Consider the following 144,179-nt stretch of genomic DNA (forward strand, 5'->3'; position numbering starts at 1 on the left):
ATAGAATGAGCAATGCTCTGGAATCAGAAATTGTAGGTTTCTGTCTGAGCTCTGCCACGTGCTGATTCTATAATAGGACCACAGGAGAATCTTTTAACCCCTCTAAGGCTCAGCTTGCTTAATTCAAACTGATGTTTTAGATGTTATCTAGAGACTCTAAAATGCTGCAGTCCTCAAAGAAAGCTTATGGGTGCTTACCAGAGAGATATATTGTTAATGTGGTATTTAAAAATCCCACTATATCACGTAATCCTTAAATTATAATATTAATTTTAAAAAACCCCAGAAGCTTCTGAGTTACAAAATCCAGAATGTCTTAATGCTTGTTTTTATTTTAGCATTAGAATAAGTAACAGAAAACAAGGAGGCTGTAGCTTGTCTGATGTTTTGAATTCCATTAACAATTAAATAAAAGGCTGGGTGCAGTGGCTCACGCCTGTTATCCCAGCACTTTGGGAGGCTGAGGTGGGTGGATCACTTGAGGTCAGGAATTCAAGACCAGCCTGGCCAACATGGTGAAACCTCTTCTCTACTAAAAATACAAAAATTAGCCAGGCATGGTGCCTCACGCTTGTAATCCCAGCTACTCAGGAGGCTGAGGCAGGAGAATTGCTTGAACTTGGGAGACAAATGTTGTAGTGTGCTGAGATAGTGCCGCTGCACTCCAGCCTAGGTGACAGAGTGAGACTCTATCTCTACCACCCCCCAAATTTAAATAAAATATTGAAATAAAAATTTATTTTTTATAATTCTGAAAGTCATGTTAAATCCTCTGGGATTTTAAGGGAAAAGGAGTTCAAAAGGCACTTGTCTTAGTTATGTATTGTTGTGTATCAAATCACCTGAGAAGTTACTGACTTAAAATACAAATATTGATTTTTTTCACAAATTCTTTGGGTTAGGAATCCGGGCATGGTTTATCTGGGTATTTTTCTTGTTCAACGTCACATGATTACAGGCGCCACATCACCTAGAGCAACAGTCTCATCTGAAGGCTTGACTAGGGGAGGATTCATTTCCAGGCTCACTTATGTAGTTGTTGGAAGGATTTACTTTCTTGCAGCCTGTTGGAATGAAGGCCTCAGTTAATTTCTGGCTGTTGGTTGGAGGCTTGTCTCAATTCTTTGCTATGTGGACGTCATAGGGCAGGATGAAACATGGCAGCTGACTTCCCCTGGGCAAGTAAGAGAGTGAAAGAGGTTGGGCTGGCATGGTGGCTCATGCCTGTAATCCCAGCACTTTGGTATGCTAAGTTAGGTGGATCACTTGAGGTCAGGAGTTCGAGTCCAGCCTGACCAATATGGTGAAACCCTGTCTCTACTAAATACAAAATATTAGCTGGGCCGCATGCCTGTAATCCCAGCTACTTGGGAGACTGAGGCAGGGGAATCGCTTGAATCCAGGAGGAGATTGCAGTGAGCCGAGATTGCGCCATTGCACTCCAGCCTGGGCAACAAGAGTGAAAACTCTGCCTGAAAAAAAAAAAAAAAAAAAGATAGTGACTACCAAAGGCACAAGCCACAATCTGTCTAGACCCTGATCCCGGAAGTGATATCCCGTTACTTTTGTTACTGGAAAGGGGTCCCGATCCAGACCCCAAGAGAGGGTTCTTGGATCTCGCACAAGAAAGAATTCAGGGCGAGTCCACAGTGCAACCTGAAAACAAGTTTATTAAGAATTAAGGGGTGAAAGAAGAGCTACTCCATAGACAGAGCAGGGTGTTCCCAAAAGTAAGAGGAGGAACGCCCCCACCCTAAGTATGATGCTTGTTTATAGATAGGATAAAAACAACAACAAAAGTCATGGAGAAATGTACTCTATTACAAGGGTTGTGATAAAGGATTAATTTTCTTAATTACTATATTTTGCAAGAATCGATATTATTATCTTTAAAGCAAAATTAGGTATGCTTTTGTTCTCAAGATATCAGGACATTCCTGGGCCTGAGTCTGCTTAGTAAACATTACTCACCTGTTCCCTTAGCCATAAACATCTTGAGGGTAGGAATACCTAATCTCCTGGGAATGCAGCTTGGCAAATCCCAGCCTCCTTTTTCCTAGCCCTCATTCAAGACAGAGTCGCTCTGGTTTGAATACCTCTGACATCTTGACAATATTCTATCAATTAGAATCAAGTCAGTGAGTCCAACTCATCCTCGAGAAGAGGGGGACTAGTATAAGGGTGTGAATACTAGGGGGCAGGTATCGCTGTGGACATCTTAGAGGCTGTCTGCAATAACACGAACTATTTTTTCACCTTATTTATTTCAGGAAAATAATTATAGGTATTAATATTTATTCAGTGTCTTTTACTAACATGGAAAAAAATAATCTTTACATGAGATGCCATTTATTTAAGGATGGCAGATTCTAGTCTTACCTTGAAGTTTGTGAAATATTGGTAATTTTATTGACTTTAGGGGATGGTGGATGAATGAATATTAATTATCAAATAATGTTAAGGTTATAAGTACAGTAACAAAGGGGGCTTACCTTGTAAACTGAGGTAAGTCTTCTAGGTTGGCTATAGGTAGATGGCAATCATAGTTAACAATCTTCTCTTTGTTAAGGAATCACATGAAAACCTGTATCTTTCACTTGATTATCACTGTAGCCATGTCTATACTAGGCATGGCAAAGCATGGTGTTATTTCTGGGATAAATAGCTAAGTGGACACAACCAACTCTGTGTTGCCTGTGTTTCTGCTTCTTGTTTCTCTTCATCTCTGCCAATCCCTGCTGGCAAGAGAAGATTTGAAACCAGTGACTTGTAGCCACATCCAAGAATGAACTCATTCATTGAGATTTGTATTATAAGTCTGGCTTTGTGGAATGACAAGCTTTGTCCTCTGGTGAAGAAGGCATTTCAGCAAACAGGTGGGAAAGAGGAAAGATCTCTGCAGAGGGAAAAGGCCTCGGTTCACATATTTAATAGGCAATTGCACCCCCTTCTAAAGGTAAAGTCACACTTCTATTTCAAACATAAAGTGTCATGAAGCAGCCGTGCTGAGCTGAAGGTCATTATGTTTCTGGGACACAGCAGACATGACCTCTGTTTCCTTTAAGAAAAACTTAGTGTGTAGCTCTTATGCATTTTGGAGGAGAGGAGGAAGGAACAATATTTAACTGCTGAAGAAGAGCACTAGCCTTTCTTTTATTTAGCTGAGTGGAGAATTCCGAGAGGGACAAACATTGTAGGAAATAGTGAATAAGGTGGACTTGACAATGGGGCTAGAAAGGTAGGAAACTGACATAAATTATATGCTGTGTATTGCATATATATATATATATATATATATATATATTTTTTTTTTTTTTTTTTTTTTGAGATGGAGTCTCGCTCTGTCACCCAGACTGGAGTGCAGTGGCATGATCTCGGCTCACTGCAAGCTCCGCCTCCCGGGTTCACGCCATTCTCCTGCCTCAGCCTCCCAAGTAGCTGGGACTACAGGCACCTGCCACCACGCCCGGCTAATTTTTTTGTATTTTTTAGTAGAGATGGGGTTTCACTGTGTTAGCATATATATTTTTAAATTTTTATCCTGGAGAAGCAGATATTATTATTTCCAGTTTTTAAATCAGAAAACCTGGGCTTAGAGAGGTTGGGTGATTTTCCACATCCTTACGATGAGGATAATGGTAGTTTGGGTCTTATAGGGCTGTTGTGAGAATTAAATGGGTTAAAAACATAAAAGTGCTTGATAAATGCGGTATCATTATGATAACTGCTATTTCCCAAGGTCACAGCACCAGAAATTAGCAGGGAAAGAATATGCATCAGGATACCTGACTCAACCTTTCCTGTTTCTTCTCAAACCAGTAATTTGATAGTTAGGGATGGGAGGTTCATTCAGGTGGGTGAGAGAGCAAGAAAGACAGGAAGAATTGCAAGTTGTGGAGGCAAGAGGGCTGCAAGGAGGTTCATGTGACAAGAGCAACTGAGGAGTGTGGGAGTTGATGTAGGCAGACACGAATTGCTTGAGGGTTTTAAAGTCAACTGTGATTTATTTGAATTTGATATAATATTGAGTGCCAAGGGAGGATCTTGGGAGGCTACATTATTTGGTCAAAGCAGGGACGAGAAAAAGGTTTTAGAGGTGACATTCTCAGCTATGATGAATAAGAAAGAGAGGACGAGAAGCTTCTTTCAAGAATAAACCAAGTCCTGGAATGGGAGGAAATAGCAAGCAGACAATAACTCAGAAGGGGCTGCATGAATATTGGGCTACTGGCTGCTGCCTTCATTCCTGGCCATTTTTCCCCTAGACATAGAGTCCTTGGTGGGTTTTGTAGAAGAAGCGTGGTTGTCACCTGGGGATGGGACATCAGCACTGTGGGAATGAATGATTTTGCAGGGAGCCAGAAATTCACAAGACTTGCCAACACATTTTCCTGGTCTTATATTTGCCAGTAATGAGAACCAAATGAGGCGCAGCTTCCTCCAAAAGGCTGTGTCAATGGCACAGATGAGGGTTTGGAAGCGTGGAATTACCCTCAGAGGTTGGATGGTTGAAAGTGTGGGTGAAAAACGCTAGGGTTCATGACTTCAGGACTTGCACTGGGGCAGGGATGGATTAATGTAAATTGGAGGCAATGGAAATCACTGCAATGGAGAGGGAGGGTGCCTGAAGCCACCGAAAGTCCTGAAGGCCCGTGAAGGGGTCTTTACACCAAGTGACAAGTTTGGGCTTTGTGTTGAGGTAGAGAGTGGTAAATGCTATGCTCCTGTCCTCTTCTCTGATTATGGAATGGGATGAATAGGGGCATGGTCCCCTGTTTGCATGTACTAATTGTGTCCTGTAAAAACAAACTAAATATGACCTGAGAGGGACTCCATACTTCTATAATCTGAGTCCTTGTGGACAAACTGTAACCTAACTTAATAGGTAGATAAGGTTGAAAACTTAAGTTGGGAGTGTGTGCCTGTAACAGTGGCTGGGTCTTGGCCAATCCCAGCAGCCATACATCGACCACTCATACACTGCCGACTGTTCAAACTGTGTTCAAATAAGGCAAATGCTGAGCTATAGCCAATCTAGTAGTTTCTGTACCTCACTTCTGATTTCTGTATGTCACTTCCATTTTTTTTTGCCCATCAATCTTCTTCCACTATGTGGCTGTGCTGGAGCCTTTGTGAATCTGCTGTGATTCTGGGGGCTGCCCCATTTGCGAATTGTTCATTGTTCAATTAAACTCCTTTAAACTTAATTTGGCTGAAGTTTTTCTTTTAACAGTCCTTTCCAAGGGGACGCCACCTTCTTTCAGCAGGTCAACAATTGTCAAGATGCTAGGCCATGGGGAAATGTATGAGGTTTGCCTGTGCCTTCCTGAGAGTCTACTAGACTGACTTGGTGATCTTCCTCTTTCACTGCTATGGTCTGAGTGTTTATGTTCCCCTAAAATTCGTATGTTGAAGCCCTAATGCCCAATGTGAAGGTTTTAGGAGGTGGGGTGTTTGGGAGGTAATTAGGTTATGAGAGCAGAGCTCTCATGAATGAGATTAGTGCCTTAGAGCAGAGACCCCAGAGAGCTGTTTCGAGAGACAGTGTTATCTACGAGGAATGGGCCTTCACCACACATGGAATCTGCCAGTGCCTGGAGGTTGGACTTCCCAGACTCCAGGACGATGAGAAAGAAATGTTTGTTGCATACCCAGTTTACAGTACTTTTCATTGTAGCAGCACAAATAGATCAAGATACCCACCCTCAGATCCTGGCAATTTCTGAGCTGATCCTGAACTGGGTAGAAAATGTGTCAGCAACCTCAGCTCCCCTGTGTGAGGGGGTCTGGAATAAGCCTTGCTCCTATGGATACAGAGTCACAAGCAACAAGAATGAGCCCTGCCTCATTCCCTCTGAGGGATCCTGGTTGCTTTTCTCTTGCTATATGTCCTGTGAATTGATAGATTACCAGGAACCTGCCGGAACCCTCAATGTTATTTTCAGTGGAAGCATTTGCTTTTGTTACTTGATGCTCTGTTAGGTCCCTTCAGATATTGTAAACTGCTTGGACAATCTTATTTCATGTAATTTTCTAAGTTCTTGACACTCCAAACTAGGCTTTCTTGCCAATTCAAGGGCTTAGGTTTGCAGAAGTTTCAATATTCCGAAGGTACCAGAGCCCACTGGCATTATGGAGAGAATGACAAGGAATGGGAATAGTTATCCCAGGCTTCCTAACCTCGTTTATATCATGATACTGTTTGCACTGTCCAGGTATGCTGGAAAAAATAACCGAATTTACCTAGAGGTTCTGGTCTCCTGGCCCCATCCTTGAGAACTAAAGGGATTAACGTCATGCTACATTTCATACTGGTTAGGAAGTTGTGAACTACTTTATCATGGGTAATATTTGACTTATTTGAAGGATGTGGCCCAAGGCACCTAATAATTTTCCCATTGAGTGTTTATAGATTTGGGCTGTGATGGCCTCTCCCTTTTTTGGTAACTACTGCCTACTTTTTCTGAATGCATCTTGCTTGGTTCATTCTTCTTTCTTTTGCTTCTTTAATTCCCAGTTCTCAACTCCTCTCCACCTGTCCACCACATCCTAGTCCATTTTCACTAGCTTCCATTAGGAGTGTATTCTCTCAGTCTCTCTTCCAGCCCACCCTGCTCTCCTGGGAGCTCTTGGAGGGCTGCATGGGAGGGTGGTGTGGCCCAGTGGAAGCAGCCAAAGATTTTGAGTCACACTACCTGAAACTTAAATCTCAGGTCTGCCACTTATTAGCTTGGTGAACTTGGGCAAATTACCTGTGCAATGGAAAAATAACAGTTCTAAAAGAGATCATGTAGTTAAAATGGTAGAGACCACTTAGCAAATATCAGTTATTACTAATTACCCATCTTCCTGTCAGTGGGTAACACTGTCTTGGACTACAGCTGGTATTCAGACTCTGAATATCAGCTGTATTGAAATCCTGCCTTTGCTCTCTGTCCCTCACAAAAAGATCTCGGGTGATTGAATTGCCATTCCCAAGTCCTGCATTAAAGTTCATGATACTGACTTACATAAGAGATCTGAAGTGTTTTTAAACTTCTGTAATTCTAAGTACCACAGTGAGTTGGTGCCAGTCACAGTAGAATAGAAGCTGCAAACCGGGAGAGCAGCAAAGGATGGGCCAAATGACACCAGCAAGATCCTAGAGGAGGGAGGAGCCAGAAAAATGTCTAGCAATTTGGTGTGAGAACTGTGATAGCTGAGACAATAGTTTTGGTTGCAAAGCATGTTGGGACCACAATGGCTGACAATCTGGAAAGAAGAAATTGGGACCAAGGGAGTTTGGGGTAACAGAAAAATGTACTAGGATCTATGCAGTGTGGAAAGGCCAATCTCAATTTTCTCATCCAGCACGTGCTTGGTAGCTAGTGTGGTCCCGAATGGCTGTGCTGGCAATGGGTGTGGAAGCAAGGTGACGAGTCAGAAGCATCTTTGAGTGCTGCTCTTGTGCGTATCCCACTGGATCCTTGCAGAAATAGTGTTAATGTACGTATTTTCCAGATGAAGACACTGAGGGTTAGGGAGCTTAAACAACTTTGTTTAAGGTCAAATGTCTTGTGAGTGGAAGAAGGAGTAGTCCCTCATGTCAGTCTGTCTTTAAACTCCAATTCTTTAATTTTTTATTCTTTTGAGACAGGGCCTTGCTCTGTTGCTAAAGTCCAATTCTCTATTCCTATATCACGCTATGTCTCTGGAAGCAGCTGAGCCATCAGAAATAAGTTAAATTACATTCAATGAACTCTGCTTGATAATGTAGGCAAGCAGGCAATACCCTTTACGAAAACAAAGAGCTAACAATCAAGCTTTAGGTATCTGAATAAACCACTTAGGTGCAGTACACAGATAGAAGAAAGGAAACATTGAAATGCTTTATCATATCAGGACTTTTAGTTTTGTAGGGCAGGCAGAGACATCAGCTTTTTGCTTCTCTCTTGGTAGACATCCATTCCCTTGTTCCTGTATCGGTGTAGAGCCTCCAGTTCATGGTTTGGATCCAAAACTTACTGTGTTTCCACAGTTTGTGGACTTTAAGGTCATGATGCTTTTTTTTAAAACAATATCAAGGATATTAAATTTTAGTAAATGAAGTTTTATAGATCCAGATCTGTGATTTCTGCAGGACAATGAGAATGCCTTTGAAATTGATCTGTGAAGGATTAAAAAACTGTGTCTAAGTTTATGGAGACTTATTCTGATTTTTCTATCTGATATCATTGGTTGGTCACTTCTGTTCTCTCAACCCAATTTTTCCCTTAAGTTGTATACTTTTTTTCTGGCATAACATCAATTTCTTCAGATTGCATTTTTGATTTGTCCATGAAATGAATGCCTGTGCTCCTAAGTAATACTTCAGAATATTATTCTTTTTTTGGTATAAAATGCTTTGTTTCTGAAACCATTCTGAGACTCTATAATGTGCTCGTTCCATTTGTCTATGGACACTAAGATAATTTTGTGAAAACACAGAATGGTAAGAATGGTTACAAACCCCTACAATTTAGCTTTAAAGCTGGTATCAAAATCCAAATTCTGCTCAGATGTATTTTAAAGAGTATTTCTATTGACTGTTAAAATAACAAAGCATATTATTTTAAAAACAGCCACTTTACTTTTGAATGCTGTATTTGAGCCTTTGTCTCCTTCCTTCCCTTCCTTCCTTCCCTCCCTTCCTCCCTTCCCTCCCTTCCTCCTTCCTTCCTTCCTTCCCTGTTTCCTTTCTTCTTCTTTCCTTCTTTCAATTCTCCGTCCACAAATAGTCATTAAATACCTACCCTCTGTCAAACCTGCTCTAGGCTCTGGTATGTTTGAGGAAAAACAAGGAAGCCACCATATCTGGAGCAGAGTGGGTGAAGGGGAGATGGTAGATGAAACCAGAGAGATGGAGAAATGACAGATAACAACATCCTACAGGCCATTGCAAAATGTCAGCTTTTGCTCTGGTAAAATGGAAGCTATCAGAGAGTTTGAGCAGAGGAATGACATCATCCCACTTACAGGATCTCTCTGTTAGTGTACTGAGAATAGACTGTGGAGAGAACAGAAGTAGAAACAGAAAGATAATTAGGAAACATTTGTAATAGTCTCAGCAAAAAATAATGGACCTTGGACCAGGGTGGAGCTGGTGAGAAGTGGTCAGATTCTGGATGTATCTGGAAGAGAGAATCAATAGAATTTGCAAGTAGAGTGGCAGTGAGATATGAGGAGTCAGGGATAATTTCCAGGAGTTTGGTCTGAGTAACCACAAAAAAGGAAACAGTTATTATGATGTGAGGTAGGAATAGTAAAAGTTCAGTTTTAGACATGTTGGGTTGGAGATGCTGTATGGCAGATTCACCTGGCAGTAATAACATAAGCATTACCCAAGAATGACCTTGTATGGCAGACCCACCTAAATGTGTGTGCCAAGCTCTGAGCTAAGGAATCCTAAAGTGTCCAACCTAGAGATTCATTCTTTATCTATGAGGAACATCTGAGCTCCAATACTATCCTGTACATGGGTTGGAGGTCCTTTGTTTTGGGTTAAATAACGGTTTTCAGGTGGAGGTTGTTAGGAAGAGGGTGCTAAGTGAAAAATGCTACATAAACTGCATGCTTTCTGTAGGCTGTGGTGGTTCTCCTGGCCAGGGAACCACCACTGGACTGCTCTGTATGTAAGTTGCCTTCAGTAAACACTATGTTATATTTTCCAGCTCCGAGTAACTTCTTCAATGCTTTGAACCTGGTGTCATGACTGTTGTAGCTAACAGGTGTCTGGCAAACAGATGCCTGTTAAGTGTCCAGGTGGAGATATTATCTATGCAGTTGTATTTGTAACTTTAATTGATGGGTGAGTTTGGATTAAAGCTAAAAATTTGGGAGACTTCTGTGTATAGTTGGTATTTAAAGCTATGAGACTAGATAAGATTTCTAAAGAAGTGACTGATGAGAGGGAAGGGAAGAAAGTTCAAGGACTGTATGGACGCACTTACGTTTGCAGGTTAGGGAGATGAAGAGAAACAAGCTAAGAAGACTGAGAAGTGGCTGAATGAAGAAGAGAGTGTTTCAAGAAGAGAGCAATAAAGTATGCCACATGCTGCTATTAAGTCCATTGAGATAAGTACTGAGAACTGTTATTGGACAATTAATATAGGGAGTGGATGGATATGGCAAGAATAGACAACTGTATTGAGGTGTGTTGCTGGGAAGAGGTTCAGAAAAGTAGGCTAGTTGCTGGAAGAAGATAATAATTCAAGATAAATTGATATTTAACTAATTATCTCATAATGAACTGCAGTGGAAGGTGGAAATAGAAGTGACCCAGAACATCTCAACTGCCTTTCATATTTTCTGAGAAGACTGAATATCCTATACACATTCTGTATTAACCATCTGAGAGTCACTGATTATAAACTTTGGGTTTTCAGGTCTAGGAACTTTTGTGACGAAAGAATCTAAGAGAACATTTCTATGCTTAATTAGATTACTTAGAGCTCAATCTAATTAGGACTCTGATAAGAAGTATTACACACATTTCAGCTATTTCTACTGACATCTTTTCATTAAATTATAAATTTACTTAAAATATTTATTGAACACCTACTATGTATGTGTGAGTCAATTGCTATGAACTGAAAGATGGGTGAGGTGTTATCCTGAAAGGGTAAACATGTAAACAAATAATGACAGCACAAACCAATTTGGGCTACACTGGAAATACATTCAAAGTGCTGTAGTTGACACAGACCAATGGAACAGAATAGAGATCTCAGAAACAAGACCACACATGTAAAACCATCTGATCTTTGACAAACCAGACAAAAACAAGCAATGAAGAAAGGATTCCCTGTTCAATAAATGGTGCTGGGAAAACTGGCTAGCCATCTGCAGAAAACAGAAACTGGACCCCTTCCTTATACCTTATACAAAAATTAACTCAAGATGGGTTAAAGACTTACATGTAAAACCCCAAACTGTAAAAACCTTAGAAGAAAATCTAGACAATACCATTCAGGACCTAGGCATGCACAAAGATATCATGAGGATAAAGTCAAAAGCAATTACAACAAAGGCAAAAATGGACAAATGGGATATAATTAAACTTAAGAGCTTCTGCACAGCAAAAGAAACTATCATCAGAGTGAACAGACAACCGGCAGAATGGGAGAACATTTTTGGAATCTATCTATCTGACAAAGGTCTAACATCTAGAATCTACAAGGAACTTAAATTTGCAAGAAAACAAGCAACCCCATCAAAAAGTGGGCAAAGGAAATGAACAGACACTTCTAAAAAGAGAAAAAGACATACATGTGGCCAAGAAACATATGAAAAAAAGCTCAACATCATTGATCATTAGAGAAATGCAAACCAAAACCACAATGAGATACCATCTCACGCCAGTCAGAATGGCGATTATTAAAAAGTCAAGAAACAACAGATGCTGGAGAGGCTGTGGAGAAATAGGAACACTTTTACACTGTTGGTGGGAATGTAAATTAGTTCAGCCAGTATGGAAGACAGTGTGACGATTCCTCAAAGACCTAGAACTAGAAATACCATTTGACCCAACTGTCCCATTACTGGATATATACCCAAAGGAATATAAGTCATTCTATTATAAAGACACATGCATGTGTATGTTCAATGCAGCACTATTCACAATAGCAAAAACATGGAATCAACCCAAATGCCCATCAATGATAGACTGGATCAAGAAAATCTATTCCTTATAGATTCTGGAACACCATAGTATTTCAAGGTACATATACACCATAGAATACTATGCATCCATAAAAAGGAACAAGATCATGTCCTTTGCAGATACACGGATGGAGTTAGAAGACATTATCCTCAGCAAACTAATGGAGGAACAGAAAACCCAACACCACATGTGAGAGCTGAACAATGAGAGCACATGGACACAGGGAAGGGAAAAACACACACTGGGGCCTGTCAGGAGGGTGAGGTGTGAGGAGGGAGAGCATCAGGAAAAATAGCTAATGCATGCAGGGTTTAATACCTAGGTGACAGGTTGATAGGTGCAGCAAACCACCATAGCACACATTTACCTATGTAGCAAACCTGCACATGTATACTGGAACTTAAAATATTTTTTAAAAAGTGCTGTAGTCACAGTAAGTGGCAGAACACAGCAAAAAGGGCAGCAGAAAGACTTATAGGGCCACCAAAAGAAGAAATAGGATTTAGACCTCCAATAGGAGATTAGGCTGGATAATGTTGACAGGTCATGCAAACTTAAGCCTATGAAAATCATCAATGCAATTCTATCTCCAGGCATGAGGAGTCAGGCTCACATATCTATGGGAAAGTGGTTATCAGGATACCGGAGACACAGAGGTTGTGAACTATGGATATTTAACAGGGCTAGCATATGGCCAATTGATGTCCTAAGCACTGTCCAACAGTGGCTCCTCTTGGGCCCTACCACTGCTTAAAATCAAGAGCTTAAGGGTCTGTTACATGAATCAGCTGATGAGTTAAGTGCTAGCCAGATCCAGTCAGTTGTGTTGACACTGGAAGGGAACCAGACACTCTCACTCCATGAGATTAAAAACAAATGTGATATCTGATGACACCTTCAAACCAAAGTTTTAAACTTTAGTTACTCAACATGTCCAAGAAAACATTTCTTAAGCAATGGAAATTAAAGTCAAACACTCCAAGGAGATAAAAATTAAAAATTCTGGCTGGGCGTGGTGGCTCATGCCTGTAATCCTAGCACTTTGGGAGGCCGAGGCGGGCGGATCACAAGGTCAGGGGATCGAGACCATCCTGGCTAACACGGTGAAACCGCGTCTCTACTAAAAATACCAAAAGTTAGCTGGGTGTGGTGGCGGGCGCCTGTAGTCCCAGCTACTCGGGAGGCTGAGGCAGAATGGCATGAACCCGGGAGGCGGAGCTTGCAGTGAGCTGAGATCGCGCCACTGCACTCCAGCCTGGGCAACAGAGCGAGACTCTGTTCCAAAAAAAAAAAAACAAAAAACATTCCACTGAAGTTGAGTGTGACAGTAAAAGAGTTAAAAAGCAGGCACCTAACTAGCTTTTTCTCCTAACTGGGAGAAAACTACCAGGCGTCCCCTCCCTTCCCTTCCTGTCCTAAGCACAGACTCACTTTGCTTAACGACTAATCCAGTGCTCATGTTAGCAATGCCAGCTGGTAAATAGCAACATGATTCAGATTTGAAGCATGGTTTAAGGAGACAATTATTATACATGGTTGAGCCTAGAGGGAGAGTCAGAATAATCATGGTGTGGGGGTAATTTGAAAGAGTGCAGATCTCGGTAATGATAAATCATATTCCCCTCTTGTATGCTAAGAGATCACATCCTGACAATTACTCCTTTGGAGGACAATGACCACCACCACCACCACAACAACACTACAACTATAGAAGGAGGATAAATTAACTCTTTAAATAGAAGACTTACTATATATTTGACACTGTGCTAAGAATTTATTATGAATTATGCCATTGAGTCATGATAACATTTATGATATAAGTAATATTGCTAGACATACTTTGCACATGAGAAAATCGAGATTCAAAGAGTCAAATGGAACTGGGATTTGAATCCAGGGGGGTTTGGCTCTATCTCCATTCCACAAAGATATTTATGTCCATAATATGTCTTTCTTGCTGCAGTGTAAACTCAGTAGACCATTTGCATCTAGTTGACCCTGGCAACCCTCCTGATGCCACCATAGGGCATGGCAGGCAGTAAGTTTATTGAGTAAATGAATGAATGAATAGAGCCTGCATCAAGAATTACAGACACCTTTTTTTTTGTAACTCCCAAAGTATTTCATTTGTAATAAAACTCTTGCAAAAGGACAATAATAAAGTCATAAAAGACTGGCTGTCTAAAACATTACTCTAGCCATCATCTTATTCATTTTCAATATCAGCCTGGGATTTCTCATTTAAAAAGGGTAAGTCTCATTAAACAAGAATCCTGAGACAACCAGTGTGCAATATATATGAGTATATATGCATTTTCTCTCATGTAGTAATGATTTGTGTGTTTAATTTTTTATCTCCAATAAAGAATTAAATTGTTTAGTGACCTGAAAATTGAAAATTTTCTCTGTACCAAGACAAAAATGATCATTTCCGGACTGAGTGTGAATAAATGTTCCCTGGTTATCACTTTAGTTCTTCACCAGTTGAATGTCAGAGATGTGTATTTTCCTGATTAATTATTAGTCTAGGCAATGACTATGTGCTGTTATGCTTCACAATTAATACTCAGACTGTTTTGAAAGAAAGATAATTTGGTGTTTTGAAAGGGAGATAATTTTGTGTTTTCTGGCTCATTCTTCAGGGATAAAAATAAAGTGGAGAATATGCTCTTCTAGTCTTTATTGCAGTGGAGACAGAAGATTAATTAAGTTGTCACCTAACTATAAACAACCCATGTCAGTTATTTTACAACTTTAATAAAGTTTTTAGAAATTTACATCAAAATTTTAATCAACACTACATGTATTATTTATAATACCCGGATAGTATCAGTGTGGTATATTTATAAGCATTGTGCACTGGTGCAGAATTTCAAACTTGATTCTTCATTAAATTTTAATTCCTGAACTTAGCTCCTCTAGGTGAACACAGATAGGAAATAACAAAGTCCTCACCCATCTTGGAAAGGAAAATGCTTCCCAGGCATTTCAGGGCTTCCTCAAGCCCAGGGGGATATGCCTAACGGGTGTCCCCCACATTCCCCAATGACTTTGACACTTCCTTTCCATTTTTGCCTGTTGAATTGCTGAGTTTACCAATATTCCTGTACACTCAGCATTGTTCCAGCAAACCAGGGGTAAAAGTGCTTTAAAAAAAAAACACTGAATATCTTGGAGGAAATAGATTTTCCAAAGTAAAAGCATGATGGGGGAAAAATGCAGGAAACAGCAGGAAGGGATTGAGTAGGTGGAGGAGTATATCTGACACATAAAAAATTCATGCTGAGCCTTCCTAAGCTGCTCAAATGAAAAGTGATTAAGGCAAAACTAATGTCTGCATGTCATTTAGAGGAGGAAGGACACACTTTTTAGAGCTGACTTTAATTTTATTCTTAGAATTTATGTGAAGGGAAGGGAATGTGGGAAATGCAATTAAAATAAAATTTTCGTTCAACATGTCCTGTTTAGATTGGCACTCATATTAATTCAAAGAATGGGAAGATTATAATCAAATATTTAGCATCCTTTTGTGTGAGTATAACAAGTTCAGTAAACACAGTCTCCAACTTTTTGGAGTTATCGCTTTAAAGCAGAATTAAGATATGGTAGGCAGAAATCTGACCATTTAGAGACAGGGACAATATTCACTATGGCTTGAGATAAGCAGAATAAACAAATGTCTACTCATGCAGGAACTAGGCTTCAGAGTTTGAAAAGCAGAACTTTAAAGACTGAATATATCACAAGCACTCTTTCCATGGAATAATTGTTCTGTTCATTTTAAAAATAGCTTTGGAATGACTAAGGCCCCTTTTCAAAGATTATTGACACCTTAGTTAATATTGGCTAGCCAAGAAAAAAAAAAAGTTTCTCAAATTTGCCAATGAGCAAATGGCTCACTTTCAGATTAAATGATGAAAGCTTTTCCTAAAATGGTGCAGCATAAATAATGCCTTTGCTCTTTGTCTAATGCAGCTGATTAGCAATCACCAAATGCTCTAAGGACATAACAATTCCTTCAAATTTCCAGTGAGGAGGCTGACTATACATTGGCCACTGGCTGGCCACATGGCCCTGGAGATATAATTTGTTTGGTCCGTAAAGAATTATTGTTGATTTTCTTTTAAAATAAACATTTAATAATTGGGAAATTTTATCCAAATATCTACATTTATGGTTTCTTTTAAAAAATACATCTCTGCCATATTTTCACATAGCCACAAATCAGTTGCAGCTGAGAAATATCTGCCCCTTTAGATTCCGAAGTTCTCCACTTTCTCGATGTTTCTCAACATTTTTATCATTATCATTATCCTAAGAAAGCTTCCTTTGAGGATATTTTTCCCCTCCTAATTGCCTATCCATCCCCAAAATATTTTAATAACATAAATACACTGTGTATCGGTTTATCTATGGTGGCCATTTGGAAGACCACACGCCATTGTACTACCTAAGGATTTCACACTTCTCAGTAACAAATTTTTGCCCCCTTGTGAATGATATCACCCCTATGGAGAATGCATGCGGCTCTAAACCTTGTGGTTCGGCAACACTGAGACTGAGTGTGTTTTGTGGAACTAAAAATAAAATATGAAAAAATTGGAGGACTATAAATCTTATACCTCCCTTATTTTAGTCCTTAAATGCCTGCCCCCTGTGGGCATTAAAGTTTGCAGTCTCTAATCCATATGGGATAGAGAGAAATCGTCTTTACGACCTCTAAGGGATTCTAAGTTGAGCCTCTTGCCTGTGAGTACTCTGTCCTGGATGGCCACAGCCTTCTGTGCTGAGCTGCAGGAACCATTTCTTCAATGATTTCCTTAGGTGAATGCAAGATGAGTGCTTTTTAATTCAGAAAGGAGATGATTGAGAATGTGCTCTGGTCTTGATAGAGTGAATTCTTCATTTATCTGATCATGGTTTGTGCTCAAGAAATATTTATTGAAACTTACTCTTATATCTAGCACCGTGCTAGGTCACTGACACCAGTAGAACTCTATAGGCATCTTGAACTGAACACAGTGATGATTTTGATCATGAGATTCTTTTGATTTCCCAGTCTCATGGTTGGGGTATTTGGTAAAAGTTACTAATGAGGGATTTTAAATAATCAATCTTTAAATACTGAAAATGGAAGTGTGAGCAAAAGTAGGAGGAATCTACCGATTTCCTGACCATTGATGCAGGTTGTTATGTCAGTGCAATTTGCCTGTGACATATTTTTCCTTATGAATGAAGCTTGTATGTGTATTAAGACAGAATAAGGAAATACAAAGCTGTAAGAGGCTAACAGTAGGAATTTTGATACAGGAAGATGTATCTTTTGATCTCAAGAAAACAAATGTAGGGTTCAACTATTGGGTTTCATTTGATAATTAGGAGGACACATTGAGAAGACAGCCATCTGTATTAGTCTGTTCTTACGATGCTAATAAAGAAATACCCGAGACTGAGTAATTTATAAAGGAAAGAGGCTTAAGGGACTCACAGTTCCAAATGGCTGTAGAGGCCTCACAATCATGGCAGAAGATGAAGGAAGAGCAAGGGGACTACCTATGTAGTGGCAGGCAAGAGAGCTTGTGCAAGGGAACTCCCACTTACAGAACCATCAGATCTCGTGAGACTTATTCACTACCACAAGAACAGCATGGGGGAAACCGCCCTCAGGATTCAATTATCTCAACCTGGCCCTGCCCTTGACATGTGGGGACTATTACAATTCAAGGTGAGATTTGGGTGGAGACACAGCCATATCACCATCTATGAACCAGGAAGTTAGCGCTCGTTAGACACTGAATCTGTCAAAGCCTTGATCTTGGATTCCCAGGCTTCGGAGCTGTGAGAAATAAATTATCGTTGTTTATAAGCCATCCAATCTATGGCATTTTGTTATGGCAGCCTGCATTGACTAAGACAGATATTGGTGCTAAGACATTAACAATATCAATTCTTGGGTCCTGCTCTTGTAGGTTCTGATTCTGAGGTCAGGTGGGGCCAGAACTTACTGACGTGGAAATTACTGGACTAGATGAACTCTTGAGATTACAAATGTCAGCCTCCAAAAAATATTTTTTAGGACCTTAAGTACCAATCTGGGTGGAAATTCATCAGGTTTTGGAACTAGCCAAATATCTCATACCAGTTGATACATGGTACCAGCATATTTTAATGCTTAGTGTCTGTAAAGAGGTAAGCAATAATATTTGGAGAGCTTTTTGGTCTATGTACAGTACTATATCTTACAGAAGTGTTGGTGGCGGTATGAGTGAACCAATGATCAGTTTCAAATAGAATAAATGTAGGTCGGCTGCTACTGCAATTAAATACTATAAAAGGACTCATTTAATTGCTAGTGGCAAAAAATCAATTCAAATGGTTTGAACAAAAGGGGATTAGTTAGTTCACATTTTTGAAAAGGAGACTTCGGATTCAGATATTAAACAATTAGGATCTGTCTTTCTCTATTTTTCAGTTCTGCTTTTCTTTGTCATTTGCCACCACAGACACTATGAAATCACTTCATTCTTGGGTAAGGTCCATCAGTGGGTGGCAGGATGGCCTCCAGCAGCTCTGGGTTGACAAACCTCCTGGGTTAGCAACTCTAGAGTACAGAGAATTTCCGTTTCCCAAGACAGACAATAAAAGGGCCAGGGCAAGTTTTCATTGGTCTGCTTGGGTCATGTGATGATCCCAAAACAAATCACAATAGCCGTAGGAAATCTGACTTTGATTGGCCTGGAAAGGGTCACATGTCTATTCTTGTTGTTAAAGCATTGTATCAACTCAATCTGAAACACAAGGGCTGAGAATAGGGATTGTTCTCCAACTAAGAATGGGGTACAGTCACCAAAAGTAGGGAGAATGATTGTCGGACAAACAAAACCTGCAGATATGATAAAATAATAGCAAATATCATCAACAGTATTTTCTGAGATAATAAAATCTACCTTTAAACTCAAAGAGAACAAATTAAGGTATGGGTGAGTAAGACTGGTTTTAATCCTTTTAAATTGTCATTAGTGAAAGATCATTTCAGAATGATGGATTTACCTGAGAAAAAACAAAGTTTTCGTATTCCAAAACAATGATCAAACTTACTAAGAAACTGTATTTGTGTCTGAAAATATTATTAACATCTTGTTGGTGGTTCTGAATTGGAATGAAAAGACAAGCTTTCATTTCTTGAAAGATGATCAGTATAAAAACCGAGAAGTCTGATCCTTAGAGAAAAATGAGGGCCTGAGATGTCAAGCATGTCAAGGTCTAGAAGATACTTGAGGAAGCCAAGAAGCCATGACTCAAACACATCAAAACTTTCTGGAAAGATGAAAAATAACAGCTGGGTGTAGTGGTTCACGCCTGTAATCCCAGCAGTTTGGGAGGCCAAGACGGGTGCATCACTTGAGGTCAAGAGTTCAAGACCAGCCTTGAAACCTTGCCTTTACTAAAAATACAAAAATTAGCCGGGTATGGTGGACCACACCTGTAATCCCAGCTACTTGGGAGGCTGAGGCAGGAGAATCACTTGAACCCAGGAGATGGAGGTTGCAGTGAGTGGAGATTATGCCACTACACTCCTGCCTGGGCAACAAGAGCAAGACTGTCTCTAAATAAATAAATAAAAGATGAATAATAACGAAAAAGCAGATGGTCACCTATTCAAAGAGATGACAGCAGGGCAGTTGGAGGACAATAGTGAGAGACAGTTTGTCTGAATACCTTTTTATATTTTTGATGTTTTCACTTATGTATTTAGAAATTTGTAAATAGAATTTAAAAAGTTATTGGGCCATGACAAAAAAAAAAATTCTTCAAAAGCTGGGCATGATGGCACATGCCTGTAATCCCAGCTTCAGTGAGGCTGAAAGGAAGGAGGATTACTTTAGCCCAGGGTTCGAGGCCAGCCTGGGCAACATAGCAAGATTCTGTCTCAAAAAAAAATATATATATATATATATCCTAAAGTCATCATGTAAGCACAGTACAATCTAGCGTCTCTGCTGTGCTGATTTTCTGATTCCAATTGTGCCTCTCCCTGCTTTATAGGCAAGCCTCAGACTGGCCTCTGATCCATTACAGGGTTCCTCTGGATGGGACACACCAGAAACTTTCAGTTCAGCCTTTCTGGGTGTAAATCTCCAACTCTTTTACCAAGATGCTTTCTTCAAGGAGAACAGAATGTACAGAAGCCTGGATGGCAACCTGGTGAGATTAACTACACAGAAAAGAGAAAAATGACATCACCTCATGGACAGATCACAAAACCCTGGCCTCAGAAGTTCTCCAAAATTTGAGGAATTCTTCAGCTTACAGCCATCTATGCTTTCCCTGACTCATGAAATTCTTCCTCTCCCATATGAATTTCTCCTGACTAACGCTAATTAAAGTAGACAAAAGACCCCCTTCCCCCACAGAGCACTGATCTGTATATTTTATGTAGGAAAATGTTTTTAAAATATTTCTGGAAAACTGAGGCTGACAGGAATGTCTGCTCACATAAAGATCTAGCTTTTAGTTATGCATAAACTTAGTCTAATATAAGAATTCATTTGGGAGGATTCTGGGAAACTGAGGCTTTCCTGGAAGGGATGATGGTTACTATGGTTTCTTGGGTATCCTTAGATGTCTTCTGCATTTGAATCACTGGCATTTTAATTCTGTGGGGACCATTGTCTGATTGCATTTCTCCTTCACCTTTCCCTGATATCTTGTACTAAACACCAATAATGCAAACTGATGAATGAAACCAAAGCAATTTGGTGGAAGAGGCAAGAAAAACCTCCACGCAAATTAAATTTGTGCTTGTAAAACGTACATTGATGAGGAAGAAACTGCTGGCTCAGAAACCTTCTTGGAGTTGTGCTGATGAAGGATGGAGTTAACCTTCCTTTAACTTTTTGAGGCCTGAAGAAAGCCTCATGACCGAGAAGTCATATTTAATTTTATTTTCTATTCAGAGCTGATACCTCCTTCTCTCTGTCTTTATTTTGCAGGCTCTCTGTTGATCTGGCACAAGTGTGCAGGTTTTTAAAAACGACGATGTTATCTGTTTACTATTCAAATGCAATTTTAAATGGTTTGGCTCAGCACATTTGAATAAAAAATCCTATTAAAGATGCAATATTCCTCTGCTACCTTTTCGCCAAGTGCATTTGCATGGCATTCCTTTCTCAATCGGAATATAATACTATATACCTGTTCAGAGTGATGTGATTTCCAGCATTGAATTTGCAGTTGTGAAACAGGCTGTTCACCTTCCTATCATGGAAATTTGGTATTCATGCATAATTTTCTTCCTTACATTTACAAAATACATTATTAGCCATGTGTTTGTACCCTTGCTCTGCTCTATAGCGTTTTCATTTGAAATCTTCCAAATTCTTATTTTTGCTCCTACCATTTGATAGAAATCACGAAATTGCTGAGTTAAGATAAGCACCCTCTCTCTTTTTTTTTTTTCTCCTAAGCATGATTGGGGATAGATAGGAATGAGAGATGAAGAAAGCAATGAAGAAAGAGCAAATTGATCATTTACTTTAAAAAGTTCTGACCACTGGCTTGATGAGAAGCATCTTTAATTTTAAATATTTTGCATCTACTTAACTGCCTAATTGCATGGTTAAATGAGCTGTAGGAGAAAGATCGCAGCTAAAACCTTGGATCAATTTCAGCCAGTTCTAGAACACTGATGGTAACACCAGGCTGTGTTTCTCCTCTGGTAATTTTGAACTTCTTCAAAGAGCCCTGTTTATTAAGCAAGGCAGACTTTCTGCTTGGGCAGCATTTCCAATTACAGAGCCTTCCCTGCAGTATCTAGAGATGGAATCAGAGACCACACACGCGCTCCGGGCAATGCCGGGCAGCCCAAAGTCGCAAGTCCGATGCTCAGCCTCACTTTCTCAGTGTGCTGCAGCCTAGGGTTGTTTCCGAGTGCATTTTGACATGTGTTCTGTGTGGTGAATAGGTGGGAGCAGGCTGCCTGCAATAATTGACCAGCCGGGATTGCCTGGGTGAAGCTCCTGGAACTCGCCCTCATCAATCGCATCCATTGAAATACAGTTACGTTGCTGCTCATAAAGACTGAGTGTGTGTATGTGTGTGTATGTGTGCATATGTGTGTGCATGTATGCTTGTATTCATGCACATATCTGTGGATACTCAGGATGCTGGTTTTTTGGAACTGGTAATTATTTAGAAATCTTGGACTAAGTCATAATGATACATTCATTAGAGGAAGAAAACCCGTCTAGGTTGCCTTGAGATATGGGGCAGACTGTGGGTGGGGGTATCCAACATTCCGTGGGTAGTAGCTGAGCAATCCCAGTTGTGCTAATTATGAGAAAAACAAATATAGTAACACAAGAAATGTATCAATAAGAATAAAACCCAGCCACCACAATGAGTGTAGCACTAAGGGGTGTGCCAAGCTGTGCTAAGTCTTCCATGAAGACAATCTCATGCAATGGCAAGAGCATAGATTATGGAGCCAGACCCTCTACATTTGAATCATGGCTTTATCATTTACTAAAGTTATGTGATTAGGCGTAAATTGATTAACCGCTTTGTGCCTCTGCCTCAGTTTCATCAACTGTAAAATGGGTATACGAATTATACCTAATTCTACCAGATCATCTGTTCTCAACTTGATGCATCTTTACTGCCTTCTAAGTCTCCCGTGTACTGTGGAGAAGCCAATAACTATGGTTCTTAGAACATCTTTTTGTGTATGGCTTTGTGTAGAGTCTGCCAAGGAGAGGCACTTGTGTGAGATTTTCCTAAAACAAGAGAAGCAGCAGCCATTATGTTTTAAGGGAGTTGGTTGCAGGCAAATGTGTGGGCAGGTAGATAACAGATTTATAATGGCTCTCAGGTAAGCCTAAGAATCACCTATGTCAGGGATGCTGGCTGAGAAGCCAGAGAGACCCTCCCAGAGGCCCTTAAGGTGTTCCATGGCCTCTGAGTGAGTGTCGACTCCCACTTGCATAGATACAGCAGCAGGCAGAAAGGTCCTGGTGGCTTCCCTGAACTTCATTGCTAAGGCTTTCCAAAAGACTGCAAACCTCTAATTTCCTGCATTAGAACTATTGATACTTAGAACATGCAAAATACCTTTTTTTTTTCTGACCAAATGCTGATGGACACACTATCACATAGGGTTGTTGTACAAATTGTGTGGGGGGTTTCAAACAAATGCTTGGACTAGTGCTTTCCACTTAAATTTGCAGCTCATAAGTGCTTGTTACTTAGTTCTTACCTCAACTTTAAGAGATGGTGGTGGGTAGGAAAGTAATGAGAGTGTAGTTTCTAGGGTCAGTGTATCTAGGTTTGGAATTTACAGTTAATTTGCTTATGAGCTACATGGTTGGACAGATTTGTACATACATCGGGGATAGAAGTAGCACTTGCTTGATATGATTGTCGAGAAGATGGAGAGTTAATAACACATAAAGCAAAAGTACCTGCTACAGAGTAAGACACTATGCTTATTAGCATGTTGACAACTTGTTCAGAAGATTGGGTTCTCAGAGATCAGGTCTCCATTCATCTCTCTGGAAGTGTGTGTGGGGTTGCTTCTGCAGACCATGCCTCAGTTTCCCATAAATGATCCCGGAATTGCCTCTTGCTGGTGTTTGCCTTCCTATCAGACTGGCCTCCAGTCTTTCCTGTTGCCACCTGCTCTGCATTCACTGGGTCTCCCAGTTGGTGAGTGGCCTTGCCCTCATGATCTGCCATTGCATGCTCCCAATTTCTGGCTCTTCTGGTCCAGCTGAGCTTCCTCCAAGTTGTCTGTGATATGTGAGACTGTCCAGGGGACAAAGAAATACTTATTGCCCATTGTCCAGTCACTGCTCCATGTAGAACCCTTTAGGGGAAATAGCTTACTGAACAAAGCAAGTTAAATGAATGTTTTCCCTAGCTGGACCTTGGGCCCCAGACTCAAGTGTAGAACTCCAATGAGCCTGGCTGTACCAGGGGGAGGATATTTTTATTTTCGTAAGGGGAGTCAGCTCATGTGACCTGGCACCAGTGCAGGCCCAAGGACAGATCCAGAATTTTGTGTCACTCTAGTCCAATCTAGGGAAAAGGCAAGTACACTTTCCACCTCATAGCCTCCTTCATGATAAATCTGGACACAGTGAATTGGTACTCAGGCTGATACAAAAAGATGGCTGAGCTTCGACTGACAGGATGTTACACCAGGACAAAGGTTGAGCCAAAACTTTAAGAAAGAAGCTTTTACAATAACCTGGCGTATCAGATCCCTTTCCAAAGGCAAAGACAGAGATTGGCATGGTGGGACATTGAGAAGTAGAATATCTGGAATCAGATAGATACAGGCTAAGATACTGGCTGAGCCACCTCCGTGAGTCTGCTAACTTTTTAATCCTTCATCTTTCTCTTTTATGAACATGCAAATCACCATATTTATTTTCAGAATTGTGTTCAGCATCTGAAAGATAATGTGAAAAAGTTGAGGGTATAGTATATGTTGAATAAATGGACTTCTTCTTCTATTTAAACAGTTTGCCCAAATACCCTCTCTGACAGCAATAACATTTTGGTTTGAGGAGTAACATATGTGTGTATACATGCTTAGAGCAGGTCCTGGGACTCCAAAAGTGCTATGTGGGTGTTAGTTAAGTAAGCATTTTAATTCCGTTATTAAAAAAATACATTTGATAATATAATATAGAGAATTCATAATGACAAATTTTAGAGGTTTAGGGATAGATCTTGAAGCCTCACTTGTGTGACAACATTAATAATGGTGCAAGCATTTCTAAATTACATTTTTTTCTAAAAATAGAAAGTTGAATAAAGTCTCCTCCAAAATGAAACCTTTGCAATTAAACTGGAAGGATTTTTGCAAATGTCACTCTCTTGCCCTAAGGCTTCCTTTGAACCAAGTCAATAATTTTAGAGATTCGTGGGTAGTTGTGGAATTTACATCATGGTATAAAAATTCAAAATGGTGGTTGGGGCACAGATGATTCTGTGCAAATCCCTGAATTTTTGTCATTTCCGATGGTGACATTTTTCAAGTGACATCCCTGTAAATACTGAATAATAATATGTTCCAGACAGAGCCCTCAGGGGACGGGAGAAGAAAATGAGAATGGAGCAGAATTAAAACTGACAAGAATGAGAGACGGCATGGAAGATAAATAGCAAAAGTGTGGCTCTGTCAGAGGAGCATGGGCTGCAGAGCTGCTCAGATGATTGCATGATTGATGGAATCAGCTGTGGAGGAAATGTCCAGTAATGTAGGAACAGATCAGTATTGAGAGATAAATCATCCCGCAATCGTACACCGCTATCTCAACACTAATGGGGTTGAAAAACAGCACAGTTTTGAGGGAAGTCTTGAGATAACTGTTTTCTAACAACCTGTTCCTGTGTATTGGCAAGAAAGTTAAATCAAACTTGGGACAGCATTGCCATGCCACAGGTGTAAGGGTGTAAGGACTGGGGGAGCAATATATTTTTACCATTGAATTGAAATTTCAGCAGCTCATGGGCTACTTGCCAATCTAAAGTCAAGGGAGCCTTTTTTCCTTGCAAATACAATTCAGATCCCAATGCCAAATTGCCACTTTGCTCTCCTATCTTCCTTTTGAATTTTCCCTGTTAATTCCCAGAGGAATATCCTGGTTGTCAGCCCATGGCAGATCTTCCTGGACATCAGGAAAAGCTTTTAAAAAAAATTTTTTTTTGAGGCAGAGTCTCGGTCTGTTGCCCAGGCTGGAGTGCAGTGGTGCGATCGTGGCTCACTGCAAACCCCACCTCCCAGGTTCAAGCGATTGTCCTGCCTCAGCCTCCCAAGTAGCTGGGATTACAGGCGCCCGCCATCATGCCCGGCTAATTTTTGTATTTTTAGTAGAGAGCGGCGGGGTAGGTGGGTGGGGGGGGGGTGTGGGTCACCATGTTGGCCAGGTTGGTCTTGAACTTCTGACCTCAGGTGATCCGCCTGCCTCAGCCTCCCAAATTGCTGGGATTATAGGCATGAGTCACCATGCCTGGCCAGGAAAAGCTTTTTTTAAAGAATGCTAACTGTGCCCTAATTTGAGCCAGTGATTATGTAGGAAGAAGAAAGTAGTGCAAGGGAGAACAATGCCATTTATTGAGTACCTACTGCATGAGTGGTAGGCATGGTGTTTAGCACATATTAGCCTCAAGAATCCCAAAGAATGCAATCAGGTGGATCAATGATGAACTGAATCTGGGAAGATGCGTTAAATAAAGGCAAAATGACAGGATAAAAACCGCAGGAGCTCATTAGTTCTCTGTTCCCGACTCTGCTTAAGCAGGGTCTGGGTGAGCATTTTTCCAAGTCGGAGAAAGCATCACCAGAGTAGGGCATCTGGAGGCCTTCGTTAGCATGAGATTCTATAGATCACAAAATATTCTTAGATTGCTGTTTGTCTCCAACAATTTAAGGGAAAATGCTTCTCAGAGACATGGAGGGGAGCTCAATGATACCTGACTTCCAATTTTAATCTGGGAGACTCTTGGGTTAGCCAAAAAGCGGATCTGATGGGACTTGAAGGAGCTAAACATAGTGGTTCTGCTACTTAATCTTTCACAACATATCCCTCTAGATTTGCATGGCCTTTTTGGCATTTAGAAATGCTGTTCATATCAAGGACTGTTGCAGTTGGACAGTACGTATTCTCTATTAATGTTTTTAGAAGTATTTTATACAGTCGACCCTTTAACTGCATGGGTCCGCTTATACGTGAGTTTTCTTCTCCTCTGCCACCCCTAAGAGAGCAAGACCAACCCCTCCTTGTCCTCCTCCTCCTCTGCACCTACTCAACATGAAAATAATGAGCCTAAAGACCATGCTTCACTTATGATGATCCACTTCCACCTAATGAACAGTAAAAATATTTTCTCTTCCTTATAATTTTAATAATATTTTCTCTATTATAAGAATACGGTATATAATACATATAACATACAAAATATATGTTAATCAGCTTTATGTTATCAGTGAGGCTTCAGGTCAACAATTGGCTATTGGTAGTTAAATTTTGGGGGACTCAAAAGTTATATGTGGATTCTTGACTGTGTGGGGTTAGTGCACCTAACCCCTGGGTCGTTCAAGGGTTGACTGCATATGTAATTTATATATATAAAAAAATACATAATTAATTTATATATAATATATAACATATATAAGTTATATATTATATATAAATTATATGTAATGTATAGCAAATATTATATATAATACAAATTCTGTATAGGTTTATATATAAATGAATTTTATTTTGTAAATCCTTCAAGTTATATATTATATATAGGTTTATATACAAATAAATTTTATTTTATAAATCCTTCCTTATATTTTATATGAATAGTAGTGTATATATAGTAGTTTTTATGCATATATACACACTATATATAATAAAGTATGTGTATATATTATATATAGTGTATATATATACACACTATATGTATAAAATACATGTATAAAATATGAGGATGAATTTATAAAATAAAATTTATTTAGGGCCAGGCGTGGTGGCTGACGCCTGTAATCCCAGCACTTTGGGAGGCCAAGGCGGGTGGATCACGAGGTCAGGAAATCGAGACCATACTGGCTAACACAGTGAAACCCCGTCTCTACTAAAAATACATAAAATTAGCCAGGCGTGGTGGCGGGTGCCTGTGATCTCAGCTACTCAGGAGGCTGAGGCAGGAGAATGGTGTGAACTTGGGAGGCGGAGCTTACAGTGAACCAAGATCACGCCACTGCACTCCAGCCTGGGTGACAGATCGAGACTCCATCTCAAAAAAAAAAAAAGAACAAGTTTACCCTCACAAAACCCTGGGAAATATGTTTTTTTCTCATTTTACAGATGAAGCTATTAAAGTCCAGGAAAAGTAAAGTCTTTGTCTAAGTTAGCATTAGAATTTGAATCAGGCTGCATTCTTCTCCCCATCTTCCCATCTGATTTCTTGTGATTCTTTCAAAGATGTGATTATTCACGTGGTCTGTGCTCCTTAATTCCCTCTACAATCTTACCCGTAATACAAAAACACCTAATGGCAACAAAAGTCTATTTCACCTGAAATACTATGAGATGATCACCCTGCTTAATTGCTTAAGGAACCCAGCTGAATATAATTTTAAGCTATTTATTATGGGAACAGACTCTGGGATTCTCTGTCACAGTTTCTGAATAGAACTTTTTCTGTGCTGAGCTAAGTTTATCCAGGCATGGAGGCAAAGAACGCAGATGTTTAATTAAAAGGAGTGGCTTAACTTTAGATTAGATCATTGTAATCTTGGGAATCTAGCCGGATTTTAACACAGTGTTATTTTTATTTGTGGATAGATATTTCTAAGGAGCTCCTGATATCTTTATAGCCTCTCCAGAACCCATTCTAATACTAAAAACATGTTAAATTCACTCTTAGAATACTGAAGCTGAAGGTAATTCTTAGAGATAATCTATTCTTGTGCCTTTATTCTACAGATGTGGAAACTGAGGCCTAAGGATGTAAAAAAATCATCAAAGGTCACACAAAAGATTGTCAAAGGTCAAATCCAACTTATCCCTATTTTCCCAGGACTTTCTCAGTTTGAAAACTGAAGCAGGGCATGCTGGCACATGCCTACAATCCCAGCACTTTGGGAGACTGAGGCTGGAGGATCGCTTGAGCCGTGGAGTTTAAGACCAGCCTGGACAATACAGTAAGACATTGTCCTCACAAAAAAATTAAAAAATTAGCTGTGTGTGGTAGTGCACACCTATGGTCCTAGCTACTTAGGAGGCTGAGGCAGGGGGATCACTTGAGCCTGGGAGGTCAAAAGGTTGAGGCTACATGGAGTCATGATCATGCCACTGCATTCTGGTCTGGACAAAAATAAAAAACAAAAAAAAACCCGGAAAGTCCTATGTCCCCGGGACTCCCTTAGTTCTGGGCAAACTGGGATGGCTGTCATCCTACCTTGCGCTCTCTCTATTTACTTATTTCACTGGCATAAATGCAAAATGGACAGATTTGGAGGAGAATTGCATGCTGCAGTTACTGATAGTATTCTAGAAACTGGACAGACCGAACCCAAATGTACTCTTTGGAGTGTCTGGCATGAGCAAACACTCAACAAACATTCATTGAATCAGTGAGTGAATGAGAATGCAAGCCACTTAAAGTAGGTGTCATCGCTAGTTCATTTTTCTCAATGTTGCTCTAATTCCCATTGAGATGGTATCAATGATTTCTTGCTTTTTAACCTGCCTACATTTTGTTCTTGAGTTCCTAGGTAAGATTAAGCTGCATGTAACCTATGGAGCTGCTGTTTTGCAGATGGTCGTTCCCAAGGTGCTTTTCACAGTGTTTTTGAATTATCTTGCCAATATTTCAGGAAAAGCAGCAAAAAGAAGGGAAAGAAAAGCTTTCATAATGAGAAATGACAGGAAAGCAGCTCCCTCATGGGGTTGTCAGGGAAAGAATTGTTGAATAATTCACATAACAAATTTGTTCATTTCTAAGCCATTTCCTGCCCCAGCTTTGGAAATCTGCAGAAAAGTTCTGGACTAGGAATTATCCAAGACCTGATTTCATTGCTGCCAAGGGATCAGTTGAAGGGACAAGCTCCTTCAGGTGGCTTGGGGAAATTACCATGGTTTGAGGTCACTTACAGAATTTTCTGGGTTGGCAGGCCCTAGGTTGCTTTTTCCTTGTGCCAGGAAAATATAGACAGGGCCAGCACCTCATAGGTCTCTGAAAATAAAATGTACTGAGTTCTCACGGGTAGCTCAGCATTAGGTATGGCAGCTGCCCCAGCAGACTTACTCATTCTTGTTTTGTTTTTTTTTTTGCAGCTGTATCTAGGCATGGGAAGGGTTAGGAACTGGTGGTGAAACTCATGTAGGTTATGAGTCCAGGTGAAAGTAATTTGGCTCTTTTTAAGGAATTTCTGCAAAAGTTTAGAGGTTGTAATTGGGAAAAGTTATATTTTTGGATAATCTGCGAAATCCCTTTATCCGTATCATCCCTGGCCTTGTTATCACAGGTCACTGAGGGTTGGCTATACTTGTTTCTTATCTGCCCCAAGAGGACCTGGGGAGGATTTATTATCTCTTGCCACTAAATCCCTGACCATATGTGTATCAATTTACCAAACAGCCTTATATGTGCTTGGGGACATCCCTCAGAGATGGTTCAGTCATGAGAGCATTTCATAAGTTTTTACTATTACAGATACTACCTCACATTTGATAAGCTTTTACCTTTATTTTTCAGGCTAATTTTATAGTTATTATATTTTTATCCACAAAACTCTTCAAGGGAAGTAAAAGTGTTATTGATGTCCCCATCCCTGACAGATAAGAAAACTAAGTAACGGAGAAATGAGGTGATTTTCCAGAAGTTATTCATGTCAGAGCTGGTCCTGAAACCCAGATCTCTTACAGAAATTCAAATATTCACCTTTTTCTACTCTTCTTTGCAAATGCCTCTACTATTACTGATTGCATGGTAAACCCTTTGGGGAAATGGGTTGGATGAAAATTCTTGCTTTGTTAGACATTCTTACTTGAAAAGTCCATCAAACTTAAACAAAGACCAGCTTATTTTGAATCTTAAAAAATGTTAAGGCTACTCAAATTAAGCTGAAGAGAGATTTGTGTTTTTTTTAGCAATTTCAGATGCCAGTCACTGTGACAAGTGCTTCTTATTCATTACCTCCACTAATGCTGGTGAGATGTTTGTACCAGCATCTGTTTTGTTTTAAGCTAGATAGTGACATATAGATGATGTCTAGGACAGTGCACAGCTACCAAAGTACAAGGTATTGTAAGTTTCTTGGTTTGAATACAAATACATATTTGTACATACATACTCAAGAGATAAGCCAGTTTAAGTAAAATTCAATAGATATTAGTTGAAAATCACTCATTGTTCTGGGCACTGAATAAAACATAATCTCTTTCCTTCAAGGAGTTTGTGGTCCAATGAAGGAAACAGGAAACTGATTAAAATATGGGTAAAAAGACTATGAGCTAGCATCCGTGTGGTAGAAATAGTCTATAAGAAGGTAGGCTTCCCAAGGGCAGGAGTCAGTATCTCCAGAATTTAGTTGCTTCTTAAAGATTTGGTGAATGAAAAAAAAAAAATGAATGGGTGAATAAATAAATGTTCTAGGGAAGCATGTAGGAAAGACAATTGAGCTGTTCTAAAAGAGTTGTGCGAAGTTTCACAGAAATTGATGGGTGAGCTTCATATTCAAAGATAAGTAAGATTTCAGTATATAAAGTTGGGAATTCTTGGCAAAGAAAAGAGCTAACAGAAATATTTGCAAGTGCACGGAGCATTTTGGAATTCAAGGGATGACAAATAGTAAGTCTTGTGGGTGGGATTTAGACAGCTGGAAGTGATGAAGTGGACGTCTAAGAGAAGAAGCTAAAGAAGTAGGAAGTACCAAACTAAGGCTTTGACTCATTTATGCCCCAGGGAGCCGTCATGTATTTATACGTAGAAAATCAGCCTCCAATTTGTGCTTTAGTAAAGCCATCTCTTGTGTCCGTGTAGGAGAGTCCTGAGGTGGAGAGGGGCTGGGATCAAGCCAACCACTCACCCACTTAAGAAGTAATGAGATCTTTAATTGCCTTTTCAGCAGTAATGGGGGTGGAAGTGGGGGAGTAAATTCCAAAATCATTAGAAAAGTAGAATGGGTTGAGTTTGTTGACTCATTAGATGTGGGTGGGGAAGAGAGGGCGAAGGTAAAGATGACTAAAGTTTCTAGTCAGGCACTTGGGTGGATACACCAAAATTGTACATTTCCATGGTCTGTGGGTTTCTGAACAACCTAACAATTTTACACCCTCCTAACTAGATGGAAAACTCTTAAATTAGAAGTGCAATTTCAATCCCAAATTCGTAAGTACTTTCTCATACAGATTTGTTATCTTAGATTTCTTTTAGCATATTGAAAAAAAGGTCAAGATGATGGCTCTTTTCATTCTCGGAAGAAAGCAGAGATGATCGTAATTTTTGCTTTGACATTCGCACTGTTGAGGCATGCCTCGTAACTAGCTTTTAGGGCTTCAATAAGTAACACAGTGACCAGAAACTCTAAGATGGGATTTAGAAGTTTCCAAATGATACCCAATTAAAAAGTGTTCCAGGCAAAAAAGCAGCAAACCTTGCTTTGAAAGGTACTCACAGTTCCATTTCCCTGACATGAGGAGGGAGCTGCAACTCTGGGCTGATGGTTAATGCTAAAAGCATTCAACTGCAGCTGTAATTACTGAGAAGCAAACTATGAACCAGAATCAGGATTATTAGTAATTACTTCCTATGAATCAGGGCATGATGGGTTCATGGCTTTCTGTCAACTGTTTTGCTTGAGGCACACGGATATCTAGAGTGTCAAACTTAAAAAAGTTCAGCACAAAGGAATAGATTAGGGAAGAAATTACCTCAATGAGCTACATGAAAATGTAAAATTAGATCTGTCTAAGGACAGTTGGTTGATAACTTTGCTTCTTATCATGAAGGTTACGCTGAGTAAACCAGAAACTCAGGGTCATAAAACTTTGTTAGGATCAACTTTAGAGTTAATTTCTTTTAGTCATTTTACTGAGGAAACTGAAGCCCAGAGTAGGCAAGAAAGTTGCCCATGGTTACACAGCTGGTCAGTGATAACACTGAGACAAAGTGGTAGTCATTCTAGGTTGAAGGTGCAGGCCTTATCCAAAATGGTTTATCCAATTGTAATTCGTTGACTGTACATTTCGATGCATAGGTATGTGAGTCTTGCTGGCATAATTTCTTTTTTTTAATTGTAAAAAACACATGAGATCTACCCTCTTAACAAATTTGTAAGTGGATAGTACAGTATTACAGTATTTACTATATGTGGATTTTTTTTTTAGATGGAGTTTTGCTCTTGTGGCCCAGGGTAGAGTGCAGTGGCATGATCTCTATTCACTGCAACTTCCGCCTCCTGGGTTCAGATGATTCTCCTGCCTCAGCCTCCTGAGTAGCTGGGATTACAGGCACCTGCCACCATGCCCGGCTAATTTTTGTATTTTTAGTAGAGATGGGGTTTCACCATGTTGGCCAGGCTAGTCTCAAACTCCTGACCTCAAGTGATCTGCCCGCCTCAGCCTCCCAAAGTGCTGGGATTACAGGCGTGAGCCACCACGCCAGGCCTATATATGCATTGTTGTACAGCAGATCTCCACAACTTTTTGTCTTGCATGACTAAAACTGTATTAATAAATAATACCTCACTTTCCCCATCCACAGCAGGGCAGCCATCATTCTACTTTCTGCTTCTATGAGTTTGACTACTTTAGATACTTCATGTAAGTGGAAAATTGAAGTATTTGTCCTTCTGTGACTGGTTTATTTCACTTAGCATAATGTTCTCAAAGTTTATCCATGCTGAAACAAATCATGGGATTTTCTTTTAAAAGACTAAGTAATATTCCATTGTGTATATATATCACATATTTCTTTATCCATTCATCTGTTGACAGACATTTAGGTTGTTTCCCATCTTGATTGGTGTGAATAATGCCACAATGAACATGGGAGTTCAAATATCTCTTTGAGATCCTGCTTTAAATTATTTTGGATACATACCTAGAAATGAGACAGATGGATCATATGGTATTCTTATTTTCAGATTTTTCTAAGAACTTCTGTACTATTTTCCATAGAGTGCCTGTATCCTTCTCCCCAATGGTGTGCAAGGGTTCCAATCTCTCTACATCCTCATTACCTCACCAATACTTGATATTTTCTGGTTTTTGGGTTTTTTTTTTTTTTTAAATAATGACCATCCTAACAGATGTGAGGGATATGATGATATCTCATTGTATGTTTTTTTTTTTGAGATAGAGTTTCACTCTGTTGTACAGGCTGGAGTTCAGTGGTGTGATCTTGGGTCACTGTAATCTCTGCCTCCCAGGTTCAAGTGATTCTCCTGCCTCAGCCTCCTGAGTAGCTGGGATTACAGGTGCCCGCCACCATGTCTGGCTAATTTTTAGTAGAGATGGGGTTTCATTATGTTGGCCAGGCTTGTTTCAAACTCCTGACCTCAAATGATCCACCTGCCTCGGCCTCCCAAAGTGCTGGGATTACAGGTGTGAGCCACAGTGCCCGGCCTCATTGTGGTTTTGATTTGAATTTCCCTGATAGTTAGTGAGGCTGAGCATCTTTTCGTATACCTAGTGGCCATTTGCATGGCTCCTTCAAAGAAATGTCTATTTAATTAAGCTCTTTGCCCATTTTTAAATTGAGTTACTTATTTTGCAATTGGTTGTAGGAGTTTCTTATATATTTTAGAAATTAACCCCTTATCAGATATATGATTTGGAAATATTTTTTTCCAATTCATAGGTTGCTTTTCATCCTGTTGATTGTTTTATTTGCTATGCAGAAAGTTTTAAGGTTTTCAAAGTCATCCCTTTTGTCTATTTTTGCTTTTGTGTCCTGTGCTTTTGATGTTATATTCAAGAAATCATGGGAAAAAAAGTTATAGTGCTCTTCTCTTATGTTTTCTTGTAGTTGTTGTATAGTTTCAGATTTTACATTTAATTTTATAGTGAATTTTGAGTTGACTTTTGTGTGTGGTGTAAAATAAAGGTTCTATTTTATTCTTTTACAACTAAATGTGCAGTTTTCCCAGCACCATCTGTTGGAGAGATGTATTTCCCCATGATGTATTCTTGGCATCCTTGTTGAAGATAAGTTGACTAAATGTGCATAAGTTTATTTCTAGGGTATTTTTCCTGTTCCATTAATCTATAGGTTCATCTCTATGCCAGTACTATACTGTTTTGATTACTGTGGCTTTGTGATATAATTTGAAGTCAGGAAGTACGAGACTTCCAGCTTTGCTCTTTCTCACAGTTGTTTTGGCTTTTGGGGGGTACTTTGTGGTTCCCTATAGATATTAGGGTTATTATTTCTCTTTATGTGAAAAAGTCTGGGATTTTGATAGGAATTGCATTGAATCTATAAGATCACTTTGGGTAATGTGCACATTACAGTACTGAATCTTTCAATTCATGAACATGAGATGTCTTTTCATTTATTTGTGTCTTCTTTAATTTCATTCACCAGTGTTTTGCAGCATTCAGTGTACCAGTCTCTGGCCAACTTAGTTAAATTTATTTCAAACTATTTTTTTGATGTTATTATAAATGGGATTATTTTCCTTAACTTCTTTTTTTGGATTGTTAATTTTTAGGGTATAGAACCATAACCAACTTTTTATGTTAATTTTGAAACCTGCCACCTTGTTGAATTTGTTTATTCAACAGGATTTTTTTTTTTCAGAAACTAAAAGAACTTTAGGATTTTCTACATATACATCTGCAAACAGAGATAATTTTACTTATTCTTTTCTTGATTTGGGTAAGTTTAATTTATTTTTCTTGACAAATTTCTCTAGCTAGGACTTCCAGTTCCATGGCGAGTAAAAGTGGTGAGATTGGACATCCTTGGCTTGTTTCTGATCTTAGAGGAAAACTTTCAGTTCTTCACCTTTGAGTTTGGTGCTAGCTCCATTTTTTCTTTTTCATATATGATCTTGATCATGTTGAGGTAATTTTCTTCTACTCCTTGTTTGTTGAGTGTTTTTATTATAAAGTGGTGCTGAATTTTGTCAAATGCTTTTTTGGTGTCTATTGAGATGATCGTATGATTTTTATTCTTCTGTTAATGTGACATATCATATAGATAGATTAATACATTGAGCCATGCTTGCATCTCAGGGATAAATCCTGCTTGAATGTGATATATAATAGTTTCAATTTGTTGTTCAATTAAGTTTGGTAGTGTTTTGTTGAAGATTTAAAAATTTATATGTATCAGAGATATTGGTTACAGCTTTCTTTTTTTATAGTGTCTGTCTGGCTTTGGTATTAGGATAATGTTGACTGCACAAAATGAGTTTGGAAGTATTCCCTCCTTTTCAATTTTTTGGAAGAGTTTGAGAAAGATTGACATTAGTTCTTCTTTAAAAGTTTGGTAGAATTGACCAGCAAAGCCCTCTAGTCTTGAGCTTTTCTTTTCTGGGAGGTTTTTGAATGTGGATTCAATCTTCTTTTTCATCACTAGTACATTCAGATTTTCTATTTTTTTAATGATTCACTCTTGATACTTGTATGTCTTTAGGAATTTATCCATTTCTTCTTGGTTATCTGTAAGTCTCCTAGGCTTTCTTCATGCTTTTTATTCTTTTGTCTTTTTACTCCTCTTACTGAATAATTTCAAATGACTTTTCTTCAAGTTCACTGATTTTTTTTCTTCTGCTTCATCAAGTCTGCTGTTGGACCACTCTAGTAAATGTTTTGGTTCAATTATTGTGTTTTTCAGCACCAGAATTTCTAATTGACTTTTTTCTATGTTTCCTTTTTTTGCTGAAGTTCTAATTTTGATTTTTTCTGAGCTCACTAAGCATCTTTATGGCTGTTATTTTTTGATTCTTTGTCAAGTATCTTACAGGCTTTCATTTCTTCAGGGTTGGTTTCCATAGATTTATTTTGATTCTTTGATTGGGCCATGCTTTCCTATTTCTTCATGTGCCTTGTAACTTTGTGCTGGGATTTGCACATTAAAAAAAAGACAGTCACTTATTTCAGTCTTTATAGAATGGCTTTAGACAGGGAAAGACCTTTCCTATTCAGCCTGGCTAAAGATTCCAGAGGCCTCTCAAACTTTTTCTGTGGATGCATCTTTTCTGGATTTGTTCAAGTACATTCTCAATTAGAGGCATTTGCCAGCTTTTCTTCTTTTTTTCAGGACCTCTTAATTTCTTGCATCTTTGATCTCTCTTTGTGGTATTTCAGGGTCTCTGACTTTTAAGCAAGCCACCCAGTTCTTTTTCATTTGCAGTGATCTTCTGTGATCTGGAGTATGCTGGGTCACATCAGCACTCTGAGACAAGAGAGACAGAAACCAGTCCTTCAGGCAACACCTAAAAATCCTGCACATTGGATGCATATTTTAGTCTTCTCCTGCTTCCTCCAAGGAGAAGCCAGAAATGGACAGTTTTCCTCCAATTGCACTACATCGAGCTATGGGGCTCAATGGCAAGTGAGGGGTTGTGGCAAGTGGGTGCCACAAATTTTCTTACTGACTTCGATGCAGTTGGTTTTGCCCTGACCTGGGGTGCAGGGGCCTCTCAGTTTCTACGGATTTCTTACAAAGGGAATTGGTCCATGTGTGGTTGAACTGGTTTCTCTGTGGGGAAAGGGAACATCCTGGACTTTCTATTCTGTTATCTTGCTTATGTCATCTGCCTCTCCGCTCTTTAAAATGAGAAATAATTACTCCTTTGTTAATAATATTCTTTAAAAAAACTTTAAATGCTATTCAAGTGCAGTAGTGAGAATGGGGAACAGAGTAGAACAAGGAGTTTGATCTGTGACTGACTGAATTAACTGAGATAGCTCACTGCCTTCAGAAAAGTCTGCCCACTGCATTGCTAAGAGGAGTGGCTCTCTACTATTCTCTTTGTACTACTTGTCTTGGGTCGGGTTCCCCCAAAAGCAGGTGGGGATTTGAATCACATAACTTATTTTGAACATGGTGCCAAGAAACACTAGAGGAGGAATGAGGAAATGAGGTGGAAAAGGAAAAAGAACCAATATAGTAAGTGTTAATGAGCAGGTTACCCCTGTGGGCAACTATGGGTAATTTCTGACAAGCACCTCTGAGAGACAGTGCAGAATATGCCTCAGTTGGTTCCACCCAAGGGGTAAAGTAGCCTGGGGTATTATTCTCCAACTTTCATCATTAAAAGCACTGCCCCTGGAAATGGTATATTCCTTGTCCTTCTGGCCTACACCACTCCTGGGCTGAGTCCTCTAAATCCAGTAGGGGAGAAGTCATAGGTGCTTGTCTTAGGCAGCAATCAACGTTCAAAGAATTGTGAGTTCAGAGGGAACATGGATAATACCCTGCCAGTGTCTGCTCTTCTGGGCTGGCTGTTGCAAATGGCATGCATTTGGATCCAGTAATCCCATATCACCAGATGCTAGAACAGTATCCAGGAAGAATTTGAGGTATTCTAGGAAATTTTAGAAGGTTAGGCAGAGAGAGAGTTTTGGAATTGAGAGCGCAAGCATTTCTTTGGAGAAATCACTAGAGCTTGGTGGAGTTATGGATTCACATATTCCCTGCATTAAGTTCCAAAGATTATAGGTTGCATTGAATGAGAGTCCCACGAAAACCAGAACTGAGAACAGAAAGATTGCTTGTGGAATGGCTTTGGCTCACAGCAGTATTAGCACTCTCCAGCATTACCACTCTCGTCTAAGCCACTATTTTCCTCCCAGCTTATTGCCATAGTGTCCTCAATGGTCTCCTTGCTTTTCCTGCAAACCCCCAATCCCTCTTTGCCTCTCTACCCTGCCCAGTTATTCTCTACACAGTAGCCAGAGGGGCTATCTAGCACTAAGTCAGATTATGTTGTTCATTTGCTTATAATGTACCAGTGGCTTTCCATTTCACTCAGAGAAAATACTCCAAGGTCCTTTCAATGGTTTACAAGTCTCTGTATAATCAGCCTCTGCCTCCTCGCCTCTGAGGTGACTTAGCCCCAGCTCCGGTGGCTTCTTTGCTGTCCCAAGACCACACCATGTGTATTCTCTCCTTGGAGCCTTTCCACTTGCTGTTTCCTCTCCCTGGAATGCTCTTTCCCACACCCACATGGATTGCTTTCTTACTTTCTTCAGGCCTCTGCTCAAATATTGGCTTTTATGATTAGTCTGCATGAAATATTCTTTATTCCTTCTTTGCAGCTTCATTTTTCTCCATAGCAATTTTTATTATTTATTTCTACAGCTAGAATATAAACTCCACAAGGACTCGAATTTTGTTGATTATATTCATCACTGTATCTCCAGTGGTTGGAATAGTGCCTCACTTTCAATAAGCAATCAATGATTCAGTAAATATTTGCTGAATAAATGAATGAAAGTATTAATACATGGATGTGCTTGGACAGAAACTGAAGTATACCCAGGGGAAAGTAGTCAGGCCAGGGAAGTCTAAATCATAAGAAATTGTTGTTGACTTCGAATTGTAGTTAATTTTCCTTTCTTACTCCTTATAATCTATAGTATATGGGGATGCTGAATTTGGAGAAGAGAAAGCATGGTAAGTAACTTCAGATTTTGAGGGACTAGTTTATGAAGAGGAGGATGAAGTTATTCCATGAATTACAAAGGCCAAGATCCCAGATCACAGGAAATAAACTACAGAGAAGCATATTTTTGAAGTCAAAGGAGCAAAGAGCTCTCTAACCATTTGTACTTCCATAAAATGGAAGGGACTGCCTTTCTATAGGTAATGAGTCCCCCATCATCAGAGGTGTTCAAGCAGAGTAGAAAGTAGAGGTGAGATCCAGAAAATCTTTGAAGACTGTCAATCCTGGAATTCTAGAATTCCATAAACATGAGAGAGAAGCAAAAGTGTCTCTCACAAAGCATCCCACTACAGTGTGAATGCCATTTACTGAATATTCATCTCCTATAACATTTTTTTATACAGCTGGAGAGTAGTCTATTACCTGAAAGACTCAAACAAGCACCCCCCGCCACTTTTTTTTAAAGCACATACCCAATGTTGGACATTTCTTTTAAATTTTTCATACTAAAAACAGAATTTGACCTTAGTTGGTTTCTGCCCTGAAGGGACATCCTAGCAACAGTGTTTAAGCAGACACAAGCTCAGGCGAAACTAAGAGTGAGTTTAAAAAAAATTACTGTTTCTTGGCTGGGCACCGTGGCTCACACCTGTAATCCCAGCACTTTGGGAGGCTGAGGCGGGCGGATCATGAGGTCAGGAGATCAAGACCATCCTGGCTGACATGGTGAAACCCTGTCTCTACTAAAAATACAAAATATGTGATGTTCCCCTTCCTGTGTCCATGTGTTCTCATTGTTCAATTTGCATCTATGAGAACATGTGGTGTTTGGTTTTTTGTCCTTGCGATAGTTTACTGAGAATGATGATTTCCAGTTTCATCCATGTCCCTACAAAGGACATGAACTCATCATTTTTTATGGCTGCATAGTATTCCGTGGGGTGGGGGGAGGGGGGAGGGATAGCATTAGGAGATATACCTAATGCTAAATGGTGAGTTAATGGGTGCAGCACACCAGCATGGCACATGTATACATATGTAACTAACCTGCACATTGTGCACATGTACCCTAAAACTTAAAGTATAATAATAACAAAAAAAAAAAGAAAAAAAATACAAAAAATTAGCTGGGCATGGTGGCGGGTGCCTGTAGTCCCAGCTACTCGAGAGGCTGAAGCAGGAGAATGGCGTGAACCTGGGAGGTGGAGCTTGCAGTGAGCCGAGATCGTGCCACTGCACTACAGCCTGGGTGACAGAGTGAGACTCAGTCTCAAAAAAAAAGAAAAAAAAAAAAAGGAAAAAAATACTATTTCTTAGATCCAACCCTTTGTCTGTGTCGAACATCACACATGCAATGGTTAAGCCCCAAATACATCATGATGGAGTAAGGAGGGGAGAGAGATATGTGGGCTCTGAGTCTCCCCCATGTCTCCTAGGTCAGAGCTTCTTGTATTTTATGTGCACACAATCATTGGGGTTTTTCTGTCACAGTGAAAATTCTAATATAGTAGGTCTGAGTTGGGGTCTGAGTTTTTGTATTTCTGATAAGTTCTTGAGGGAAACCAGTCAGCTGACCGCTTTGTGAATATCACAGTCCTAGTTCATATTCCTTACGGGGCTGTCTATGAAATTGTCTCTATTTGGAGTCAGAAGCAGAAAATCTCATCCAAAGCCTAAAAACATTCTGAATCATTATGATGTTTACTTTGCATCAAGAAAAGCAATGACAAGTGGTTACTAATGAAAATAAGCTGTTGAAGGGAAATGCCAATTAGATAGAAACAATTCAGCTTTCATCTCACATCAAGGACAAAATTAATCATGCATGCTATTTCCAACAAAAATGCTTTAAGTAAATTATTTAGTATTTATATTTTGTAGTGGTGCATGCCTAATAAAATCAATGGTTGCAGGGCATGGTTAACTGGCATCCTTCAGAATCTAGACCTGCTGCCCTACTATAGGACTTGGTGTTTGGAAAATCCTGATCTTTTTGGAGAAGGGACAGAGGTTTACACTGTAGTTTCTCTGTGGCATCCCAAAGTGTGACCTGAATATTTGCAGTTATCTAATCCAGGCTTGTTAAAGGTCCGTGTTCTTAGGCAGAAGCCCTGAACTCACTTTTACTGGAGCAGTTCATCACAATGTATGACAATTGCCTCTGTTTATTTCTTCCCTTCTAACGTGGGAATGATGGACAGTGTCTTGTTCACAGCACATGTAAATATTAAGAAACTAAAGACAGCCGGGCATGGTAGCTCACGTCTCTAATCCCAGCACTTTGGGAGCCCAAGGTGGGCAGATCATGAGGTCAGGAGTTCAAGATCATCCTGTCCAATATGGTCAAACCCCGTCTCTACTAAAAATACAAAAATTAGCTGGGTGTGGTAACCTGCACCTGTAGTCCCAGCTACTCGGGAGACTGAGGCAGGAGAATCGCTTGAAGCTGGGAGGTGGAGGAGGTTGCAGTGAGCTGAGATCGCACCATTGTACTTCAGCCTAGGCAACAAGAGCAAAACTCCATCTCAAAAAAATAAAAAAAAAGAAAAAAAAGAAACTAAAGACATATTTTTTGATAGAAAGAGTGAAACTTTCTTGAGAAGAAGTTCCATCTGCTAACCCTGATCATATTGTCGTCTGCCTTGCAGAATTCATCTGAAGCTTCTTCCACTGCCAGACAGATCTTCCTGCATCAGGTCCGGTGCTGCCCCTGACATGAAATGCTCAAAATTTCTAGACATTAAAACACTCTGAAGAATTGAAAGGTAATTCAAAAAGGAAAAATAATGACTGTCCTCAATGTGTGTGTGTGTGTATATATGCACACCTACCTGCCTGTGTGTGCTTGTTTAGATGATAAGAAAAATACTAAGAAAGTCTCGATAATTGAAACACTATGGAATTGATACAAGCCAAGAAGCAGACCCAAATACACACAGAGAATGAATAGTTTATCCACTAGATGGCTTAGGAAAAAAACGACTACTTAGTAAAACAACAAATTAAGTTAAATATGTTTTCATATTACACAAACAGAAAACAAAAAATCCAGATGGCTTATTTAAAGAAATATTAACAAATAAAACAATAAAAGATCTATAATAAAATGTAGGTAAACATATTTTTGGAGTTTGAAAGACATTTTTAACAAAGAAAGAAAACACAAAGGGAAAGAGGAATATATTTGAATGCATACAATTTGAACATAAATTTGAAACTGATTGTCATCTTTGATACAATGCCGGTGGATTTCCAATGTTAGTAGAATGTAAGAAATAAATATTCTCATATAATGCTGGATGGACTATGAAATATACTTACATTATTGAAGTGTGATTTGGCAAACAATGTCAAAACCTGTAAATTTTACGTTCTATTTGATGCAGCAGTTGAATTTCTAAAAATTGGTTTTGAGAAAATTATTATAGATGTAGGCAAATATTATTTTGCAAAAAATAAGTAGAAACCATTAAATATTCAATGGTAGGGAGTTAATTTAACAGATCATTATGCATCAATGTGATGGAATACCATTCATCCATTAAAATGATGAATAAGAATATTTAATGATACAGAGAAATATTGACAAAACATTGTTAAGTAAAGTAGAAGTAAAGCTGCATTGAAAATGTGAACCCTACTCTAAAGACTGGAAGTTTATATGTAAAAAATTAATAGTGGTTATCCTTGAGTTTAGGTATTATGGGTAATTTAAAATTCTATTTCTGCTTTTTGTGCATTTTCATATTTTTATCAATGAACATATTTTACTTCTGAAATCAGAAAGAAGTGTTCATAAAAGAATGAAATCCCCTTACAGATGAAAGTAGCATTGTTGTCATTATTAAAAATGAGCAGATGCTAATATTAATAATTGTACTAATTTAGGTCATGTTTTAAATACTGTTAATAACTATTCTTTTTCTCTGTTAAATTAGGTCTCTTAAAGTTTTTACAAAAGTACACAAAGAAACATGTTGAACAATATTTTAGTAGTCTAGATACAAAAAATGTCTCTTTATATTTGTAAAAATAGACCAGATTATGCTGTGGTAACAAACAACCCTGAACCTCAGTGTTTTTAAATATGAAGGCTTAGTTCTCATTCTGGATAAATCTCTTTTCTTCTTCTTCTTTTTTTTTTTGAGACACTTTCTTTTTTTTTTATTATACCTTAAGTTTTAGGGTACATGTGCATAATGTGCAGGTGAGTTACATATGTATACATGTGCCATGTTGGTGTGCTGCACCCATTAACTCATCATTTAACATTAGGTATACCTCCTAATGCTATCCTTCCCCCCTCCCCCAACCCCACAACAGATCCCCGTGTGTGATGTTCCCCTTCCTGTGTCCATGTGTTCTCATTGTTCAATTCCCACCTATGAGTGAGAACATGCGGTGTTTGGTTTTTTGTCCTTGCAATAGTTTGCTGAGAATGATGGTTTCCAGCTTCATCCATGTCCTTACAAAGGACATGAACTCATCATTTTTTATGGCTGCATAGTATTCCATGGTGTATATGTGCCACATTTTCTTAATCCAGTCTATCATTGTTGGACATTTGGGCTGGTTCCAAGTCTTTGCTATTGTGAATAGTGCCACAATAAACATACGTGTGCATGTGTCTTTATAGCAGCATCATTTATAATCCTTTGGGTATATACCCAGTAATGGGATGGCTGGGTCAAATGGTATTTCCAGTTCTAGATCCTTGAAGAATCACCACACTGACTTCCACAATGGTTGAACTAGTTTGCGTCCCACCAACAGTGTAAAAGTTCCTATTTCTCCACATCCTCTCCAGTACCTGCTGTTTCCTGACTTTTTAATGATCGCCATTCTAACTGGCATGAGATGGTATCTCATTGTGGTTTTGATTTGCATTTCTCTGATTGCCAGTGATGATGAGTGTTTTTTCATGTGTCTTTTGGCTGCTTAAATGTCTTCTTTTGAGAAATGTCTGTTCATATCCTTTGCCCACTTTTTGATGGGGTTGTTTGTCTTTTTCTTGTAAATTTGTTTGAGTTCATTATAGATTCTGGCTATTAGCCCTTTGTCAGATGAGTAGATTGCAAAAATTTTTCCCATTCTGTAGGTTGCCTGTTCACTCTGATGGTAGTTTCTTTTGCTGTGCAGAAGCTCTTGAGTTTAATTAGATCCCATTTGTCAATTTTGGCTTTTGTTGCCATTGCTTTTGGTGTTTTCGACATGAAGTTCTTGCCCATGCCTATGTTCTGAATGGTATTGCCTAGGTTTTCTTCTAGGGTTTTTATGGTTTCAGGTCTAACATTTAAGTCTTTAATCCATCTTGAATTGATTTTAGTATAAGGTGTAAGGAAGGGATCCAGTTTCAGCTTTCTACATATGGCTAGCCAGTTTTCCCAGCACCATTTATTAAATAGGGAATCCTTTCCCCATTGCTTGTTTTGGTCAGGTTTGTCAAAGATCAGACAGTTTTAGTCATGGGGCATTATTTCTGAGGGCTCTGTTCTGTTCCATTGGTCTATATCTCTGTTTTGGTACCAGTACCATGCTGTTTTGGTTACTGTAGCCTTGCAGTATAGTTTGAAGTCAGGTAGCATGATGCCTCCAGCTTTGTTCTTTTGGCTTAGGATTGACTTGGCAATGCGGGCTCTTTTTTGGTTCCAACTGAACTTTAAAGTAGTTTTTTCCAATTCTGTGAAGGAAGTCATTGGTGGCTTGATGGGGATGGCATTGAATCTATAAATTACCTTGGGCAGGATGGCCATTGTCACAATATTGATTCTTCCTACCCATGAGCATGGGATGTTCTTCCATTTGTTTGTATCCTCTTTTATTTCATTGAACAGTGGTTTGTAGTTCTCCTTGAAGAGGTCCTTCACATCCCTTGTAAGTTGGATTCTTAGGCATTTTATTCTCTTTGAAGCAATTGTGAATGGGAGTTCACTCATGATTTGGCTCTCTGTTTGTCTGTTATTGGTGTATAAGAATGCTTGTGATTTTTGCACATTGATTTTGTATCCTGAGACTTTGCTGAAGTTGCCTATCAGCTTAAGGAGATTTTGGGCTGAGACGATGGCATTTTCTAGATATACAATCATGTCATCTGCAAACAGGGACAATTTGACTTCCTCTTTTCCTAATTGAATACCCTTTATTTCCTTCTCCTGCCTAATTGCCCTGGCCAGAACTTCCAACACTATGTTGAATAGGAGTGGTGAGAAAGGGCATCCCTGTCTTGTGCCAGTTTTCAAAGGGAATGCTTCCAGTTTTTGCCCATTCAGTATGATATTGGTTGTGGGTTTGTCATAGATAGCTCTTATTATTTTGAGATACGTCCCATCAATACTTAATTTATTGAGAGTTTTTAGCATGAAGGTTGTTGAATTTTGTCAAAGGCCTTTTCTGCATCTATTGAGATAATTATATGGTTTTTGTCTTTGGTTCTGTTTATATGCTGGATTATGTTTATTGATGTGTGTATATTGAACCAGCCTTGCATCCCAGGGATGAAGCCCACTTGATCATGGTGGATAAGCTTTTTGATGTGCTGCTGGATTCTGTTTGCCAGTATTTTATTGAGGATTTTTGCATTGATGTTGATCAGGGATATTGGTCTAAAATTCTCTTTTTTTGTTGTGTCTCTGCCAGGCTTTGGTATCAGGATGATGCTGGCCTCATAAAATGAGTTAGGGAGGATTCCCTCTTTTTCTATTGATTGGAATAGTTTCAGAAGGAATGGTACCAGTTCCTCCTTGTACCTCTGGTAGAATTTGGCTGTGAATCCATCTGGTCCTGGACTTTTTTTGGTTGGTAAGCTATTAATTATTGCCTCATTTCAGAGCCTGTTATTGGTCTATTCAGAGATTCAACTTCTTCCTGGTTTAGTCTTGGGAGGGTGTATGTGTCGAGGAATTTATCCATTTCTTCTAGATTTTCTAGTTTATTTGCATAGAGGTGTCTATAGTATTCTCTGACAGTAGTTTGTATTTCTGTGGGATCGGTTGTGATATCCCCTTTATCATTTTTTATTGCATCTATTTGATTCTTCTCTCTTTTCTTCTTTATTAGTCTTGCTAGCCATCTAGGAATTTTGTTGATCTTTTCAAAAAACCAGCTCCTGGGTTCATTGATTTTTTGAAGGGTTTTTTGTGTCTCTATCTCCTTCAGTTCTTCTCTGATCTTAGTTATTTCTTGCCTTCTGCTAGCTTTTGAATGTGTTTGCTCTTGCTTCTCTAGTTCTTTTAATTGTGATGTTAGGGTGTCAATTTTAGATCTTTCCTGCTTTCTCTTGTGAGCATTTAGTGCTGTAAATTTCCCTCTACACACTGCTTTGAATGTGTCCCAGAGATTCTGGTATGTTGTGTCTTTGTTCTCGTTGGTTTCAAAGAACGCCTTTATTTCCGCCTTCATTTCATTATGTACCCAGTAGTCATTCAGGAGCAGGTTGTTCAGTTTCCATGTAGTTGAGCGGTTTTGAGTGAGTTTCTTAATCCTGACTTCTAGTTTGATTGCACTGTGGTCTGAGAGACAGTTTGTTGTAATTTCTGTTCTTTTACATTTGCTGAGGAGTGTTTTACTTCCAACTATGTGGTCAATTTTGGAATAAGTGTGGTGTGGTCCTGAGAAGAATGTATATTCTCTTGATTTGGGGTGGAGCTTTGAGACAGACTTTCACTCTTTGTTGCCCAGACTGGAGTGCAGTGGCTTGAGCTCGGCTCACTACAACCTCCGCCTATCAGGTTCAAGCAGTTCTCCTATCTCAGCCTCCCAGGTAGCTGGGATTACTGGTGCCCTCCACCGCGCCTGGCTAATTTTTGTATTTTTAGTAGAGACGGGGTTTCACCATGTTGGCCAGGCTGGCCTCGAACTCCTGACCTCAGGTGATCCACCTGCCTTGGCCTCCCAAAGTGCTGGGATTACAGGGGTGAGCCACCATACCCTGCCTATTCTGGATAAATTTCTATTGTGGAATTTTGAATGGAGGTGGGGAAGCAGGAAATCAGCCCATCTTGGTCACTCAGAGATCCACTGTCTTGAATGTTGTCAGAAACTGACACAGTTAAGTGAAATGCAACAGGATCTCATACTGGCTCAGAAATGACATAAGATGTGTTTGTTCATGACATGTTAGCCAAAATTAGCTATGTGGTCCCATACATCATAAGTGGCCAGGAAGATGGAAAGCCAGAAATATTTGGTGAATAGCATTCATAATTTCCTTCTTTCTTGACTTGGACAGTGGGTCTACAACTAAAATCTGAAGACTAGGAGGCTGTGATCTGGCAATTACCTTGAGAAAAGCTGAAACAATTAGCATAAGCAAATAAAAAGAGATGCAACAGAGAAAATATTGAGCATATTTCTAGAGGAGGTTAAATTTCCTGCATTTCTCTTTCCTTCTCTTTCCTCACTATGATTAACATGAAATTCTATAGGCTGCTCTTTGATAATGTGATTCACTTCAGTGATTACAATTAAAAACTGTAGTGTCTTATGTATTTTGAAAGATACCTCTATTCCTCTGCCCACCAGCAGGGTTATACAATGTTTTATCCGTTTATTTCCAACAGAAGCCACATGTTTACCATGCTGGTAATCTTCTGCAGATGTGTCTTGCTGCTTCAAAATGTTATCATGCAGTATTATTATAGTTCCTATTGTAGAACCATCCTCCTATGGCTCATTTTAAGTTTTGTCTATTCTGAATTCTCTATAGGGAGTTTTGTTTTAAAACGAACCTTCCCAGTTAACAAGGACTAGGTTAAAGTGAGAAATGTAATGACTGTTCTATTGTAAGGTAAAACAGTCTTACAAATATCTGAACCAGTAGGCCAATCTAATTAATTAATCTAATCTAATTACTTAATTGGACTAGCCAAAAGCAGTATGCGGAGATTAGGACACAAAGGTGGTCTAACTGTGTAGCAGCTGGATCCGAGGTTTGCCAGCGAGCTCTAGTAGGATTCCAGATGTTCCTGTCCAATCCCAGGATTAGAAATGTCAACTGATGTCAACCCTGCCAAAAGATGTTATTTCTTTAGTGCTGGAATATCTCCCATCAGTTAGCCTCCAATGAAAGTGATGAGTGATTCTCGTTTGCCATTTTTTTTTTTCCCTTTCAGGAATGATCCTGAGAAAGCAAAACACACCAACAGCAGGTAGCAAATAAAATAAAAACTGCTTAGCTTGATGCCATGTAAATTCTATTTTCTTTGCATTCTGGTCAACATAAAATGCAATATTAATGGATAAATTGAAAAGCTTGTATGACTTCAGAGAGGATCACTGGAGTACTAGTCATAAATGGCTAGAGGTTTTAAAAGAGTAAGGATTTGAAGCTTACAAGATCAGCCAGATACAGTAGAAAGGTCATGGGTATTTGGATGAGACATGTAGTACTTTCAGCCATATGTCATTAGTTCAGAACTTTCTTATGAGCTCCGGACCCTCGTTATGAGTAATTGTCCCACAGATAGTACACATTCAACATGTCCTAAGTGGAACTCATGTTTCCTTTTAACCTTTGTCTCCCCTTCCTCCCACTCTGTCTCTTCCTACTGTGGTGGCTGTGGGAGTAAGAACACTTCAACCAATGTGGGCAATAATCTTGATTCTTTCTTGCCATCAAATCCAATCAGACTCTATGGCAGACACTCACAGCTACCTACCCAATATCCATTCTTCCTTTCTTTCCTACTCAGAACACTGATTTTGCTTAAGTGCAGTAATATAATCCAATAAAAATACTCACCCCTTGAGACTCTAGGGGTGATCATATAACCCGCTATCAGCCAGTGGGATAAGAGTGGAAGTCTCTTAGAACTTTTGAGAATCCTATCTTTTTCCTGATATTAAATAACAGGCTAAGTTGGCTCAAACTTTTTGCCTCCCTCTTTCTCATTTCCTTTCCTGAATGCAGAAACAATGCCTGCAGATAGAACACAGGTTTTTCAACCATGAAGATAAAAGCCACATGCTTTAGATGATAGAGCAGGAAGCTAGGAAGAACCTAATCTTTGACGGCTTCCTTGAGTAGATACAGATTCTTGGACAGTCTATACCAAGACTTTTGTAATGTAAGAAAACTAAAACTTATTTGGTTGAGCCATTGCAGTGGATTTCTATTACATGAAACCGAATGCAATTTGCTATGGTTTGAATATTGGTCTGCTCCAAAACTCTTGTTAAAATGCAATCCCCAATGTTGGCAGTATTGGGAGTTATGGTTGTTAAGAGGTGACTGTTAAGGCTTGGCCTTCATGAATGAATTAATTAATTCATGAATTCATGTCATGGGAGTGGAACTGGTGGCTTTATAAGAAGATGAAGAAAAATCTGAGCTAGCACACTCAGTTCCCTTGTCGTGTGATGTCCTGTACCACTTTGGGACTCTGCAGACTAGCAAGAAGGTCCTTACCAGATAAGTTCCCTTAACCTTGGACTTCCCAGCCTTCAAACTGTAAGAAATAAATTTTATTTCTTCATTACCCAGTTTTAGGTATTCTGTTATAAACAACAAAAAATGAACTGAAACACAACCCTAACTACACAACCCCCATGTTTGTTGTCTTTACCTATGCAATATCTCTCAGATCTCTCTGCTTCTCTCCATCCCCACTGTCTTTTCTTTGGTTTAGATCATTATCCCCTTTTTCCAGAGTTTACTGCAATAGCCTCCTAGTTATGCTTTCTGCCATCAGTACTGTTCTTTTTCTGGATTGCCCTTAATGTGTCCAGAGTGTTCAAAAATGCAATATTAATCTTTTATGCCTTGCTTAGAGCAGTTCAGTGTTTCCTTATGACTTTGTACATAAGCCTGAACTCTTCATCATGACTTACAGGGCCCTGTACACCTTCCTAACCTCATCTCTTGTCACTCTCTGCCTTGAACTCTGTACTCAAGCCATGTTTAACTTCCAGTTCCTTAAATACATCATATTCTTTCTGTTTTGGGACTTTTGCAAATGCAGGTCCTCACTTACTGTCTAATCTTCTGATTGGCTAACTCCTACTTATTCTATAGTCCTCAGTAGCTGGATACACAGGGGGATACTCATTTAATGAGATAGAGAAGACTTAAGAAAGAAGCATTTGGTTTTAAATGTGTTAAGTTTGGAATATTGATTAACGATCAAAGTTGAGATGTCCAGAATACAGTTCAATACAGGAGTTGGAAGCTAAAAGGAAAAGTCACAGCTGGAGATACACCTTCAGGAGTCATCAACATCAAGATTATATTTGAAAACATGGAAAGAATGAGAGCAGTTGGTGAAGGAATAGAGATAAGAAGGGTGCAGGACCAAGCAACACTTGGTGGTCTAAGGAAGGGGGAGCTGTCAAAGGAGAGTCTTTAGTCTACTGCATTGTAGTTTTTGTAGTTTGTTTCTTTTTACCAATATCTAGAGCTGCACTCCAAGCTCCATGAAAGTAGTGTCCGTATCTGTTTGATTTACCATTTTATCCTTGGTGTCCAGCAAAATGCCTGCTATGTAGTAGCCATTCAGTGTAACTTTCTTCAAGGAAATAACAGACATGAATTCAACTCCTGCCTACATTATTAACGGAGAACCTGTACACCTTGTTTCTTATTTCTGTAAGAAGACTAAATAAAATAGTTTTTAAGATTCTTTTCAGTTCTAAAATCCTGATTTTAGAGTGCCTGTGTTCTATACCCAGCCAGCCAACATCCCAGATTTCTGCATCTATCCTGTGATTTGGGATTAGTAAATGTATCCACTGGTAAGTTAGAAAGTGAAATGTTTTGATGTGCCTGTGTTCTATACCCAGCAATCAACATCCCAGATTTCTGCATCTGTCCTGTGATTTGGGATTAGTAAATGTATCCGCTGGTAAGTTAGAAAGTGAAACGTTTTGATGTGGCTTCTGATATATAATTTTCCCTCTAGGCTACTAGTGTCCTCTTCTCTGAAGTGAGGGATTTTGACTGCAGCGCCTCTACAGCCCCTCACAGCTTAAAAATTCTGCATTCCATTGTAGGGGAGGCTAAAAATCGCACTACCTTAGTTCTTATGTGAGATCTTTGGCTGTGTCTAGGAACTAGATTGATGCAACACAGACTGACCAGAGAAAAGCATACAAGCTTTATTAATTTCACATGTACATGGGGATCTTCACAAGAGAGCAACATCTGAAGGAATAGCCAAAGCAAGATGCTTTTATATTTTGTAGGCAAATAGTGATACATCCATGAAGAAATGACAGGACAAAGGGATCTCTAGGCTAGGAGCAGTAAATTCTAAGGGTATCACTAGGAGATATATTGGGGGTGTAAAGCTAGTGGAAGATAAGGGTTACTTCAGGGAGTTTATTCAGGCCCACAGCAGCAACAATATCCTCTCTGGTGATCAGGGGTTATTTTCTCACCCTGGTATGGGGAAAGGCACCCCTCCCAAAGGAATTCTTATGGCTTGCTGTAGGAAATGGCAGATCAGATAGCTTTTTCTACAAGTACAGTTTCTACAATATTTTTTGCATGAAATAATCAATATACAAAGCAGGCATATTTTGGGATGGCATGTGTATTAGTCTGTTCTGATGCTGCTAATAAAGATATGCCTGAGACTGGGTAATATATAAAGGAAAGAGGTTTAATTGACTCACAGTTCCACATGGCTGGGAAGACCTCACAATCATGGTGGAGGGCGAAAGGAGAGCAAGACACATCTTACATGGTGGCAGGCAAGGCAAGAGAGCTTTTGCAGGGGAACTCCCCTTTTTATAAAACCATCAGATCTTATGTGACTTATTTACTCTCATGAGAACAGCACAGGAAAAGCCCATCCTCAAGATTCAATTACCTCCCACCAGGTCCCTCCCATGACTTGTGGGAATTATGGTGGGAGCTGCAATTCAAGATGAGATTTAGGTGGAGACACGGCCAAACCATATCAGCATGTCCCTAGCTCCTTCACCATATATATTGGAAAGAATATTAACAAGAGCTAACTTGGATTTTCTGCCTTTTGTGGGCTTCATACTTTCCCAAGTCATTTCTTGGAAATAATTTCTTTGAATTATCCTTTTATTATGGGCTTCATTTTATCTCCCCCACAGTCTGTATGTTGAAGCTCTAACCCCCAGTACCTCAGAATGTGACTGGACTTGGAGATAAGGCCTTGTCTTAGACCATTTTTTAATTGCTTATGTCAGAATATACAAGACTAATTTATTTTTAAAAAGAAATTTATTTCTTAAGTTATGGAGGCTGGGAAGTCCTAGGTTGAGGGACTGCATCCGGCGAGGGCCTTCTTGCTGGTGAGGACACTCTGCAGAGTCCCAAGGCAGCTCAGGGCATTACATGGAAGGGACTGAGTGTGCTGGCTGAGGTCTCTCTTCCTCTTCTTATAAAGCCACCAGTCCCACTTTCATGATAATCCGTTGATCCATTAACCCATTAATCCATTAATCCATGAATAGATTAATCCATTTATGAGGGTATAGCCCTCATGATTACCTCTTGAAGGACCCACCTCTCCACACTGCCATGTTGGAAACGAAATTTCAACAATGAGTCTCATGGGGCACAAACATTCAACCTGTCACAGGTCCTTAAAGAGGCAATTTAGTTAAAATAAGGTTATTAGGGTGAATCCTAATCTAATATGACTTGTGTCTTTATAAGAAAAGATTAAGAGAGACAAGAAAATGGGAGAGAAAGGATGAGAGCAAGAGAATGAAAGAGAGAGGAAAGACCAGGCATGTGCACACACAAATCACTACGTGAACACATAAATGAGAAGGCAACCGTCTGAAAGCCAATGAGAGAGGCCTCAAAGAAATTAAACCTGCTGACACTTCGATCTTGGACTTCCAGCCTCCAGAACTGTGAGGAAATACATTTCTGTTGTTTAAGCCACCCAATCTGTGACATTTTGTTATATCAGCTCTAGCAAACTCATACACCACTTGATACATGTACAAATCTTGTGAGTTTGATATTCTTTTCCTAACCACATTTACAGGTGAGGACACAGAGTTCAGTGAGGTGAAGTGATGCCGTTCGCTCATGGTCTTAACCACCATACTCTAATTGAAGCAATGAAGGTGGAAGTGAAGTAAGAAGACCAAGCTTGTAAGCCAATAATAACGAACACCTGTTGAACGTTTGATAGGCATAATTGTATGCAATTTATATGTATGAATTTATTCTTCATAATGCTAGTTGTTAGCTATTGCTGACTAACAAATTATCACATAAATCATAAATCATCCAACAGTTGCTTAAAACCACATTTATTATCTAACAGGTTTTATGAGTAAAAAAATATGGTGACATCTTGGCTGGGTACCTCTTACTCTGAGCCTCTCATAAAACCGTATTCAAGATCTCAGATGGAGGTGTAGTCCTTGCAGGGCCCTTGCAGGGCTCACACCGTGCTTGTTGGAAGGATTTAGTTTCTTACAAACGATTGGACTGAGGGTCTCAGGTCATCACTGGGTGTTGGCCAGAGGCCTCCCTAAGTTCCTTGCCATGTGTACCTCTCCATTGGACATCTCTCAACGTGGACGCTGGCTTTCATCAGAGCAAGCAAGAGACAACAGAATGGAAGAGCAAGACAGAAGTTTCAGTCGTCGTGTAACCCAATCTCAGAAGTGACATCCCCTTGATTTTGCCATATTTCATTGATGAGAAGCAAGTCATTAGGTCCAGCCTATACTTAAGTGGAGGTGAATACAGAAGGACATGTATACCAGGAGGTTGGCGAACAGGTTGTCTACTATGGATGAGCGAAGCAGAGGCACAGAAACGTCAAACAACTTGCTCAAAGTCACACAGCCAGTAAATGGCAAAGACAGGATTCGAACCAAGCTAGTCAACTCTGGGTCCTGTGTTCTTCTGCTTTACGCTACAATGCTTCACTATGCGTAATACATCAAATGCTATCAGCAAATATTGGAAAAAAACCTTTGGAGTAGTTGTAATGGACCAAATCCAGAGTTGCCCTGTACTATTGCAAAATCAGTTATTGTGTTGGGGGCTGAAGGGGGAGCAGTCTGTAGCAGCAGTCAGCCAACCTTTTTTGTAAAGGGCCGTATAGTATTTAAAGCATTGTCCATATGGTTTCTGTGTCCAACTATTCAACTCTACTGCTGTAGCTCGAAAGCAGACATAGATAGTAGTTAAATCCATGGGTGTGGTTGTGTTCCAGTGAAATTTTACTTACAAAAACAGGGAGCAGGCTGGATTTGCCTGCGGACTACAGTGTGCCAACCCCTGGTCTGAATCACTGTGGGCACATAGATGTGCCAAGGAATTCTTAATGTTGTTAAAGCTAGGATGACTTGCTTTATTGAGATCTCAGGAGTCACTGAACCAAAAAATGCAGCAGAAACCATTTCAAAGCAATAGAAGCAAAGAAGGTTGATGTATTATTCCTTGATCCCTATTCCCCTCAAGACACCCCCAGAGTGCATTTAGCCTTTGCCACTCTATGCACCTTGAACAACTTGTTTCAATTTAGGGGAAGGGATGCTTCCTTGAATTTTCTTTTAGGCTTTCATCCTATTGTATTCTGGTTAGTTCTTTCTTTGCCCAATGCCTGAGTCCTTTTCCCTTCTTATCAAGCTCCTTGCCCCAGGTCTGGTGTTTTTCAGGTTGTTAACATCTTTGCATTATACCCAAGGTTTCTCTTGTAGTTCCCATTATGTTCCCTTAGGTGGAAAGGATCAATTTTCCCTGGGAGTTTCCTAAGTTTCCTAACTCCTGAAGAAGAATGCTCAAAAACTCTAGGTGACACCTTGGGCAGAGGCATATCATAGAACTTACCTAAAATTAAGAGTGAGCCCTGGACCCTAGTGAGTTCTAATTTTGAAAGATGTCTCTATCAAACAGACAGGATATAGGAAGCAAGGGATGGAGTGGTTTGCCTCATTTGGGGAGCAGACTCAAGAATGTGAAGTTTCATAAAACCAAGCCCACTGGGTGACAATATATAACTTCACAAATGGTCCCCGATAAACTTTTAAAATGTAATCTAAAAAGTTAACTACTTATGTCAGGGTTTCATCACATAGCAAACCAGTAATTCTACTTTTAGTGTGTTTTCTTTCTCACTGGAAAAAATTATCTGCTAGGAAAAAAATATTTGCAGCCACTGCCTTAGTCTTTATATTCTGAGTCTTTATATATATATTTAATTCATATTAAACATATAATATAATATTTAATTCATATTAAACATATAATATTTAATTCATATTAAACATATAATATTTAATTCATATTAAACATATAATATAATATTTAATTCATATTAAACATATAATGTTTAATTCATATTGAACATATAATGTTTAATTCATATTGAACATATAATGTTTAATCATATTGAACATATAATGTTTAATCATATTGAACATATAATGTTTAATCATATTGAACATATAATGTTTAATTCAGATTGAACATATAATGTTTAATTCAGATTGAACATATAATGTTTAATTCAGATTGAACATATAATGTTTAATTCATATTGAACATATAATGTTTAATTCATATTGAACTATAATGTTTAATTCATATTGAACATATAATGTTTAATTCATATTGAACATATGTTTAATTCATATTGAACATATAATGTTTAATTCATATTGAACATATGTTTAATTCATATTGAACATATAATGTTTAATTCATATTGAACATATAATGTTTAATTCATATTGAACATATAATGTTTAATTCATATTGAACATATAATGTTTAATTCATATTGAACATGTAATGTTTAATTCATATTGAACATGTAATGTTTAATTCATATTGAACATGTAATGTTTAATTCATATTGAACATGTAATGTTTAATTCATATTGAACATGTAATGTTTAATTCATATTGAACATGTAATGTTTAATTCATATTGAACATGTAATGTTTAATTCATATTGAACATGTAATGTTTAATTCATTTTGAACATGTAATGTTTAATTCATATTGAACATGTAATGTTTAATTCATATTGAACATGTAATGTTTAATTCATATTGAATATATAATGTTTAATATACTTTACATATTAAAGCTGCTGGTAACAGCTTTAGTGGTGATATGATCAACAATTCCCTAGATATTTGCCTAGGGCATTGTTAGTCTTTTATACATATTTATTTCATTGTATTTTGAGCCTTGGACCTCCTAACACTTAATAATATAATTTACTTTGATTACATTGCAGATGGGCCTTTCTCGGACTCAGTTTTAAAAATTAATGCATTTAATTTTCGTAGAAGTGTGCAACAAGACAGCAGGTGACTCAGCTAAGTGAGAGAAGGGTTCCTAATTACACTTCTAAATCAAACTGTGCTCCGAGTGCCCTTCTGGGGTTAAGTACTGCAGAAATCTAGGGCAATTGATGATTGCTGACTCAGTTTTCCCAAGCTGTAAAATGGGGAGGGGAGTATATTTTTATTCAAGACATCCTGAAGTTTCCAAATATTTAACATTAATATTCACTACTCTTCCTAAAGCATAGTGTTTAGGGATGCTTAGCAATGAATGACTCCCCTTTTTCCCCCGTAGGCAGTTTTCTGAATTCCACTCAGCATCACCTGCTGTTTTATTACACATTTTCTCATAATTGCTTTTGTGTAATCAGGGTTTGTAGGATAAATAAAAAAAATGACTAGTCATATTTCAAGATATGGAATCCAGGGAGCACCTCAGCATTATTTTAAGATTATTTAAAAATGGATTAATTGCATCCTTTTCTTCCTTCTCATAACAATATTTTCTCATTAGGCTGGATTTATTTATCACATTGCTTTTCATGTTGTAGTTTTTGCCATGAGAATGAATTATAGACCTTTTCAGAGACTTTTAAATGACTAGGTGATGATTTCTTCGCTGTGCCATTTGTAAGTGTCACAGTGATGAAGAAAGCAGCTTTTTAATTTTTTTTCTGCATAAGAAATTAAGATATATTTTTGGGAAGGGTGTTTTGGGATCGTGTTTCAAGGAGCAGGGTCCAATTACTAAATTTCAAGAAGGAAAATGTTTAATTAAGATGAAGCCTTGATATATTTTGATGGAGATGGCATTTTGGAGGCAGTTGACTTTGTTGATTTACATGTTTTAAAATGTTTTGGCACTTGGCTGGAAGTAGGATCTTTTAAGTCTGGAGTTCTAGGCAAGAAAATAAACATGAATGAATTCAGAGATGAACATGAGTTTACCATAAGAGTACTTAACTAAGCACCAGCCTGATTAATGGGGTGAAATCCCATCTCTACTAAAAATACAAAATGAGCTGGGCGTGGTGTCGCATGTCTGTAATCCCAGCTAGCAGGGAGTCTGAGGCAGAATTGCTTGAACCTGGGAGGTGGAGGTTGCAATGAGCTGAGATCGTAGCAACTGAACTCCAGCCTGGGTGACAGAGTGAGACTCTGTCTCAACAAACACACACACAAACAAACAAAGTGGAAATGCTTTTGCTTAAAAATCCCAAAGCCTCCCATTATTAATGTGTGGGAGTCTAAGTCTCTTTGTAGGTCACTCAGGACTTGCTTTATGAATCTGGGTGCTCCTGTATTGGGTGCATATATATTTAGGATAGTTAGCTCTTCTTGTTGAATTAATCCCTTTACCATTATGTAATGGCCTTCTTTGTCTCTTTTGATCTTTGTTGGTTTAAAGTCTGTTTTATCAGAGACTAGGATTGCAACCCCTGCCTTTTTTTGTTTTCCATTTGCTTGGTAGATCTTCCTCCATCCTTTTATTTTGAGCCTATGTGTGTCTCTGCACGTGAGATGGGTTTCCTGAATACAGCACACTGATGGGTCTTGAGTCTTTATCCAATTTGCCAGTCTGTGTCTTTTAATTGGACCATTTAGTCCATTTACATTTAAAGTTAATATTGTTATGTGTGAATTTGATCCTGTCATTATGATGTTAGCTCGATGTTTTGCTCGTTAGTTGATGCAGTCTCTTCCTAGTCTCAATGGTCTTTACATTTCGGTATGATTTTGCAGTGGCTGGTACCGGTTGTGCCTTTCCATGTTTAGCGCTTCCTTCAAGAGCTCTTTTAGGGCAGGCCTGGTGGTGACAAAATCTCTCAGCATTTGCTTGTCTGTAAAGTATTTTATTTCTCCTTCACTTATGAAGCTTAGTTTGGCAGGATATGAAATTCTGGGTTGAAAATTCTTTTGTTTAAGAATGTTGAATATTGGCCCCCACTCTCTTCTGGCTTGTAGGGTTTCTGCCGAGAGATCCGCTGTTAGTCTGATGGGCTTCCCTTTGATGGTAACCCGTCCTTTCTCTCTGGCTGCCCTTAACATTTTTTCCTTCATTTCAACTTTGGTGAATCTGACAATTATGTGTCTTGGAGTTGCTCTTCTCGAAGAGTATCTTTGTGGCGTTCTCTGTATTTCCTGAATCTGAATGTTGGCCTGCCTTGCTAGATTGGGGAAGTTCTCCTGGATAATATCCTGCAGAGTGTTTTCCAACTTGTTTCCATTCTCCCCATCACTTTCAGGTACACCAATCAGACGTAGATTTGGTCTTTTCACATAGTCCCACATTTCTTGGAGGCTTTGCTCGTTTCTTTTTATTCTTTTTTCTCTAAACTTCCCTTCTCGCTTCATTTCATTCATTTCATCTTCCAGGGCTGATACCCTTTCTTCCATTTGATCGCATCGGCTCCTGAGGCTTCTGCATTCTTCACGTAGTTCTCGAGCCTTGGTTTTCAGCTCCATCAGCTCCTTTAAGCACTTCTCTGTATTGGTTATTCTAGTTATACATTCTTCTAAATTTTTTTCAAAGTTTTCAACTTCTTTGCCTTTGGATTGAATATCCTCCCGTAGCTCGGAGTAATTTGATCGTCTGAAGCCTTCTCTCAGCTCGTCAAAGTCATTCTCCGTCCAGCTTTGTTCCGTTGCTGGTGAGGAACTGCGTTCCTTTGGAGGAGGAGAGGTACTCTGGTTTTTAGAGTTTCCAGTTTTTCTGCTCTGTTTTTTCCCCATCTTTGTGGTTTTATCTACTTTTGGTCTTTGATGATGGTGATGTACAGATGGGTTTTTGGTGTGGATGTCCTTTCTGTTAGTTTTCCTTCTAACAGACAGAACCCTCAGCTGCAGGTCTGTTGGAGTACCTGGCCGGCCGTGTGAGGTGTCAGTCTGCCCCTGCTGGGGGGTGCCTCCCAGTTAGGCTGCTCGGGGGTCAGGGGTCAGGGACCCACTTGAGGAGGCAGTCAGCCCGTTCTCAGATCTCCAGCTGCGTGCTGGGAGAACCACTGCTCTCCTCACAGCTGTCAGACAGGGACATTTAAGTCTGCAGAGGTTACTGCTGTCTTTTTGTTTGTCTGTGCCCTGCCCCCAGAGGTGGAGCCTACAGAGGCAGGCAGGCCTCCTTGAGCTGTGGTGGGCTCCACCCAGTTCAAGCTTCCAGGCTGCTTTGTTTACCTAAGCGAGCCTGGGCAATGGCGGGCGCCCCTCCCCCAGCCTCGCTGCCGACTTGCTGTTTGATCTCAGACTGCTGTGCTAGCAATCAGCGAGACTCCGTGGGCGTAGGACCCTCTGAGCCAGGTGCGGGCTATACTCTCCTGGGGCACCGTTTCCTAAGCCCGTCGGAAAAGCACAGTATTCGGGTGGGAGTGGCCCGATTTTCCAGGTGCCGTCTGTCACCTCTGGAAGGGGAACTCCCTGACCCCTTGCGCTTCCCGAGTGAGGCAATGCCTCGCCCCTGCTTCGGCTGGCACACATTAATAATGGGAGACTTTAACACCCCACTGTCAACATTAGACAGATCAACGAGACAGAAAGTCAGCAAGGATACCCAGGAATTGAACTCAGCTCTGCACCAAGCAGACCTAATAGACATCTACAGAACTCTCCACCCCAAATCAACAGAATATACATTTTTTTCAGCACCACACCACACCTATTCCAAAATTGACCATATCCTTGGAAGTAAAGCTCTCCTCAATAAATGTAAAAGAACAGAAATTGTAACAAACTGTCTCTCAGATCACAGTGCAATCAAGCTAGAACTCAGGATTAAGAATCTCACTCAAAACCGCTCAACTACGTGGAAACTGAACAACCTGCTCCTGAATGACTACTGGGTACATAACGAAATGAAGGCAGAAATAAAGATGTTCTTTGAAACCAACGAGAACCAAGACACAACATACCAGAATCTCTGGGATGCATTCAAAGCAGTGTGTAGAGGGAAATTTATAGCACTAAATGCCCACAAGAGAAAGCAGGAAAGGTCCAAAATTGACACCCTAACATCACAATTAAAAGAACTAGAAAAGCAAGAGCAAACACATTCAAAAGCTAGCAGAAGGCAAGAAATAACTAAAATCAGAGCAGAACTGAAGGAAATAGAGACACAAAAAACCCTTCAAAAAATCAATGAATCCAGGAGCTGGTTTTTTGAAAGGATCAACAAAATTGATAGACCGCTAGCAAGATTAATAAAGAAAAAAAGAGAGAAGAATCAAATAGATGCAATAAAAAATGATAAAGGGGATATCACCACCGATCCCACAGAAATACAAACTACCATCAGAGAATATTACAAACACCTCTATGCAAATAAACTAGAAAATCTAGAAGAAATGGATAAATTCCTCAACACATACACCCTCCCAAGACTAAACCAAGAAGAAGTTCAATCTCTGAATAGACCAATAACAGGAGCTGAAATTATGGCAATAATCAATAGCTTACCAACCAAAAAAAGTCCAGGACCAGATGGGTTCACAGCCGAATTCTACCAGAGGTACAAGGAGGAGCTGGTACCATTCCTTCTGAAACTATTCCAATCAATAGAAAAAGAGGGAATCCTCCCTAACTCATTTTATGAGGCCAGCATCATCCTGATACCAAAGCCTGGCAGAGACACAACCAAAAAAGAGAATTTTAGACCAATATCCTTGATGAACATTGATGCAAAAATCCTCAATAAAATACTGGCAAACAGAATCCAGCAGCACATCAAAAAGCTTATCCACCATGATCAAGTGGGCTTCATCCCTGGGATGCAAGGCTGGTTCAATATACGCAAATCAATAAATGTAATCCAGCATATAAACAGAACCAAAGACAAAAACCACATGATTATCTCAATAGATGCAGAAAAGGCCTTTGACAAAATTCAACAACCCTTCATGCTAAAAACTCTCAATAAATTAGGAATTGATGGGACGTATCTCAAAATAATAAGAGCTATTTATGACAAACCCACAGCCAATATCATACTGAATGGGCAAAAACTGAAAGCATTCCCTTTGAAAACTGGCACAAGACAGGGATGCCCTCTCTCGCCACTTCTATTCAACATAGTGTTGGAAGTTCTGGCCAGGGCAATTAGGCAGGAGAAGGAAATCAAGGGTATTCAATTAGGAAAAGAGGAAGTCAAATTGTCCCTGTTTGCAGATGACATGATAGTATATCTAGAAAACCCCATTGTCTCAGCCCAAAATCTCCTTAAGCTGATAAGCAACTTCAGCAAAGTCTCAGGATACAAAATCAATGTGCAAAAATCACAAGCATTCTTATACATCAATAACAGACAAACAGAGAGCCAAATCATGAGTGAACTCCCATTCACAATTGCTTCAAAGAGAATAAAATACCTAGGAATCCAACTTACAAGGGATGTGAAGGACCTCTTCAAGGAGAACTACAAACCACTGCTCAAGGAAATAAAAGAGGATACAAACAAATGGAAGAACATTCCATGCTCATGGGTAGGAAGAATCAATATCATGAAAATGGCCATCCTTCCCAAGGTAATTTACAGATTCAATGCCATCCCCATCAAGCTACCAATGACTTTCTTCACAGAATTGGAAAAAACTACTTTAAAGTTCATATGGAACCAAAAAAGAGCCCGCATCGCCAAGTCAATCCTAAGCCAAAAGAACAAAGCTGGAGGCATCACGCTACCTGACTTCAAACTGTACTACAAGGCTACAGTAACCAAAACAGCATGGTACTGGTACCAAAACAGAGATATAGATCAATGGAACAGAACAGAGCCGTCAGAAATAATGCCACATATCTACAACCATCTGATCTTTGACAAACCTGAGAAAAACAAGAAATGGGGAAAGGATTCCCTATTTAATAAATGGTGCTGGGAAAACTGGCTAGCCATATGTAGAAAGCTGAAACTGGATCCCTTCCTTACACCTTATACAAAAATCAATTCAAGATGGATTAAAGACTTAAATGTTAGACCTAAAACCATAAAAACCCTAGAAGAAAACCTAGGCAATACCATTCAGGACATAGGCATGGGCAAGGACTTCATGTCTAAAACACCAAAAGCAATGGCAACAAAAGCCAAAATTGACAAATGGGATCTAATTAAACTAAAGAGCTTCTGCACAGCAAAGGAAACTACCATCAGAGTGAACAAGCAACCTACAAAATGGGAGAAAATTTTCGCAACCTACTCATCTGACAAAGGGCTAATATCCAGAATCTACAATGAACTCCAACAAATTTACAAGAAAAAAACAAACAACCCCATCAAAAAGTGGGCGAAGGACATGAACAGACACTTCTCAAAAGAAGACATTTATGCAGCCAAAAGACACATGAAAAAATGCTCACCATCACTGGCCATCAGAGAAATGCAAATAAAAACCACAATGAGATACCATCTCACACCAGTTAGAATGGCGATCATTAAAAAGTCAGGAAACAACAGGTGCTGGAGAGGATGTGGAGAAATAGGAACACTTTTACACTGTTGGTGGGACTGTAAACTAGTTCAACCATTGTGGAAGTCAGTGTGGCGATTCCTCAGGGATCTAGAACTAGAAATTCCATTCGACCCAGCCATCCCATTACTGGGTATATACCCAAAGGACTATAAATCATGCTGCTATAAAGACACATGCACACGTATGTTTATTGCGGCATTATTCACAATAGCAAAGACTTGGAACCAACCCAAATGTCCAACAATGATAGACTGGATTAAGAAAATGTGGCACATCTACACCATGGAATACTATGCAGCCATAAGAAATGATGAGTTCATGTCCTTTGTAGGGACATGGATGAAATTGGAAATCATCATTCTCAGTAAACTATCGCAAGAACAAAAAACCAAACACCGCATATTCTCACTCATAGGTGGGAATTGAACAATGAGAACACATGGACACAGGAAGGGGAACATCACACTTCAGGGACTGTTGTGGGGTGGGGGGAGGGGGGAGGGATAGCATTGGGAGATATACCTAATGCTAGATGACGAGTTGGTGGGTGCAGTGCACCAGCATGGCACATGGGCACATGTACCATAAAACCTAAAGTATAATAATAATAATAATAATAATAATTACAATAAAAGAAAAAAATAAAAAAAAAAAAAAAAAAAAAAAGTTGTTAACAAAAAAAAAAAAAAAAAAAAAAAAAAAAAAATCCCAAAGCAGGCTCTTGATTTTAAAAGGGGTCCTGATAAGTAATTAACATTCTGTTGTAGGGAATTGAAAAATAGAGACAGAGATCATATGGAATTTTCTAAATAGAAGCCTTAAGAGTGGAGGAAATGGAAATTCATGAAAGAAGATAATAATGGATTTCAAAAACACTTGAGGTTCACTGTGACCCAGAAGAAATGATGGGGGTTGAAAAGGTATGAAAAGGGGATTCATTAGAGACTTGCTCCCTAGAGCATAGTCCATGAGCTGGCAGGCACCATTGACATCACCTGGAGTTTGCTAGAAATGCACGGTCTTGGGCCTCACCAGAGACCAAGCACATTTTAACAAGATTCTTTTGTGATGTATGTGCACATTCAGGTTTGAGAAGCACTGCTTTAGAGTAAGACACTGAAAATATTTTTCCTTTACCAATAATGCTTCAGTATATAGGGTTATATTTCCTTCACCATGTGTGGAGCCACACTATTTGATTCTACGTTGAATAATACTTGCATAAGCACCCAAATGCAAATGCTGTTTTATAATTTTGAGTTGCTGCATAGGTACATGTATAGGCAGAATCTGTTGTACTTGAAGTTAGAGATGAGAAACAGAATGTAAAGGTCATATACATTGACAACTTAAAATAACAACAACAACGAAATGAGGGGTGAGAAGGGGAAGAAAGGTAAGGAAAAGGATAAGTAAAGGAAGTAATTTTCTTCTCTTTAATAACAAGTTGTCAATACTGGTTAAAGTTGAAAATTCAAGAAATGGAGTTTATCATATTCCAAGTTATAAAAATCTAATAATATAATCAACACAAATTGGGGGTTGAGGCAGGAAGGGAAGGTAGAAGGCAGTGTTAATGAACCAAATTATTTATCCTTCACAGCAAAGAGCTAATAGGTGCTGTCCAGGGTTGATAAATCATGAAATAAAGGCAGGAGCATGTAGCAAATATGAATCATATTTCAAAAATCCAGGTATGTGAGAAATGTTACATTTCTTTATTTCTTCAAGTCCAATTAAATCAAATGACAATCTTTTCCCTGATAATTTGGCAAGAACTAAATTATAGTTGGGATTAGGGATTCCCCCGCAACCTGTACTCATGTAGTTTAAGATTCCGCAACTTGAATAAACTTGAGAGGTTTCCTTTACGTTGGAACTTCATTTTCTTCATCAGTCTGGTAGTGATGCTACTGCTTGTCCCACCCATTTCCCAGAGTTACTATGAATTTAAATCCAATTAAATTTATAGAACATTTACTTAGCACTTAACAAGTAGTTATCAAAATAAAGAGACAAATACTACAAGTTTCTATTTACATGGAGCATAAACTCTAGTAGGCAGAGTAGAAAGACATGTACAAAAACAAATGAGTCTCTGTATGTAAAAGAATTTGGAAAACTGTGAAGTATACCACAAGACTTGTGAACAACGATGAGGCATTATTAATTTTCCCTAACATTGTCATCTTGCTCCAGACTCTCTAGTTGTTAAGGAGATAGAAATATATTCTTAGTCATGGGTCCTTGTAAATCTCTTAGTTTATAATCAGGAGTAAAAACATTGCTGCAACACTGGCTGCTCCTAAAATGAACAAATGTGCAGGAATGAATTTCTCTTTAGGCTAAAGGGAAGAAATGTGTTGCTCACGTTTTCAAAATCCATGTGTTGATTCCCCAGTTCCTGGTCCTACATGTAAGGGCGGGGACTTGGTGTAGGGAAGGGATGAGTAGGTGGAACACAGACGGTTTTTAGGGCAGTGTAGCTATTTTGTATGATACTACAGTGGTGGAAGCATGTCATTATACATTTGCCAAAAACTCTTAGAATGTACAACATCAAGAGTGGACATTAATGTAAACTACAGACTTTGGGTGCTAGTGATGTGTCAATGGAGGTTCATCAATTGTAAACATGTGCATCATTCTCATGTGAGATGTTCATCGTGGTTAGGTTGTGTGTGTGTGTGTGTGTAGGGACAGAGGGTATATGAAAATGATCTATACTTCCTTTATAATTTTGCTGTGAACCTAAAATTGCCTTTAAAAGTTCATAATCTAAAAAGTATGTTATAAAATTGTCCTCTCTTGTCAGTTTCTAACACTGAAAGAGTCAGAGACTGTAAAAAAGGCACTTTTTTTTTAGATAGAATCTCTCTCATTTTCCAGGCTGGATTGCAGTGGTAAGATCATGGCTCACTGCAGCCTCACACTCCTGGGCTCAAGGGATCCTCCCAACTCAGCCTCCTGAGTAGCTGGGACTACAGGTGTGCACCACAATGGCCAGCAAATACTTGTATTTTTTGTAGAGTCCGGGTTTTACCATGTTGCTTAGGCTGGTTGAACTCCTGAGCTCAAGCAATCCTCCTGTCTTGGTCTCCCAAAGCGCCGGGATCACTGGTGCAAGCCACCATGTCAGGCCAAAGACTGATCCTTTTAAAAAGGATCTTAAGGCTGGGCATGGTGGCTCACACCTGTAATCCCGGCACTTTGGAAGGCCGAGGTGGGCAGACCACCTTAGGTCAGGAGTTAGGAGACCAGCCTGGGCAACATGGTGAAAGCCCATCTCTGTTTTTTTTTTTAATTTTTATTTTTTTGAAACAGAGTTTTGGTCTCGTTGTCCAGGCTGGAGTGCAATGGCACAGTCTCGGTTCACTGCAACCTCTGCCTCCCAGGTTCAAGCGATTCTCCTGCCTCAGCTTCCCAAGTAGCTGGGATTACAGGCATGCTTCACCACACCCGGCTCATTTTGTATTTTTAGTAGACACAGGGTTTCATCATGTTGGTCAGGCCTGCCTCAAACTCCTGACCTCAAGTGAGCCAGCTGTCTCAGCCTCCCAAAGTGGTGAGACTACAGGCGTTAACCACCATGCCCAGCCCCGCCTCTACTGAAAATACAAAAATTAGCCAGGCGTGGTGGCACATGCCTGTAGTCCCAGCTACTTGGGAAGGTGAGGCAGAAGAATCGCTTGAACCCAGGAAGTGGAGGTTGCAGTGAGTGGAAATTGTGCCATTGCACTCCAGCCTGGGTGACACAATGAGATTCGGTCTCAAAAATAAATAAATAAATAAATAAATAAATAAATAAGGGTCTTAACTTTGCCTTCAGGTTAGTATCAATTGACCACATTTATTTATTTATGTAACATGTTAGGCCTGTATAGATCTCCACACCTCACTGAATTTCACCCAGAGATGGGGCCTTAAGTGCAAGATGACATTACTGGAAAGGTAATATAGGGTTGGACTGTGAAGGGCCTTGTGTGGGCATTGAGCAATGTTCACTTTATTTTCCTGGCATTGAGGACATGTGGAAGCTTTGGAGATAGAAAAGCACATTAGTTAGGGAAGATGCAAAATTCCATCCCAAATTAGATTCTGAGATTATTGGCTTAAATGTTATTGTGTTGACCTTTTGTCATTTTACACATCTAGATGGGCATCTTGTTCTATGTGATCATTGAAAATCTCAGCTCTTTCTAAGTCATTCCTTTTTCATCCCCTGAGCATTGTCCCCTGCACACTCAAAGCTGCATCCCTGCCGCTGCATCCTGGGTTCCAGCCAAGAGGAAGAGGACAGAGAATATAGGGAAGTGTGTCTGTTGTCTGAAATCCTCAACACAGAAGGGACACGTGTCACTGTTACTCACTTTCCTTTGACAATAAGGCAGTCTTGTGGCCATGTCTAACTGCCGTCTGACTAGAGAGCCAAGATTTGGTGAGAACGTCATTATTAGGGATAATTTTGGTGAACACAATAGGGTAATGATTAGATAGATGTCTAAGAAAGGAAGTTCTGACTCTTAATTTTCTACAACATCTAGCATAGAACTGTCTATGTGGTAGGCATTTCATTAAAAATTGCTGGCTCATTTATTGATTAATAGATTGATATACCCAGGGTGAGGCTTGAGGACATCTCCTTTACATACAGTGGCATGTGAAGATCTGCTAGTGGAACCAGCCCAACAATGCCTTTTAAACACAATAGAGGAAAACTGGTTGTTGAAGGTTGATTCTGCTCTGTTAGGGTCATGCCTGGGAAGTCTACAGCCTCCATAAGACAAAATGGAATGATATGAGACCCCAAATCAGGAGGCTGGGAAATGATCCAATGTGCCACTCTACCTATTGCCAGGAAGGGGCTGACAACAGTTGCTGTATTGCATTTGTACCACCACAGTTTGTAGAGAGGGATTTTATGTGGAAGTCAAAATATGTGTTAATTAATGCTTTTTTCTCTTCCTTTATTCTTTCCAATGGTGAAGCAAATGAATAGTGGTGGTGAGAGAAGCAGGCTCGAATGGGTAGTATTTTATCACAGACATTGTTTAGAACAGCTCTCCAATTATAATAATATAAAGCTGACTAACTTTGTGCCAGTTTTTAAAAATCATTGTTTTAAAATTCACTACAGATAAGGCACCACCCTGCTGCTTACACTGGAGTGGGCTGCTCCCAACTCCCCACTCCTTGGTGTGCTATTTATTTTCTTCTTCCTTGGTTTTTCTTTTCCCATTCTTCTCCCTTTTCCATAAAACTCTGAAAAATATGTGTCTGTTCTCACTTTTTCCGACTTCTCTCTTCCCATTCTCTCCCAAAGTCCCTTTAGTCAGACATATGCTCCAACCACTTTATTAAATTAGCTGTTGTCAAGGTCACCTGTGACTTCAGAATCGCTAGATCCAATTGTTGATTCTTAGCTCTTGTCTTACTGGAAATATCAACAGCATTTATTACCCTTGCTCACTTCTTCCTTCTAGAAACCCTTGCTTCCCTTGACTTCCAGGGCACCATCCTCCCTTGGTTTTTCTCCTTTCTGGTGTCTCTCTCTTTCTCTCACTCTTTTTTCATCTCTCTCTCTCTGACCTTTGTTTCCTACTATTGGAGAGCCCCAGGGCTCAGTCCTTGGTCCTCTTCTCTTCTCCATCTGCACTCACTGCCTAGGTGATCTCATCCAGTTTCATAGCTTTAAATATCACATACAAATTGGTGACTCCCACATTTATATCTCTTAGCCAGACACCTCCATTCTATTTCAGAGTCTTGCATCCAACACCACCATTTACATCTCCATGGAATAGAGGCTTTGAACATGAGTGTCCCCAGCTGACTCCTCATCTCTCTCTACAATTGCTCCATTGGCAGTTTTCCCATCTAAGTTAATGGTAACTCTAGTTGCTCAGGCCAACAGTATGAAGAATTATACGTGACTTCTTTTTTCCATTCTCACATCCAGCCTATTGGGAAATTCTAGAGGCTCATTTTCAAAAACACAACAACACATGACAATTATTAGCAGTTGCACTGCCATTTCCAAGGCTCAAACCAACGTTGTCTTTCACCTGAATTGTTCCTTAGCCTCCTAAATAATCTCTCAGACCCCACCCATTTATCCTACCTCATGTCGATTCTCAACACGGAAGCCAAAGTGTAGAAGTGAGACCGTATTAATCATCCCAAAACCTTCCCTTGGCTCCTTTTAAACTCAGTAGAATTGCCCAAGCTCTACAACCTGCACCTCCACCATGGCCTTCCCAGTGTGATTTCCTGAGTCTTCCCCCTCTGTCATCATCTCAGCCGCACTCTCTTTCTGCTGTCCCTAAAGTGCTCCAGGCATAGGCCTTGCTCAGGGCACTTGCACTGTCTGTCTTTGTTGACACTGATTATCATCCCCCAGATACCTGCGTGACTTACTCCCTTAACTTTGCAAGACTCTGTAGAGGCATAATTTCAGTGGGTCTTCTCATTACTGTGCTCTATGAAACCGCAGCAGTATGTAGCATTTTCCACCCACCTCACTCTTTTTTGTATCCAAAGCAGTTATCACTTTCTAATGACTTTTCTAATCATCGCTTTTTTTTCAGATGATCATATTTTTTCCCTTTGTTTTGTTAATGTGGTAAATTCCACGGATGGATTTTTGAATACATACAAAGTCAGAAAAGAAAAAAATAATGGCACAATCTTTGTTTGTTTTTCTTTCCCACGTATAGATTTATCTTAATTCTGTAGGATTTAACGGTATGAACATAATGTACTATATACTTAGTAATCTTTTACATTATTGACCATCCTTCCCCCACTAGAATATAAGCTCTGTGAGGGCAGGGATTCTTGACTCTGTATCCGCAATGCCTAGACAGTGCCTGGCATATGGTAGGAGCTCAGTGAATACTTGTTGAATGAATAAATGATGGTCCTTCTTCCTGTCCTCTTGATAGTTCATCTTCTTTCCCCATCCCTTCCTTTATGCTAACTATAACTTTTGGCAAGTTTTCTCTTCGAATACTTTTGAAGTATTTAAATACTTCGAATACTTCAAATACTACTCACCATCCATTCATCTATCCCACTCTACAATAAATACTTAGAGAAAGCGTTAGGCTGTTCTTGCATTGCTGTATAAAGCAATACCTGAGAATAGGTCCTTTATAAAGAAAGGAGGTTTCATTGGCTCTAGGTTCTGCAGGCTGTGCAGGAAGCATGTTGCTGGCATTTGCTTGGCTTCTGGGGAGGCGTCAGGAAGCTTACAATCATGGTGGAAGGCAAAGGGGGCCCAGGGAAGCAGGCACATTGCATAGCAGGAGTGGGAGCAAAAGAAAGAGAGAGGGAGGTGCCACACACTTTTAAACAACCAGAATTTTTTAGAACTCATTCAGTAACATGCGGACAGCACCAAGCCATGAGGGATCCACCCCTATGACACAAACATCTCCCACCAGGACCCACATCCAACAATGGGATTACATTTCAACATGAGATTTGGATGGGGACAAATATTCAAACTATATCACTGAACATATTCTTTGTTCCCCAAACTGTGCTAAAAATCTAAAGTGAGTAAGAAACAGTTTCTTTCCTGAAGCTCACTCTTCTGTGGATGCCTACAGACATCTTGGAATTAGGTTTGGCCTCTAATGAGTTTCCATGTCAGATGATGGACTGAATCCCCCATTTCCTTATAAGTTTCTGGAAGCCATTGTCAATACTTGGGTGGGCAATAGCTCTCAGCTGTTGGGTTGGGAAGAAAGGCTGAGAACCACTTGCCTGTAATGAGGGAAGCTGTAAGTGATGCTTCTTCAGGAAATGCGTGATCTGCTGATTTGGAGCCTCACATTTGTCATTTGTCACCTTGGTCTGGATGGGACAGATGACAAGGGCTCCCTTACCTTTTTGTTTAGGCTAAGTAGTCACATGTGTACCCCTGGTGAATGTGGAGCTTTTGGGGAGCAACATGAAGAGGCTCTTGTTCGTCCCAAGAAGACTGCACTGTTCCCTGAGCCTCTGGTGCTGTTGAGTTGATGAATTCCACCTTAGCTGGGGACTCTTCTGCTCATGACTCAGCTTCCTAGTCCCCCCTTGTCACCTGCCCAGCTCTGATTCAACCCTGGAGGCTAAAGGGCCTAAAACGTGTAAATGGAATGGGAAGCTTGTGCAGGGGCAATCAATCTTCCCATTCCTTTATCAGAACTTCCCACCCCAAAACCGTCTCTTTATTTGTAGGAAATGGAATGCAGGCTTAGGGATAAAATAAGCCCAGGATTGCATGGCAGCCTTATCATTTTCTAGCTGTTTGGGTTTGAGAAAGTCAGTTTGCTCACTTTGAGCCTCAGTTTCTCCCTCTGTAAAATGGTGATAATAACAACTGCTTTACTGGATTGCTGAGAGGATTAAATGATGTAATGTTTGCACAACACTTGCTTCAGGGCCTGACATATAATGATCAGAAACTATATGATGGTTATTATTATTATTTAAGGACTTTTATTTTCACTCATGTGAAAAGTTGTTTTTGTTGTGCTAGTTGTCAGTCGTTTTTGGACAGTGTCTCAGAGGCACAAGATTTGAAAATATTATTATTGGCACAAAACAAAACAAAACAGAAAAACAACAAACCATCTCAATGGGCTCCCAGGCCGATGCTGATACTCAATCATTGTGGCTACAAAAAAGAAAAAGAGGGGCCCTTTTTTGCCTTGTGGTCCGGTAGTGTTTGACATGCTTCAAATAGCCTCCTGTAATAGGGGAGCAGAAGGCCACCCCTATCAGGGCTGGAAGTTTCTCTCATCTGACGAACGAAAAGAATGTGTTTCTTGGCCTCTGTTCTCCCCATGCTATCTTTATACTCCCTAGATGCCTTCAACTGCTTTGCACAGCTAGGGACAGGTTCTGGGCACCTGCTCTGTTTACAATACCAGCTCCAAAAATGAGCCCAGATATCTGATTAGAGGCCAATGTCTGCAAAAACAGCCTTTTCTTTTTCCCCACTGTGAAGCTAGATTTCTGGGGTTGAGTAAGGTGTATCACATTTCTTGTAGCAGAGGGACAACTCTGTCCTTATTGTGCCTTTCCACAACCCACATTCCTAGGGTAGTGCCTAGGAGTCCTATGCCCTGGCCTCAGGGTCAAAGAGGAGGAGGGTCTTGTGGACCCTGTCTTCCATTCCCCTCACTAATTCCCTGCACCCCTCCTCGTCTGTCACCAGAATCTTCCACTTTACTTTGCAGCAACATTGGCTTTGAAATGATGTGGTTATTTTCCAGAAAGTTCACTAGTCCTTCCAGAATTTTTTTTCTTGTTTTATTCAGCCTAAAACATTGTTAAATGCAGTGTGATACAGAAGAATGCTTCTTATAGCAACATGCTTTGGCTTTGGCTCAAATCTCAACTCTATTACTTTCTAGCTATGTTTCCTTGGGCAAGACACTCAATGTTTCAGAGATCCAGTGTTCCCTTCAGATAAGAAAGGATGACAATATATACCTTCAGGGTTGTTTAAGAATGAAATAAGCTGGGTTTTGAAAGATCTCAAGAACTATTAGTTACTCTTTGTTATTTCTCTAAGACTTTCTGTAAACTAAACTCCTTAGACGAAGAGGAAACACAGGTAGGTTAGAATAGTGACAGCAGGAAAGTGAGTACAGAATCGAGATAGGCGTTGTATTTGTTTGCTAGATCTGCTGTAACAAAGTACCACAAACTGAATGCCTTAAGACAATCGAAATTTATAGTCTTACAATTCTGGAGGCTAGAAGTTCAAGATCAAGGTGTTAGCAGGGCCATGCTGTCTGTGGTCGCTCTGGGGAGAACCTTTCCTTGCCTTTTCTAGATGTTTGCTGATAATTCTTGGTGTCCCTCAGTTTGTAGATACATCTATCCTCGTCTTTTCTAGCTGGTGTTTGCTGACAGTTCTTAAGGTTTCTTAGCTGTAGATACATCACTGAAATCACATAGCCATCTTCTCCCTATGTGTCTAAATATCATCTTCTCTCTGTGCTTGTCTGTCTCTGTGTATAAATTTCCCTCCTTTTTAAAGGGTACCAGTCATATTATATTGGGACCTACCAGAATGGCCTCATTATAACTCAATCATCTGCAAAGATCTATTTCCAAATAAGGTCACATTTATAGGTGCTTGGTGTTAGGGCTTTAACATATTTTTGGGGGGACAAAATTTAACTAATAACAGGCGTTAATACATTATTGTATTTTATATCTTTTTTTTTGCAAAGTAATGCAATCTTTTTTCTTTTGCCTACTCTTTTGTTCTTGGCAGTGGTTCTTACTTGTTTCTTCTAAGAGATGAAGAGATTCACCCCTTAATTAGGCTATTCTACCCATGTTTCATAGAATCTATGTATCTATCATCTGTCTATCTATCTATCTATCTATCTATCTATCTATCTTCTGTCTACCATCTATGTAGATACGTAACTTTCCTTTTCATTTGGAACTTTCATTTTCTTCACTGGTGATAGATATATGTGTGTACTCTATAAAAGATTACATGTATTAGACTCTTTGCTTATTGGATGTTGAAAAGACACCAGAAGTAATAACAATAGTTAATTTCATAGGAGGAAAACATACTTTCTTTAAATGGTGAAAGAGTCTTTTCATTTAAAATATTTGTTTAGTGAAAGAAACAGCTCTGTCAGTTAAAACAATGTCTTCTGTGAGAGAATCATTCAGCAACATTTCCTGCTCCAGACAATCGCGCGGGCATATACACAGCAAATCATTTCAATTTACCAACTGTTGTGAAGTTATCTGACCAAGAAAAAGCATTAATTCGAATCCTGTTACAAATGGACATTGAAATAGGGTCACGAACCTTGGAGGAGATGAGGAAGAATCATCTTCTCTCTGATTTGGAATGGTTGCGTTTATCATTGTTCAGTGTTTTTCCTCTTTTTATTTGTAATTAATGGCACACCGCAGTTCAGGTCTGCTGGTCTTAATCTACAAACTAGGCCATTAGCAGCACCAGTCTGCATGATGGCATACCAATTAAAATTAGGAGATTAAAGAGTAATGTTCCTTGCCTGGGACCAGTTTGCATACCAATGACAATTTCCCTGGCTGTTGAATGAGGAAAGACTTAAATGGCAATGAACTTGGTATCATTACATTTAGGGGACATTAAATGGGTGAGGGGAGATGGGAGGGTAAAGGGTAAGTATGTTAGGGTACTGGGAATTAAAAGACAGAGACAGAAGTTTTTTTGGTATTTATTTTACTATTTGCCTGTTTATTTTTTACTTTCCACAAATATAGAAATTCTATCTAAATTAAAAGTGGTTCCTATTGAGGGAAAAGATAGTCAAATTCTATATTTCTCCATTCCTAAAAGATCTTAGAGTTTTTTTTTTTCTTTTTCTTCTGTAAAATAAGAAAAGGATACCTAGCCTTGTATTACAGCCAGGGTTGGAGAGATGGTACAATAAATAAGTTCAGGATTCAATCTTAGAATTTTTAGAAGATGTCTAAAGAAGGGTTCTGAAACAAGAAATGGAAATTCACTGAATTTAGCTGAAAAATAGAAAATATATTGTAGGCTTAGCCCATGTAAATCTAGAGGCCCTCATGTCCTATGTCTCAGTACCCAGCCATTTTCATACCAGCATAGTCCAGCTTCCAAAATATATTAAATAAGAATATTATTTTCTTGGGTCTTCTGAAGAACATTAAAAATAACCTAATTCAAAACCACAGTAATACTTGCACAGATCTCCTTCCTGTTTCTCTTGATCCCTAGACCTTTCCAGAGTCTCATTCAACAAGCTACCTCTAGAACTTTTTCTGATAGTCAGTGCTCCCCCAACTTTATTTTTCTATTTTGGTACATGTTCTTTGGCTTTTTAAAACCTTTCTGATTCAGGCAAGAATTCTTCCCAGTTTCCTCCCATTTTGCCAGCACTTTACCTAGAACCTCCAACTTAAAGGAAAACTGGCCTGCAAAAATAAAGTTCCTCTAAGTATGGATAAAGGGAGACCATTGGCAGAGGCTAATGAGGATAACGGGGAAGGTTAAGAGCATCCATACACCGACAATTTTTGTCCCTGATGCTCTTGGATCATTCCCCAAGAAACTGGAATGATGTCAGAAACTCACCACTTTTATCTTTCTTGTTCTTGAGCCATGTCGTTTATCATTCATGCTGTAGATCTGCTTGATTTTTCTCTGACTGAAGCTATTCATCAGCTTGCATATGATTCTTCAAAACAGACCACCTCAAAATGGCAGCCTCAGTTCCTCTGTTTTTATGACCTTCTAATTTGCATTGCTTTAATTAAGTGATTTCCGGAGATAATTCCTAGGAGAAAGAATCTAATGGCTCAATTTGTTTCAGACATTTACTTTGTGTCCAATAAACTATGGCCAAAGAGTTTCGGATCATGCTGCTTGTGCATTAGGAGATGATAGTGCTTGAGGGCTTGTCAAGGTGGAGCGGAGTCAGGGAAGGGGAAGAGAGTAAATAATGTGGCATATTCAGTCCAGAAGATGTACTTAAACTTCTATAAAGTGTTGTTGTTATTTCAAACTCAACTCGTTTTGCACATCAGTCCATTAGGCTTTGTACTGAGTCCCGATTGTGTAACTGAGTGCCTTTGGACACTATTACCTGGTTTCCCTGGACTTGACTTAAAAATCTGTTTGGAAGCTTTTCTAACTGAGCAATCAGTGACCTGCTACTTCCTTCAAGATTATGAAAACTTCTGGTGACAATTGCATGGGATTCATCTTTGGAGGAAACTTGAGGAGACAAGACAGAATTAGTGCGGTTGAAGATGTACTGAAAATCCGGGTAAACTCCAAGCCCCCAGTAATTTGTGTTCTGGAGAAACTGATGGTTTTATTTCTCTTGGTCTGCCAAACATGTCCACTAACCTTAACAGAAAGACATAATTCTCAAACTACAATCATCGACCTATTGAACTAAGTCTGACTTCTAAAAGATATAGGTACTTCAAATTCAATAGGCAACAAATTGTGCTCCCTATACCCTTCTACATGCAAACCAAAACAAGAAACACTTTTCATTCTGCATTTTCGACTATGATTTTATTATTATTATTATTATTATTATTATTATTATTCTACTTTAAGTTCTGGGATACATGTGCAGAATGTGCAGGTTTGTTGCATAGGTATACACATGCCATGGTGGTTTGCTGCCCCCATCAACCCATCCTCTACATTAAGTATTTCTCCTAATGGTCTCTCTCCCCTTGCCCCCACCCCCTGACAGGCCCCAGTGTGTGATGTTCCCCTCCCTGTGTCCATGTGTTCTCATTGTTCAACTCCCACTTATGAGTGAGAACATGTGGTGTTTGGTTTTCTGTTTCTGTGTTAGTTTGTCGAGAATGATGGTTTCCAGCTTCATCCATGTCCCTGCAAAGGACATGAACTCATCCTTTTTTATGGCTGCATAGTATTCCATGGTGTATATGTGCCACATTTTCTTTATCCAGTCTATCATTGATGGGCATTTGGGTTGGTTCCAAGTTTTGCTATTGTGAACAGTGCTGCAATAAACATATATATGCATGTGTCCACTATGATTAATATTATCTAATTATTCAAGATAGGAAGTAATTAGAAAGTATCCAAAATTAAGAGAAGATGATTTTTGCTTGAACTATTCCTATAGGCCCTAACTCTTCTGTCTTCTCCAAATGTTATATGTTATCTATTTCTAATCCATTTTCTAACATGGGTTAGAAATATCTTTTTGAAAATAAAAAAAATAAAATTTTATGGCTTATTTTCTAAAGGACAATTCAAAACTGCTGTGTAAAAGCCTTTCATTGATCTTATCCTAACCTACCTTCAGAATTTCTGATGTCTCATTACCTGTCACCTCTTTTCTTCTCGTTTTCTTATTCACTAAAATACCCTCAGGGCTTAAAATGATACCTGGGATATAGTAGGCACTCAATAAATTTTGTTTAATCAATTTCTTTTTACCATTGTCATTGTTATCCTCTTTCTTTGCTTATGAAATCGGTCTTTCTTATTTTCCTCTTTTTTGTATCAGTTTCTAAATCTTTTTCTTCTTCTTTTAATTCTAAATATGTTTGTGTTCATCCATATTCTTCCTGGTTTTCAAATCTATGTGTGAGTGCATCTTCACCTCTGACTTTATCCCTTGAACTTTAATAACAGAGTATTTGATTAAGCCTTTCTTTAGATTAGTGTTACTTTTGTCAAGGAAGATAAAAGTAGTGTGTTTACTTATAAGATCATAAATGTGGTCACATACTGGTAATAGTAAGCATGACCCTGAGCCACAGACTAGAAGGGCTAGACTGCAGTATTGGTTGATGGGAATATGGACCTTTTGCCTACTTATTCTGATGTCTCATAGTTTGGCTTCTACTAATGTTCACCTGCTGCAACTATCCTTGCTAGTCTCCATTCAAGGGTCCGGTTTTTAATCTGTCACTGTGTTTTCTGTGGCTGCTAAAGTTAATCTCAACGTGGTGGTCATCTTGCTCGTGCAAGGAGAATGATTTTCTCTCCCATCAGCAACTTTGTTCTTCCACTTAGCTTCTTGTAGATTTCAAAATGTGACAATCACTTTTCTTAATTACCAAGAGGTCAGGCTTACTTTTTAAAATTCCTTAGAGCCCCTTGCTGTAACAATTGAGCCCTGTACCCCTTGGGTCAGGGTGGATGTTAGAAAGACTCTCTCCAGTCAAGCTCCTCTGAGCTCTCTTTTCAGTTAGGCCTAGACTATTGGACTTAAACGTCTATCTTTGCATTATCCAATTTTAGCAAAAATCCTCCTAAGTCAGTTTACAGAGATTCCTGCATGTAGATATCCCATCACCTTAATATCTGATCAAATTCCTTATCCTCACAGTTCTTGAGGTGATATCTGATCACCCTAGCCTGGCTTCAGCAAGAATCCTCTTAAGTCGGTTTAGCCAGCATCCTCCACAACCCTAATGTTTCCTTTATCCATCCACTGATATTTCACTCTACACTTTGGCTATAAATCCCCACTTTTCCTTATCATAGTTTGAATTGAACTCATTTCTATACTGAGGGCTTTTTTTGTGTCCTCTATCACAACGCTTTCCAAATAAAATCCGTTCTTACCACTTTACTGTCAGGTCTGTTTTTTCATCAACAGGGGACATTTTGGATAATACCTTATATGGTTTTATTCAAAGGCATACCCTACGTTTAGTCAACAAATGGAGCCTAAACCTTTTAATTACCTCAGGGTGATTTTTCAGCTCCTATGAGACACTCCCTGACTGATTATCTTTCTCTCTCCTCTAGATTTTGATTGGGATCCTAAATCCTATTGAACTGGGCTCAATGACCCTTTCAGTTGTAGGAAGGAGAAACCACTGTGGCTATTTTTTTTTTTATTTTTTATTTTTTAGCAGAAAGAGGTTTAATATAAGGACCTAGGGGCTTAAGAAATCTTTGGAAGTCGATGTGTTTTGGATGTGGCTGGGCCCATGGGAATATCCCTGGAACCAACGCACTAGACTGGTCTCCCAGGGAAGCTGCTTCCTCTGTTAAGAATATGGGGAATTAAGAGGACCCCTGGAGCAGTGGTCCTCACGAACACCCCAGCTTGGCTGTGGTGCAGGGCCAGTTTCCTGACTTATCCCAACTTCTGTGAGGCACAGGGCTGGATGTCAAATGCTGTGGCAGTAAACCCCAACATTTGCCACAGGAAAACCTAAACAGCAGAAAGAACTCCACCTCATGCTCACCTTCTAAAATCTCATGTGAGTGTTTATAATGAGCAGAAACTAGTTTGTATTCAGAAATCTGTCTTCAAGGGAATATGGGAGATATAGCTTTTAACTTTTTGCAGTACAAGAAGGAAGCTGGTGTTGATGAGAAATGAGCTGAACCTCTGTAATTCATCACAGGCCCATGTCAAACATCAGGATTAGACCGCTGCTTCTCACTCAGACTCCAGACTTCCAAAGGCATGGCTGGAAAGTGGGCCATATGATCTGCAAGCGGATGTATCCCATGGTATCCCCCTTCCCAGGCACTGCTGTTGGGCAGGGAGGAATCTCTGACCGAAGGCCAGTGAATCCATTGCTCCAACAACAGAAAACCAGAATCTATCTCTCGGGAATTTGAACTAAGCAGAAGCACATAGCAGAAAGTCTGACTAAGAAGACCAAATTTGAAAGATTAGAGGCTGGGGTCCCCATGGTGGGCCTTGTGTAACATAAGTGCACAGAGGCATTTAGGAAGAGAAACAAGAAAAACAGAGCATATAAACAGATATAGAAATAGGCCTCTGAGAAACAGAAAGAGAAAACTCAGTTTCTGAATTTACCGTTTCCAGAGAGGCCCGACTACGTTTAGTTTCCCGTCTTTGGATATTGTAACAACCCCTACTTCTGTGTTTTTCTTGAACTAGTTTGAGTGAGTTTCTGTTCTTTACAATAAAAGTTGATTCAAGTAAAAAGGTACAACTTTTGGATGCCATTTACTTATATATTAGCATTTTGTTGGGGAAAAATTCCTCACACATACTTATTATCCTTATATGAATTTTCTAGCTTCTCTACTCCTGAAGAGAAGGGAGTTTAATGTGGGTTAAGAGAGGTATTTGGCCAATCTATATTAATCAATCAATCAATCAATCAATCTATCCACTTACTCTAACAATATCAAAATATTACATATGTGTGCACACATACACATACATGCATATGTCTCAGTTTTCCCTTACGTGTATCTTGAAGATAATAAAAATATTTTAGAAGTCCCTCCTCTCCTCCCCATTATCTGTGGAACATTGACTTCATATCGCTTTCGTGACAGATTATAGGGAGTGTTTATCTAGAAGGTGTTTTGTGGTCTGTCTACAATGATGTAGACTGTTCTGCAAGAGATGCCTGGTTCAAATGTCTAAACTGGCTTTATCCATAAACATGATTAAGTTTCATAATAACCATGAAAACAAAATTTTCAATAGGAGTTAATCATGGCTTGGATAGGTATAAATGTTAGTGACTGGAACAGATGAGCATCTCCTTTTAAGATAATTGCTTGTACGAACAATGAACAAGGACATCTAAAAGCCATTTCATGGGGATTGTTTTCCATTGACTCTTTGCTTGATTTTAACTACATGCAAAAAGCGCTTTAACCCAGCACCTTGGAAATAAGTCATTGGGAATGGTTCATCATCCTTTGCTTGGCAGACAGACATTGTGCTTTAAAGTACAAAAACCTAATCTCTGTCTCCTCTGGGTAGAGCACACTGTATTTTAAAAAATTTATATCCTGCTTTGTTTTTAGGGAAAATAGCATACTTAGGCCCATCTGTGGTGTCAATTACAAAGAAATGTCTGCAGGGAGAGGGCCTTTCAGATATTCTGGAAGGCTAAAAGTAGAGATACTGTTCACTCCCTGTTGAAGATGGGGCCTTTCACAGTGTTGGATGCTGTTGGGAGTGATTCAAGAACCAGCAGAGCCCAGTGTTTGTCAACAGCCCCTTCTGTGGATATGTAGCTTTTCTGAGACAGCAATGAAAAGTAGCATAGCAAGGTGTTTATTTATTATTATTATTATTATTTAATGTAGATAACATCATTGGCAGCTGAATTCCCAGGAGCAGGGAAAAACCATGTGAAACCTTCTGCATCTGTAGCCTTTTGTGTATCCCTTGCTTACCCTCTGATTTGTGTCTGGTAGTGTGTTAGACAACAAATGCATTTGCACTCATTTTTAATCATTGTGGTAGTTGGGTTAATTTTTTCTGAATGTGGTGTTTTTATTGAACTGCACAAGTCTCCAGATTTATAATGGCCAAATCTGCAAGGACTATAGGCTTTCATTGTTTCGTTTGTTTGTTATTGGCCAAGTTCTTAGCAGAAAACAAAAAAGAATTCTCAGCTGATACCTAACCGTAAGGGAAGAAAGAGAGAGATTTAAACTGAGTTTTGGGGAATATTCTTGGGCAACACAAAAACGCAGATGACATTGTCATAGGTTCTGCTTGCGGGGGAATCAGAAGAAAAATGGTAATGATCTTAATAAATTAAGATTTTAAAAGTTGATTTATTCTTCTTGCCATTTTAATCCTTTCTTTTTATTTATATTTATTTTTTAACATTTGGGATATATGATATGTAAAAAATATTCTTTTTCTAGGTAACACAGTTGGTATCTAATTTATGAAGTATTTGATATATTCAATAAAGACAGACAATGATTTGCTCAATTCTTTTGCCTTAATGCAAATGGTTCAGTATAGAGCTTTGATATATAATCTATGCCTTTGTTTATATGTCCATATAAAACTATGGAAATCTAGTATTAAGCAAGTCACATATCTCATACTTAATGTGTTTTAAATAAAACAATTTTTACTTTTCCCAAAGTTTCTTGGTCTTTTCTAACCAGTCCTTTATATCATCATTTTATTAAAAATAATTGGACGAACTATGATAATGACACAGGCTTGTGAAATGTCTCTCCTGCCTTGAGTTGTTCACTTGCTTGCATGACTTTAACCTGTTTTGAAGGCATATTAACAATAATTAATAACCTCAAAGGAAAAGGTGAATAATAAGTAGTGATTTAAATAGATACCATTATAGCTAAAATGTGTGCAGTAGGAAACAGAAGGGCCTGGTACTCAAGAGAAGATAATTTTGAGACATTTTCTTTCTCTTGGTACATTGTATAACTGAAACACTCTCTCATGATAGGCTTTGAAGAAATCCTCTTAGTTTAAAACCTCTGATAGGAATGCCCAAGTGGGATTCTTTGACCACAGACTCTGAACTATATCTCCTGATTTTTCTATAGAAAAATATCAGTGGGGATTTAATAAAAAAAAAGAAGATTAGAAAGAAATATTTTCTGACATGAGTTGTTTTAACAGAATATGGAGAAACTGGGGTCAGACAGAGGAAGCTCAACCCCTTATTGCTCTCAAAAACTTGAGAAGTTTTCTGAGGTTCCTGAAGCATGATTAAAATTACCTCTTTTTTTTGCCCGTCAGTCACTGTTTAGTAATAAAAGCACCTGTGATTGAAAATGTCATGACAATTATTAGCTGGAAAATTCTCCTAGAAGCTTGTTAATAACACTATTATTACATTAAAAATTACCAAAGTGATATTTTTGTTACTTTTTTTTTTTTTTTTTTTTTTTTACTAATAAAGACAATATAGTCAATATAGTCTCTTCTTTTAATTCACTGCATACCTAACAGATAACAAAGAGTAAAGGGTGATGGTCAGGTAATGTGTATGAAAACACAGAATGCAATATGTACAGAATATTATTTTATTATTTTCTTTTTAATTTAACAAGCACTTGACAAACTATGAGTGTGACTTCAGTTCTAATTCTTAGACCCCAAAACTTACACAATAATTCTGACCACGAAAATGAAGCAAATTGAAAATATTTTATGTCATTCTTAATTAAGAGTATGCTTGGAAATATCTTCCAGTAACGAGCCAAAAGAGGCTAAATTATCTGTATTTTGGCCTTCAGGTTAAAACAATTTAGATTTTGTACTTGGTTTTCCTTTTTTATTTTTTTTTTGCTGGTCCTGGAAACATCTGGGAAGTTAGCAGAGAAAGCCTTCAGCCTTCTCTAAATGTGACAGAATTCTTGTCTCAGTTGATTAGAAACTTGAACCACAGTAATGAATGAGAACACCTTTGCCAAAGGTAATTTGTACACGGTCCCTGATGGCTAGTACAAGTCTCAGGGTAAAGAAACGTTCATCTTTGTGGAAGCTGATTCTAAAATATCCCTGAGGAAAGAAAGAGAATGAAGGATCCAGACAGATGAAGGAGGCCGTCTGGATCAGGCAAAACAAGCAAAGAGAGGACTTGGGGCTTTCCATCTCAGGCACGTTGCTGAAGAAACTGGCATCCGGCTTCAGAAGTACCTAAAAAAATCAGAGATAAACAACTAGGAAAAGCCACATGTGCCTTGATATTGTGTATTGCACTTATGATAGAATTTAGAAAGACCTTTCAGAGCATCTAGGCCTATATTATTACTGTACAGATAAGGAAACTGAGGATAAGTTCAGAGTTAGGTCTAGAACCCATGTCTACCGTCAGATTTCACATTGCAATGCAGAATTAGGGATAAGGGAGTAAAATATTCAATAAACTATTTCTGCATGTGCTGCCCCTGTTAAAGATCAGCCATTATGCTCTAATGAAGTCCAATTGAAGAAAGATAACTCAGAGAATTTGAGTATTTGAAAACCTTACACATGAGTGTTCAAATGTGACAAGGTTTGGCTCTGTGTGCCCACCCAAATGTCACCTTGAATTTTAATAATCCCTACATGTCAAGGGCAGGGCCAGATGGAGATACTTGCATCATGGGAGCAGTTTCCCCCATACTGTTCTTGTGATAGTGAGTGAGTTCTCATGAGATCTGATGGTTTCATAAGCACCTTGTATTTCCCCGGTTGGTACATTCTCTCTTTGCCTGCTACCATCCATGTTTGACCTGACTTGCTCCTCCTTGCCTTCTGCCATGATTGTGATTAAGCCTCTTCCTTTTGTAAATTGCCCAGTCTCTGGTATGTCTTTATCAGCAACATGAAAATGAACTAATACAAAATGATAAAAAGATCTCTAGACAACAAGAGGCCAGACACAAACAAGGAGTCACCAGTTGTCTGAAGTTCTTCTATGGTTCAAATTCAAGCTAATGCTTGAGTACTGGACTCAAGCAGGGGTCCTGAGAGTTCTGGCTCAGTGTGGGTATGGAGCCAGCCTTGCCACAAGCCTGCAGGTGAGGGGTCAGGAACTTAGCATCCTTGGGTTATGCTGAGCTTTAGAGCCCATGCCAACAGAATGTGCTAAAGCATCGACCTACAACTATTGGTCTGAGCAGTAGAAATTGAGTATGAGGCAACCAGGTAGAAACTGGATGCAAGAGAAAGAAAAGCTAGGTTAAACAGAAGGTTGTGGGGTGACATTCTAGAGACCTTTAAAGGACAGCCTGATGCCATACCACGTGGTGGAGAAGAAAATCTGCAAGGTGCTAAATCAGTCTAGACTTTATTGTTGGTGATCATTTCAGAGGAAACTGACTTAGGAGATGAAGGAAGTGTGGTGGGGAATATGTGTTAGAAGGTTTGCTTTGAGGCTTGACTTGGGAAAATGTCCCTGGTCCACTGTGTAGGTGTGAGTCGAGGTGGTTAGAATACAAGACAGCAACTGGGAAGAACTGTTGACTGTGCCTTTTTCATTCAGACAATAAATATTCATGAGCATCAATTTTGTGCCAGGCACTGAAGATACAACAGTGCCCATGGCAGAGAGGGCCTCTGTCTTGATGGTGCTTATTGTATTTAGAAAATGCCGTAAGCAGATAGATACATGGATAAACATAAGTACAGTTGTAAAATGAAAGAAACAAAAATGGGGTATCCCAGGGTGAAGAGTTTTTTCAAGTAGATGGTGTGGGAAAGTCTATCTGAATAAATATTAAGTATAGATGTACAATAAAAGAAATAAATAATGGGGTATCACAGGATGGAGAATTTTTGAAGTAGAGGTTGTGGGAAGGCCTATCAGATAAGATGGTGTTTAATCAGATGAGAAGGATTGAGCTGTTTTAGAAGCAGAAGAAAAGCATTTCAGGCATACAAAAGAGCAAATAAATAGGGACTGAGGGAGGAAAAGTTTCACGTTGTTCTAGGAACTGTCACAAGACCATTTGACTGGAGTGTAGCAGGCATGGGGGAAAATAGCATGAGGTGAGTTTGGGGAGGCAGGCAGGGAGAAGTTTGTAAGGCACTATGGGTCTTGGTAAGTGTGGTAGCCACTCTCCTGAATGGTCCCCAATGATACACTGTGTGGTCCTTTTGCACACTTTACCAGGATTAGTCTTTGTTACCAACAGAGTATGGCAGAAATGGTGGTATGTGCCTTCTGAGATTGGGTTATAAAAAACAATGTGGCCTCTCTCTCTATCCCTGTGTATGTGTCTCTCTTTCTTAGATCATTTGCTCCGAGGGAAACCAGTGGCTATCTTGTTAATAACCTTATGAAGAGGTTCACCCTGTGAGCCTCACAAATAGGCTTGGACATAGGTCCTCGAGCCCTAATCAAGCCTTCAGATCATTGAAATTCCAGCCAACAGCTTGATGGCAACCTCATGAGAGACCTGGAGCCATTCAGCTAAACCCACTTCCAGATTCCCGACCCTTAAAAACTGTGTGAGATGAAAAATTGTTGTTGTAAGCTGCTAAATTTGAGGTCATTTGTTACCTAGCAATAGTAACCCATATTGTAAGGACTTTGGATTTTGTTTAAGTACAATGTCCTTTAGAACAAAAGGAAAGAGAGGTCTTGGAAACTGTCACTAACTTGAAGGTTGACCAAGTAACCTTTTGAGATAGTGTTCAGGGATGATTTGCTGGACCCCTTGCCTTTAGACAGTGATATATTGTCTCCTTGTGTTTAGGACTCTAATACCAATAGAATCAAGAAGTTGTTCTATTTGCAGTCTCCTTGAAAACAAAAGCAGGACTACATTTAAAGCTGTAATAAAATAATGTTATTCTATTCGGTCCCAAATGTTATCCTCCCTAGACACTTGGTACATCATTGTCTACTCTAATCCAATTCAGTAAGCATTTGTAGAGAAACTTTTTTTTTTTTTTGAGACAGAGTTTCACTCACTCTGTTGCCCAGGCTGGAATGCAACAGCATGATCTTGGCTCACTGAAACCTCCATCTCCCGGGTTCAAGCGGTTCTCCTGCCTTAGCCTCTGGAGTAGCTGGGACTACAGGTATGCACCACCATGCCTGGATAATTTTTGTGTGTGTTTTTTTTTAGTAGAGGTGGGTTTTCACAATGTTAGCCAGGCTGGTCTCAAACTCCTGATCTCAAGTGATCCCCCTGCCTTAGCCTCCCAGAGTGCTGGGATTACAGGCATAAGCCACTGTGCCCAGCTGAGAAACTTTAAGAGACAGTTCTGTGTTTAATGTTGTGAGGCCAGGCCTATGGCCAGAGTCACAGTTCCTGTCCTCTAGTTACTCACAATCTGAGGTGGAATTGGATTATTTTATATTCTGTTCAAATTGGTGCTCTCTCCCTTCTCTTCCCTAACACTTGATTCTTGTTTATGATAAAGATGCTGAAACTGCAGAACACCACAGACCAAGACCGGTCTAAGGATTTTTTTCTTTCTTTTTTTTCTAACAAATACAAGTACTATCTGTATTGTTTCCAGTCCTATGTAGAAATTGAGATTTTCTGACCTGAGGAGATTGGGTCAGGAGTTTATAAGGCTTTCTTGTTATTAAAGTGGTGGTAAGTGGGTTACTCTGAAGCTTGTAGCTAAGTCCTCGTTGAGGCAACCGGTGATTAACCTAACGTCAGGTCCATTGTGACATCCAGTCACTCTTTTATATTACCATACTTAGGGCATCAAGAGACAAGATTTACCCTAGTTTTACATACCCATAAAAAGCAAGTAAGCATGGTTTAAAAACATGCCTTGAACTTCTACCTGCATCTCCTTTTGTTGCAGATGGTCTCTCTCTTTTTTTTTTCATCACCACAATTCCTCCTCTGCCCCCAATCTGGCCCCCGGTAACCACCATTCTACCCTCTGCTTCTGTAAGTTTGAGTTTTGTAGATTCCAGATAGAAGTGAGATTACCTCGTATTTGTCTTTCTGTGTCTGGCCGAAAGTCTCTCTCTTAGTGCTATACAGAGATCTCTACATACCTTCCTTTAGGAAAGCAGACAATGAATACTTTCCCTGAATTCTTTCTGATATCTAAGAGAAGCAAAAAACCATTACCTGGCAGTGACAGGATATCTAGGAGAAGCAAAAACCATTGCCTGGCAGCATCAGGCTGATTATAGGAATATATTTTTCCCCAAGGGCCTCCTAAAACACAAACACACCCAGAACAAATACTAATATAAGGCAAAACCTGATAGCTGTGTCACTGAAGGTGCATATTTCAAGGTGCCTTTGAGATTTGGGTACCTCATTTTGGAATTCTGAGCAGTCTTTATAGGCAGGTCCATCATCTCGGTGGAGAAGGAGGTCAGCTGGGTGCACCGAGGCAGAACTGATTGGCTAAATTGCCAATGGCCGCAGAATGATCCAGCAACAGTCTGAAGCCAGGAGGACAGAAACAGCTGTATCCAAGCGGCATTGAAATCTGTCTCTAATTACATTCGCCCAATAAAAGCTTGGTTATTTACCATTGGAGAGACGCTTATAACAGCATTTACATCTTTTATCCTTGCAAATAATTTTGCCAGGTTTTTTTTTCTTCCTCTAGGTTTGAAGGGCCAGATGTTGAGAAAGCACATTTCCAGAATGTCCTGTTTTTTGTGTGATGCAATGTAAAATCATCTAATAATTTCAGATGCTAGGGAGGGATGTCTGCTTCTTGAAAAAGAGAGTGAGTCTGTTCACCAGGACTCCACGGTGTCTGTGTTGTGGTCCTGGGAAGATTAGCCAGCCACAGTTCTTCATTTATCTGATGGCAGCTAGCCCGGGTTAACATTCTGAGTGAGTCCTAGTGGTAGAGGTTTCCACAGTCCAGTGGTGCATAAGTACTATTCCATTAGTAGTGGGAGCAACATTTACAGGTCAATAAAGACTTCATAAAGTGCTTTATATGCTGATGTCAGCTAGCACCTAGCACACACGGGTAGCCATTAAACTGGTGGGTTTGCTGAACGGAGTTCATTTTCAGAACCTTGTCAATGAGACGTTCCTAAACAGAAGTGTTAGCACAGCACATGGGAATTGTACTGTTTTCTGAAGCCTCAGTCTTAGCCCAACTGCCTGATTGTAATTTGAAAAATGTCATTTAGCAGTTTCTATATAGATAGCATAATGGTTACTATGATTAGCTTCAGAACCAGACAGACTTGAGTTCAATGCCATCTTTGTTTCTTATGTGATGTGAGCATGAGTTCTTTAATCTTACTGAGCCCGGATTTCTGTCGTGTGTCACGTGGGGAAAATATTACAGCTAAGGCAAAAGGAGAATGCCTTTTCACTATTCTTGATTCCAAGGGAGACATATTTCTGGCTTTGATAATATATGCAAAGTGCTTAGAATATTGTCTAGTTCACATTAGGCATTCCATCAGTGGCCGTTATCATTATTGGAAGTTATTCTGACTCCCTGTGTACTAATTGGGAAATTGAGGGGTGGCTGATGTTATTGCTGCTTACTCTATGACTTGTGAGAGAGCAGAGTTAGACCTAGTTCTTGCTTTTCAGTCTGATGTGGTTTTCACAGTTCTTATTTACCTTAGATGGCTTGGACTGAAAAAATCCGTGTAGGAGGCATCTTTGCAGATTTTATATTAACAAAACAAATAGAACAAATTTCTTCTTTTTCTCTTAAAATAAATACTTTGTATAGGCCGAGCTACCCACTCCCTCTTTTCTTCCTTCCCATCCTTTCTCAACCCACGGAGGCCTAGCTTTCAGTTACCCGTTTTTGAGACTGGGGACCTGTCAGTCAGTATCTGCTCACCTCACATGCTCCAGTTTTTGTCCATTAGGACACAGAAACATAATTAAATGGTGAGTAGGAATAAAACACAGAATATATTATCTTCTGTTTCGTTTTGCTGCTTAATTCCTTTCAAACTCATTCAGCATATTGGTAAGCCTGAGAAATAGGTGACTAGGTGATTAGGTCTCATTTTCCTTGTCATCTCTGATCAACTGACAAAAATTTTCTGGGACATTGTCTTCTGAAGGATTTTCTGATTATGCATGTAGGTTCAACAGTGAAAAATCACAGTGGCCAATTTAAAATGATTGCTACGGGTGCAGAAAACGAAAGAGAGGTGGTGGCGTTGGTACCAGGTATTCCATCTGTGCCTTAAGATACTGGGTTAACAGCAGTGCGAGAAAGTCTTTCAGAGCAGGAGTCATTGCTGATCCATCTTGATAAATCCTAACATACATTTGGTGCTTTGCATTTTGTTTTTCAGGTTTATTTATTTATTCAGCAAATATTTGTCGAGTGCCTACAGCATTCCAGGAAACTTGTTATCCAACTAGAAAAGTGTGTTCCCCTGACAATATACAAGCTGTACTGAATTCAGTAGTTTACCATTTCCTTTTTCTATCTCTTCTTTATTTCATTTCTGAATTTCATGTCAGTTCATGCCTTCATTATCTTGACCTGGACTGTTATAACCATGGTTTTCTAGGGAAAAACTGAGTACCCCACTCCATCAACTACCTGAGGTCTTAAAGCACATTTGTAAGTTCTCCCAGGGGAGAGAAGAAGCAATAGTGAGGGAGAAGAGAAAGCAAGGAAGGCCAAGTGGTAGAAACCAAGTTGAAAAGTACTGCCACTGAGAGATTACTGGGAGAAAAAAAAGAATTTATTTGGAGATAGTTTTCAAATAACCACAGATACCAAGAAAGACAAATTTTCTCTTGGAAAATTTCTCTTGGAATTTGGTAGATGGGCACACCCACCTTCTTATTTTTATGAGCTGTAAAAGCTTATGACTGTGACAGTCTCCTAAATGGTGTCCTAACCATCATCTTACACTATCCATTCCATCCAGCCCACTGTTTCTAAATAAACTTTTTCAAGATGTGCACCTCCAGTCATGTCACTCCTCTGCTTAGAGCTCTTTGATGGCTTCCATTGCCCACAGTAGAACTTTTTTGTTAGAAATTATCAATGCATGAGGATAACTTGTAAACTGTGTACCAAATGTCTGCTATTAGCTGAATTTCAGTGTTAAAGATTGGGAATAATTTACTTTTTAGGTGTAAATTTTACAATTTTGAATTCCATTATTCTTTGGGGTTGTGAATGATTGCCAGCCAATCTTTTCTAAGTTGCGGGCTACACCATGTGGCATTTGCCACAAGTGCTTGTCATGATGTCATTGTTATTATTTCACTCAGAATCTAGGATTGTCCAGGCATATGTATTCAACATTTTACCGTCAACTGTCATAGATATTGCAGTAGAATAGCCTCTAGCCAATCAAATAAAGTCGACTTTGTAGAGGCTTTATGATGACCCTCTATTCTCATCTTGTTTATCTCTCTAGACAAATCTTTGAGAGTTCCACCTCTTACTCTGTCAAAAATGTTTTTCCACAGCCCCTCCTTCCAATCAATTTAATAAACCCCTCAAATATTTTAAGATCACAATTCAATTCAAGCATTACTTATAAGGTTTACCTTGAGCCCTTCCTCCCTGCTTCTGGTAGAATTGAGTGATCACATAATTGCATAATAATTTAAAAAATGAGGACACTTATCTCTTCATTTCTCATTCATTTCATCAGATCCCAGTAGAAAGTACCTATTGCATCAGTCAGGATAGTCAGGGCCTGCTGTGAGAACAAACAATCCTCAAATCTCAGTGGCTTGCCACAACAAAGGCTTATTTGTTGCACCTGGTTCATGTTCATTGTGAATTGGCTGGCATCTTTCTCTACACCATCATTCAGAGATTCAGGATGAGTCAGCGTCCACTGTCTTAGACACTGCTGGTTATTGTACCAGAGGAAAGACAGAGTCTCACAGAGGCTACTCCATCCCACTGTTATTTGTATTTCTGATTCATTACTTGTAACTAGTAGCATGACACTATTCAAACACACAAAAAAGCCAGGAAACACAGGATTATCTTATGCATGTGAGGCAGAGAGCAAGAAATATCTGGCAAATATTACTTATTATGACCACATTTGCCCAGCATAGAAACATAGAAAACAATCACGGTATTCCCTAGAGTTATGGAGGGGCCTATTTTTCTGGGCACATTTGTGTGACATATATGGACATACTTGGCTGTTCCTTAGCAAAGAAGAATAACTGATAATATACAAGGTGCGCTGTATACAAGGTATGTCTCTGTCACACCTTGTGTCTTCAACTCCTACAGCCAGGTTCAAGGGTTGGGGGGTCTAGAAGCTTCATAGAACACATCCTGTTTTTATTTCTATGGATATCCTAGGTAAGCTTTGCATATCTAAAAACTGTTTGTGAACCATTGTGCTGAGAACTTCATATATAACATTTCACTTCTCATCCAACAATCCTATGAGGTAGGTATTGTTTTCTGGATGGAGAAATAGAATACTAGAGAGGATAAATAGCTTGCTCAAGGTCACAGAGCTAAAATGTGGTGGAACTAAATTTAATTCCAGCCTGTCTTCTGAATCTGTAACTGTTATTTTTCTCTTTACCTCTGCAGCATTGTACATGAAACCCAGGGAAATATATTAACTTCCTTTAAAGTTAAATGTATTTTAAACTGGTACCCAGTATCATCTGAGGGTGCTCTAAGTCTTGGTATGTTATATTCTGATATGTAAAACATGTTTCTTATTGTTTTAAACATTTATCTGTCTGCATTTTTAAGGGAGAATATCAAGGGTTTATCTTCTTACACAGTCCTGTTCTGGCAACATGAGGGCATTTTGTAGTGACAGTGAGCTTTAATTCAGAAAAATGGATGGGACAGTGGTTCTCCTGCAGTAAGAGATTTATACGTATTTCCTTCTCTCTGTTAACAGGATTTATTCATCAGCTCTGAACAACACTTGCCAAAGGCTGCACTCTCTCTCCCCTCCATCCCCCGAAATAGCTATTGGTATTTAATAAATAATCATTGTTATGACTTAAAATGCTCGTTATAACCAGATGAAACAAGGCAATTGGGTTTTATTTTTAAAGCAATGAAAAGGAGTTAGTTTATTGCATCTCTTTCAGAGAGCTTAGATGGGGGTTTCAGCCACAATGATGCTACTTTATTATGAATTTCTATCAGTTGGATAGACTAAAATTAACATTTGATGACTTCTTCATTGATATCTGACATTTTTTTCATAGGCAGACTCTAATAAAGAAGTCAGTTAGAGCTATTAGACATATTTTAGAAGAATTTTTGATGCATATCTTCCCTTAGATTATGAAATTTAAATCATTGCTGCTATCAGTTTGAATGCTAATGATATAGCCTGCCAGATGGAAACCTTTCATAAATTTTCACTTTTCTCTTACAGTGGGTTGTAAATCTTAAGTAAATGACTTCTTGGGTGAACTATGTTGATGTCAGCTTTAGTGCCTTATGTCCACACTAATTTCAATGTCATAAGTACCTGGAAGGTAGGCAACTCTTAATTAAATGCCATTTTCTTTGTGCGTTATTGAGATAGAGCAGAGTGCAGACTCTCCTTGCATTGTCTGTGGCTTACTGGAGAATAGCTCTGCTCTCGCTTTGTCACAAGTGGGTTCTTTTGGAGCTATTTAAATGCTTTGGTGTCATGCAGCTTCTCCTCTCTCAACTAAAACTGTCTCCCTCAATGTGTCTTTCAGAGAGTAAAACACTGTTTCCTTAGCCTTTTGTTCTCCATTTTGACAAAACACATTCTGTAGGTTCTTGCCTTTTTTAACAATTTTTTTTCCTCCAAAAATTGATGTTTTAGTTCTCTTCAGGAGTGCTAATCTCCATATGAGAACCACACTGGATAAAACTCCTTTTTTCCCTATGGGGTTATATCAGTATTCAGACTAAATCTTCCAAAGGACTTTTCTACCAATTATGAAGAGTTCTGATAACTTGTGCCTGCTTATTACTTAGATTTCTTGGGAATTTTTTATTACAAATATTTTTTTTCCTTTAAAACTGAGCCAAATTTTGAAAAGTATTATCACTTATTTTTTTTTAAAAAAACAGCAGACAAAACATAAAATTAAATGAAAGATTGTTCAAACTTTTTATTCCTTGGAAGCTCAAAGGAAAGAGATGATAAAATCACAATAAAAATACTTAGGTGAGCCAACAAATATTCCCAGTAGAAATCTCAGAAATCCTACAGGTAAAACATCTTTTTCCAGTTATTGAGTTATTTTCTCAGCAGTTGTTTATTTATTGATTTGTTTTGCCATTAAACCTACAGACCAAGTGATAAATGTGCTTCCTCTGTTGTTACAATGTAATGCATTGAGCTCTTCTTGAAGCTTCATTAAAATTATATCTAAAGCACCGATTATAAGAAAATGATTAATAATACAATAACATAGAGCAACTGTTCTGTGGGGCTGCTTGGAGTTGCGAGCTTTTTCATCAACTCTGTTTTGTTCTCTGCTTCTATCCATGCAGGGAAGCAAACGCTCATCACCATGTTTTTTCATCAAGCAACAGGAACCATCATTCTGTAGAAACAAAGGCACCGACAAAACATTTCCAACCATTAAAATAATTTTCCAACATGGTTTCAGTAATTAGTGTATTTCATTTTCAACAACTATAATTAAACCTGACCTTTAAGCTAATTATATCTTGACATTTATGATTTTAAACTGGCTTTCCCTGTGGTGACAGTGTGTTAGATTCGGGTTCTAATGCACAGTTTTGTAGTATTTACCTGTTGTCAAAGGGTCTCTGTGTGGCTCGAAGGGGACCATTTTACCCAGCGTCCTGTTGTTGGAGGGCTAATGGTGCCACCAATGGTGCGGAAGGAATATTTTCTTCTACAATATACAGATGATACTGAATTTTTGTAAAAGTGTTTGGATATAATTACAGTCACGGCAGAATCCCTGCTAGAAAATTTCAAAGAAAAGGATGAAAATTAACTCAGAGTCTTAGTGTAGATCAATGGGCTTTTTTTTTTGGATATAACAAGCTGCCATAGGAGAAAAGTTGAGTCAAAGTGAAACTGGGGAGAGAGGAGAAACCAGGATGGCAGACCTGGTCTTGTTGGTTTCCATTAAGCTTGAGCAATGATGGAAATGTTCACTGTTTTTTTCCTTTTGTCTCTCCTAGGCTACTTCCAAATTAGCTTTCCTTTTTCCTGATAAGAAGAAGAATAGCTAATATTTTCTAAGCCTCACTGTGTGCCAGGAATCATGTTAAACACTTCACATGTATTATATTCATCCTTTAGCAGTCCTTGGAGGTAGGGAATCCATAGCCCCTTGATTTTCTTCAAGTGTCAAATGCCAATACTTGGTGAAACAAGACGTATTTTGAAATGTTAATGTTCATGTTTCTTTTTCCCCATTTGTCTTATGTGATCATCCACTGTTTGGTCAGAGGCATCCATATGGCTTTTAAGAATGAGAATACACAGTCAGGTTTGCTTTTCTTACTTCCAAAGTGGGTTCTAAGGGAAGCAGTGCTACAATCAGAGAAGTGGAAAGAGGATAGAGTAAGAACTAGAGAGCCAGGCTGCTCATCGCCTCACCTCCTTGCATGAAAGAGAGCTGGAGCAGGGAGGATACATGACCTTAGTGGAGGGGAGGCAGGAGAGAAGTGGGTTCACGGGAAACGTGGTGCAAAGCAAGTGAAGACGTGTTGTGGGGTGGGTAATAGGAACAGCCAAGCAGAGTACCAGAGGGTACCCTGGAAGCTCAGCCATCACAGGCAGACTGCCAGTGGGGAGAGGACTGGCCATATTCAGGCAGGTGGAGGAGCTGTGCTAGTGGAGCCATTAGCCTCATTGCCCTTGTGAGACCTGAACTTTTCATGGAGAGTTGCCTGCAGGTGGCTCATGGATTGTCTGGTAGGAAGATAACTGTGATGGGACTTCATGAGGCCATCAAAAATCTGGGGGCAGTGGGGGTGGGGGGAATTCACTTTTTTTCTGTGGCCTGGGACATACATAAGTGTCTTAAAATATAGGAGGGAGATCATTACGCTTAGAGAGGCAGGGACATTATGGAAAGGAAAGCCCAAGCTTTATGCTTAGGTAGGACTAGATGTGAAGGGACCCTGTCTTGTAACATGGAAAACGATTTAAGTTCTCACTGGATATTTATTTTTAACAGTGATTTTGGTTAAAAAAATCAAAATCAAGACTCAACCAGGTGGTTTTCTAATGGTGGGATTAGAGGCAGGAGGATACTTGGTTTCGAAAAGGCATCCTGAACTTGTTTTATATTAAACTCAGTGGTTTCTACCTCTTTGCATAACTTTAGGATGCATCTTATTTCTGGGCATCTCATATCTGGGAAGTGAGATGTGTGCTTCACCACTGTGTGTTGCCAAAGAACAGGTTAGATCAAGTGTGTCTACTGACTGGGCAGTGGGAATGGGCTTGGGGAGTAGGATTGAATAAGGCACAAGATAAGCATAAAGATAGGATGTTGTGAAAGAATTAGGACACAGGCCTTGGCAAAGCTATTACAACTTTAAGATTGTTCTGTCATCTTCTCTAGTTTCATCTTCTTGGAGATTTGGAGCCTCTGTGTGGACTGCAATAAAACAAGTTGCTGAAACATTGTGTGAGGACACCCTGGCCCTTGCTTCACTTTAGTCAGGTTTCAGACAATGTCGGTTAGCTTCCATTTACTCAATGTACCTGCATAGAAGTGAACTGATGGCGAATTGGTGATTTTAAAGTACTGGTGGTGAGAAAGGAAGAGAACACTGATTAGAATTTTAAAAAATGTTTTAATTTTTACTTTTACAAATACAGGGAGTACACGTGCAAGTTTGTTACATGGACTAGAAAAATACTAACGAGTAAAAATCGACAGCCATTTGAAGTTAGGGTCAGCCCCAAGGATGTGTCTTGGAGTGGTTATTAGGTGGCTCTGTCATGCATCGCTTATTTTGCTTGTCTATCTGACTAGGCTGCAAGTGCTATGAAGTTAGGGCTGATAGTTTTGTTTAGCTTTGTTTTGTTTTTCCACCTGCATGCTTAGAACTGGTCAAAAATGCTTCCAGATGAGTGGATCCAGCCTTTGGAAAATATTTTACTCTTCATGAAAGGCCAGTCTATATGTGGCCACTCATGCCTCTGTTCTGATCATCATCTTTCTGTTCCAGTTCCCAAGAGGAGTCAGTTTCATGAGTTTTGGGGCCAGGGGCTGCAGAAAATTGTGAAGACTTCAAGGGAGCCAACTCCTTGTTCCCTTCAGCATGTCAACAAGGCAGTGTTGGAGAGCTACTCACTCCAGGTGCTGCTACTATGACAGAGAACCCTGGACCACTCCTACTGATGTTGACTTACAGAGGAACTAGTTGGTTGGCCTTGTGGCTAATTTGTTCTCCATCTGGGGCAGGCTGTATAGCCTGTATATCCAACTTCATCTCACAGGAGACAAATAGACTGGACCTATCCTTGCAAGTGCATTGGGTGGATCAGATGTTTAGCAAGATCCATATAACTCTAATCTCTGGTAGATTTATTATCTGAGTCTTACAACCCCTTGGTGTCTTGAAGACTGTAATCTATAAAATGTGTGGTGAGTAAAACAGCTAGCCAGAATGCCATTCCTAACGTGTTATTGGCCTGTAACTCTGCCAAGAAGGCTCAGAAAGTCATAAATCTGATGTGATTTTATAGTGGCAGACTTAAGTGTAGTCAATGACAAGATAGTCCTGTTATTTTACTGGCAGGGGATCACCAACACACTGAGACTTACACATCTGGTCTATTATGAGTTAAAAGTAACACTGAATTTAAATTGCTTGTAACACAGGATATATCTAAATATTCACTGTGTATTTATTTATCTCTGCAGTTCAGAGCCTTTTCTGACCAGAGTCTTTACATTTCTGTGCTAACAGTTATTCTTTATCAGTAATGATTTTTCTGGAGCCATTTGATTTGACTGTGCAGTGACACATGATATTTGGATAAACCAGGATTTATTTCCTCTTTAGCTCTGCACATGGAGTTTGGTGACATGTTTACAAGAGATCACCTGTGATGAGGACAAAGGTCGGTGGAAAGCTGTTCAAACAGAGAGACTTGGCCTTGAGGAGCCCATTTGAACCTCAACTCTTGACCTGTTCATTGACTGTGTTGGCTAATTGGGTCTTCAGTGCAAAGCAAGAAACAATGCTCAGCTTTGCTAACTGTTTGTGTAGCCAGAACATGAAAATCAATCTACCGATGACCAAAAGGGCGTAGCAAACAGCATCCCTGTGGAGTTGGGTGTTTTTGGCCTTGGCGTTCCACAGATGTGACCTGAGAATTCACACAACTTACCTGAAGATGCAATTCATATAATTAATATGTTCACTGCATGAAGATTTTATTCACCGTAAGTTGGGATGGTGAGAGACGGACAGAAAACACAGAAGCCCGAGGTAAGTAGAAATGTGACCCATGAAAGCAGTTTGGGTTCAGTTGAAAAGATTATGCACATTCTGATATCATTGAATTGTATTCTTTTTTTTTCACATCAGTGAGATGTGAAGAATTTTGCAGCTTGTGAAGAAATAAATCATATGAACACAAAACAAAAAAATCCACCTCTCTTTGGATACATTCCTTGGTTTAACTCCAAAGAAGTAGCTTGTGTGGCTTCTCCTAAAATGTGTGAAATACCACCTGGCTGGGTCCCAGGGAAAAAACCAACTTGGGGGTCCCTGAGTCCTGAAGTCTCCTGGCAGCTCAGTCCTTGTTAGTATTTGAGATAAATAAAACAATTGATCTTATCTGAAAACTGCATAGAAAGTAGGAATGTTTTTATTCAATTGAAAATGAAAAAAAAAAAGCTCTTGACTTTTTTTTTTTGTTGGAGTCTTGCTCTGTCACCCAGGCTGGAGTGCAGTGGCGTGATCTCAGGTCACTGCAACCTCCACCTCCCGGGTTCACGCCATTCTCCTGCCTCAGCCTCCTGAGTAGCTGGGACTACAGGCGCCTGCCACCATGCCCGGCTAATTTTTTGTATTTTTAGTAGAGACAGGGTTTCACTGTGTTAGCCAGGATGGTCTCGATCTCCTGACCTCGTGATCCGCCCGCCTCGGCCTCCCAAAGTGCTGGGGGCTCTTGACTTTTTAAAAAACTTAATGCTGTCAGATCCAAAGGAAGTTAAATAAGTATGCATTTGGATTTAGAATCTTGATTAAAGAAATATCTTGGAAATGAGCCCCATAGCACAGGACCCTCTTCGGTAGAATTTATTAGAAAGATCCCAAGTGGCAAGCATCATTTTTATTTTCTCTTTCTCATTTAAGGTGGGAAGCTCTTTGCTCTTTTTTAAGATGCTTACTGCTGAAGTAAGTACAAAACAGGTAAGCACATTTTAATCAGGGGATATTTTCAAGGCTTGCAACAGTAAGTTACATTGGATCTATCCAGGAAAGCTTTTTAAAAATCCCCAAACCTATCTCACATACTTTATTTTTAACAAAGGAAGGGAAGAGAAAAGAGAAAATAAAGAAGGAATAAATCAGTATAATGTGGCAGATGCCTTTCTCACTGCCTATAATTGTGTAAAGAAACAATACACTGCAGTAAAACTCGGCGGATTTTATTTGGTTTATTAGCTCCAACTGCATCTCAAGCTGTCTCACTGCCCCACTTTTAGACAATACATGACATCATAATTGCTTCTGGCATTTTACAGTAATAGATACTGGTGAGAGTTGTCTGAGTTGGTTTTTTTTCTTGCCTCCCCTCACTTTATGAGTACTTCTTTGGAAAACAGCAACCTCTCATTTGCAGCGCATGCACATTTTGGCTAAGATAGTTCTTCACTACGCTGCCAGCAAAGATATTCTGCTCTATTTAAATTCGAAGGCAGCTTTCTTCAATCCACCAAACAGACCCTTAGGTTCTCCCAATGAGGCCTATCAGCTTACTCAGTGTGGTACTCCTGTCCAGGGTGCTGAACTGGGGAGATTAGCCAAATTAACCAAAACCAGGGCAAAAATCATTCTCAGGAAATCCAGATTCCTAAAGTAAAACCTTGGGTCACTTAATAGTATTTATATTCCACAATATATGTAGAGATTTTCTTCTGCTCTGCATGAATGACCTCTGTTAGGTGCTGAAGACCCAGCAAACAAACCAGTGGCAGAGAGGTGGCTAAATGAAGTCACCAAGGCAAATGTGAGTTGAAAATTGACCCAAGCACTGGATGACAAGGACGTCTTTATAAATATGTGAAGCTGATGCAGGCTTTGACTGCCATGCAGCAGATTAGCATTGTTAAACTGTGTCACAGTCCAAACAGTGCCTGGCTAGAATATTTATTATGTTACTTAATTTTGCTGAACAAACAGACTATATTTATCAGCACAGGGAAGGAGCTCCCCTTTCAAGGGCCAATTTGTCCAGAAAAGTATCAGATAAACATACATTGTTAGAGATGGCAGGGTTAGGGGGGATGATTTTAAGCCTCACTTTTATAGGTGAGGGCACAGAGAACCAGAGAAGGTAAGTGACTTTCCCAAGGTCGCATAGCTATTATGTGGTAGCGCTGGGACTAATTTTCTAGTCTTCTGATACCTTGAAAATTGTTATTCCCATTGAGACAAGCACCCTCATAGCTGGGGAACAGCCTGCAAACCTATGAACAGTTTCTGCTTTCCTGCAGAGTCACGTGGTGATAGTGGTCCTGAGCAACTTTATGTTTTCTCTCTGATATCCCTTAACACTGACCTTTGGGAGGAATAAGACATATTTCTCCAGGCCTCCTGCTGCCTGAGCCATGATTGGCCTACTGTGACATGACTTTCCTATTACTGCATTAAAGTGCCTTATTGGCTCATTCCTTCAAGATTCTGCCATCACTTATGGCTGAAAATGAGGAGGACATAAATAGTTATGTATTGCAATGTATGGCCAGAGAGCCAACTGGAAGTAGACACTGTTCTGAAGCTCCCAAACTCTCTATATCTATTGTATGCTTCTTAGCATTTTCTATTTTGAATTATCATATGTTTTCATGTAGTATTGTTCTTTATTGTATAGTAAATGTTCAAGATTGCCATTATTACCTCTGTTTTACTGATGAGTAAACCAGGAGTTCAAAAGACTTGTCTAAGATAAATGAACACTAACTAACTAGCAGTGAAACCGTGGTATCTAGTTTCTATTCTATTCTTATTTCCCTTAACACATAGTTCCATCTCCCTACTATACCTGGCACATAGATAAGAATTAATACACCTATTTTGAATGAATGAGGCCAAATCTGGCTTCCACATACCTTCATTTTCATAATCAGTGATACTTTAATCTCAGGAGCAATGGAATGAACTCAGCAGCTTCTCCCACAAACCTGCTTTCCAACCTTCGTTTATTCTTCTTATTTTTTTTAGACAGAGTCTCGCACTGTCGCCCAGGCTGGAGTGCAGTGGCGCTATCTCAGCTCACTGTAAGCTCCGCCTACCAGGTTCACGCCGTTCTCCTGCCTCAGCCTCCTGAGTAGCTGGGACTACAGGCGCCTGCCACCATGCCCGGCTAATTTTTTTGTATTTTTAGTAGAGACAGGGTTTCACCGTGTTAGCCAGGAGGGTCTCCATCTCCTGACCTTGTGATTCACCCGCCTCTGCCTCCCAAAGTGCTGGGATTATAGGTGTGAGCCACCGTGCCTGGCCTGTTTCTTATTTTATGAGGAGATACCCTAGCTATCTTTCTGCTCAAAGCAAGTCATTTAAGTTCCAGGAAATTATCCCTTAAGTCTGGCTTTCCTGTGTGTCTCAGTTTCCATTCTCTCTCTCCCTCCTGTTACTGTACTAGATCAGGTCCCCATTATCTCTGATCTGCACTAAAATAATGATCTTATGGACTCTCTTCCTGTGGATTCACCTCTCCTCTAGCGTGGTCCTCACAGAGTTGAAGATTCTAATTCACAAATCTGATTACATCACCCTCCACTTCAGAGCTCCCCATTTTCAAGGTCATAATCTTAACTCATCTACATGGCATGCCATGCCCTTCATGAACTGGCCACTCCTTGCTTTTGTAGAGTTATCTATTGCCACTCTTTCTTCTTACTCCATACTCTACCATTATTGAACTACTTGTCATTTTGTCCCATGCTCTTTCAGACTTCCAAGTCTTTGCATGTGGCGTTCCCTGGAATATCCTCCTGCCTTGACAAAGTTGTACCTACATATTTGATACTGTGAAGACTCGTAACCAGTTGTTCTACCATTATAGCTCACGTTCTTTTGACAACGTCAAAGTTGCATTTTAAAAGTGGATTCTGGGACTTTTGCTTCTGGCAAATAAGATATCACTCATACTTTCCAAAGTGGTTAAAATCAAGAATATTGACTATTCCAAGTGTTGGTAAAAATAGAGAGGAAATGGAACTCCCATACATTGCTGACAGAAATGCAAAGTTGATGTAATGACTTTGGTACGCAGTTTGGCACTTTCTTTAAAAGCTACACATGTGTGTACTACATGACCCAGCCCTTCTATCCCTTGGTATTTATCCAAGAGAAATGAAAGCACATACCCATACTAAGTCTGCTACACCAATGTTTGTAGCAGCTTTATTTGTTATAGCGCCAAACTGGAAACAACACAAATGTCCATCAACGGGTGAATGAATAAACAAATTGTCATATACCCATGTGGTACAATACTACCCAGTAATAAAAGGAATGGACTATTGACACACTTTACAATGTGAAATAGTATCAAAATAATTATGGTGAATGATAGAAGCCACACCAAAACACAGTGCGTATTGTATGGTTCCATTTATATATACAGAAGAATCTCTGTATCTGGGGATTCTGCATTTGTGGATTCAATCAACTACAGATAAAAAATATTTGAAAAAATTTTAAAATGCAACATAAAAATAATACAATGCAGTATAACAACTATTTATATAGCATTTATAATGCATCAGGTATTATCAATAATCTAGAGATGATTTAAAGTATAAAAGAGAATGTGGGAAAGTTATGCAAATACTGCACAATTTTACATAAGGGACTTGAGCATCCATAGATTTTGATATCCACAGTAGTGTCCTGGAAAAAAATCCCCGAGGATACTTGAGGGGACAACAGTAAATCCAGTAAATCCAGAGAATATAACCTAATGCATAGTGACAGAGAGCAGATGAAAGATTACCTGGGATGAGGGTTTCATGAAGAGGGGATGGGAAGGAAAGGGGGGAATGGATTGAAAATGGGCATGAGAAAACTTATGGTTGCAGGTGATGCTTTTTTATTATTTTAATTGTGGTGATGCTTTAATAGGTGTATACGTATGTACAAACATATCAAATTCTTCATTTAAACTGTGTGTAGTTTATTGTATGTCCTTTGTCCTCAGTAAAACTGTTTTGAAAAACAAATCCTAAAACTTACAAATAATGAATTTTTAGTTGTGAGAATTTCAGGCATTTTGGTGGGTGGCATGATCCTGGTCAGAGCATCTTTTTGTTATCCCTTGTCTATCAATATGACCTAAGAGTAAGGCTTGTCCCAACTATAGCCATGGGCCATTCCTAGTAAAGTATTTTCAGGACTGTTTTTCACTTCTGAAAATGAGAAAAGTAGAAGATCTTGCTGAAAAAATGTAAGAAATATCAGACAGCATCATCTGGGGTTCTCTTCCTGTATTAGTTAGGGTAGGCAAACTGCTTCAGCAAAAATACCCAAAACATCAATGACTCAATACAAAGGAAGTTATTGCTCACTTTCATGCAGGCCCTATGGTGGTACTCCACATGATCATTCAGGGACCTTTATCATTTCTGCCCATTGCCCCACCATCCCCTAAGGCCTTAATCTCCTCTCTTGTATCTTGTCAACAGGCAAAGAAAGAATGTGTGAAAAATGACCTTGAAGACCTTGAAGGTTTAACATGGTCAAAAGCTAGAAGTGGTGGGTCTCATTTCTGCCCGTGTATTCACATTTTATTGGACAGAACCCACCCTCAAGATGATACCCAACACCAACGGGAATGAAGGGAATGCATTTTGTAGCCAGCCTTCCTGTCTCCATTACAGTCCTCAATACCTACTCTCATTTCAGGCATTTCTCAATGAGCCAGCACTAACTTTTGACAAATATACACCTTCATTATTTAATAATTTTTGTGTGTGTGTACTTCCTATGTGAGAATACACATCAGACCTGGTTCTGTCTTTATTGTGGTGTCATAAAGGGATACAATGTACATAAGAGAAAGAGACATTAAAAAGATAAATTTATAAATAATTATAATTGAGGTAGATATTACAAAGAGAAAGAGCAGACAAAGGACCCATGGTCTTTCTATGAAAAACTGAACATTCATCCATTCATTTCAACAAATTGAACTCAGTGTGGAGCACTGAGCTGCCATGGTACAGAAGTCCAATCCTATGAGTTTCAGTGACCCCTGCACTTCTGGAGTTCACAATGAGTTGGGAAAATAAAACACCTATGCAAGGAACTCTATCAAAAGGCCCTTTGGAAGTACCATAAGAATTTGGAGTGGAGAACAACCAGTTATCCAAAAGAACTCTTTTCTGTTTCCTCTGGTGAGAAACTGCATTTCCTATGCTTCCATGTAGTTGGGTGCAGCCATGAGGGAAATGTGAGCAGAAATGTTATGTTCAAGCTCTCCTTCTCCTGCTTAAAAGAAAATGATTTCCATGGATTTATGATATTTCCTCTTACCTGAAGTTTTTATGAATATATTTGTGGCCCAGCTTCAACCATGTGGAAGACAATGCCCCAGAAGATGGCAGAGCCACAAGATGGAGGGAATCTGGGTCTCCATGTGACTGGATTGAGCAGAGTTGCTTTCCCAACCTGGATTCCTCATTTCAGGAATCTTATACAGAAAGCCATAAACTTTCATCTTGTTCATGTCACAATATTTCTGGGTCTTTTTTTTTGTTGTTGTTACAAGAGTTTAGTCTTTTCTAAGTCATTGTGAAAAATACAATAAAAATAGAGTGATTCTCAGAGAAGAGCGATCCCCTCTGGCTGCAGTGAGCAGGAGATGCTTCATGGAGAAGGTGGCATTTAGGTTTAACATTTTGTAATGGATAGAAGAAAGGGGACTTTAATAGAGGGATGAGCCTAAGAAAAGGACTTGGACTAGGAAAGTAGAAATTAACCACAGAATTGCATCATCACACATAGCTCTGGCCTGTTCTCTCCTCTCCTTCCTCCTGCCATACAGATGTAGAGTACTCTAATTTTACAAGTTCCTTTTCTGTTGATTCTAGTCTAAGGACGTTTAATAACCCATAGGGTTGGCAACATACTTAAAATTATTTTTAAATCTTTTTGGTGAAATTTGCCATTATAATTAGTCTCTTTATAATACGACTCATAATCCCTGTTATATCACTGCAGTGAAATGAGGATAATTGAAATAATTAGCTGTATGATTCAGCTACAGTGTTATGGTGGCCTGGGTAATCTGGAGTGCTTAGAATTTGAGGTGCAGGCCAGGCCAGTGGCTCACACCTGTAATCCCAGCACTTTTGGGAGGCTGAGGCAGGTGGATCACAAGGTCAGGAGTTCGAGACCAGCCTGGCCCACATAGTGAAACCCCGTGTTTACTAAAAATACAAAAATTAGCCAGGTGTGGTGGCTCGTGCCTGTAGTCCCAGCTACTTGGGAAGCTGAGGCGGGAGAATCACTTGAACCTGGGAGGCAGAGGTTGCAGTGAGCTGAGACCATACCATTGCACTCCAGCCTGGGTCACAGAGGGAGACTCCATCTCAAAAAAAAAAAAAATTGAGGTATAAGTATTCTGAACATCTCCCCTTTGCCTACTTGTATCTACTTTTTGAGGGTCAGTGAGTACAAATAACACTTCCTTTTAAATATATTCCCCACCTCTTATGCTCTTCTCCTAACATAAACTGCAAGATTTTAGTATATTTGGGCCTATGACCATGATAGCTTGCTCTATAGTTTAGAAAGTGCTTGTTATATACATTGTGTCATTCTAATTTAGATAACTGTAAGGTAGATTCTAGGCTGGTATTATCGCCATTTTAGATGAGGAAAACCGAGGTCCAAGAAAGGCGTTTGACTTTTTTGCTTGAAGTTTTGCTTATAGGTAATTGTTAGTCCAGGGGTCAGGCTCATGCTTTCTTATTCTAACTCTAGTGCTTTAAGAGATCTGGCCTCTTCTGGAAATTTGTTCTAGGTGACTTTGTTTGGCAATGTCTCTACTGCAATGTAGAGAAGAAGGTGTTGTTCCTAGAGCCATATGTGTGGGGCTAAATTTTAGTGTGTCACATCCTACCTGTGTGACCGTGGACAAGTTAGTTAATCACCATGTACTGTAGAGTTTTTATCTACAAAATGGGAATAAGAATATTACCAACCTTATAGTATTTGGGGTGGATTAACTGATATATGTAACATGCTTACTAGGTGTTGGTTCCAAATGTTATTATTATTATTCTGCTCTATTTTAACAATCTAAGTCTTGAAAACTCAAGACAAAATCTATTCAACTTTTATGTTGCAAATTCCAAATCAGACCCCATCAGGAATTCCAGGTTCTCTAGGTTCCAGTGTTCTCTCATGAAAGAAGAACTGCTAGAGAGATTCCAGTTCCTGTAGGATGTCAGTTAATTGGAACTCAATGACCCAAAGCCCTAAATTAGCTAAAATTTCTTTCTTTTGCTTTGTTTTTAGGAGAACCAAAAAACTTGAGGCAGTTGATATTCATTCATTCTGTTATTATTTAATGAACTCTTGCTTTGTGGAACATATTCTGTTGTGTGCTGTGAGGGTCACAAAAAGCAAACCAGATGCTTAGTCTGTCCTCAAGCTATTTGCAATTTAGTAGCTAAGATAGGACAGGTACACATAAGCTTAATGGAATGCATAGATAAAAGATAAAGGAGAGGATGTGAGTATTTTTTTTTAATTGCAGGCAATGGGAATTTAGTGGGAATTACTTTTATCAATCAAGGTAGATCACAGGCTCAGTGGATTTGGGGTTCTATCTTCTACTGCCCTGTACAATAAAACCAATGTTAGGAATGCTATCTCTGAGGGCCTGCAGGACCCTCACTTATTGCAGACAAACTCATTTATGATTTACTAGACTGATACAGAAAAGGGTTTTGATCATATAAATGATACATATATTAAATGAAATAATGAAAATATATTTATTCCCACATTACCCAAAAATCACACCACCAGAATATTCTAATCCTATTAGCTATGCACCTCCTAGACCTCACTAGAGGCCAAACACATATTTGATGGCTTCAGAAGTTCTCAGTATTCTGAATATATTAGATGTTATACAACGCACTGAATGTATCCTGGAGATTTTCAAGGGGGAATTTGCAGAATACACTTACTGTTTGATTAGACAGATCGGTTTTGAAAAAAGAGAGTTTTGATTAGACAGATAGTTTTTTAAAAAGAGAGAGAAAGAAAATAGAAATAATAAATAAGAAGAATAGCTATCTTTAAAATCCTTGTTATATCATCACAATAATTCTAAAAGGTGGGGCAATGTTACCATCCCATTTTATAGCTTAAAAAACTGAAGCATATGAAAATCAGGTAACATTCTGTATGTCACACAGTTAATATGTATTGGGGCCAGGATTCTAGCTAATTCTAGTGGTATTCAGAGCAAGCTTACTTAAAAGTATATTATACTCCTAATAGCATAGTACAAAAATTAGCAAAGAAAATGAACAGGCAATTCACAGGTAAGAAAATATGTTGAACAATAGATATATGAAAGAATATTCAGCTTTTTAAATTAATCAGAGAAGTGCAACAGTTTTTTTAAAGATACTAGTTTTAGACTTAAGTGCCATATACTATCTGTAGCAGCTACTCAATTCTGTGGTTGAAACAAGAAAGAAGCCATAGAAAATACATTAAAAAATGAATGTAGCCGAGTGCCAGTAAAACTTTATTTACAAAAACACGTGGCAGGCCAGTTTTACCAGCAGGCTGTGTAGTCTTCTGACCTCTGCATTATGAGATTTTATGAATATAATATAAATATAAAAAAGAATGAGTATGTGGGAATGTAGGAATATTCTAGATATAGTATTAAGGGAAAAGATGCAAGTTTCAGGGTAATGTGTATGGTACATCTCAATTGTAAAGAGCTGTGTGGCAAAATATACATGACAGTTGTATGTTGCAGCCTGTATATGTATGTTGAAAATATCTACATAAGTTGGTAAGTGCTGGCATGGGCAAAGTGCAAAATGACACCCATTAAACTACTAACTTGGGATTTTTCAGGGGGCAATTGGAATTGGGCAGGTAGAGACTAGTGACATTTTCTACACATGATCTGATTTGTTTGTCTCTATAAACCATCACAAATTATTATTACAGTTTTTTTAAAAAGCAAACGGTACATCATAAGAATAAGAAAAAAGAAGAAAGAAGGCAAGGAATGAAGAGCAAAAGAAAGGAAGAATGGAGGAAGAAAGAAGGAAGAAAAGAGGGCAGGACTCTTCTCAGTTGATTTTAAGATTTCCAATTGGAGAAACACTCTGTGGATGGAGTGCCACATGTGATACGGGCACATTTTTTTCATAGGTGAAAATCAGATCAGGATATAGATAGCCTAACAGAGTATAAGCCCTCGATAAATACTTGGTGAATGAATAACTTCGTAAAGGTATATTCCTGAAAAAAGAGAAAACATAGATGACTTTATAAATATTTTTCCTGTTTTTCCCCTAATTTTTATATGAAGGAAGGCAGCTTAGCATCTTGGATAAGTCTGTGTTTGAGTTCTTGTTCTGTCCCTTACTGGCTGTGTAATCATGAAGTTTCTTAACTTCCCTCGGCTGCAGCTTCTTCATCTAGTCAGTGGATACCACAAGAATACTTACCAAATAAGAACTGTTGTGCAGACCAAATGAGATGACATATGTAAAGTGCTTAGAACAAGGCTTATATGGAAAACGTTGAACCAAGTAAAATTGATATTGGACACTGTTTATAAAAACAGCCAGTTAGGCTGGGCGCAGTGGCTCATGTCTGTAATCCCAGCACTTTGAGAGGCCGAGGCAGCCGGATCACCTGAGATCAGGAGTTTGAGACCAGCCTGACCAACATGATGAAACTCTGTCTCTATTAAAAATACAAAAATTAGCCAGGCGTGGTGGCATGCACCTGTAATCCCAGCTACTCGGAAGGCTGAGGCAGGAGAATCGCTTGAACCCAGGAGGCGGAGCTTGCAGTGAGCTGACATCAAGCCACTGCACTCCAGCAGCTTAATATGGTTAAAACTCCATAAAAGTTAGATTTTGCTTTACAGGTCTTTGCCAGTCTTAGGGGGTGGGGGTGAATGTTGGGGGTGAGAATCAGCCATGGATATGGGCATAAGGCAATGGAGACAAAATGTGGGCTATGAGACAGGCCTAGGTTTTTACCCTGGTTATACTAACTGTGTGACCTTGGGCAAGTTACTTATCCTTCCAGAGATCCAGTGTCCCTATCTGTGAAACAGGATTAATAATGTACCTCTTAGTGTTGTTAAGAGGATTCCTTAGAAAATATGCTTGCACATAGTTTGTAATCATGTGCACATGATTGATATTCACTTACATATAGTCAGTATCAATGGCATATGGTTGGTATCCATATGCATAAGTTTGGCATCTACATTCAAATGGTGGGTATTCATGTGCATGTGGTTGGCATCCACATGAACATGGTCAGTATTCCATGTGCACATGGTTGTTGCTTTACATGCATGTAGTTGGTATCCATATGAGTGGGGTTGGTATCCACATGCACACAGGCAGTATCCACATGCGTATGGTTGGTACTGCACGTGTGCATAGTTGAATTCACGTGCACATGACTGATACCCACAAAGAGCAGTCACAGTGTGGTTGACCCCGATGCCTGTCTTTCCTATTGGTTTTATGGTTGCCTGTGTGCTCTTCTCTGCTGATAACACTCTCCTGCTTCTGTTTCCATGGGTGAAACACTTCACTCTGCTGTTTTGTGGCCCCCCCTTGGGGCTTTTGCTTCCAATCCCAGCTGCTTCTCTTTTCTGTAGGGTCATCTGCCACCCTCTTCCTCTTCTGTCATTTGCAGCTTCTTTGCTCTTAGCTCTGCTGCTCCTGTCCCACCTTAGTCTCTCTCCTTCATTTATTACAGTTCTTATAGAAGACTGACTCTTCATTGTACAGTCTTTTCTGCCCAGGGACTTGGGTCAAGCTCCAGGACCTGGAGAGCACCAGAGTTATCACCATCCTCAAAAAGTGTCCCTCAGTGACAATCCAAAAACCCAGTGACTCAAGGCAGAATAGAGGTGGCTTGATACTTCTCTCCTTAGTGTAAGCATCTGCCCCATTCATCATATCCAAGCTCCACATCCTTTTATATATTTTTCCCCCAACACTTGTATCTTCCAGAAATATTTTTTCATATGTCTAAGGATCTAACCATCTTTCCTAAAATTTTCTTTCAGTTTCTCCCCAAAGGTCTGTCTGGTTTTTATGCAAAGGGAACTCTAAGCAACTGTTTTAATATGCTGGAATTTTGGAGGAGTGTATGCACCTTTAGCACATCTCCCCCCATCCAGAGCACACAGACTTTTGCCATGTGCTCAACTGACTTTCTTAGAGACGTGATGGTGGGGTGGGGGTGGAGAAGCTACCCATGAGACCAGATGTATTCTTTTTCTTCAATTTTTAGTGTTTTTGCTGGGGGCAACAGACTTTGCTATCAATTAGAAGTGACTGGGGTCTCAGGCTTGGGAAATCTTCTCTAGATAACAGTCAGAAGATACCAATTCCTTCTGCTATAGCAGCTGCCTCAGGTGGTCTTTCCTACATGTTAGATTAGCTGCAAAATTCGTGTGTGTCTGACTTCATAAACACTTATATTCCCTATCCATTTCATCAGAAAACAGGAGGTTAAAACTTGTACTTACACCCTTCTAACCTCTCTGAGGAAGTTTGGCTTTTCTTTTGTTGAGCAGGAAGCTTCCTCGGTGGGGAGTAATGATATCTGACCTCAAAGGTATGGATGTCCAGAGATCACAGATCAGGCTGCTTTAACTTAATAGCATGACATTGAAAATTCATGCTGTGCCCAAGGAAAAGCAAGTTTAAGAATCAAAAATCTTGAACAGATTTTGCTCAATACTCATCCTTCTAAACAACTCTTTGTTTTTTCCAGCTTTTTACCCTAATTCTTCCCATTGGAAAAGTGCTGGTCTTGGAATTCAGATGCTTTGGCTAATTTTGTGTGTAACTTAGGAAAATGAACTAAACCTCCTAGAGTGTTAGTTTATTTATTTACTTTTTTTTGCACAATGTGAATAATAATAACCAAATCATGGAAAATGGCCATTTACTGAGTCCTGAGATACACCATGCATTTCATGTTGTAGTAGACTTCTCTCATCTTGGATGGCTATGTAGCACTCATTCTCCTTTACTAATAGCATTTTATTTTCTCTGGGAGATTTACCTCTCCCCAAGTATGTGTGATCTTGGTGGGAGTGTAGATCCAAGACCCCTGTTTGCCATCATTGGAGCTGATGGGTCCCCTTTGCCAGATCTTTCTTTGCTTCACTAAGTATTGTTAAAGGGCAATCACACAATCCAAGTATGGTTAATTAGACTTTTTGCTTTTGGGATCTTACATATTGAACAAAGTAACTGAAAGCAATGGCTAGAGTTCATTCACTGTGTGAGCAACACTACTGACAGGCTGTGGAGTGCCTTCTGCTATGAACACTTCCTGGGAATCTTTAGTTTCTTATCTGGTTAGAGCCTGATCCTCCAGCTTTTTCATTAATCTTCCCATTTTCTCCGAACTTATTTTTTCAAGTCTTTTTTTTTTCATTTGTTTACAACAAAAAAACTTCATTTATAAATGCAAGCATTATTTTGTTTCATTCTGACAATAATCATCTGAGTAGGTGCAATAATCATATCCAATATACCTATAAGGAGACTGAAGCTCCGGAATGTTAAGGAACTTACCCAAGTCCTGTAGTATGAAGAGGAGCTAGAGTCTGAACCCAGGTGATGGGTGAAAGATCAAATAAGATATAAACATTTGAAAGCATCTTGCATAGTCCTTGACACATAGAAAGCACTTAGCAACATTAATTAATTCTGAATGTTTGTTTTGGTCAAAAAGTGACTACCTACGATGAGGGGGAAAAATAATTAACACACCCAGTGTGGGAAACTGTAGAACAAAGCTGTGATCCAGTGGTTTATTATTTTATATAGATACTGTTCATCATCCTTGCTCATTTCTCTAAATTGAGCTTTTTAAGGGCAAGGTCTCTGCTCTGGAATCTCTTTGCATTTCCAGAGAATGCTAGAAAATGAGTACTCTGGCTGTATTGAAAAGAGCTTATTAGGAACAAGCCACAAAGCCTGGGTTAAGATTTTTTTTTTTTGTGGCTTAGTGTGGTCCCCATCTTGACACAGCCAGTGCCACCACAAACATCCTGTTGATGATGCTTTAGTTTTCCTGGAGTAATAAACGAGAACAATCACAGCCTTTCCAATCCCCCTTTGAAGAGCATATAACAATACCAGTCTGGGCAACATTTCAAAACTAATTACTTAAAAGAAATTTCACAGCATAGCAATGACTACTCACCAGGTATTTGAAACTGGTAAAAATCTAACAGCATGGCAACCATTTTGATCACTTCTGTTATTAAATTTATCTGGACTTTCCTCTGTATTTCTCAAGAGGCCAGTTTGATTATTTTTTCAGGCGTATTTTCATTTGAGCAACCTCAGTTTTAGATTTATTTATTGCATACACTTATTGCTCTACTGATATACAATAAAACCCCAGGCCCTTGAGTGCCGATTGTGCATGAAAACAGTTTTTAATAGAATGAATTCCCAAGGGGAACTTAAACAGCGTCTGCTCTTTCCTTTCTTTCTTTAGGTATTTTCTACTTTTCCTTCTTTTTTCCTTTTTTTTCTAAATCCAAGGCTAACACAGAACAGTCTCCAGGCTCCCTGTGGGCGATTGTGTCGAATTAAGTCTGACCTTTTCCAAATTGTCATTCTGGTCATTTGGAAATGATGGAGGTTTGGCCGCACCTGGGCCTGCACTTGTTTAGTTCCCTCTGCATCGTGCTCTCTGGCTTCTGTGCAAGGATCTTTTCCATTTGCAATAAAGTGGTGTGGATTTGGAAGACTCAGGGATGGCCTGACTTTCTGACTTTTCTGAGTTGGTCAATATGTCAATAATCAGTGGGGGTGCCGGTTCTGTCTAACTTCACCCCTGGCCTTTGCACACACTCGCTCTTCCGCTGAGTCCCTGATCACGCTGGGATTGGCTTTCGCATGCACCTCTTGTTAAGGTTGTGGCTGTGTTTTAAAAAATAAGACCGGTCAGAATGGAGTGCTCTGGGGAAGGAGCAGGCTTCTTTAGTGTTCAATAATACTTGGGCTTGGGCTCTGGTATTTTTATTAAGTTCTGCTCTCAGAATTTCACTGCAGTCCGGCCTGCTGGAAGTGCTGAATGTCTCATCTGAGGGAAGATGGAGAGTTTTCTTTAATAGATGGGTATCCTCAAATGTGGTTTCAAGGGTCCTTTTGTGAGGGTCTGCTGGCAGAATCATAACACACATTTGTCCTCTGATTAAAGGACATCTGTTTGGGGATGATTTATTCTTGGGAAGGAGACTTGAGGAGGTTATGTTCATTTTTCATATAAAGAATAAGTAACATTCCCCAATAATGATCAGTACTGAAAATATGTCTTAAACCAAAATAACATTACTGTCACCAAACTCTAAAGAAATGTTTACAATTTTTCTTTATGTGGGGAATTGCAAACATAGATTTGCTGGTTCTGTTGATTGTTAACTTATTACTGAGTTTAAGGTGCATCTATAGGGACCCAAGGGGATGATAATTGTACCTATGACATAGGGATTATAGGATATATTTAAGGCATTTAGCATAGTAATTACACAATGAATGTTAATTATTAATATTTCTATTACTCTTTTGAAAAATCAAATATTTGGAGAAATGCAGCTTGACATGGTTTGACTGCGTCCCCACCCAAATCTCACCTTGAATTGTAATAATCTCCACTTGTCAAGGGCAGGGCCAGGCGGAGATAATTACATCACGAAGGCTATTTCTTTCACATTGTTCTCATGGTAGTAAATAAGTCTCATGGGATCTGATGGTTTTATAATTGGGAGTTCTCCTGCCTCCATGTAAGAGGTGACTTTGCTCCTTATTTGCTTTCTGCCATGATTGTGAGGCCTCCCCAGCCATGTGGAACTGTGAGTCAATTAAACCCCTTTCCTTTTTTTTTTTGAGATGGAGTTTCACTCATGTCACCCAGGCTGGTGTGCAGTGGTGCGATCTCAGCTCACTGCAACCTCCGCCTCCCAGGTTCAAATGATTCTCCTGCCTCAGCCTCCCAAGTAGCTGGGATTACAGGCACTTGCCACCATGCCCAGCTAATTTTTGCATTTTTAGTAGAAATGGGGTTTCACCATGTTGGTCAGGCTGGTCTCGAACTCCTGACCTCGTGATCCGCCAGTCTCAGCCTCCCAAAGTGCTGGGATTACAGGCTTGAGCCAACGCACCCGGCCCTAAACCTCTTTCCTTTATAAATTACCCAATATTGGGCATGTCTTTATTAGCAGCGTGAGAACAGACTATCCACAGCTGAATTCATTGGTGTTGTATATTCAAATTTTAGACACTAAAATGATTGATCACGGCACCCTAGATATTAAGTGAGTTGACAAAAGCCATTGGGGTAACTTCAAAAATGATGTTATAAATTCTTGGACATTCCTCCTCTCAGGAGGTGGCCCCTAATTTCCTTCCCCTTGAATATGGGCAGGCCTTCATGGCTAACTTGTACTGAATGGAATGGAGCAGTAGGGAAGCTAGATGACTTCCCAGACTAGGTCACAAAAGGCAGCACTCCTGGCTCTGTTTAGCTCTTGGAATTCTCCCTCTTAGAACCCAGTTGTCATCTGTGAGGAAGTCCAGCCTACATATAGGGATTTGGGCTAACATGATCTGCTGAAATATCAGCTGATAACCAGTGCCAATAGCCAGACTTATGAGTGAGGCAGCTTTACAGGTGACTCCAGCCCCAGCCACTGTCGGACTGCAACCACATTAGAAAGTTTGAACACGACTCATGCGCCGAGCCCTGTGAGAGTGAATAATAGGAGCAACAAAACACTGTTGTTTATGCCACTAAATTTGGTGTTTTTTAATGCAACAGTAAACAGAGCGGATAGTAAAGCATCAAAACTAGAACCCATTTCCCTTGACTTTTGTCCATTGCTTTGATCGCTTCATTAAGTTAGTTTCTTGACTTTCATTTGTTTCAAATAAGAATTTATAAAATGCTTATATTTCAGGTATATTAAAGGTCTTAGACTATTTTTAGAAGACGAGATGGTTGGAAAGGGTATTATACTATTTGAACCTCATTATACAAATGAATAAATTGTACCTCAGAGAGTTCATCATTTAGGATCATTGTAAGTGGTAAGATGCAATGCATATTTAAAACTTAAGTGTCTAAATGTTGGATTGCGAATGGCAATGATAACACTCACAAACAAGGGCTCACAACTAAGCTGTTCCCATACATAATTGAGTAACAATGTATGATTAGCTATTATCAAGATCACGTAATCAAATAATCTGGGCTTCTGCTTGATTTTGGAAGATTTGAATTATGCTTGAGAAATGAACTTATTTTTTAGTATTCACTTCATTTTGTGATCTGTCAATAGAATCAAAATGCTCACTTAAATACATCCAGAAGTGCACATTCATATGGTTATTCATTTGTACACTTTCACATTATAGTTTGAAAGCTTTCTTTTCCCCTTTTCTCGTGAAAGCTATTGGAAGAAATGGATTAGAAAATTGAAATATAGAAGAGACAGAATCAAGGTGCATGAAAAACAGCATGTTTGCTGAAGAAGTCAGCCTTCTGTGGTTGGGTGAGGAAACACATATTGCTACTGTGGACAGCATAGTGGTCTGGGAGAATCCTGGGGGAAAGATTGCATCAGGGCGATGGGGAATTTCTAATTTTTGCTTTTGCCTACTCTGCGTATATCTGCCCGAGGGATAGAAAGTTACCCAGTTTTTTTTTTTTAACTTTTCCTGCTGCAGCCAGTGCTTTTTGGTGGCTGCAGTTCTGATTCACAGAGACCAAGGAAAAGAGAAAGCTGCTGGTTTGAAGAGGCCCGGGAGCCACCACTGAGAATTTTTGATACATTAAACATAGAACCAGCCCTTCTCCTCTGTGGAGTGATCAGCAAGCAGTCTGGGTGCAATTTTATTGGTGCCCAAATACCTCTTTCTCTATAACACATTCTTAAATTTCCAAACCTTTTACACTTTAAAATTTAGCTTTTAGTGAATTCTTATAGGCTTTTAAGCATCTTTTGCTCTGATTTTTGTTAGGATGCTGTTGGATTGATTTGTGATATCCATAGATTGTATGCCCTTTTTACCAGCTGTCTTTTGGGCAAGAAGAGTTGCCCCTAAGAAAGAGAAGACACTGTAACTTTTGATATGTCTTAGTACAGACAGGGATGGCCAAGGGCAAGAAGGCTTGGTGTTTCTTCTTTTCTTCTTCATTTTCCTGGTCAGTGACTCATACCAGAGTGGAGGTATGTCTGACTATGAGAAAAGAGTAAGACTAGCTACCTTTACTCTGGTCCTACAATTCAGGGTTGATTCCTGAAAACGATTCTTCTGTTTTCAGATGCTGAATTATCATAAAGTAAAAAGACACTTTAGCGTCAGAAGACCTAAGTTCAATCCTCACTCTGTTGTTTATGAGACCATGGCATGTTACTTAATATCCCAGGGGACCTCAGGTTCCTCAGCTGTAACATGGGAGTAATAATGATGACTTCATAGACTCAATAAGATATCACTCAGCAGCTATCAATTCAGAATTAGTCCTTGTTTTTTGCTTTTTTTTTTTTGGTAACATAATCTCGGCTAAAATTTGAATGTAACACATGGATAACTAAGTGAATAAAGAGAAATGAGGGTAAGTCCATTTTTATTTTATATATAAAATGAAACTTCGAGTTTAAGAAATTTTAACACTGGCTGGGTGAAGTGGCTCACGCTTGTAATCCTAGCACTTTGGGAGGCCAAGGTGGCAGATCACATGAGGTCAGGAGTTCTAGACCAGCCTAGCCAACATGGTGAAACCCCGTCTCTACTAAAGATACAAAAATTAGCTGGGCGTATTGGCAGGTGCCTGTAGTCCCAGCCACTCAGGAGGCTGAGGCAGGGGAATCGCTTGAATCCGAGAGACAGAGGTTGCAGTGAACCAAGATCGCGCCGCTGCACTCTAGCCTGGGTGACAGAGCAAGACTCCATCTCAAAAAAAAAAAAAAGAAATTTTTACCTTAATGAAAACATTTATCTGCCCAAATCTCTTCTGTGTTAAAAGTTCTCTTTCAGAAAGTCCCTTCAAGTGTACCTCTGTCCCCCTCCACGCACATGCAGTTTCCTGGGAGAAGTAATACTTTAACCCCCTGAGTATAAATTGGTTTCGGATAAACTTAAAACAAGTCCTACTGCCCATGGCACCACTTTCATACCAGAAGGTGAAAGCATATTACTATAGTTATGCTAAATTTTCCTCAAAAAAAGATCTCTTGCTTTTATTACAGCAAACATTCCATTCCATCTGGGGAATGCAGCCGAAGTCCAGCAGCTGTAGGTTCCATACTCTGAGTTACTTGTATGGGTTGAAGACTTGATAGTTGTTAGGATTGGAGAAGCAGTGATAAATGTCCCTATTTTCCTTTTCTTTACAAGACTGCAATACTATAAATCATCAAAATGCAATCCAATTAAATTTATGGGTGTGAAATTAGAAGGCCTGATCTCTTGCATTATAGAAGGACTGAAGTTTCTTTCTTCTAGATTACATTATGGACTCAGATAGGAAACACCGTGACATAAATTCTAAAAAACACGCAACAGAAGAGTTGCATAAAAGGTGAAAATCTGTTATTGAGATTATACTTGAAAATCCTTAGGAAGAGAATTCACTGGAGGCTGACATTTGTATTAGAAAATCCACTGATTCCAGTTCATCCTCTGTGGTTGGAGCCCGTGGCTCTTTCTTTGGTGGAGCACCAGGGGAAGGGGTTGGCCTTCATTTGGGGCCATTTGTATAAAAGCAGCTCTCTGTAATCCTAGATTTGGGGCCATTTGTATGAAAGCAGCTCCCCATAACTCTCTGTGGTGGGGTGAGATGGTCATGGGAATCTGCTGAGAAGGGAGCAGAGACATGACCCAATGTCACTCTCATTTCCAGGCATAGGATCATGGAGGGGTGTTTTGGTTGGAATCAACTACTGCATTTTTTGTGTAATTATTTCTCTGTCTCCTAATCTCTCTAACTCTCTTTCTCTCCTTTACCTGAGAGCATATATTTAAAGTGTAAAAGTGAAATGTGCATGTGATGGAGCTCCCTGGGATATGCACAGAACTTCTTTCTTTATTTTTAAATTCCTCTGTTTTCAGATGCTGAATCTATTAATGTTTCTGATTGACTTCTTCCTTTATCCCCACAGCACGGAGTCACAGGTTTGTAGAATCATTGATGCACAGTCTTGGTTCTCTGAGAAATTGATCCTTAAGTGTGTCTGCTCTATACCACAAGGGACCACGGAGCTTTCTTAGGTGGTCTGGGGCTATCTTTTTTGTTCAGAAATGTTTAATCTTTTCTTCTTTCTTAGTGAATAATTTATTTAATACAGTCAACTACAGTCAGGCGAGAAAAAGTTTATTTGTGTCTCATCAAAGCAGAGACAAATTCTCTATTCATTCTGGTAAAGATTTTTTTCTTTGACAGTGCCAACTAAGAGGAGTTGTGTCTCCTGGTTCAGAAACTGGACATTTGATGTGAATCTGTGAACTCTAAAGTTTCAAAGTATCACAGAGCAGTAGAAAGAGCACTGAATGTATAGCCCATTGAATGCCACTTCTATGCCAGGCTTAACGTAATGAGAGCTGGTGCTTACTATAAGTCAGATCCTGTTATAAGAGCTTTTCACATATTAGCCCATCTTTAATCTCCCACAGATCCTATGAGGTAAGGCTATTATTTTAATCTTTGTTTTAAAGTAGTGGAAGTGGAAGCACAGAGATGTTAAGCAACTTGCCCAGGTCACCCAGCTTCAAAGTAGCAGAGCTGGGATTTGAACCTTGGCAATCTGGCTCAGTATCTACATACTTAACTGCTGTTAATTGCTATTTTCCCTCCACCCAAACTTATTTAATCTTAATAACAATTCTGTAATGCAACTACTATCATCCACAATTGGCACAGGAAGTAACAAAATGAGCTCAAATTCACCAGTCCAGTAAGGGAAATATCTAGGGCTTGGATCCAAGTTTCTCCAAAAAGCGATAATTATCAGAATCCTGCTTCAAAGAGGGATCTGAGTTTAAGCTGTGGTTGTATCCCATGCAAGCCCTGTGACCTTGTGTATGTCCCCTATCCTTCTGAAGCCACAGTCCTTATTCATAAAGCGGAAATGATAATACTGTTTTGCCTACCTCATGGGTTTGAAGGTAGCAGTAGCCAAAATAATATAGGGAAAATCTTGTTTCTCTCCAGTGTTTTTGGCAGTGAGTAAGGAAGACTGTTTGGATCATTTCCTCTTTCATTTTCTAAGAGACAATATAGTGAGCTGCAAACTTGGAAGAGTTACTGTCCTTTCCCAAGCATGGAATTTACTTCCCAGGAGGCACTTGGGCACTGAAGTATTTGGATCTGCCTCATCAATCTATGTGGTTGATATTTCTAATTTTTCTTAGACTTTGCTTGGAAGCCCAAGCTTAGGTAGAACCTTGAGGGGAAAAGAAAGGTACTTAAAATAACACCAAACATTTTTGCAAAAACAACAAAATATTTTGAGGAAGAGAAGTGTCTTCTAAAACAAGCTACTATGCCAGTTCTTTTTGATAAAACTTTATGTCAATGACACACTTATAACCTTATAACCTGGGCTGTTACAATACAGGGGCCTGACGATGAATCACATAAGGGCTAATGTTATCTTAAAAACTCATTAAACGTTGACTAAATGGTCAAATATTATGGAAAATCCATAAATAGAATTCTGGGAGTCTTGGAGTGAAGGCAAGTGATGACAAGAGTTAGACTGTGACTACGAAGAATGAGATTTATGAGAGATAATCTAGTACCAATGGAAAGGAAGCTATAGTGGAAGCCCGGGAGGTTTAGTAGATGGGGAGATAGGTTGACTGTAGGTACTAGAAAAAGGGCAATTAAATTGGAACTCGGCTTCATTTGCTCTCAACAGCATCTAAGCCCATGCTTCTATTAAATTCCTGTTTCAGTTATTTATTGCTCTGTAATGATTCTGTGGGTTTGCTGGGTGATTTTTTTTTTCTTTTCTGGTTTTGTCTGTGCACAATCACGTGGGTACATTGAGCCAGAAAGTTGGCTGGAGGCTGCATTCAGGTGGGTCTGCTGCGATGGCTGGGATTCTTCCTCCAGTGGTCATTCATTCTCAAGGAAAATGGACTGAGCTGTGGTTGGGGTGGGGGGGAAGCATTTCAAGAGGACAAACTCCAAATGCATATGCTTTTTCCAAATCTCTATTTGTGTTTTTGTATTAGTCTCTTCCCATGCTGCTATAACGAACTGCCCTAGACTGGGTAATTTATAAGGGAAAGAGGTTTAATTGAATCACAGTTCTGCAGGGTGGGAGAGGCCTCAGGAATCTTACAATCATGGTGGAAGGGGAAGCAATCACGTCCTTCTTCACATCGTGGCAGGAAGGAGAAGTGCCACACAAAGAGGGAAAAGTCACTTATAAAACCATCGTATCTCATGAGAACTCACTCACTATCAAGAAAACAGCAGCATGGGGATAACTGCGCTCATTATTCAATTATCTCCCCCTGAGTCCCTCCCATGACACATATGGATTATGGGAACTACAATTCAAGATGAGATTTGGGTAAGGACACAGCCAAAGCATATCATTCTGCCCCTGGCCTCTATCTACCAAATCTCATGCCCTCACATTTCAAAACACAACTATGCCTTCCCAACAGTCCCCAAAAGTCTTAACTCATTCCAGCATTAACCCAAAAGTCCAAGTCCAAAGTCTCATCTGAGACAGGTAAGTCCCTTTTGCCTATCAGCCTGTGAAATCAGAAGCATGTTAGTTACTTCCTAGATACAATGGGGTACTGACATTGGATAAATACACCCATTCCAAATGGGAGAAATTGGCCAAAAAGAAGGGGTACAGGCCCCATTTCTCTCTGAAATCCAGTGGGGCAGTCAAATCTTAAAGCTCCGAAATGATCTTTGACTCCACGTCTGACATCCAGGTCATGCTGATGCAAGGGGTGGGTTCCTATGGCCTTGGGCAGCTCTGCCTCTGTGGCTTTGCAGGGTACAGACCTGCTCCTGCCTGCCTTCAAGGGCTGGTGTTGAGTGTCTGCAGCTTTTCCAAGTGCATGGTGCAAACTGGGGTGGATCTACCATTCTGGAGTCTGGAGGACTGTGGCCCTCTTCTCACAGCTCCACTAGGCAGTGCCCCAGTGAGGATTCTGTATGGGAGCTCGAACCCCACATTTCCCTTCCACATTGCCTTAGCAGAGGTTCTCCATGAGGGCTCTGCTCCTGCAGCATACCTCTGCCTGGACATCTAGGCATTTCCATACATCCTCTGAAATCTATGCAAAAGTTCCCAAACCTCAATTCTTGACTTCTGTATACCTGCAGGCTCAACACAATGTGGAAGCTGCCAAGTCTTGGGACTTGCACCCTCTGAAGCTATGGCTGGAGCTGTACTTTGGCCCCTTTTAGCCATGGCTAGGATGCAGGGCACCATGTCCTGAGACTGCACAAAGCAGCAAGGCCGTGGGCCTGACCCATGAAACCACTTTTTTCTCCTGGGCCTCTGGGTCTGTGATGGGAGGGGCTGCTCTGAAGGCCTTTGACATGCCCTGAAGACATTTTCCCCACTGTCTTGGTGATTAACAGTTGGCTCCTCATTTCTTTTTCTTTTCTTTCTTTCTTTTTTTTTTTTTTTGAGACAGAGTCTTGCTTTGTTGCCCAGGCTGGAGTGCAGTGGCACGATCTTGGCTCACTGCAACCTCTGCCTCCCAGGTTCAAGCAATTCTCCTGCCTCAGTCTCTTGAGTATCTGGGATTATAGCTGCCTGCCACCACGCTCATCTAATTTTTGTATTTTTTTAGTAGAGATGGGGTTTCACCATATTGGCCAGTCTGGTCTTGAACACCTGACCTTGTGATCTGCCCACCTCAGCCTCCCAAAGTGCTGGGATTACAGGCATGAGCCACCATGCCTGGCCTTGCCTCCTCATTTCTTATTCAAATTTCTGCAGCTGGTTTAAATTTCTTCTCAGAAAAAGGGCTTTTCTTTTCTATCACATTGCCAGCCTGCAAATTTCCCAAACTTTTATGCTCTGTTTCCCTTTTAGACTTGTTCCAATTCCAAACCATATCTTTGTGAATACATAAAGCTGAATGCTTTCAACAGCACCCAAGTAACCTCTTGAACACTTTGCTGTTCAAAAATGTCTTCCACCAGATACCCTGAATCATCTCTCTCAAGTTCAAAGCTCCACAGATCTCTAAGGCAGGGGCAAAATGTCACCAGTCTCTTTGCCAAAACATAGCAAGAGCCACCTTATTTTGGTTCCCAACAAGTTCCTTATCTCCATCTGAGCCTGGACTTTATTGTCCATATCAGTATCAGCATTTTGGTCAAAGCCATTCAACAAGTCTCTAGTTCCAAACTGTCCCACATTTTCCTGTCGTCTCCTGAGCCCTCCAAACTGTTCCAAACCTCTGCCTGTTATGTAGTTCCAAAGTCACTTCCATATTTTTGAGTATATTTACAGCAGCACTCCAGTACCTGGTACCAACTTACTGTATTAGTCTGTTCTCATGCTGCTATAAAGAACTGCAAGAGACTAGATAAAGGAAAGGAGGTTAATGGAATCACAGTTCTGCATGGCTGGAGAGGCCTCAAGAAACTTACAATCGTGGTGGAAGGGAAGCAAACACGTCCTTCTTCAAAAGGCAGTAGGAGAGAGAAGAATGAGAACCAAGTGGAGGGGAAAGTGCTTATAAAACCATCAGATTGCTTTAGAACTCACTCACTATCATGAGAAGAGCAGCATGGGGATAACCACCCCCATGATTCAATTATCTCCCACCTGGTCCCTCCCACGACACATGGGGATTATGAGAGCTACAATTCAAGATGAGATTTTGGTGGGGACACAGCCAAACCATATCAGTTATGTTTGTTGATGTATCACTAGCCAAAGAAATTCATGAAGCCAAGCTCTAACTCAATGCAGTAGGAGAATCAACAAGAGCGTGTGTCCTGGGAGGTGTGATCTATTGGGGGTGATTAATCAAACATTCAGTGATAGCCTGCTCTCTGCTTTCTTCCATATGTAAATACGACTACACCTTCTAAGGTTCCCAAAGTTTCACTTACTCATGACACCATAGTGAATTTTATGAATTCATGATCTGAATCTGATCTAGATGTGGATGAGGACTTTGAGTGAGCTTCTCTTGATCTTGAGATCTGTGAACTAAAAAGATAAGACACTTAATCCCTGATGCCTGATACACAATGGTGATACAGAAGACAGAGTCAAAATAACCACATTAGATATTTTCATTCTAAAAGGAGAAGGGTAGGAGGAGGCACATAGTTGTCACTGATCCATAGCAATTCTGAAATTCAGCCAGGTGCATAGTGTCAGGGCTTCTTGTTCTAGGAAAAGAAATGTTCCTTGACTAGGACCCAGTTCTGCTTCTTGAGAATGGTTTCCTAATCCATGATTCTCTTTGACTCTTAGCTCTACCTTCTAGTCTTCCCTTTTCTAAAAGAAATAGCCTGTGTTCACAGCTAAGTAGATATCTGTCTGCTTCCTGCTTACAGAAAGTTAGAGATCCAGAGCTTCTTTTCATTTTGAAACTTCTCTGCTCCTTGTAGTTCAAGCTAGTACAAAATTTTACACATGCCACTTAGTGGGAATTCTATAAATTTGATTTCATGCCTCCAAAGTCACTCCATAACCCTTTTTAAGGCGGACCTCTCTCTGTTGTGTCAGGGTACTGTGGGACATTGTCTTTAAGATTTTAGAAAACTTTTTAGTTTAATTGAGAAGGGCTAACTAGGTACTCTGTTAAATCTTTCTGAGGTTTTAACTAAAGGTCTTATAGATAAACCTTTGATTTGATCTGAACTCTGAGGCTATTTCTTAGTTTTGACTCTCTTACTGACTAAAGACAGTAAAAAATGTGAAGTAGTTTTATTTTCCAACCTAGTACATCTTTGATCTTCTGTAGTTCCTTGAAATTCTGCTTGCATACTTAATACTTCTCTCTGTATCTAATCTCTCTATTCCTTATACACGAGAGCCAGTTAGCACTTTCAATCTTCTGTCTGGAAATCTCTTTAGTCAGGTGCACAAATCCATTTTCTATCTTCCAAATTAATGTAGGCAATACTTTTGCCAATTGATTTTACTACACACCAAAAGCTACTATCTTTCTAGTCTCCCATGGCAGATTCTTCGCTGTGGCAAACAGAACAATAAACTCTTAAAGATGACCATGTCATAATCTTTAAAAACCACGAGTATGTTACCTCACGTGACAATGACAATAGGGAATTTGAACATATGAATAAATTAAGAATCTTGAAGTGGGGAGGTTATACTGTATTATTTTATGTGCCCAATGTAATTACAAAGGTACTTGTAAGGGAAAGAGAAGAGGGAAGTAGAAGAGGCAGAGAGAGGAAAGGAGATACAATGATTGAAGGAGAAAAAGAGAGAGAGAAATTTGAAAATCACACACTGGTGAAATTGAAAACAGAAGAAGCGACAACAAGTCAAGGAAAGTAGGCTGCCTCTAGAAGATGAAAAACGCAGGGAAATATTTTCTTCTTTAGAGCCTCCAGAAGGAACGTAGCTCTGCCAAACCTTGATTTTAGCTAAGACCCATTTTGGACTTCTGATCTCTAGAACTGTAAAATGAAAATCTGTGTTGTTTGAAGTCACAATGTATGTGGTAATTTGTTACAATAGGTGATTGGTTCTATCCCATTTAATGAGTTGCAGTAGACAAAAACCTGGCCTCAGATATTCAAAGAGCTTATGGACTTAGGGAAACAAAAGTGACATTGTCTTTTTTTTTTTTTTTTTAAGCCCAAGCAGCTTGTTGGTGTTTCAGAGGTTTTATTAAAAAGAACTGTTGGGATAGTGTATTAGTCTGTTTTCACACTGCTAATAAAGATATACCCAAGACTGGGTAATTTATAAATGAAAGAGGTTTAATTGACTCACAGTTACACATGGCTGGGGAGTCCTCAAAATCATAGTAGAAGGCGAATGAGGAGCAAAGTCATGCCTTACATGGTGGCAGGCAAGAGAGCGTGTGCAGGGGAATTGCCCTTTTATAAAACCATCAGATCTCGTGAGGCTTTTTCACTATCACAAAATCAATATGGGAAAAACCCACCTCTATGATCCAATTACCTCCCACTGGGTCTCTCCCATGACACGTGGGAATTATGGGAGCTATAATTCAAGGTAAGATTTGGGTAGGGACACAGCCAAAGCGGATCACATAGAGTGGTTTAATGTTTGACTAAAGCTTCTGTGAGCTATTGGTCTTTAGTGGGATACATAAAGTATTTTATAAACGTCTGATCTCTATTCAATTATTCTTTACCACTAAACAAAAGATTTATAAAATATATCATTTAGTAATGCAGTCTGGCAGAAGTGTTAAAATCCATGTAAGCTAGTAGAGCTAAAATTTGTTATTATCTTAGCCATGAAATTTGAATAAATCAATGAACAAATGAGGTTGGTGTGTAGACTTATAACCTGCAAATCTTTTATCTGTTCGTTCCATGCATGAATGATTATTAATGATGGCTATTTAATGCATTTATGTGGAAAGATACTAATTCACAGCAGGGAAGTAGCAGCTCTCACTTAGGATCTGACTCCGGGGTTTGTGGAACATGAGCCAATCAACATACCTGAATGCTAAGTGTTCACTGGGGGCTGGACATCAGGGACATACTTGCAGGTATATATTATTCACTAACCAGAACACCCAGGAAAGGGTCATGACTATTCTGAAAACCTTAATGGTTTGACAAATGGACATTTGAGCAATTTATAATAAGCTGCTCAAGAGTTCCTAATTTAATTTCTTATTTTAACTGCTGTGAGAGTTCAGGGTGTCAATGTGTCTTGAGAATATTACAGTGAAAATGAGAACTAGGAGAAGAATTTCATTCTTTTCTTAGGATAGAAGACAATGCCTATCATTCACTAGTCTAAGATTAGTCTTTCATTAATTAGTAAAGAAATACTTTTTGAGTGTTCCTATGAGTGTGTGTGTGGTCAGCCCAAGGCTTACCTCTGCACCAGCAGTACTTGGTCAGAGGAGGTGAATTACTGGATTGTGGGCCAGGTTATAAAGCAGTGAGTTACTGGTAAATGATTAACAACTGAGTCTCAGGGAAAAAGAAAAGAAAAGGCCTTGATTAGTAGAGTTTGCCAATTTCATGGTGTAAATACTCCCATCATGCCCAATTTAACTTAACTGGATGTCACTGAACATGGGTTTGGGAGGGGATGTTCCCAGTTGTCTCTCATCAGCTGGTACAAAGTGATGTCAACACTACATCACTGCAAAGAGATTTCAGGGTGTAGTTACTGTAAGACACACATCATGCTGTAAGATGAATAACTGTAAGACTCACCCAAACATCTTGCAGGGCCTACATTGTCACTTAGAAATAATGATATAAACTGGCCTGGGGATTTCTAATGCTGGCTGGGGATCACTGGGTCTCTTTGACCATGAGACCTAAAATCCTAAGTTCCATTTCTAGAGACAAGCCTATCTCAGTACAGATGTAACTTTCATGAGCCTTAAAACAAAGCTCACCTGATATGGTTTGGCTCTGTGCCCCACCCAAATCTCATCTCAAATTGTAATCCCCACGTGTTGAGGGAGGGACCTGGTGGGAGGTGATTGGATCATAGAGGCAGTTTTCTCCATTTTTGTTCTCATGATAGTGAGGGAGTTCTCAGGAGATCTGACGGTTTAAAAGTGGCAGTTTCCCCTGTGTGCTTTCTCTCTCCTGCCACCATGTAAGATGTGCTATGCTTCTCCTTTGCCTTCTGCCATGATTGTAAGTTTCCTGAGGACTCCCCAGCCATGCAGAACTGTGAATTAATGAAACCTCTTTCCTTTATACATGACCCAGCAGGCAGTTCTTTATAGTAGTGTGAAAACAGACTAATACATCATCCTTACAAGAATAGCTTAAGCTCCCTTTATGAACAAAACAAAACAAAACAAAAAACACCTTGTAATTGATCCAGACTAAATACAGGTATAAGAAAGGGAGAAGATTCCAGAAAACTCTGAGAATGGTCTCCAGATGGAAACCCTTCTGGTTAGGCAGTTAGCTGATCCCTGTCTGTATCTGGCCTGTGCCACCAGCTTGCTCCTGCTATCTATCTTGCAAGAACACTGCCAGAATACACACTGTCTGAACTCATGATGCCTACCTAAGTAGGACTCATCTTTGACAAGTGCAAATTGGACCAAAGTGGAGAAGTGGCCTCTGGAGAAGCTGGTCAACTAGGACCATGCAAGACCCCCAGACGTGACATGGGACAGAAGCCACATAGTCATCTACTTTTGGGACTCTTCTATATACCTGCATTTAGACTTAACAACATTGTAGATACAGTGAAGGTGAGCAGTTTAAGGATTTCTCTTTCTGTTTGCTTTTCATTTTTTTTTCTGCGGAAGAGAAATAATTTAAAATTTCACTTTTTACATGAAGGACAATGCCATTCATATCCTCCTGGTTGTATTTTATCTTAAAGACCATAGAGCCTAAATCTTGAACCACCTCGAGGGTGGGGGATACTTCATGAAGCAGTTGTCTTAAATGACAAACCCATCTAGGTAATTGAAACACTTGCTGGATTTTTAAAAAATTGTACTGTGATTCCAATTTTAATTTTTCAGAGACATGTTATACGAGAGATTAAAGGACTCTATTTCAGTGATTCATTTAAATCAATTATGAATAAGTTGACATCCCTGGGAAGCCTTTGAATATTTTATTATATGTATGGATGGCACTTCTAATTGGAGATAGTTACACTCACTTACTCCAACTCACTCCTTCTTCAGTACAGATTCCCAAGCCAATCAATCTTAAAGTTTCAATGTTTAAAAAATTATTCCCAAACCATTTAAAACAGAGTGGGAGTAAGAGAACCATATCCTATAATCTCATTGTTCTGAATTTCTTAAGGTAGATGCAGGAAGAGTCAGTTCTGACCTAGATTCATTATCGGTTGGGGTGGAATACAACTCTGGTGGCCTCTAAGGTGGTGCTTACCAGGGTTGCATCAGCTGGTCTGTCTGGGAAGCATGTGGCCTGTGTGTTTCCCATGAAGCAATTGTTCAATAAAAATTTGAGGGTGATGACAGTGTCAGAGACTCTGAGAATGCCTAGAATGACCCAGCTCCTGGAAAAATTTTGACTGAGTGTGTGGTGCTGTGCTTTCTTTTACGTCAGGAAACATCCCGTCCCTACATGACCTATCATAAACCAGACATTGAAACCAGGGTCTGGGATGAAAAGGGTGATTAAGCCACATGTCCTACCAGGATATTTAGAACAATGCATATTATCGTATGTTCAATAATTCTCTTCTCAGTTACTTACAATAGCTAAAAATTTGGAAACAACACACATGTCCCAAAATTGGAAACTGAATTTTAAATTATGGCTTAGTAATACAATAGGATTCTATGTAATTATTAAAAATACTAATACATACATTCTATAAAACTTGAATGAATAATGTATAATTATGTTAAAAACATTTATAATGTGTTTTATTTATGTAAAAGATGCATATTAACATCAACACATATATAGAAAAATGACTGGAAGAATTTGTAAGAATTTGTGACTTATTTCTGTTTTGTTTCTCTATATTTCTTCATTGAACAGACACCACATAATAATGAAATAAGGGCAAAAAGTTAAACATGAAAAAAGACAATTGTTACAAATACTTACTTTAAGAGAGCTGTTTATGAGGCTTTGGCTATGACCCTGTCTTCCTAGACTCATTCCATTTCCCCCATTTCCCACATATACTTCCCCTCCCCCATCTTCCTTTATGGAAGCTCAGTGTAGTAGATTCAATTGTTTTGCTTCTAACCCCCAAAGGATTCTCTCAGGACCGTATTGTGAAGGTGGAGACCTGATTACCAGAGATTTTTCACATAGTTCGGGGAAGCTGGAGCTATTTCAAAAATCCCAGCAGGGAAGAGGGTCCCTGTTGGAATCTAGTGGCTGCCATGCCCATGACAGACCCTCCTGGCTGGTGTCGTCATTGATTCAGACACTCAGGCCTTCCTGTCTCAGTTTTCCTTGGCTTCTTTTAGAGCTACCCCTTCTACTGATGTGCTCCTGCCACAAAAGACTGCAGATCCTGGACAAATCCTAAAGTAGCTCATCAGGATGCAGCTGCCCTCTCGGCTCAATCCTACTTAATGTCTATGTCAGCATATCCCTCATCTCCTCTAAGTCTCAGGCCATGAGCCGTGTTTTTAGCTTTTCTAAATGGAAGCATGTCTCAAGAGGAGGATTAGCCAATTGGCTGAAGAACAAAGAATCAATTTAGTTTAAAATAGTTCCTTTAATGGTGGTGTTTTGCATCCACAGTGATTTTCCAAGGCACTGTGTGCTTTGTCCGAAATCCTTGGGGAGTCTAGCGTGAGCTCTGCCTGTCACCATCAGGCAGGCAGGATGGCAGTGGATCCCTGCTTTCTGTCAGAATGAGAAACTGACCCAGAAAGGAATGTAACTTGTAAACCATCTGCAAAGCAATGACAACTGCTTAGGGTGCCTCTTGAGTGTCATATCTTTAATAAAAAGAGTAAAGGAAATTATCAAAAGCTATAGAGAGAAGATAGCTAAAGAATTTATAGCCCTACCTCTACACCGACTAATTGATTACAAACAATGATCTAACAATACCTTCTGGTGCTGAAATTTATCCCTAGCACCACATGTAATCATAACTGATGTTTTAAAGTAAAAAAAAAAATCTCTCATTGTGTGGTTAATCAAGTCATTTGGACATGTATCTCATTTGAAGTAGAGAACCATATTTAGGCAACACCATCTAATAATTGAAATCAGGCGTAATGCCAAATGTTGCAATACATGAAGAGGGTATTATTTAATACTGCTTTTTTTTTGTCACTACAAAAATCTACCTTCCCTCTGCCCCTGAGTTTAAATAATACATGCAATTCTAACATTTTTTCGAAAATAAAAATTTTAAGTAGGTTTTGCTAAGAGTTTAAAATGTGAAGTAATACATAACATATGCTGATACAGATGGAAAAGGGAATACCCTGCAATTTTCTGAGTAACTACTGAGTGCCAGACACTGGGTATAGGTTATTTAAAAAATGCAATAGTTGAGAAATGTAGACATGATGATTATCCCTACTCATCTGATATTAAAACTGAGGCCAGGGGATTTCATCTTTTCCAAGACCTTCTAGGCTGGAAGTGGTTGAGTCAAGTTTTTACCTTTCTAGCTTTAAAGATGCCTGGCTCTCTGTAAGCCAAATGATCTTCCAGATATCTATCTATCTATATGTATATGTATATGTATATGTATATCTATATCTATATCTATTAATCTATCTATACAGAGAGAGAGAGAGCATACACATATTAGAATTGTATTTTAGAAAACTTATAGGTGAGACTGAAATTATTTAAAAAGACTTTGTTCAGCAGACAAATGTGAAGTGAATGAAGAACATAGGATGGAGAAAGGAAGTGTCAGAGTAATGGAGTATATCCTAAACCCTGCAAAGTGATGAGACCTCCTGCAACTCAAGGAGAATGGCAAGGTTAGGTGATGAGCAGGAATCTCAGAGTGAGAATCAAGACAAGGGGGTTAGCCATGAGTTCTTTGGAGGCAGTGTCCCTTTTTAGACTGTTTCCTCACTGCTCAGCACAGAGAGTCTTTCTTGTATATCGTTGGTGTTCTATAAATACTTCCCAAATGAAGACATTGAGTATTTTAGGACATGGACATCAAGTTCCTAGACTGAATCTGAAATTACCAAGACATAGAGTCCAGGTCTTCCTATTCCAGGTAGTTATCATTCTACCTGGTACCTGGCTTTATTTAACCTAGGAAAAATCCATTCCAACCTAGACATTTTTAGTGCAGGAGTTCTGAACCAGAGGTTCATGAGTGGGCTTGTTTGGGGGAAGAAGGTCTTTTATATAAGGGGTCTATTGTAGTGCTTACATATAATCCAGGTTTTAGCATGTATATACATTTTAATAGGGAAAGAGGATGCATAGCCATTATCAGATTCTGAAGAGGGGATCTAAATTATAAAAATCATAATGATAGTAAGATGAAGTGATGAGAGGACAAAGAAGATTCAAAGTCTGTCCTTTCCATTCTAATTCATTTCATTCTCTCCATCCTCCAGGATGCCAAGGTTATTCTTCATTGCATTCCTTCACTCTTGCCATCATAAATGCTGACACTTAAGTGCTCTCATCATGCCACTTTCCTTAAATGTCACCTCACCATTTTTTTTGTTCAACTAACTCCTCTTCATCCTTTGGAACCCAAAGCATTTTCCATCAAGTCTTCCCTGACTACTTTAGGTCCCATAGGTTTAATATCTTTCTGCTCTGAATTCCTGTAGAACTTATGGTTTAGCCTACACAACTTATCATTTAATTCTATAGCATTCTGTCCGTGTTGTTTCATGAAGTCAACTTTTTAATGCTAATAGATTAACAGATCCTTGGGCGCAGGTACCACATCATAAATTAGTGGTTGAGAGCACACGCCTGGCTAAGTCTTTCCTCCTTATTGTGTGCCCTTGAGCAGGTTATTCAACTCTGTATCCCTTGAATTTCTCCTCTGTGAAATGATCATAATCATAGAACCTATACCATTCATTTGATGGAAGGATAAATGAGATAATGCATAACGGGTGCTTAGCATAGTCTCTGGAAAACAGTAAATTAATTTGAACTATTACAGCCCACTTATCATCATTACCTTCTACTTCTAAAGCAGTATGAGAGCCTCTCTACTCCCTTTCTTTAACTCTCAGACACCAAGAAAGTCATTTAAGTCTGTTCTGTCTCAGTTCCCTCATCTTTGAAACGATGCTGTAAGATCTGCAAATGGGTTTCTTGTAGGGCTCACATTTGACAATGGGAATAGACATGTTTTGGAGCCCTGACCTCACAATAACCCCAGCCAGGTTGTCAAGAGCCCTTTTCTAGATTTTCCAACTGAAGTAGTATTCTCATGTTGTGATGTTTTCAGGGTCTGAGCCTAAAACTGTCAGAAGCAAAGTTACTAAACTTCCTCAGTGGAGCTCGAGACCCTGGTTCCCATAGGCCGTTGCCATTTGTTGCCCTTGGTGTTTACTTGAGTTGATGCTTCACTGCCCTCCACTGGCTTCCACGGTCTGCTCCCCTAACAAAGCCATTTAGAGCTGAGTGCCCTTTGGGGCTTCTGGAGTTGCCCTCACTAGTACGGAAGAGCAAGAACAAATCTAGCTATTCAGTAAGAGAAAAGGTGACCAGGAAAAGGTGAATTTTTCTCTCTTCGTGTTTCTTTTCCAATGAAAAGAGAAACAGAGGAGATCCTAGAAACATTAGAGAGAAGTCGGGAAGAGCATATCCCATTAGTGTTTCCTGGCACTGCCCAAACAGAACAGGTGAGAAACCAATACCCTTGTCTTCATAGAATTTGAGGTAAACATGTTTCCCTAGTCCACGGAACACCCAGAAGCTTGGGTGAAGAGTACCAGTGCAGGGCTGGGTTTAGGGTCCAATGGACCCTATTACCCCAGAAGGGTGGCAGCAATTGCAGTGATGTGTGTATGTGTGTGTGCAGCAGGGGAGGGAAGTGTGGATGACGATGGGAGACGCTTCTGAGGGAACAGCTAGGGTGACCATGAAAGGTGCAGAGGCAGGGCAGAGCATCAACGAAGAACCCTTTCTTTGACATGGCATGGGGTAACTGCCAGCAGGGAGAGCTCAGAATCCACCCCTTCCACAGTGCTGAGAAACTAAAGTTGCCCTTGGCTGTTGGGGAAAACTTAAGCTCCAGCAATTATGCTGATGGGGACTTATCAAGACGTATGAGCTAGGCTCTGTGACTTGTACATGGAATCCCAGCACTTTGGGAGGCCAAGGCGGGTGGATCATTTGAGGTCAGGAGTTCGAGACCAGCCTCAGTAACATAGCAAAACTCCATCTCTACAAAAAGTACAAAAATTAGCTAGGCATGATGGTGTGTGTTTGTAGTCCCAGCCACTCAGGAAGCTGAGATGGGAGGATCTCTTGAGCCTGGTGGTTGAGGCTGCAGTGAGTCATGGCCATGCCACTGTACTCCAACTTGGGCGATAAAACAAGACCCTGTCTCCAAGTAAAAAGAAATATGGCCATTGGAGAAAGTTTATGATGTCTTTAGAATATAGGCTTAGATTGTTTTACTGACCAGGGAACAAATGTTGCTCAACCATCTAAGCCGTAGTCAAAGTTTTTGCCCATGCATACACAGATACATACATATATAAGGTGTACTGTCTATAAATACGCCATCTGTAGATCACTGTCCCTTGGTAGCTACAAGGATACATAAGAGTTGGCCCCACAGAGCTTCCCCTTGCCTTCCATGAAGATGATGGTTTAATAAAGCTAAGGTTGTGTTGATCATCGAAAAGCCTGCATTTTATGTATTTTTCACACCTAAAAAATTTACCCTCTTGGTGGCAGTCTCAGAGTTTTCTGAGGAGATTTCATTGTTAAACAACTTATTTTCAAATAAACGATTATGAAAGTAATAAATGTTCAAGTCAGAAAATTTGAAAAAAGTGTAGAAAAGGCCAAAGGAGAAAATGAAAATCACCCATAAGGAGACCTCTTCAGGAGGAAAGAAATCCTCTTGCTATTTCAATATAAAGTCCCTTGCATTCAATTCAGTTTGAAAGCATTCATCCTGCAGACCTCTGTGTTGAGGGTGGGGAGGATGCATATTGGAATAAGACTAAGCCCCTGCCTTGAGGACCCAGCAGTGGAATACGGGCAATAACAACTCTGCTCATATGAAATGCTGCTCCACTGTGATGGTTCCAGCCTGTTCACATTTTTACATTTGCCAAGACACTGGGGGCTTTGGTGAAGAAAACAGGCTTTTAAAACTCCAATAATAGGCTAAATAAAATGTATGAACAACCTTTTATCCTTTGTTTCTAACATAGGCTCCAGATAAAGGAGTTCAGGAACTAAGACAAGACTGCATTGCAGTCAGCATCTAATAGCAAAGGTGCACTAACTTGCTTTTTCATTTGAGTGATGGGGGTGTGGGGAAGAGTCTGTTGCCAGAAAGATCTGATGCAGATTGGGGCAGACTATTAACCAGCTGGGTGTCTCCCACGTGTGGGTTGAAACCACACTTACCAAATTGCCTGAGACAGGTTGTATAAAAGCTATCAGCTGCTACTAGCTTTTGACTTGCCACCAGTTTCTTCTAGTCATTTCTTATTATTGTCTTGGTGCCATAAACGCTTCTGTACAGACGACTGCATTTATACTGTGGGTAATACATGCTCAGGAGGAACTTCTATTTTCAGAGGACAATTTGGGGTAGAAGAGGGGGAATGTGGCGGAGAGGCTACAAATGAGTTTGGCAATTATGGGTGTGCACAAGACAACCATGTTTACAAACATTTCCAGGAAAGCCAGGCAGCACCTGGGCCTCCCAGAGGTTGTTTTACTGTTTCTGTAGCTGGATCTTTGCTTGGAGGCAGTGGTGCTATAGGTGAGACAGGTGCGGTGCAATGTCTCAATGAACAGCCACACCACCCACCCTCGCCCACTAGCATACCTGGCATCAAGCTCCAGCAGAGCAATCAGAGAAGGGAGGGAAAAAACACAGCGTAATAAAGCAAAACATAAAACACCCTGCACAGTGATGGAGAAGATTCACAAGTTAGTAAGGAAAATTCTCAAGCAAGTGGCTGTAGTGATGCGTTTTGGGTCAGCTCCATGCTTTAAATTAAAACCTGAAAATAAATTCCCATCATTTAAGAAGAGCTAGGCATCTCCTTGTGAATTGTCCATAGCTGTTCATATGCTGATTGTCATTCTTTTCTGCAGGCATTTCAGGGAAAATAAGCAAAGAAATGGAATAAACCCAACTGCTGGAAACAGTTCCTTTCATGCTCTGTCACCTTGTCTGCAGGTCTTTATGAACACAAGAGGCTTGCTGGTGGGAGGGGAATTAAACATCTGGGCCCATTTACCTGCAGTTTGCTGTAGCCATTTTATTGTGTAAAGGTTAAAGGTCAGGAGCTTTAGGAGACTAAGGGCATCTTTCTTCTTTAGGAATCTAGAGTAAGACCCCATGACGGCTTGCATTTCTTTTGGCCACAGGACAAAGCTGTGATCTAGCCCTGGTGTCATGTGGCCTTGGTTTGAATGGTGCCATTGTTGGAACTTGCATCTTATCTGCTATACATTGAACATTTATGTTACCCACCCCCAAATTTATATGTTGAAATCTAGTGCCCAAAATAATGATTTTATGAGAGGAGGGGCCTTTAGGAGATGACAAGGTCATAAGGATGGAGCCCTCATTAATGAGATTAGCACATTTATAATAGAGACCCTAGGGAGCTCCTTAGCCCCTTCTATAACTATGTTGAGGTTACAGCAAGAACAAGGCTATCTATAAACTAGGAAGCAGACCCTCAGCAGATACCAGATCTTCTGGGGTCTTGATTTTGGCCTATCCAGCCTCCAGAACTGTGAGAAATAAATTTTTGTTGTTTATTAGCCACCCAGTTAATGGGGTTCTGTTACAACATCCCGAATGGATGAAGGCATCATCTTTGGACCCATTCCAGATTACATTCTTCTCGCTTTTTAAGGATTTCATCTTTCCCAGCTTTATTTGGGGATCACTGACTCTGGACGAAGTTGTGGTTGTGATTTTGCTTTATAGCCTTTGGATTTTTCTCTCTTCTCTCCTATCTTGGCTTCTTCAAAATATGACATTCAACTGGGTTTCATTCTGGTTCTTGATACTGTACAATGAGAAGCAGGCAATCAGGACCGAGCAAGTCCCAGGAATCACAACAGAACAACTGGGTTCTAGTCACTGTTATAACATATCCTTATCACTTTGGACAACCTATCTGAACTCTTGAAGTGTTTTTTTTTTTCTGTAAAATGGGGCTAATATCTATCACAAGAGGGTTGTGAGGATCAAATATAGTAAGGAATTATTTAAAAGTGTATGAAGATAGTTGTCTGTGTAGTTGAAATAATATGTCTCTACTATCTCTATTTTGATTCAGTTGGTCTTAGAAAGAATGTGAGTTTTTCATAAAGACAGGCCTGTCCTGCTAGGATTTGGGCTTCTAAGATCAGGTTTGAGCACAGTTGAAATGCTGGCTGTCATTAACCACAGTCTATATCACTGCCTTGGATGTGTAATTCTGTAGGAACCTCCTATTTTCTCCTATTATATGAGCCTGGTAAAAAGAAAGCCATGGACTGTGGGTAATTTTTTACGGAGTGTACTTCAGACAACTCAAAATCAATAGTTTTTTTTTCTGTTGAAGGCACCCAGGAAAGTAGAACATAAGAATCATAGGGGTTTACTATTGCTTTTTGAGTTTGATGGTAAAACTTTATAGTAGCCTCATAAAATGCATGGTTGAGTACAAAGTGCAGTTGTATTTCATTATAGTTTATCATTGTCTGATGATGGATAGTGCTGCATTTTGTAACACTTGACATCTAGTATATATGTGGTTGTAGTGAATTCTTATACTTTTATGTTGCCTTGACATCCATTTTGAATATGAGTTTAACTTTCTCATACCAGAAGCAGGGCTCAGTCACTCTTGACACTTTCCAGTTCTACACCACACTTCAGGGGCTCAAGCCAGTGGCAGAGATGAGCATTTAGAGGCATCTCTCCTGCTTAGGCAATTGAGCTCCTGGCTTGTCCACAACTTCCTTTAAATGGATGAATCAGGCACTTGCCTGAGAACTTAAAGTGATGCACACCCTAGTCCCTTATCTACACTGTTAGTTTCTACATGTGTGCACACTCTCTCTCTCTATTTAATTTGCACCTTCCATTTGAGGAACCAGGGACTATCCCAGGCCAAGTTTCCCTGGGACACCAGGGTGGGGGACACAGGCCTGGCTCCCAACACCACAGCAATAGCCAGGCAGGTATAAACTGTACATGAGTCAGACAAGAGCCACAAGGGCATCTGCCAGTACAAACAAGCTCCTTGTGTGAGGAACCTCTGGTCATGGGTTGTACAACTAAGCATTAGCCCTTCCACCAGGTGAAAGAAGCATTACATGAACGGCACACTGTAAACACCATATCCAGCTCCCATTCATTTTCCATCAGGGCATCATTGCTAGGCACGCTGATACTGGAATCCCAGTTTAGCTGGGGGCTCTCAAAATAGTGGTCAAAACATTGAACTCTGTTTTTCTTCTCCTAGTGGCTTAGGATCTCTAAGGCAGGAAAAGGACCTGAGGGTGGGATTGATGAACAGGGCAGCAGATGGTGGGAAGTTTGTGGTGGCTTTTCAGAGACCCAAGGAATCAGAAAAAAAAAAAAAAGGTAGCTCCTAGTTTAGAATGCCCTTGGCATAAAGGTGGGTAGGTAACACCAGTGATAATAATATTAGTAACTAATGCATATTACAAGATTCTAGGCTTTGAGCTCACCTTGCATTCAGTAGCTCATCTGAGCATCTCAGCTTCCCCATGCAGTTAGGCGTGGTTGTGTGACTGAGTTCTAGCTAACGGGATGAGAGGGAAGTAATGTCCAGCAGCCCATTCAGGACTGGTCTATACAGTTGCTCACAATCTGTCCTCAAGCTCTTTTCCTGTTTGCTGCCTAGATTTAGAAGACTTTGACCTCAATGAATGAGAGAGAAACAGGTTGGAAGGGGCCTGGGACCCCGAATGACCATATGGAGCAGAGATGCTTATCAATGAGGAACACCTGCATTCTAAATTCAACTCTGTATAAGCTAGAAATAAACTATTATGTTAAGACATTAAAAGGTTGGTGCTTATTTGCTACAGTAGCTTTTTAACATTTGTACTAATTTAGTCCCCAACCAATATCCAGTATATCTAATTGTACTGGATAGTACAGTGATATCTACTTCCATGTATTGCTATAGAAAGAGGTTTACTTACAAGAAAAAAAATAAATCAATAGGTATTACATCTTTTTTTTTTTTTTTAACTTTAAGTTCTGGGATACATGTGCTGAACGTGCAGCTTTGTTACAGAGGTATACATGTGCCATGATGGTTTGCTGCACCTATCAACCCATCATCTATGTTTTAAGCTTTGGACACATTAGATATTTGTCCTAATGCTCCCCCTCCCCTTTCCCCCCACCCTCAACAGGCCCCAGTGTGTGATAATCCCCCCATTGTGTCCGTATGTTCTCATTGTTCAGCTCCCATTTATGAATGAGAACATGCTGTGTTTGGTTTTCTCTTCCTGTGTTAGTTTGCTCAGGATGATAGTTTCTAGCTTCATCCATGTCCCTGCAAAAGACATTAACTCATCATTTTTTATGGCTGCATAGTATTCCATGGTGTATATGTGCCACATTTTCTTTATCTAGTCTATCATTGATGGACATTTGGGTTGGTTTTAAGTCTTTGCTATTGTAAATAGTGCTGCAATAAACATACGTGTGCATGTGTCTTTATAGTAGAATGATTTATAATCCTTTGGGTATATACCCAGTAATGGGATTGCTGGGTCAAATGGTATTTCTGGTTCTTAAAAATACATATGGTGACTGAGAATCCCATGATGTCTTCCTTTTTGGAGCTAAACAATGTGCTTTACTATAACAAACCTTCAGTCCTTTGTTCCTTCCTTTGTTTTATCCTTCTCTTTCTCCCTCTCTCCCTTCCCTTCTTATTAATTGCCAGTTGTGTTCCAGGTATTATGTTATATGAGGATACAAAAAAGGAAGAAAATTAAATAAATACAGTTCCTGCCCTTAAGGAGCTCAGAGTCAAAGGGTGGGTTAAGATATATCAGTATCTAATCATGCTGCAATGTGGTAGTGACAGAGGATCTGTACTAAAGGAGCACAGAGGAGGGTACCTGACCTAATCAGGGAGGAGTGAAGAAAGCTTAGAGAAGATTAGGGACTAGAGTAGGGAGGAAGTTCCTGAGATGTGGGTTTTTCCATGATAAACCCTAAAGACTTCCAGGCAAATCTGAGTGGGTTTGAATGGTGTCATTGTTGGAACTTGCATCTTATCTAGTGGAGGCCTAGGTGGAGGCAAGGTCCTTTTCTATCCTCAAAGGATGAGTAGGGGTTTGGGGAGAACATTCTAGACCAAGGGACATCATAAGCAGAAGCAAAGAGAGAAAGAACACATGGTGCTCTGGGGAACTATAATCAATGCAGTCTTGCTGGGGGACAAAGTGGAAGACAGTGCTGTGGAAGTGAGGCTGGAGAGGGAGGCAAGAGACAGAGTGTGAAGCTCTGAAACAAATTAAAGGAGCATAGGCATTTTTTGTTTTGTTTTGTTTTTGTTTTAATGCAGGTGAGGGACTTAATGGAAGACTGAAGGCAAGGGAAAGAGTGAGGAAGCCACTGCAGAGGTCAAACCCTGGTTAGGGTGGAGAAGAGAGGCAGTTTTTAGAAGTCCTCAGAAGGCAAAATCTTCAGTACTTGGCTATCGAGGAGATGAGTGTGTCTAGGGAGAAAGTAGATGACTCCAAGATGACTTGTGCATTTCTAGCCACACCGTGTGGCTAGAGCCCCTGTGGTCAGCTGTCTGTCAGGTCTTCGTGAGGGTCTGTCCTGTCTTCTGGGGAGAGCAGCTTTTCCTTCCCAGCCTCTCAGTCTCAGCATGGAGCACTTTTCTGTACTGCCTCCTGGCACCATAGAACATAGTGACACTCCATGACAGAGGAGCAAACAAGCTACCTTAGAAAGGCAGACAAGGGCTAAGAAAATGAAAAGGAGCATACCTAAAAGAGGAACTAATATTTGAAGCAGAAATTCATCAAGAGCCTGGTTTCAAGGAAAGGAAATTATTTTGACTTTTGCTTCCTCTTCCCCAAACCTCCCTATGGAAAAGCATACTCCCATTGCCTTTCCTCTCTAGACTCAACGTTTGCACTCTCAGTCACCCATCATAGGAACATTTCTACCCATTGACGGGGAAAAGTTGCTCTTCTAAGTCCTGAAAGTATCAGTAACAATGAGGGCGTGATTCCCATTGTCTTCAGGTGGTATTGGTGGAGCACTTACAAAATCCCAGGCTTTGGACTTGTTCTTTTACATGCATTATCTCACATGTGAGCTTCATCTCACAACCTCCCCTGGGAAGTAGACACTCCTAATAGGCAATTGCAATCACAAAGATTAATGTAATACTTAAAGTTAAAGCAGTTAAATATTTTTCTTTACCTATGAGTTACTTGAGGTCAGGAATGCTTTTTTATTATTCACTTTCACATCTAGCCCAGTGTCTGGCCAGATGCCTTAGGAATGTTTGCAGGATCGGCGAATAGATTGGTTCCTTGAAGGAAAACAAAGCAAAGGGCAGAAAGAGCACACAGTCTTGGTAGCCAGTTGCCTGAAATCATCTTAAGCACTCTAGTGGCAAGGAAACCCAAGGCCTCTCTCTCCAAGTTTTCGCATTTTCCAATATTTGACCTAAAAGATATATAAACCATCATATTCTTTGTTTTGAAAAAATAGCATTTACACAGAAAAGGATTGTCTTGAGGTCTAGCACACTGAGGAAAAGGAAAAAATCCCTCTCATGTGCAATGAAAACCAATTAAGAATTGTTGATAGTTGCATATCTCATTATATGACCAAATTAAACCTAGAGCTTGGGTTATTGGGGGTGATATTTGTTTGCTATGGTTGTGTCTGGGGCTCTGTCCTGATTCACTCACTCTTGTAGGTTCGATACATCTAGCTGAGTCTGAGACATAAATGGGAGCCTGTTGCATCAGTTCAGTCAATCAATTATTCAATTAAAATATATCAAGTGCCCACGGTATTTATAGCAACAGGTCAAAAGGGAATCAGATAAACAAAACAAACACCATGCAGGTACTGCCTTGAAGGATACACATTTTAGCTGAGGCCTTGCAGAATTCAATGCATTTATTTGAATAGCTATCTTAATTTGGCTTTTGTTTTCAAATGAATGTTAAAGGGCCAGTCACATATTTTATGGAAGTTTATTTTGCTATATAACTAAATAATATAATTGTGTTAGTTAAAGGTACTTTTAAGTGCATCAAATGCATTTTTTATACAGAGGGAGATACTGAGATATAAACCCAATTGGTGCTTTATCCAAGGATCCGTGTTAGAGGAGAGGCTAGAACGTTTTTGTTTAAATATTTCTCCCCAGGCATAGTGGTTAAAATATGACTAGTGTTGAAAGTAATGGGCAATCCTTTGGAGCCTGGTAAAATGGTTATGATTGAGAAGTACATATTATCATCAGGTTTGTTGTATTATTATTAGTCTCTTGTACAGATTTAAAAATGAAAACAAAAAATATATTTTCATTAATTTCAGCCTATGTCTGAATCAAAAACAGGAGCATACCTTATGATATTCATAACCATTTTGAACACATATTCTCTTTTGCAATCCGAAAACGTAATAAAAAAGAAACCCTACACTATCAGAACTAGAAACTAGAAACTAGAAAAAAAAACTATCCAGAGAGTAAATCATTATGACTTCTGCCAATTGTAGATTCTTTCCTTAGATATATGCAATTTTGAAGGGAGTAAACTCGTTTACTTAAAACTAAATGACATATAACATTGGTTATACCTATTAAAGATGAAAATTAATCAGCAAGACAAGTTTCAAACCAGAAATTTCTCTAAATATGCTTGATTGTTTTATATACTGAAATTTTGTCCTCCCCAAAATTCAAATGTTGAAGTCTAATCCCAGTGTGATGGTATTTGGCAGTGAGGTCTTTGGGAGGTGATCAGGTCATGAGGATGAAGCTCTCTTGTAATAGGATTAGTGCCCTTTTTAAAAAGACCCCACAGAGCTCCCTTGCCTCTTCCATCATGTGAAGTTATGGCAAGAACATGGCTGTCTCTAAACTAAAAGGCAGGCCCTCACCCGACATTAAAAATCTGTGTCCTGATCTTATATTTCTCAGTTTCCAGAACTGTGAGAAATAAATTTCTATTGTTTATAAGCCACCCAGTTTATGGCACTTTGTTATAGCAGCCTGAATGGACTAAGACCTCTCCTTTAATCTTAACAATATCCTCATTATGTCCATCTGATTATTACTCCCTTTTTACACATGATGAAAGTGGGGTTTAGAGAACTTGTACAACTTGTACAAAGTTATGTATCTAGTAGGTAGGAGTGATCCCTGATTGTTCAACTGTCTTCTTAATATTCCACAATCTGCCTTTTATCTTGATCTACCCATAGAAAGAGATGAAGGGGCAGCATGAGTTCCTTGGAAAGGTTAATATCTCTGCCTTTCCTGTTAAAATACACGGCTGTGTTAATTTCAAACTTGTATCCCCAGCATCTGTTATTGTCCTTAGCATATATAAGTTAATGCTTCATTAAATTATGAACAAATAAGAGCCAACATGGACATTCTGTCATTTTACAGTATGTAGAGATTAGAATATGTAACACAGTTATCCTAAGGGGATACGTTTTCTGTCTGAGGACAAGAAATCTGGACAAAATGATAAGAGGGCTTATTTTATTTTTTTCATTGGCCCTGAATTGAATTTTGGTTGTAGTTTTGTCCAAGGAGTCAACATCCAAACAAACCCAATGATCACAGGCATTATAAATGTCCACCAAGGGCTTTTAGGAAACAATAATTTTGAGAAATAAAGCCCAAGACTGATTATTTTAATCACAACTGCACCTATACTTGGTGGAGTGATTCAATCAAGGAAATGTCACACAAAGGTTCCATCTACTGAATCACTTGCTAACAGTGAGGCCCAGTTAACATTGCAGACCTGATGCTAGGGAAAAAAAATCTCATCTAGATTCTACAGATTTTCGGCGGTGGCAGTGCTCACTCAAGGAGAGTGGCTTTGAGTGCTCTGTCCTGTAATATGAAATATCATGCAGCAAGCTGTACTCTCTGATAATTTTTATAGCAAAACATAACATACTTTTCCAGCAAGGTCAGATATGTCAATAAAAAGGTACAAATGGACTTGCCTGCGTTTCTCAATTTTGAAAACAGTCTGAACTCTTTAGTGCATTGGTGCTGAGGCTTGAAAAGCAAGTGTATTTTCAAAGGGACTCTTAAGGCTGCCTTAGACTTTTAACCAGGATGCTTGCCTGTGTAGCCAGGATGTCCTAGGGGAATAATACAATAATACAATACTTTGAACCTTGGACCAGGATATGTGAGCACATAGGAAAGGGCTGAGTTGCTACCCCTGCATCTACTTTTAGAGTATGTTTGAGGAGGAAAATGAAAACAAAAACAAACAAATGAAAACTTCACATAGGACCTGTATTAGATTTCTATTGAGGCATAACAGATTATCACAAATGTTGTGGCTGAAAACCACATTCATTTATGATCTCACAGTTCTGTAGGCCAGAAGTTGGGGCAGGCTTGGCTGGGTTTTTTTCTTAGAGTCTTACAAGGCTGAAATCAAGGTATTGGCCAAGTTATGCTCTTTTCTGTAGGATATGGGGAAGAATCCACTTCTAAGATCATTTAGGTTGTTGGCAGAATTTGCTTCCTTGGGGTGTAGAAATAAATTTCTGGCCGGCTGTTGACCAAGGGTCATTCTTAGCTCCTGGAGGCTGATCTCAGATTGTTTTCAAGTGGCTCTGTCCATCTTTAAAGACATAAACTGCATGTTGAATCCTTGTCACATTTTGAATCTCTCTGACTTCATTTTTTTGCAACCAGCTAGAAAAAACTTTCTGCTTTGATAGAGCTTGCATGTTTCAATCAGGCCCATCCAGATAATCACTGTGTTTTAAGGGTAGCTTATTTAGACCTTTAATTACATCTGCAAAATATCTTCACAGCAGCACTTATATTTGTATATAATTGAATAACTGGGCACCAGAAAACTTGAAAGGTCATTCCAGAATTCTGCCTACCAAAGGACCAGTGTGAACCATTTGCTTTGCATATGCTATGTAATTTAAATCTTTCCACAATCTATTAGGAAACAAGTTGATTGGCTAATACCCTCACCCAGTTGGTGATAAATTTGGTCCCAGATTTTCTGACTCTAAAATCGGCGCTCTTTCTTAGTAACAATAATAATGATGTTAATAAGAATAGTAGGCTCTATGTGCCGGAAACTGCCACTTTTCATTTACTAACTCATTTAACCCTCACAGATACCCTGTAGGTGTGTAGTATTATGGTTTCATTTTGTAGGTGAAGAAGCCATAGAGAAGCCAGCAAGTCAGTAAGGCTGTCAATATAATAAACCATGCTAGTTAATTTCAACCTCTCTTGTCAATGCAGCATGGAGGAATTCAAAGAGAACTCAGGAATCTCACCAACATCAGCTCTAGGTAATCATGGATTTTCTGCCTTGTCACTTCTCTTTCAGTCCTGTTTTTTTCACTTGCACAATAGGAAGTGACACATTCTAAGACTTTTATTGTGTCAAAGCAAAACTTGTACTGGATAAAATTGAACAGTCAAGGAAGACTTTGAAGGAGTGAAGAATGTGCCATTCCCAAATATACCAAATTGGTATATTGATTATTTTGAGTTGAAAAGTACTGAAGAAATATCAGAAAGGACTAGATGACCTGTCTCTTCCTAGATGCAGCAAACCTTAAAAACTCCTTCATCTGGGAGGGGCATCTTCCCTATACCAGAGATAAAATAGCCCTTATCACCAGAGACTGGGAAATTGGGGCTACAATGGACCTGAATAAATATACTTGCTGAAGTAATCTTTATTTTCCATTAGCTTTACACTCCTCCACACCACATGTATCTCCCAGTGACTTCCATAGAAATTTACTGTCTCTAACCATATCTTCCTTGTCCTGTCAGTTCTTCTCAAATATATCATTCCTTGTCTAAATAATATGAAAGCATCTTGCTTTGACCACTTCGAGCTTCACTTTTTTTGTAAGATTCCCGTATACATGTTAAACTAATAAAATTTGTATGCTTTTCTCTTATTAATCTGCCTATTGTCAATTTGGTTTCTTGACTCAGTTGAAGTGCCCACTAAGAGCTAAAAGGGGGGTTGGAGGTGGTCTCTGGGTCTCCCACACTTTATTAAAGAACATTGCAATAGGGAGGAGAGTGCAGAACTCAGTCTAAGCTTAACTCTGCTGAAACAAAGGGCTGAAGAGGTTTTAAGAGCTGAGATGGGGGCATTGTAGGTTATTTCTCTTTGCTAACTGGTTTCAACCAAAGGAAAACTAAACTTCCTCATATCTTCATGATAGAAGAAAGTTTTCCAACTTGGAAAAAGGTGCCTGCAAAAGCTGGGCTCCTACCTTTCCATAGAAACTGGGGATAGGAACTCTATTTTCCTTGATGGTGACATTTCCAAGGATGGCTCCCAGATCCTTGAGAAAGACATTCTTGGAGTATAAACCTGGCAAGAGGCTTTTAAGAAGATTTACTTCTCAAAGGGACAGAGGAAGAATTTATAATTACAAGTTTTCTAAAGCAAATGCTCTAAGTAAAGAGAGGTCAGTGACCTAGAGACATGAAGAAGCCTGTCTAAAGTTTAGTCAAGCTGAGAGAAATGT

General features: G+C 39.5%; 1 long non-coding RNA gene across 1 annotated transcript; it reads left to right on the forward strand.

The window, feature by feature from the left end:
• The first annotated feature begins 31,200 nt into the window (after nucleotides 1–31,200).
• Nucleotides 31,201–101,488, forward strand: LOC129035699 (uncharacterized). Its single transcript, XR_008502293.1, has 6 exons — nucleotides 31,201–31,285; nucleotides 41,456–41,572; nucleotides 45,444–45,601; nucleotides 96,146–96,574; nucleotides 97,448–97,504; nucleotides 99,539–101,488. It is a non-coding gene; the product is annotated as an uncharacterized LOC129035699 (long non-coding RNA).
• The last annotated feature ends 42,691 nt before the right edge of the window (nucleotides 101,489–144,179 follow it).

This window comes from Pongo pygmaeus, chromosome 3, assembly GCF_028885625.2.
Source record: "Pongo pygmaeus isolate AG05252 chromosome 3, NHGRI_mPonPyg2-v2.0_pri, whole genome shotgun sequence".
In the NCBI taxonomy this organism is placed as follows: Eukaryota; Metazoa; Chordata; class Mammalia; order Primates; family Hominidae; genus Pongo; species Pongo pygmaeus.